Raw genomic sequence first — 144,179 nt, forward strand, 5'->3', positions numbered from 1 at the left:
CTGTGGCATATTCTTCCATTTTAGTCTCTAAGTGTGCTGTTCTCTCCCCAATGGCCGAGACCTCTTTCTGTAGGTCCACATGGTAAGCTCTCCTGTCAGCTTGCAAAGAACTTTTGAGGTCCTCCATGAGGTCTTTTAAAATGTCCACTGTTACTGTTGCCGCTGCGTCACATGTGGTGCGACTTGCAGTGGTGATAATGGTACTCTGAGTGGGGGCACTGGCCGAGGGGAACCCCTTCCATGAGAGGGGGGTAGGAGGGAGCGAAGGCGAGTCTAAGTCCACTAATGCATCTAGTATGGGGGACCTTGGCGGGGGAAGCTCAGATGCGGTCGCCATATTGTGCAGGTCTCCGCTACGGTCTGATTCGCAGCTATTGCTTGAGGAGGCCAGCAACAGTGTTAGGGGGTCTCTGACATCCGAAATGTCTCTCACCTCAACATTCTCTCCTTCATGTTGTGTGTTCTGAACTTGGCTCAGGTCCTCTCGCAGCTCCGACTCCCCCTCCTCACGGCGCGCTCCGGCGCCATCTTGCCTCCATCCCGCCACATGGAAGAACTTCAGCGGCTCTTGTGAGTCCTTCTTCTTATTCCTTTTGTTCCCCATTGCAATTTTGGGGTTCTCTGATGTGCCAAGTACACACTGATTATGTTTGTACCAGCGAAGGGCACCTAATTTGGCTGTTTGTGCAGGTTTTCAGCTGCTTTGCACGGGAGCTCCTCTCTCAAGCCTCCTTCTCCATCCGCAGCAGGACACGCCCCCCTGTGTTTGTGTATGTTAGTGGTGTGCATAGTGTGTGGATAATGGGTGCATAGTGGATGGATGAGGGGCCCACTGAGGCTTTGTTGTCTGAGGGCTCGCAAAAACCTGGAGACTTCACTTCGCCTCATGGCAGATGCGGCCCTGAGACCTATGATTTAGAACAGAAGATAACATGAACTTATGGACAATCCAGGATGAAAAATATAAAGCACTGGGAACAGTGTGCTTAGGTAGGCTAGGATACAGCATGAAAACATGGTCATGGCGTAGAAAGATGGTCACTACATAGGAATATGGTCACTGCACTCAAATGTGGAATATGGTAGCAGCAGAGGAATTTGAAGTGTGAAGCAAAAACATAGTTACAGCAATGGTATAGACTAGGGATGGTCCGAACCTGCCGAGGTTCGGGTTCGTATGAACCCGAATGCTCGGCAGCAGATCCACGGAGCGGGCGGATACAGCGGGAGGAAAGCCTGGAAAACTGGGATACAGCCCATTGCTATGGCTGTATCCCAGTTTTCCAGGCGGTCCTCCCGCTGGATCTGCCCGCTTCACTGAGCGGGCAGACAGCGGGAATCATTACCCAGGGTTCGGGTTCGTACAAACCCGAACCGAACTCTGTTCGGACCATCCCTAGTGTGGACCTTCAGAGTTTACTCAGACAAAGCAAATTACAGCCCGAGTGGAGACAGATATTAAATGTAATATCCAAGGGTCAAGGGAGGACTATAGTAAGGAATAAATAGAACTTTTTATTAATAAACATTTATAAATAATAAATAATAAAAATATAAAAGTAGGAGTAGTACACAACAAAATTAGCTGGGCAGAAAAGTAGGACTAGCCAAGAATCACGCTTAGCTGTAGAAGTACCAAGAACTTACAAACTAAGAAACGCAGTGGCTTTAGGCAGCATCCACAGGAACAGTGGCTGGATGAAGCTGTATCAAAAACAGTACTGTAGTGTGGCTGACACTCAGGGGCAAGGGACACAGAGATCAGGGAACATATGGGGAACAAGGTGGTTTAAAGTAGCTTCCACAGGAACAGCAAACAATCAAACATCTGAAATTCTCTGTGAACTTTGCACTGATACTCAGGCAGTGAGCGTGAAGAAAAAAAGACACTTCTCTGCTTCACAATGTGGCTTTTACGGTTCATATTTCTTAAATCGTTGCTAAATACCTTTCCATTAGAGATGAGCAAACTGAACTTCGCAAAAAAAAAAAAAAAAAGATTTGGGGATTAGCCAATTTTTTTGAAAGTTTGTACAAAAGTTCATCCAAAATGGCAGATGCACAAAGTACATTACATTACAGCAAAAGTGCATGTGCAAGGGGCTTTCCATAATCTCTTTTAGCCAGGAAATGGCTTACAAGCCACCCCCCTGCATTGTCAAACTATATATATATATATATATATATATATATATATATATATATACGTCAGCTCCTGTAAACTGAACTAAACACATACATTAATACTAGCTAGAGAGAGAGATAGAGGCAGGGATAGCAAGGCATGCAAAGATAGAGAATGGTGTGAGGGTAGAGGTGTAAGAGGTGTCCACAACTCTCCTGGGTGAAGTTAACCTAGTGAGTTGCTTGTCAGGTTATGGGTAGGCTATTCTAAAACCGTGTTTGGCAGCAGCATAAATGTCATTGCCATTTTTTTTTGCCATGAAAAAGCTAATTGTAAGCAAAAGAGCCCCAATAGTCCCAGTAGTGTAGCTGCCCTAGTTTAGCGTTTTTACTTTTGTTTGATTGCAATGTGGTTTTGGACGAACCTGAGTTTTACACCAAAATCCTGTCAACTTTTAAAAAGATTTCTTATCGGTAATTTACATTGTCATTGTTTGCAATACAGACTAGATACACTCAGAAAAAGCCCTAACTGTTAAGCAACTTTTCAAGAAAACAACCTTTCATGGTTGCACTACATATCTAGGGAGTTGTATCACCTTATTAACATACATCTTTTAATGTTTCCATTGTGTGATGTTTGTTCTTTTTACTTTTTATTCTATTTTTTATTCTATTTTCTTCCTGTAGTTTTTGGAGACTGACATGTTTCTTTGAGCTTGAGAGATATGCTTAAAGTCAGCACATGAACATAAAAAATGATAGAAAAAGACAAATTGACTGATATGATAGGGTGTTGAGAGCATGCTCTGTGACAGGTGCAATAGTTACTATTCAAAAAGAGAAAGTAAGAACATTTAGCAAATTAATTCTATAAAGTAAAATTGGAATTAAACAATAGGTCTCTTCCTGATAATGGCAATTGGTCTATCAACGTGATAGATATTTACACAGATATTTCTTTTTAATATGTGGTATGGAATTTTTTTTTTTCATATCAAAGTATTCAAAGTTTAGCATTCATGTATTTGGCTAAACGGAAGGTGTAAAATATAGGGGACACTTATCCACTCCATTTGATACAATGGTTTTGGCTACTCTTCTAACATATTGTATCAGCAGATTTCATGGCATAATTCAGTGTTAGCATCTGAGATTTTATAGAGCCAAATACATAAAATGTGTCAGCACTGCCTCTTTTGCCAATTGACAGCGTTGAATGAAATCTGTCCTTGTAAATATATGGGAAATGTTATGATTTTATTTGAAAATGTTCTTATTAAATAAAATTATACTCTAAGTAAGTCCGAACACCTCTGACATTATTTCGTACAATAAAATATTAATTAAAAAAAAGTTAAATAAACACTACTATATCACTATAATACTATATGTACTTAATATCAGCCTTCTCAGCTACCTCAGGGTACAGCATTAGGCTGGGTTCACACTACGTATATTTCAGTCAGTATTGTGGTCCTCATATTGCAACCAAAACCAGGAGTGGATTAAAAACACAGAAAGGATCTGTTCACACAATGTTGAAATTGAGTAGATGGCCGCCATATAACAGTAAATAACTGCCATTATTTCAATACAACAGCCGTTGTTTTAAAATAACAGCAAATATTTGCCAATTTCAACATTGTGTGAACAGATCCTTTCTGTGTTTTTAATCCACTCCTGGTTTTGGTTGCAATATGAGGACCACAATGCTGACTGAAATATACGTAGTGTGAACCCAGCCCATGAGTAACATTATGAAGTGTTTATAAAATCTATTGGAAATTGAAATTGAGACAACCAATCACATGCAAGTACCATTACATGTCTCAATTATATTGATTCCTACCTGTTGTATATGTAACAAGTTTTAATGTGTCAACTAAGACATGCAATATTATCATTATCGGAGGGCATATACTGTAATTGGTTCAAGTCAGTAAGTCAGTAAAAAGATTTTTGCTGAATAACCCCTTTAAGAATAGGGAGATTATGTATCAGTTGGTTACTGCATCAATTTTTACCATCTGTATTTGCATTGTGTTTTTTATTCTTCTTCTTATAAACCAGGAGTAGGGAACCTTTGGCTCTCCAGATGTTGAAAGACTACAACTCCTATCATGCCCGGACAGCCAAAGCTTTAGCTTTGGCTGTCCAGGCATGATGGGAATAGTAGTTTTTTAACAGCTGGAAGGCCAAAAGTTCTCCATTTCTGCTATAAACATATATGTTAATGGACAGCAAAAAAAATGCAATGTGCTCACAAGTTTACATACACAGGCAGAATTTTTGCTTTCTTGTCCTTTTTTTCAGAGAATATTAATAATAACGCAAAAAAAACTTTTTTCCACTCATGGTTAGTGGTTGGGTGAAACCATTTATTGTCAAACTGCTGTGTTTTCTCTTTTTAAATCATAATGACAAAGAAAAACATCCAAATAACACTGACCAAAAGTTTAAATACCCCAGTTCCTAATACCATGTATTCCCCCTCTATAAAAAATAAATCTAATTAAATCTATAATTATTTTTTCCATCAGAACAGATGTATACCATTATATCCAGAATTAGAAAAAGATTCCAAAAACAGCAATAGGCTATGTTCACACAACGTCAAAAATAGAGAAAAGGCGGACACTTTTGCTGTTTAAACAAAAAAATTTAACTGACTGCAATGCATTGAAGTCAATGGAAAGACGGACGTTCAATGCACACAATGTATTGAATAATGGACGTTATCACTGCGGCCGTCAAAATAATGATCATGACAGTTATTTTCTGACCTCTTTTACAAAAAGCGGACGTTTTTAGTAGTTCACACACAGTTTTTCTTTTTCATCATTCATTCTTAATTTTTACTATTAAATTCAATGGACTTTTCAATTAAGCCAAAGTCCAATTAGTAACCCCAAATTAGAATAATGTACCTACAGCCGTTATTGCACTAAGGGAAGACCAGACAACTAAATGACGTCCGTTATTTTAGACTCAAAATGATAGACGTAATTTTAAATGAAGCAGAAAAAACATTGTGTGAACATAGCCATACACCTGCCTTCAGGTTTTGGGTATTACGAGTTGGCTCAAAGCTCTTGAGTGGAACTAAAATGCAAAATTATATAAAAACTGAGAACAAGAGTGGTGCTGTTTCTGATATAAACAGCTATGCTTCCTCAATCTTGGATGACCCCTTTAAGGTCTATCTCACCGAGTGATTGATACTCCATGACTGCCCAATCCCAAGGTAGAAGGCTGCCTAGCATGGCACCCTGGCTGTATATAAGAGGTGTAAAAAAATTTATTAGCTCACTATAGCATCGTAACTAGTTTCAGATAAATTGATGTTCAGGGTAAATCTCATCATGGGATACTCTTTTTTTTTTTATTTGTTACAGCACACAGATACATTTGAAATATTCATGTATGTTAGATAAATATTTAGGTTTATTTTTCTTATAAATATGGAATTCCTAGACTTTGTTTTCATTAACACTACTGTATAGATTATCTGATTATTTCCAAACACGCTACAGTTTTACACGTTGTATCATTTTCCCTAAGTGCCAAATCTTTGTAACATATCATGCCAGTTTATTACACTTAGATATTTCTTATGGGCACTTTTGCTTCTTGTCATTTATAATCACTCCTATATTACACTCAGGCCAAATACGTTTACCATAAAATCAGTGAACATTATTCATTTCCTCTGTCACTGATAGGAGCTGCAGCCATCAATTTTACCCTGACTCTATAATTCAACTGGCAGTCCCGTGGCTAAATTGCATTTTCTTAGCTTTTATTCCTAGTACAATGATGTTTCTTAGCAAAATTCATTGAACAATAAATTGGCTCAGACAGGAAAAGAGAAGTGCAAAAGTAACAAGACAATGATATTTAATAGATGAGCAAAAATGTTTCTTTATAAAATGTAAATGTCTAGCATTCCGCGTATCAGTCATGGTTCTGATTTGCTATGAGGAAGAAAGAATGGCTGCTCTATTCTAAAGACTGACCTAGCTGGAAGACCCTTATGTACATTCTTGTGAAAACACAAGGTAGAGAAAATCCTTTATACGACCAGCAATGGGTTTTGAATAATAAACATGCTCTATTGGAGAGAAAAATAAATTTCAGAATTTAACATGTATTGTAAAGAATACCCCTATATAAAGAATTACCATTGAAAAGTTTGGATCAAATCTTACTTCTTCCTATCTGACTTCCTATTTCCATAAAAAAAATCCACTCTGTTATTAGAGCCAATGTACCAATTACTAAGTGAATTATTTTATTCACTACCATGTTCTTGGTGGGGCAGTCCATTTTTCAAAACTCCGCCCGGCGGTTTCCCTGCTTTGGTCAGTTTCTTCACGTGCACCGGACTGCTCTATGCAATGGAGATAAGCTTGGTGCCCCCGGTATGATGATTTCTCCTCTCTTATTACACTGGGGGCGCCCGATCCACCTTCAGTGCATAGAGCGGCCCTGTGCACATGAATTTATTTAAAAAAAATATGTTAAATGGACTGCAAAAACGCAGTGTGGCCCTAGCTTTAGTAGAAACCTTGAAATAAAATCACCCTAGTCTCATCCACACCTTAGAAACTAGGGTCATTAGAGCAATACACAGTAAAATTCTTAGTACAATAGTTTTTATTGAAAGTTTTTTCATATATTTTTTTATACAAGACAACAAATAGCATGTCCCTATAAAAAGGGAAGGTAAGCAAAATCCAAGCAGGTATATAAACATTAATGCTTTAAATACAGTAAGCAAGTATAATGCAAGTATATAACAAACAACAGGCAATTAAACGCGTTTAGGTGTATCCCAGTATGGAAAAAGTTAGTGTATGTTGCAAATATAACATTATTTGTTAGATAAAGAGTATGGCTGGGTTCACACTATGTATATTTCAGGCAGTTATTGGTCCTCATGTCAGGTCCTCATAGCAACCAAAACCAGGAGTGGATTGAAAACACAGAAAGGATCTGTTCACACAATGTTGAAATTGAGTGGATGGCCGCCATATAACAGTAAATAACGGCCATTATTTCAATACCACAGCCGTTGTTTTAAAATAACAGCAAATATTTGCCATTAAATGATGGCCATCCACTCAATTACAACATTATGTGAACAGAGCCTTTCTGTGTTTTCAATCCACTCCTGGTTTTGGTTGCTATACAGCCTCACAAATACAGCCTCAAATATACATAGTGTGAACCCAGCCTATATGTGTATGCATAGTAGGAGATGGTAGTCAGTTATATAGGATAGAAATCATATGAAAAGGCTGAATACATTTAAGATATTAATAAAGTTGCGGTCTTATTTTGTTTAAGCGTATCTAGGAGTTATAGAGTGCTGTTATATTGCAGTTATGTATTCTGAACTCGCAAATAACATATATTATAAATGTAAAAGATACAACCAATAAACAAACAACATTAAAAAATAAACAAACAAGACTGCATAAGCAGTTAATAGACACTGGAGCAGCCTTAAATCTTATGTTAAAAGAAATCTCAGTGTCATCATGTTATGTTGGTATGAACACGCGTAATGGGGTAGGGCACAAGTCCAGCCTATATCAGGGGCCTAAATAAGTAGTCAGTCAGGTTAAAAGTTCACCCAGAGGTCCAGGAGTCCATCAGCTGTTGTCCTTATTCTGGATTGGATATGATGTGTTTAGCATCATAGTGGGTAATAAGGAGACGGGCAGGGGATAACCATCTGTATGGGATACTTTTATGCCTAAGCCGCTGAGTAAAAGAAGCAAATGTTCTGCGTTGCTTTAAAGTCTCTGATGATAGATCCGAGAATAGAGTAATATTTTGGTGCTCAGCCAATGACTTCTCTCCTCTCCTCATCGTTGCCAAGAACTTAGTTTTTATGTGCAAGAAATGGATTCTGGCTATAACATCTCTAGGTGTTGTCGGGGGTAGATGGTGAGGTCTGGGAATTTGTGTTACTCAATTAATTGTTAGCTCAGTTTTCGTACAGTTCGGCAAAACTTGTAAAAGAAGTTTCTGAATGAAGGATGGTATTTCCGTTTGAGTGATGGATTCAGGTATATTTCGAAATTTTAAGTTGTTACGCCTATTGTAGTCGTCCATTACAGCAATTTTGTTGCGAAATATGTTGACATCTTCCTCCAACTGGTCGCAAGTGTCCGATAAAGAATTTTGAGTATCAATCATCTCATTTATTTTTTGTTCCGCCCTCACTACCCTTTCTTCCACTACTCTCACCATTGGGGCCATAGAAACAAATAGATGGTTAATACCAGCCAGCAGGGAATCTCTGATAGATACAATCATGTCTCTAATGAGAGATGGAAAAATCTGTCCATTATCGGTAACAAGCGAGTTAAGAGATTTGTCAGAATCTCTCTGTAGCTTTGATAGTAATGAAGACAGGGAATGATACACATTCTGAGAAGTCTGCATAGTTGAATGTAGAGGATAATCAGACAAAGCATTATTTATGCATTCTTGAAGAGAGGAGTTTGAGCAAGCAGTGTCGCCATGTTGGGTACATTTATTACTGATAAATATAGGTGCCATTGGGGAGAGACTGCTATTTCCTTGAAGAACTTGAGTTATCATTGAGGATTGTAAGGGTTTTGATGGCATGGTGCAGTCATTAATGCTAGGCAGCTGAGAGGTGTTTTGTTCAGGAGTAGACAAATCATCAGAAAACAACTTAGTAAAGCAGAGATTCGGTAGTCATTTTGTTGATAGGGTTTCTGATGGGGGAGGAGAAATGGAGACTGGAGAAGCAGTTGGTGAAGGAGAGAGACGGTGCTGTTGAACTTGCGTTGTTTCCGGGTTTAGCTGATGAGAGTGAGCACCGCCTTTCTTGCTCTTCCTATTTCTCCTCTTAGGTGTTATGATAGACAATTGAGTACCTGAGTCGGCTTCCATTTGTTGCGCTGATGGTTCTGATAATGCAGGATCCCACCATGCCGCCCTGGAATCTTCTAAAAGAGTGTTGAGAAGATAGTCCGTCATGGATTCGGCGCCATCTTGTTTCGGCAAGGCTTGGGGTGTAGAAGATTGTATCCTTACCCTTGTCGCTGCTGCTGCTTTTCTAGAGGTATTTCTCATCCTGAGATGTGCCAGAGATGTTCAGTCAACTCCCAGATACAAACAACAAAGATTTAAGTCCCTCTGAATGCTTCAAAGTCGCTGCACAACGGAGCTCCACTGTGATGCGTCCGGTCCCCTCAGTAGCAGGCCACGCCCCCCTTAATAAACAGTATAATTCTAAAGACAAACAAGTATTTAATGACAGCTTTGCTTGCCCCATGCATCTTTGAGCAGCTTGAAATATTTTGCTGTGCCTACTGTAAAATGACAGCTGTTTTCTGAATAACCCTTAACACAATATTCAACCTTTTGGGAAATAGTCCACTGAAAACACACTGTAGAAGCACTAAAAGGGACGTGGGAACTTCAATAAGGCTAATATAAACCAATTCATTCTGTTTTGAAATAAGTACATTTTATATCCATGTTCACATGGCGTAAGACAACGGCCGTTCTGTGACCCGGCCGGGTCACACAACGGCCGGTGTCACAGAAAATTACCCTAACTAGTACTGTAGTACAGGATGGATAATCTTCATTTTTGATGAATTGGGATATGGGCGCATCTGTGTGCATCCGCATCCCAATTCACCACTGCTCACAATGGAGCTGGATTCCCGCTACAAGGATAGCATTGTGGGGAAGCAACAGGAGGTCACCACTGCAGCTTGGGGACAGGCAAAGCCTTGGAAGCGCTCTGCAAAATGCACCTTCACCATCAGCAGATACAGAATGTATGAGTAGGGGGGAGAAATATAAGTACATGGTGGATGAGTGTGTGTCAGCCAATCTCATGGTGCTTAATAATGGCTCCTCCCCATGCCATTTCTGGGTTTCCAAAATGGACACCTGGCCAGAGCTCGCCCTCTATGTCTTGGAGATGCTAGCCTACCCTGCAGCAAGTGTGCTCTCAGAAAAAGTATTTAGCACAGTTTCATCACCGACAAGCGAGTCTGCCAATCCACAGCCAAAATGGACAAACTGACATTACTAAAAATGAACAAGGCGTGGATCCCAGATGCCTTGTCAGTCCCGATGCCTTATTAAGGAGCCTATGGATTTCCTTAGTATTTCACAGGAGATACTGTACATCTATAGTCAGTGCATCAAATATCACCACAGTTCTTGGTATGGGATATCCCTAAATTATGACTTGTTGGTGAGTCTTGAGGACTGAGGTTGAGAAACATTGCATTAAAGTAACATAATGATGAAGCATTGCCATGCTGCTGATATACTGATGGTGCTATGGGCTTGCTATGGAAGCCAGTTAGCTCTGGGAAAATGCAGAGATACCAAGCATATTTACCACAAAAGAGCTCTGATGCAAAGCCACCAAGCTTATTTATCTCAAAAGAGCTCTGATGCCGAGTCACCAAGCTTATTTACCATAAAAGAGCTCGGATGCAGAGTCACCCAAGCTTATTTACCATAAAAGAGCTCTGATGCCGAGTCACCAAGCTTATTTACCATAAAAGAGCTCGGATGCAGAGTCACCCAAGCTTATTTACCATAAAAGAGCTCTGATGCAGAGTCACCAAGCTTATTTACCATAAAAGAGCTCTCATGCAGAGTCACCAAGCTTATTTACCATAAAAGAGCTCTCATGCAGAGTCACCAAGCTTATTTACCATTAAAGAGCTCAGATACAGAGTCACCCAAGCTTATTTACCATAAAAGAGCTCTGATGCCGAGTCACCAAGCTTATTTACCATAAAAGAGCTCGGATGCAGAGTCACCCAAGCTTATTTACCATAAAAGAGCTCTGATGCCGAGTCACCAAGCTTATTTACCATAAAAGAGCTCTCATGCAGAGTCACCAAGCTTATTTACCATAAAAGAGCTCTCATGCAGTCATCAAGCTTATTTTCCATTAAAGAGCTCAGATGCAAAGCCACCAAGCTTATTTACCATAAAAGAGCTCTGATTCAAAGCTCCAAGCTTATTTATCTCAAAAGCGTCTGTCTACTCATTCTACTGCACTATAACCTCCTCATGGGGTATTCACCAGCCAATACCTCTCCTGTAGAGTTATAGAGGCAAAGTACATTATTCAGACACCACATAGCACTATCTTGTAAATACTGTAGTAATTTTATAATAGTATTATTTCAGCACTGTAATGGACAATATTATTTTCCATTCCTCTCTTTGTAAAACACAAAGTTCAGTCTCTACCAAAGACCTACTGTAGATAAAATGCAGCGTACAGACCTCTAATGCTGGTTCAAGGGAACGGAACTATAAGATTAGAACCCTTTAACCCACCCCAAAGGTAACCTTTGTTGATGTCAAGTTGAAGGTATACCTGTGTCGCTGTAAGATTAGCTGAAGCCCCTTGTATATGTATAGCTCACATTTCTCTGGTACCTTTTTGCATTCTAATCATGTCTGCTCTGAACTGCTCCTATATAATGTATGACTTTGTCTCACATCAGTGTTTAATAAGAGATAGCTGAATTTCTACATTTCTAGGCCACACTGCACGTTGTCCACTGAATAATTGTGTAGATTATCTGGCGATATCTGCCCTTGCTCTTCTTGTCTGCTATTGTTGGTTTCTATAGTAACGACACTATCTCACTCTTACTGACTTTCCTGTTTACAGCTCCAGAACTCTTAGTTTCATCTTGACTTGTCAGTGTTTTGTGCGGAAATTGTTCATTTCCACGGTACATATTGAACTTTAGAAAATCATTTTAGAGAGATAACTGTGTTTTGCTGGAAAAAAGATATATTTTGCAATTAGAAATAATATGTATATGCGAAAGAGCAGCTTAAGTAAAATATCACCTACCAGAGTATTCTGCTACCGCTGAACTAATATGGTATTTGCCTACCTTACAACTTTATTGTATTTAAAGTGACACTGTCACCCCCTTTTTGCATTATGACTTCTGTACACAGCTGTAAAGGGTAAATTTAGCAGTTTTCATGCCTTATTTTAAATCTTATATCAGGGTGCTTGTTTCAGTAAAAGGTAATATTTTATCGTCTGCGGATTGTGCTACCTGGGCGGGGCTTAATGGCTGCAGTGCCACTTAGTCCCACCGACAACGCACCCCGTTGGCCCTGTCCCTCTGTGACGTCATTGGCTGGCGTGGGGCCTTTATGCAATGACATCACATAGGGGTGGGGCTAAGTGGTACAGTTGTGGGCAGGGCTAAGGGCCCCCCCCCCCCAATATCGACCATACATATTACACATCAAAAATGGAGTTTGTTTAGAGATGGGAAAGGACATATTTAGCGCATACTTACCCCTACTTGTTCTGGTGAATAGTCAGGGTCTGAGTGTATTCTCTACCACATGCCAAAAGTTTTTCCGTGCCCATTTAAAACTAAAAGCATTATTTTAGATCTATAATGCAAGACCTTACTGCCCCTATGATTGGCCCACTGTTCATGCATTCGGCGTTCTGGTTGAAATGACCCCCCATAACTGCTGATAGCCTGCCTGACTACAGTATCAGTAAACTGGGTGGGTGTAAAGATATCGTTCTGCCTCCATCACATCGACAGAGAAGCATCCACCACTGGAGCATTGAGAGGTAGGTTCATAACTCAAATATAGCAGACTGCCTAGGGTACAGTGATGACAATGGGAGGTTTTAACTACCCAGATACAGACTGGAGTCATGGTTTAGCTAAAACTGCCAAGAGTTATTCCGGTCAGGTAAAATACAAACTATCCGCCCTCCTGGAGACTAACAATTGATTCCATACTTGTTAATATCTTGTCAGTCTCCTTTCCCCAGTTTTGAGTCTGCTGTTTTCTGTTGAAGACACAGGAATCTGTGTGTGAGCTGTCAGCTGTCTCTGCACGTCACAGTGACGTCACCAACATTTTGACCTCAGATATACCCTCTCGGCATCACAGAGTGCAGAGACAGACGGCCAGGGATACTGTTTATATGAGCCATCTTGGAAGAGAGAGAGTAGAAGAGAGCTCAGAGTGGAGATGGAGTGAGCATCTCACTCACAGTTTTCTGTATATTTAGCCAAAAGCAGCAGGCTCAGAACTGAGGGGAGGAGACTGAAAGGACAATAAAAAGTATGGAACAAATTGTTAGCCTTCAGGAGGGGGGATGATTCAACATGTATTTTATCTGACCAGAATATCCCTTTAATTTATTTCAGGATAATTTTATAGACTAATTTTTGGAGGAGCCGAGAAGATGGTCATTTCCAAGATCTCAGAGATGGTTGGAAATGTAAGTGGCCGGAAAAATGGGAGTGAAAGTTAAAACGAAAAAGTTTGTATTGGTATTTTTTTTCACCTTGATATTAAGCATTTCATTTCTTTTTCTTATTTTGGAATAGAAAAAATATTGACTTACCATAAATGCTGAAATAACTATAAGTTACCTGGACATAGTCCACAGTTCCTGAGGCAGGAACACATTGCTAAGACCTAATTGTAGCACAGAAGCAGACACGATGATTTATTCTTACCCCAGATGACTTCACTAAACCGAGTAAATGAAATGCATTGAGATTTCCAACACGCCGAGTTGGAAGTAAACTAATATTTTTGCTTGATCAGGAAGTATTTTATGTACCTCACCAGGATATCGCCAGTAGGCAGGGATGTCATAAATAAAGTCGAGCTTTTCTCAACTCTACAATAAATGCTTTTGTGCAGCAGTTAAAAGTTGACAGAAATTCTCCTAATAAAGTGAACACAATGTGGAAATTAAAGCAGACAAGGCAGTGAATCCCTATAGTCTTCAATAATTTTACAGCTGGGTTTGTGGAGAAAACGGGTAACAGGTCTGAGTGATAAAACTACTAAGCAGATGGTGACAGAAGTTCTCCTTTAGGCCTTTGTGTTCTACTCTCAGAAGTTTGTTGTAAACTGCATGGCTTACCAAAAGTACCATCCCCATTGTACAGGATGTAATGCTTATACTGACACCTGTTCACAAGTGATAAGAGCTTCTACAAATTAGCAGATGCGAGGTAAACAACTATACATTTGTGTCGCTGATTGTTACCGTTCAGCGGCCACGCTGACTTTATAAGAAATTCATTATTTATATAATTATTCATCTTAGTATTTGGGGAATCAGAGTGTGGCTATTGAAAAAGAAAATTGATATTTATTAGCATATGGTGACAGGTGAAAGATGTGTGTGTGGGGGGGGGGGGGGGATTCCCGTTCAAGCCAGTTACAGAATGCAACTACTCTAAATTTTGATTCTAGTATTTTTTATAGCAAAATGTGAATACAGCCATAAAGAGATTGTCTGGGTAGGGAGAATTTTTCACAGAGGCTGCAGAGAACATAACAAGGAGGTATACTTACCCAGCTCACTCTCCTGCCATATATATATTTTTTTTACTCTCCTGCCATTTTCTAGATCATCTAAACTCATTTTTCCACAGTCCTCTTCTTTGTAACCCCTGTGATGTGACAAGTGGACAGAAGCTGCCCGCTTAGCCAATCAGGAGGAGGAATATGGTGGAAAAACAGCAGTAGCAGTGGAGCTGGCTTGGTAAGTATGCCCCCTTTTATACTATTTTATAGCCTTGGGCATCCTGTTTGCAATACTGAATGATGTGAACAGAAACTTTAGTTCTAAAAGGGGTGTGAATATGAGGGAAGGGGGAAGGAAGGGGGTGGCTAAAGTTCAGGAGGATGAGAATATGAGCTTGAGGGTATTTGAATCAGGTTCACACCCCTTTGACATGTACATTTACAGTAAAAATTATACTGACCACAGTCTTTACATCTTTGCCTGCAAGACCTGCCTAACCATTTCTCCTTGCTGGTTTACCATTTTTATTAATAGGCAACACTGATGGTGGCCTTTAGAGAACTGTGTGTCATGTCAATAACATAACTATTTTCTTAGCTCCTGGTAAACGTCCATTTTCCAAGCATCTGCTACAGGACATGTGGGTCCTATATGCTGCTTCCCCCAGGCAGAGCTTGAACATTAGTTTATTTGAGAGAGAATGTTTGTCTCAAAACCCTATAATTCAATAGGGAGCTCAGTGACAGCTTGTGAGTAAACAGATCCTGTTCAGGCAAGCTGACCATCCCAGAGGATGAGAAAAGCAGCTGTAGTTTCTAGCAGTCTCTAACAGACTCTATAACACTCTTATAGACAAGTGATGAAATGGTATTTACATGCAGTTTAGCCTTACTGATGATGGTTCGCCAGGAATTTTAAGTAATGGATTGCACAAAATAATCCCTGTAACCCACAAAATAATCCACGTAATCCAGGTAGGCTTTAGATAATGCAAGTAGATATTTCTTCCATAAACTGTGGTGCTTCATCTGTGTTGGATTAAGTAGCCACTAGACCTGGACTGTTCTTCCAACTGGTTCAAGCAGCAAAACGTACAGTGTATATTCAGCCAGCAGCAAAATGTACAGTTCTTCTTGCTGTCACTATGGCTTCGCTTGCTTGTCTTTCAACATTGTTCATTTTATGCTTTTTCACATGGTATATTGTTACACAAGGGGTACGTATTTGTCCACATTCTTATTGTACAGCCATAAAACTATGCTTTATAATTTTACCACTGGATATTAGCCTTGATTTGCATCTTAATAATAGTGTGCTGTAAACTGTTAGCTATACTTTAACCACTTGTGTGTTCCCCCTGTGGGTAAGCACTGTTCTTATACAGGTGGCCGTATGTTGTTCCTTTTTAAAATCCCTATGTAACCCGGCTTACCCCTTTCTCTTTGCCATGATCCAAACGTCTTAGTGGAGGGGGGAGACAATTTAAGAATATTGTATTGTGAGTATGGCGTAAGAGTATTGTCTTTATTTTTTCTTTTTTTCTCATCATGGACTGCCGCAACACTAGCTGCTATTAATAGTCTGGGACCACGGCAGTTAGCGGGTGCGGTCTGAACGCCATGCCCGCTAATGAGCCAATTAGATGCATCTGTTAAAGCTGACACCTGCATTTAAATGGCTATTTCTCCCCCTCCATGGTGGTCTAGTGGATAGATCACCCGGAACATCCAGCTTTTAATTTTTTTTTTTTTTAAATAAAAATTATACAAATTACATATTGTAATCATTCCAACTTGTGGGACATATATAACACATCATTTTTACGATAGGATGAACCGACAAATAAAAATAAGTGTTTTATTTTTCAAATAATTATTTCAAATATTTTTTTCCGTTTTCACAGCATATTTTATGGAAAAATTAAGTCTGCCATTGCAAAGAACAATTAGTGGCGCAAAAAATGTGGCTCATGTGGGTCTGTAGGTGAAAAAAAGAAATTGCTATGGCATTTTAAACATGAGTAAGGAAAAAAAACGAAAGTGCAAAAACGAAAATTTGCCCGACCCTGAACGGGTTAAGGCCCTTGGGCTTTATGTGTATCACCCAGCTTTGAAGTGGCTCGTAGCATTGAATGATGGCTGCCAGCCGAAGAATCCAGAAAATGGGACTCTCACAGTGTCGGGCCCGTGGTTTCATGCAGTGAAGAAAAGAAAAAAGGTAGCTGGGTAGATATCCTGGCGCTGCCAAAAATTCTTTCACAAGTAGAGTATAAAAAAACTGTAGTATTAGATAAAATCAGTTAAAACCATATATAAAATAATTATATTTTCTTTTATTATTTTATGTATGGTTTTAACTGATTTTATCTAATAAATCATCTACTACATTTAATTTTAATTCATGACAATATATGAAGTGCTATGTAGAACACATTTGCAATAATCATTTTAGTACCCTGATTCATCTTAACTGGTAGGGGACATACAGCAAATCATCCTCATTGATGATTTTTCTGTCCTCTTTATCTAGTTTAAATGTTTGCCTATCCAAATTCAGACCAATTTTACTCAAATTGATTCTCTTTTCACAAAGTTTCCGCATAGGGTTGTCTGTTTTGAGTAAATATGCATAGCATATTTTGAGGGCAAGCTTTAAATTTATAAAACTGGATACACCCTTAGGCCAGGTTCAGACTATGTAACTGTGCCGCTGTATTTGCGGCTGTAATTGTGCGGCGGTATTTTTGGTGGTTCATGCGTACGCTGTAAAGTATAGGATATACAGCTGCACAGTGCACACTATGTATGAATCTACGGCCCGATCGTAAACGGACCCGTAAAAAATGAACAAGACCATTGTTTGCGGCTGGACATGCGGCCGAGGATTGACAGGCGGTCCGTAAGGAGTACTTCAAAAATAGCCGGCAATGATGCCGAATGCCGATGCCTCTAATAGTTAATATATTAAATTAATAAAACACATTTTCTTTGTAATAAAGTCCCTTTCGTTGGTCAATAATTTAATTCTAACGAATCCATCATTTTGCAATTAAACATACTGTTAAAATAAATAGATATATAAATAAATGTATATTTATATATATATTTATTTTTTGACAGTATATTTAATTGCACAATGATGGATTCGTTAGAATTAAATTATTGACCAACGAAACTGAATTTATTTCAACGAAAATGTGTTTTATTAATTAAATATTAATTAGTACAGGAAGCTCCATAAGCCGTTAATTCATATTGCCGGCAATAGAGCTTTCTGTCCTAATCATCACTTTAATTAAAACATCAAATGTTTCTTCTAATTATGTTATCACAACAGCATTATTAGAAGAAGCATTTAGAATTATATGTGCGCTCAGCTGATTGGCTGATCGGCTCAGCGCACATATAATGAGCCGGTCCGCAGTACAGTGACTTCATTGTGCTGCGGACCAGCGAAGAGGACACATCGGGGTGAGTATAGAGCTCTCCCCACACCCTCCCCAGCACCGCACCCCTCCCAGCAAGGAAGGGGGGGTCAGTTAACCCCTTCCTTGCTGGGATGGGTGCAGTCTGACATCAGTCTGGCCCCCAAGGGGTTAAGGGGGATGCAATACATCCTCCCTTAACCCCTTGGGGGCCAGACTGTAAGCAGCGATCTGTAAAGATGCTGCATACTGTAAGGAGCACAACACCGCTCACAATGATGGGTGTTGTGCTCCTGTTTGTGTGTTTTTTGTGTGTTTCTCCCTTTTTGTTTTTCAGATATCGGTATCCTGTGGATTACGTCGGATTCCGTGGACTACGTCGATGACCAGCGTTTTTTTAATGTTTTTTTTTTTATTAAAATGATCAATGAGGGGTGTGGGGGTGTTTATATTTGAATAAAAAAATTTTTTAACTTGTGTCTTGTCTTTATTTCTTTACTTTATAGACTTAGTAGTGGAAGCCGTCTAATAGACGGAATCCATTACTAAGTTGGGGCCTAGTGTTAGCCGGTATAAAATGGCTAACACTAACCCCCTATTATTACCCCAGTACCCAATGCCACCAGTGGTACTGGGAAGAGCCGGGTGCCAGTGGTCCCGGAGCGTCAAAATTGGCGCTCCTGGACCGGGCGGCAGCAGGCTGGTAAGATTTAGGCTGGGGAGGGCCTAAACCAATGGCTCTTCCCACCCTGGTGTTACCAGGCTGCTGTCGTTTGGTTTTTAACCCGGCTGGTTATAAAAATAGGGGGGACCCTATGCGTTTTTTTTTATTATTCATTTATTTTTTTTTTAAAAACGCATAGGGCCCCCCCTATTTTTATAACCAGCCGGGTGTTAGCCATTTTATACCGGCTAACACTAGGCCCCAACTTAGTAATGGATTCCGTCTATTAGACGGCTTCCACTACTAAGTCTATAAAGTAAAGAAATAAAGACAAGACACAAGTTAAAACATTTTTTTATTCAAATAAAAACACCCCCACACCCCTCATTGACCATTTTATTAAAAAAAAACATTAAAAAAACGCTGGTCATCGACATAGTCCACGGAATCCGGCGTATTCCACAGGATACCGATATCTGAAAAACAAAAAGGGAGAAACACACAAAAAACACACAAACAGGAGCACAACACCCATCATTGTGAGCGGTGTTGTGCTCCTTACAGTATGCAGCATCTTTACAGATCGCTGCTTACAGTCTGGCCCCCAAGGGGTTAAGGGAGGATGTATTGCATCCCCCTTAACCCCTTGGGGGCCAGACTGATGTCAGACTGCACCCATCCCAGCAAGGAAGGGGTTAACTGACCCCCCCTTTCTTGCTGGGAGGGGTGCAGTGCTGGGGAGGGGGTGGGGAGAGCTCTATACTCACCCCGATGTGTCCTCTTCGCTGGTCCGCAGCACAATGAAGTCACTGTGCTGCGGACCTGCTAATTATATGTGCGCTGAGCCGATCAGCCAATCAGCTGAGCGCACATATAATTCTAAATGTTTCTTCTAATAATGCTATTGTGATAACATAATTAGAAGAAACATTTGATGTTTTCATTAAAGTAAAGTGATGATTAGTACAGAAAGCTCTATTGCCGGCATATGAATTAACGGCTTATGGAGCTTCCTGTACTAATTAATATTTAATTAATAAAACACAATTTCGTTGAAATAAATTCAGTTTCGTTGGTCAATAATTTAATTCTAACGAATCCATCATTGTGCAATTAAATATACTGTCAAAAAATAAATATATATATAAATATACATTTATTTATATATCTATCTTTATTTATTTTAACAGTATATTTAATTGCAAAATGATGGATTAGTTTAAATTTAATTATTGAACAACGAAAGACACTTTATTACAACGAAAATGTGTTTTATTATTTTAATAGATTAACCATGAGAGACATCGGCATTAGTGCAGAGGATCGCAAACCCTGGTAATAGCAATTCATGTAAACTGTTTCCCTGCTTTCCCAGATGCATCCAGAGGTGTTTCCATCACTTTCTTAAGATTTTATTTGTTATTTTTAGTTGAACCAGATTTCAAAGTAAATGACCGTATGTTTTGAGCCGCATGTCTATTTTTTCCCACGGCCGGAGTTTCATCCGCACATTTACAGCCGCATAAAAAATACAGCCGCACAGTTACATAGTGTGAACCTAGCCTTAAAATGTTTAAGATTTATATTTATAAGATTTATAAAACTGGATACACCCTTATTAAAATGTTTAAGAGTATGTTCACACAATGTATCTTTTTTTTAGGGGTGTGATACATACAACTTTATGCTTGGGTCACACTTTAGGTCACAGATATTAATTTTGTTTAATGTGATTTTTTTTAAATTTGTACTTTAGGTCTATTTGTGTATATTACATGGATGAAAAAAGTACCAGCAACTAGGGGTGGATAATATCTAAAAACTCCTTCATATTATACATTTTTACCATTCTGAAAAAGTAAAGATCTGTATAATAAAATGATAAAACTTCCAAAAATGGCTCTTGTACATGACAGACTGTTTCCTAACAAGCAGCCATGGAATCTACTAAGGCTTTTTTGATGTTCTAAGATAAAACTTAACGCACATCTGAAGTATTTGCCCAATTAGATTCACACATATAAATACCTTCTGCACTTTACATTCTTTCCATCTCTGGTATTTCAACTGGAAATTCAGTCAGTGAATATCAATTGAATATTAAATTAAAAAACATGCATTTCATGTCCAACCTTGTCTACAATTTATAGCACACAGAAAAAAAAGCTATAAGAGAACACTCTGCTGACCTATTTTGAAAACACTCTCTCATTATTTTAGGAAAAGTAGCGTTTCCCTATCTTTCTCCAATACCCACATTCTGATTTTACTTTAAACATTAAAAAGTTTGCTGTCATTTAGTTGAAACCAGAACGAATATAAAAATGCAGAACAAAAAATTACATCATATTTAAATATATCTTACCTTGTCTCATATAATGTGTGGCAGTGTCTTTCATGAGAATTTCTTCCTTGGCTCTAGAAGAGGCTAAAAAAGTGCTTCCCAAACTGTGGTTCTCTAGCTCTCATAGAACCAGAGCTCCCATCAGGCCCTGACAGCTTTTGGCTAAGTAAATGTACAGTAGGTCTTCATATTTAACCGCTACACGGGTATGTGGTCTTTGTTGCTATGTATCACTAGGTCTGCACTACATCTGCAGAGTAGCCTCTGATTGGGGAAGGTTAAAGTTGAGTGAGTACTAAAATGCTCAACTGCTTAAGTATTCTTCAATATTCGAGTGCTCAACTCGAATGATGAATACCATTAACCCCTTTTCAACCCATGATGCAAGGGTACATAATGACGCCAGCTAATTAACCATTGAAATTCCGCTGTCAGAACTAAATGGCTTTTAAAGCCCATCTGTGTTGGTCTAGTGGCTGGATCGCCGCCCTGATCCAATGCGATTGTGGAGGGCCAATTTGTGCTTCTGTCTGGACCTCAGTGATGCTACAGTATGACACTGATCCGGACTCGGTGATCACTGCTAAAGCCCATAGTTATTGAGCACTGATCTCAGAGATCAATGCAGTACTATGTAGTGATAGTGTGTCCCAGGGGGACTTCAAATTACAGTTAAAAAGAAAAAAAAAGGCCTTTCATTAGTGAAAAAAAATCTCATCGTAAAAGTTTAAACCCTTAACCCCTTCCCCCAATATGACGTCCAGGGACGTCATGAAAAGCAGTGGCAGAATGCATCATGACGTCCCTGGACGTCATGCTTTCCCTGCCTCCCCCCTCTGTCCCTAGGTGAGATCGGGCAGCAGGAGGAGGCTGTGTCACACAGCATCCTCCTGCTGCCACTGCCCGGAGGGGGGCCGCGCTCCCCCCCGGGCAGTTAACCCCATAAACGCCGCGGTCAATGCGACCGCAGCGTCTATGGGGAGATTCAGTGTACCCCGCCGATCGGGCGGCGGGGGGAGGCTGCAGAACGCTGCCTCCCCCCACCGCCACTCAGTCTGTGTCCCCCCGGCCCCCTCCCCTCGTCCTCCGATACCGGCGGATCGCCGCTACTACCGTTTTAGCGGCGATCCGCCGCTACCGGGCATTACCGGCGCCGCCGATAGTTTTCATCTCCCCCCACCGTGAATCCACAGTGGGGGGAGATGAAAAATGTCCCCTCAGACCCCAGATCAGCCCCCCGATCACCCTACCCGGGCGGCCATCAGATCCAAGATGGCCGCCCCCATCCCTGCGAACAAACGATGTTTGTTCGCAGGGATGGAAATTAGTTAGTGATCAAAGCCCCATGCTCTCCGCCACCGGAGGTAGCGGAGAGCATGGGGCAGTGATCGGGGACCCCCCCGTGTGGTCCCGGAGCAGGCGATCGGCGGTATATACTATATACCGCCGATCGCCTGTTCCCAGTGCTGATCAGCACTTTTTATCCCCTGTCACCATAAATCATTGGTGACAGGGGATAAAAAGTGTCACCGTGCCCCCCCCCCAAGTCGCCCCCCCACCCCCCCAGTCACCCCCCGTCCCCCAGTCACCCCCCCTTCCCCACATACGTTACCTGATCCACGGAGCTCCGTCCTCCTCGACGTCCAGGCTGATTCTGAAGTGCGCATGCGCTCCAGAATCAGTTATCTCAGAAAATTTAAAGTGACAGAGACCAATTTGGTCTCTGTCACTGAACTATGATTACTGTGATAGAAAATATTACAGTAATCATAGTAATACAGTGATAATTAATGTATAAAGTACAAAAAGTGAAAAACATACAAAAAAATAAAACACACACTTTTTATTATAGTAATAATTGCACTTTACTCCCAGATTACCCCTAGCCCCCCCAAAGTACCCGTAACCACCGCAGGTTGCCCATATCCGCCCCAGATTGCACGTAATCACCGCACATTGCCCATAACCACCGCACATTGCCACTAACCACCGCACGTTGCCACTAACCACCACACGTTGCCACTAACCACCGCACGCTGCCCATAACCACCGCACGTTGCCACTAACCACCACACGTTGCCCATAACCACCGCACGCTGCCCATAACCACCGCACGTTGCCCATAACCACCGCACGTTGCCACTAACCACCACACATTGCCCATAACCACCGCACGTTGCCCATAACCACCGCACGTTGCCTATAACCACCACACATTGCCCATAACCACCGCACGTTGCCCGTAACCACCCCAAATTGCCAGTGAGCCCCTCCAGATGGTCCGTAATCAGCCCTGATTGCCCGTAACCCCCCCATATTGCACGTAACCACTGCACGTTGCCTCTAACTCACACACGTTGCCAGTGACCCCCTCCAGATTGCCCGTAACCACACCAGATTGCCGTAACCACCCAAAATTACATGTACCCACCCCTGATTACCTATAAGCATATATGCGTAACCACCCCAGATTGTCTGTAACCACCCTATGTTGCCCATAACCACCGCAGATTGTCTGTAACCACCCCATGTTGCCCGTAACCACCGCAGATTGTCTGTAACCCCCCCAGGTTGCCCGTAACCACCACAGATTGTCTGTAACCCCCCCAGGTTGCCCGTAACCACCACAGATTGTCTGTAACCCCCCCAGGTTGCCCGTAACCACCACAGATTGTCTGTAACCACCCCATGTTGCCCATAACCACCGCAGATTGTCTGTAACCCCCCCAGGTTGCCCCTAATCACATGTAGTTCCCACCAGATTGCCTCTAACCACTGCACGTTGCCTCTAACTCACACACGTTGCCAGTGACCCCCTCCAGATTGCCGTAACCACCCAAAATTACATGTACCCACCCCTGATTACCTATAAGCACTTCCGTTTATCCGTAACCACCCCAGATTGTCTGTAACCACCCCATGTTGCCCGTAACCACCGCAGATTGTCTGTAACCACCCCAGGTTGCCCCTAATCACATGTAATTCCCACCAGATTGCCTCTAACCACTGCACGTTGCCTCTAACTCACACACGTTGCCAGTGACCCCCTCCAGATTGCCGTAACCACCCAAAATTACATGTACCCACCCCTGATTACCTATAAGCACTTCCGTTTATCCGTAACCACCCCAGATTGTCTGTAACCACCCCATGTTGCCCGTAACCACCGAAGATTGTCTGTAACCACCCCATGTTGCCCCTAATCACATGTAATTCCCCCCAGATTGCCTCTAACCACCGCACGTTGCCTCTGACCACCGCACGTTGCCCCCGACCACCGCACGTTGCCCCCGACCACCGCACGTTGCCCCCGACCACCGCACATTGCAGGTTCCCATCCCAGATTACCTATAAGCACTTCAGTTTATCCATAACCACCCCACGTTGGCCGTTACCACCCCACGTTGCCCGTTACCACCCCACGTTGCCCGTAACCACCGCAGGTTGCCCGTAACCACCCCAGATTATCCGTAACCACCCCACATTACCTGTAATCTCATTTTTTTATTGTATTTTAGTAACTGCGCTATTCTAATAACCATTACTAGCTGCGGTTTTGCTCCAGCAAATTGGCGCTCCCTTCCTTCTGAGCCCTGCTGTGTGCCCATACAGTGGTTTATGCCCACATATGGGGTACCGTTGTACTCAGGAGAACCTGCGTTACAGATTTTGAGGTACATTTTTTTCTCCCATTCCTCGTGAAATTGATAAATTTTAAACTAAACGAACATATTATTGGAAAAATTCGAGTTTTTCATTTTTACTGTCTAATTTTAAATACTTTCCTCTAATACCTGTGGGGTCAAAATGGTCACCACACCCCAAGATGAATTCTTTGAGGGGTGCACTTTCCAAAATGGGGTGACTTTTGGGGGGGTTCTCTTCTACGAACACTACAGGGGCTCTGCAAACGCACCTGGCGCTCAGAAACTTCTTCAGCAAAATCTGCACTGAAAATGCTAATTGGCGCTCCTTCCCTTCTGAGCCCCGCTGTGTGCCCATACAGTGGTTTATGCCGACATATGGGGTACCGTTGTATTCAGGAGAACCTGCGTTACAATTTTTGGGGTACTTTTTTTCTCTTTTTCCTTGTGAAATTGAGAAATTTCAAACTAAACGAACATATTATTGGAAAAATTCGTGTTTTTCATTTTTACTGTCTAATTTTGAATACTTTCCTCTAATGCATGTGGGGTCAAAATGCTCATCCTACCCCAAGATGAATTCTTTGAGGGGTGTACTTTCGAAAATGGAGTGACTTTTGGGGGGATTCTATTCTGCTGACACTACAAGGGCACTGCAAACGCACCTGGCGCTCAAACTTTTTAAAAAAGCGAATTGGCGCTCCTTCCCTTCTGAGCCCGTCTGTGTGCCCATACAGTGGTTTACGCCCACATATGGGGTACCGTTGTACTCAAGAGAACCTGCGTTACAAATTTTGGGGTGCAGATTCTCTCATGTTCCTTTTGGAAAGGAGAAACTTTAATCTAAACATATATATTATTGGAAAATTAAAATTTTCGATTTTTTTAAGGCCTAATTGTGAATACTTTCCTCCAGCCCCTGTAGGGTTAAAATGCTCATTATACCCCTAGATTAATTCTTTAAGGTGTCTAGTTTCCAAAATGGGGTCACTTATGGGGGTTTCCAGTATACAAGCCTCCTAAACCCACTTAAAAAAAGAACTGGTCCCTAAAAAAATCAGTTTTGGAAATTTTACGAAAATGTGATAATTTGCTAATAAATTTCTTAGCCCCATAACAGCCTAAAAAAGTAAAATATGTTTCCCAAATTATGCCATAATAAAGAGGACATATTGGTAATGTGATTTAGTAACTAATTTATGTGCTATGACTTCCTTTTTTAGAAGCAGAGAATTTCATAAGTTCATAAAATGCAAAATTTTCAAATTTTTCATGATATTTTGATGTTTTTTACAAAAAACACACAAAGTAATGACCAAATTTTGCCACTAATATAAAGTGCCATATGTGACGAAAAAACAATCTCAGAATCGCTAGCATACGTTAAAGCATCACTGAGCTATAAGCGCATAAAGTGAGACAGGTCAGATTTTGAAAAATGAGCCTGGTCATTAAGGCCAAAACAGGCTGCAGAGGGAAGGGGTTAAGGACCGGGGCAATTTTGATTTTTGCGTTTTCGTTTTTTCCTCCTTGTGCATAAAAGGCCATAGCAGTTGCATTTTTTCACCTAGAAACCCACATGAGCCCTTATTTTTGCGCCACTAATTGTACTTTGCAATGACAGGCTGAATTTTTGCATAAAATACACTGCAAAAGCAGGAAAAAATTCAATGTGTGGTGAAATTGAAAAAAAAAAAACACATTTTGTGCTTTTAGTGGATATGTGTTTTTACGCCGTTCGCCCTGGGGTAAAACTGACTTTTTATATATGTTCCACAAGTTGTTACGATTAAAACAATATATAACATGTATAACTTTTCTTGTATCTGATGGCCTGTAAAAAATTAAAACCATTGTTTACAAATATACGTTCCTTAAAATCGCTCCATTCCCAGGCTTATAGCGCTTTTATCCTTTGGTCTATGGGGCTTTGTGAGGTGTCATTTTTTGCGCCATGATGTGTTCTTTCTATTGGTACCTTGAACGCGCATATACGACTTTTTGATCCCTTTTTGTTAACATTTTTCTGGATTTGATGCGACCAAAAATGCGCAATTTAGCATTTTGGGATTTTTTGGCGCTTACGCAGTTTACCGTGCGAGATCAGGAATGTGATTCATTAATAGTTCGGGCGATTACGCATGCGGCGATACCAAACATGTTTGTTTATTTATTTACTTTTATTAATAACCTGGGAAAAGGGGGGTGATTCAGACTTTTATTAGGGGAGGGGGCTTTTTATTAATAGCAACACTTTTTTTTTTTTACTTTTACACTTATACTAGAAGCACCCCTGGGGGACTTCTAGTATAAGTGATTTGATCTCTCATAGAGATCTCTGCAGCATAGATATGCTGCAGAGATCCATGAGATAGGCACTCGTTTACTTCCGGCTGCTGCAGCCGGAAGTAAACGAGTGCCGAGCCGGGGACGGCGCCATCTTGGAGCGGTCCCCGGCCGGCTTCAGTTACGGAGATCGCTCCTCTGGGATAACATCCCGGAGGAGCGATCTCCCCACTAGACACCAGGGATGACGCTGCGTCCGGTAATCGGATGCAGCTGTCAACTTTGACAGCTGCATCCGATTACTGTATTAGCGGGCACGGCGATCGGACCGTGCCTGCTAATACCTGCGGTCCCAGGCTACAAGCAGCACCCGGGACCGCCGCGGTTCAGAGCGCGGCCGCCGCGCGGCCCCGCTCTGAACGTCCTTACCGGCCCCAAAAATTAAAAAAAATGATATTACAGAATAACCTAAACTATTCAATTATCACATTTCCCCCCTCTTTGGCAGAGTGGAGGGTATCTGGTGCACCTGAAACACCATAGAAATGTGACCCTTCCTATAATTGAGGGTGAGAGCCTGATGTTGACCCTCATAGTAAAATCTTAATAGAAATAGAACAATATAAAAATTTTAAATTTAATTTGAAATATAAATACAGTGACCCTATGAAAACTACAGGAATATACTGATACAAAGAAATGGAGATAAATAACAATGCAGTAGAGGAATTTAAATGAGGACACTTTCCATCCGTTAATGAGTATCTATGAAAGGGAAAGTCTGGCATCTTGCCCATTTGTCCACGTGTCAGTGATTAAGTGGACCTTCCCAGTAACAGTGTTGGAGATGTGTGACCCTCTGACAAGTTTGGGGAGGTAGTGGTGGTAAATAACAGTCCGGCCTGAGAGACTGTTACATCTACAGAAGGCAGCAGGTGTGAAAAGTATTACTCCTGAAATGAAAAGGTAGAAAGTAGGGATGAGCCAACCAAACCGTTATGAACCTGTTTCATTACAAACTTTGGGAAAAGTTCGGTTCGGCGCCGAACCGAACTTTGAGAAAGTTCGTTATGAATCTGGTAAAAATAAAATTGTACTTTTGTCACCGAATAGACCAGGATACAAGGAATTATTACTCCTATAATCCCTTGGATCCTGGTTTTCTGTGAATATCAAGATGTGTGACGTCACCCCTGTTAGGGTAAGACCTTAAACTAGTCTCCTCAGATATACCTGGGTGCTGCCTAATCAAAAATGTAATGTGACAGCTGTCTGTGAGTATTAACCAAGACACATGAAAGCAACTTCAGTGTTCAAGCTTATCGAATTTATTAAGAGAAAATCAGTTCATATCTTTACAATCAGGTTAAAAAAAATAGAAAAACTTGTTTAGCCGCAAGAACAAAAAGTTTAAAAAAAAAGTCCCATCCCTGTCCCAGAAACAAAAAAGTCCAAAAAAGTCCCATCACTGTACCAGAAAGAAAAAAAAATCCAAAAAAGTCCCATCAGCTGTCCCATCGGCTTTTTTATCACTGCACAGTTGTGTAGAAAAATGTTGACGACTCATTGGGTATCTTGGTGTCCAAGTGCTGATATCTGGTCCTTTAATTATGGGCAAGGGCAGTACATGTCTGTTACTGCCCATTGGGTCAACATTTCCCCAGAAGACCACCAGAAAGTTAGACCATTCTTGCCACTGTCACCTCCCCGGTGCTTTATTGGGCCAGTTCTGCACAAGTTCTGCCTACACCAGCTTGCAACCATCTACCGCTTTGACTGCAGTCCAACCTGCCTCGGTGTCTTACCAACGATGTCAGGCCCGGCGCTCTGAGGCTGTCCTCCATTTTGTGAGCCTGGGTGAACGAAGCCACAGTGGGCAGGAGCTCCTCCGGACCATCAGGGAGGAGATATATGAATGGCTGAGCCAAGGTCAACTAACGGTGGGAAGTTTTGTAGCCCACAAAGGGAGGAACTTTTTCTCTGCAGTGCAGCAGGGAGTCATACACTTTGTTTGGCACATGTGATAAAGCTCATAGTGCACAGGTTTCTTCGAACATGTTGTGCCAATTGTTGATCCCTTTTGAGGATGCGACTCTGTGAGCAGGCATCAAGGACATCATCCCACTCGTCCGTATTCTGGAAAGTGCGGTAACCAACATCATCAGCGAGGAATCCCAGGCCACCACTCCAAGGCTGACCATCCTCCTCCATGAATAGCCTGTTTCACAATCATACTGGCCTGGGTGCAATTAGGTACTGCCTCCTCCTCCTCCTCCTCAAATAGTCTGTTCCCAATTATATTGGGCTTGGTGCAATCAAGTGGTGCCGCCTCCTCCAATAGTCTCTTTTCAACCACACTGGGCTGTTTGCAATCAAGTGCTACTGCCTCCTCCTCCCCCTTCTCCACACTGGGTCCAATACAGTACTATTACTGCTGCTGGTTCCACTGTCAAATTTCTGTTTTCCACCCTACTGGGTCCAAGGAACTTTGTGTCCTATATCCTGTGTAATCACTTACACCTTAGCTAATTTTTTTTTCACTATTTTTGTACTTTGATTTTTCCACTTTTTTCATTGTAATCGCAACTGCAACTAAACGAAACTATACCCTTTTAAACTCCCACTATTGTAGCTGCAATTATTCAGCTGTTATTGCAAGGTTCGTTTTAGGTTCGGTTCATACTAATCCGAACTTCGAAAGTTCGAACCGAACCGAACTACTCAAAAGTTAGCTCATCTCTAGTAGTAAGGATAAATAACAATACAGTTGATTAGTATTACAGGTTCCAAAATGCAGAAGGCAAAACTCTCAGCAATCTGCTGTCTCCAACTGCTCTACCAAATTCCCCTCCCCCACCTTCATCTACTTGGCTGTCTACTCATGGATCCTACAAGTGTGCCGCTCAGTGTGGGCTATGTAAATATATTCTTACAACATTTTTTTTTCATGCCTAGAAAGGGGGATAACGTATAATATAAAATCATTTCTAAACTGCAACAGTGTGTATGTAGTCTATCTAGCACAATGCCACACATGTAAACTTTAGTATATAGGGTGTACTAAATGTAAACTTAAAACCCCTATACAAGAATATATTAGGGACAGTCCCTCCACAGATACCATGCTTTTATCCAAATATATGTCAGGACTCACCAAACACTTTGTAGACTGTCACCAAGGGTATGTAAGTGGGCTATCACCAAGGGTATGTAAGTGGGCTACAGGTTATCCCCATTGAAAAAGTATATAAGCCTGGTAGAGTAGGCGATTGGGTTAAACTTCTCCGTATGAGGGAAGCATTTTTGATATGAAAGCGAATGTACCATCAGGTACAAATAGGTCGGGGCCGGCGCGGAGAAACCTGGTTCCCGTGTACGGCGCCATTCCATCCACGGGTACCAGGCTGGGGCTGAAGCACTGGAGATGGGCCGTCCCACCCCTAGTGGGAGGAAATCCCCGTCCCTATATGACGTGGTTCCGTTAGAATCAATAAAGGGTACATGTTTTTGCTAATGATTTCTTGTAATGAGTTGATTAATTGTCACATGCTTCACTGCATATATACTCTGTGTTTGCTCTATGTTGTATCACCTGCTTGAAAAAGGCTACAATAGAGCCGAAACGTCGCGCACTGGTGTGCATTAAACCCACATTCTTTTGGAAAGTGCTGTCTCCATGCTTCTTTACTTCAATAAAGGGTCGGGGGATTCCATGCTATCCAAAAGAGTTAAACTACAAAACAGGTTTGTGTTATTTCTACTAATTGATTGTATATCGTATGCTGCGATAATAATGTACCAGAATTGTGAATTATGTCTTATTTATATTGTTAAACATTGTATATCTGATATTGTGTCATGTGACCCCAACTAGTATCATGTGCTTGGGACACGTCTGTGCTTGTTTTGGCACCAATGTATAATGCATATAAAATGTTAGTTAGAATGCATAGCTATTGCCATGACTAAAGGGGTTACCCTGAAACGCGTTAGTGTTTTTACATTTTGTTATATTTTATATGCTACAATAAAGGAATACAAATTTTATCGGAGCTGTGGATCCTTACATTCTTTTCAGTAAAGCATCCTCTCTGTAAAGAAAAACAAACTTACCTGAAAAATCCATTGGTGTCTCCTTTTCCTGCTATCTTTATAAGCGTATGAGTGACTTCAGTCAAATTGCTAGGGAAAAGAATGGCTGGATTCATAATGTTGTCTGTGATTTAAAAAAAAAAAAAAAAAGTGATTGGCAGGGTGTTGGTGGTTCTTTGCTTTCTTGTACTTTTTTTTTCTCATAGCGTTATATATGAAGTAAAAAACACATTGATCTTGCATATCCAAGTTTAAAAAAAAAAAAGCAAAACATTTTGAGACTTTGGGGGAGATTTATGAAAGGGTGTAATATATACACTGGTGTAAACTACCCACAGCAACCAATCACAGCTCAGCTTTCAGCTCTGGTAAAATGAAAGCTGAGCTGTGATTGGTTGCTGTGGTCAGTTTACACCAGTCTATATTTTACACCCTTTCATAAATCTGGCCCTATGAATACAAAACCCATCATTCCTGCACTGATTTAAAATATGAGGCTATGTTCACACTACGTAAGAGACCGGCCGTTCCGTGACCCAGCCGGGTCACGGAACGGCCGGCCTCTGGCTGGATCATCTTGGCCGGTACTTAAGTACCGACCGGATGATCTTTCAGCCGCAGAGCTCTGATGCGGGCGCATCAGCGCGCCCCCGCATCAGAGCTTCCCATAGCCCACAGTGAAGCGAGCGTCCGGAGCCGCTCGCTTCACTGTGTGAATTGACAGGTCTTTCTGCGTCCGGAATTCACTGATGTGTGTACGCTCTGGCCGGGATCCCATAGAACAACAGGCATTGTTCCACCGCGGTAAAAGTACAGCCGTTGTTGCCATCGGCAGCAATGGCCGTACTTTTACGTAGTGTGAACATAGCCTAAAAGCTATTGTGTCCCAGGGGATCACTGGTCTGTTGTCCATTGAAAAACATGGATGTCCACTTATTTGGTATCGCTATAGTAAATAAAATAACTAGTAATAGTAATAAATAACTAAAAAAAATAACAATAATAATAATAAAAATAAAGACAAGCACCAAAAAGTATTTTCCAAAGCAACCTTTTAATATTACTGGCAACAGATCTTCCCTAACTCTGCATTGGATTGTAGTACTGTATGTTGTTTAGAAACCATTACAACATATAGATTAAAACATATTCATAATACAACATATAATTATCTATCTAGAGGAGCCCAAGGGACCCCCTCATTGTACTATTATTGTTCTGGATTACAATGGGAGGTAATATTTATGATATTTATCATTAAATAATCTTTATGGGACATTTTATACCCATAGTTGTTATTATATGTTATTTTTCTTATTTTTATAGTACACATTGGGATGTTAAAAGCTGTACATGTTGTTTTCCTTTGATTTTTAATGATCTCATTATAATAAAAATCTAATACTGTACAGATCTTTTCCTGTTTTTTTACTTAATTTTCAAAGAACATATTTAGTACAGTTTTGCCTACAGTCAAGCACAAATGAAATGAGTATTTATAATGGATCTTTATAACTCAGACAGCTACCCCAAAAGAGTCCTTCACCAGGTCGGCTTCCACCCAGTACATCATCCAGAAAAAAATAGCAATCAAGGACAGCATCTCTAAATAGAGAGATGCTGTCCTCTAATGCTATTCAGAGGGGTTTGGCACCTGTCTGTGGTCCCGTTCATCCAATTACAGGCTGACTAGGATGGGGCACCACCATGGCCTATGATTGGCTGAGCAGGCTATCACTCCTGCCTCTAGAGTGACAACCCACTCAGCCAATCACAGGTCGTAGTGCTATCCTATCCCAGTCAGCTTGCGATTGGCATGCAAGTCAGCTATAACTCCTGAGACAAGAGTGACAGCCTGATCAGTCAATCACAGACTGATTAGGAAGGGAAAGCACAGCCATCTGGAGCCAGAAACAGCTATCTCTGCAAGCTAAGTGCTTTTTATATTGTATTTGTGAGTGAGTTTTGGAGCGTGCAAGTTTTTGATCTGAAGTGTGTTTTTGTCTCCAGTGTGGGACTTTAATATTCTGGGACTTTAGATTCTGGGAGTTTTAGAAGAAAACAAATTGTTGCTTGTTGTTTTTGTTTTGTTTAGTTATACATAATATCCCCATTAAAATGAGCGCCATGTTTGACAATGCGGCCCAATGCACATCTTGTGCGATGTATGCAATCCTTAATCAACCGATCGAGGGTGCATACCATTGTGGGAGATGTGTGCATGTTGCTGGTTTGGAAGCCCAGATCCTGGATCTAAATGAGCAGCTGCAACGATTGAGATACATTGGCAAACTGGAAAGGGGTCTGCTGCTCACTGAGCAAGCGCTCCAAGAGGTAGATGGGGGAGATAGTGATATCATGGAGGTACAGGAGGAAGAGGCAAGTAGTTGGGTCACAGTTAGAAAACGGATAGAGGGAAGAGTGTGAGGGAGGCCAGTCCTGATCTGGCACACCCCAACAAGTTTGCCAAATTGGCGGATGAGGGGAATGTTGATTCAGGGGTGGCATTGCTGCAGCAGGACACTGCCTCTGAAAGCCAGGGGGGTGTCTGTTCCAGTAAGGTGGGAAACAGGAGTTCAGGGCAGGCCAGGCAGGTACTGGTAGTGGGGGACTCAATTATTAGGGGGACAGACAGGGCAATCTGTCATAAAGACCGGGATCGTCGAACGGTGTGTTGCCTTCCTGGCGCTCGAGTTCGTCACATCGCGGATCGAGCTGACAGATTACTGGGAAGATCTGGCGATGACGCAGCAGTCATGGTTCACATTGGCACCAATGATAAAGTTAGAGGTAGGTGGCGGGTCCTTAAAAACGATTTCAGGGACTTAGGCAGGAAGCTTAAAACTAGGACCTCCAAGGTGATATTCTCCGAAATATTACCTGTACCACGAGCCACACCTGAGAGACAGCGGGAGGTAAATAAGTGGCTCAAGAGTTGGTGTAGGATAGAGGGGTTTGGGTTCATGGAGAACTGGGCCGACTTCTCGGTCGGTTACAGGCTCTACAGTAGGGATGGGCTGCATCTCAATGGGGAGGGTGCAGCCGTGCTGGGGGAGAAGATGGCTAAGAGGTTGGAGGAGTGTTTAAACTAGGGACCGGGGGGAGGGCAACTACAATATAGTAAGTGAAGACAGAGTTGATGGAGAGCTGGGCCTAGATTATGGAACTGGGGGTAGAGCGGTGGGAGGGGTTAGAACAGTCACTAGTGACCAGAGGAAAGTGAATATGGACAAACATATTAAATGTATGTATACTAATGCTTGAAGTCTCACTAATAAAACTGAGGAATTAGAACTCATAATGGTTGAAGAGAAATATGATATAGTGGGGATAAGCGAGACATGGCTGGATGAGAGTTATGACTGGGCTGTTAATATCCAGGGTTATAGTCTATTCAGAAATGACCGAAAAAATAAGAAAGGGGGAGGGGTCTGTCTATATGTTAAATCATGCCTTAACCCTTAGGGGACACAGCCAGTTTTCATTTTTGCATTTTCGTTTTTCCCTCCTCGTGTATATAAGGCCATAGCGCCTGCATTTTTCCACCTAGAGACCCAAATGAGCCCTTATTTTTTGCGCAACTAATTGTACTTTGCTATGGCAGATGTAATTTTTGCCTAAAATGTGCCGGGAAACCAGAAAAAAATTATATGTGTGGTGAAATTGAAAAAAAAAATGTTTTTTTTTTTATTTGGGGGGGGGGGGGGGGGGGGGGGTTTACTATGTTCGCCCTGAGGTAAAACTGACTCGTTATATATGTTCCTTAAGTTGTTACGATTACAACGATATGTAACATGTATAACTTTTTTTTTATTTGATGGCTTGTAAAAAATTAAAACCTTTTAAAGAAAATATATGTTCCTTAAAATCGCTCCATTCCCAGGCTTATAGCGCTTTTATCCTTTGGTCTCTGGGTCTGTTTCAGGTGGCATTTTTTGCGCCATGATGTGATCTTTCTATCGGTACCTTGATTGCGCATATATGACTTTTTGATCGCTTTTTATTACAATTATTCTGGATTTGATGCGACCAAAAATGCGCAATTTTGCACGTTGGGATTTTTTTGCGCTGACGCCGTTTACCGTGCGAGATCAGGAATGTGATTAATTAATAGTTCGGGCGATTACGCACGCGGCGATAGCAAACATGTTTGTTTATTAATTTATTTATTTATTTTTATTTATAAAATGGGGAAAGGGGGGTGATTCAGACTTTTATTAGGGGAGGGGATTTTGTGTTATTAAAAATACATTTTTCTTTTACTTTACACATATACTAGAAGCCCCCCTGGGGGAGTTCTAGTATATGCACTCTGATCTCTCATAGAGATCCATGCAGTATAGTTATACTGCATGAATCCATGAGATCGGTGTTCTATTACTTTTGGCTGCTGCAGCCAAAAGTAATAGAATGCCGAGCCGGGATCAGCGCCATTACGGAGCAGACCCCGGCCCGGTATGGATGCAGGGATCGCCCCCCCGCAATCGCGCCGCAGGGGGGCGATCCCCCCACTAGACCACCAGGGATGTATAACAGCAAGTATTTAGAAGCAGCTGTCAACTTTGACAGCTGCTTCTAAGTACTTAATTAGCGGGCACGGCGATCGGACCGTGCCCGCTAATAGCCGCGAGCCCGGGCTACACGCGGCACCCGGGATCGCGGCAGTTCAGAGGGGGGTCGCGCGGCGACCCCCCTCTGAACTCCCATAGCGGCACGAGGACGTTCAATAACGTCCTGGTGCAGCTATGGGTTAAGCCCATTCTGCGGGAGGATATAAGTGATGATAATGTGGAATCTCTTTGGGAAGAAATAAGGGGAGGGAAGAAGAATAATAAAATTCTTATAGGAGTGAGTTATAAACCTCCAAGTATAGTGGAAGAGTCAGAAAATCTTCTTATAAGACAAATAGATGCGGCAGCGAAGCAGGGGGAAGTCATTATTATGGGGGACTTTAACTACCCAAATATAAACTGGAAAGCAGAAACCTGCAGCTCCAGGAAGGGAAGCGTGTTTTTGGAAATAGTAAAAGATAATTACCTTTCCCAACTAGTACAGGAACCAACAAGAGGGGGGGCACTCCTGGACCTAATCTTAACCAATAGGCCGGACAGAATATCAAAAATAGAGGTGGGGGGTCACCTAGGTAATAGTGACCATAATATAGTAAGTTTTCAATTATCCTTCAATAAAATGATTAGCAGAGGGGCTACAAAAACATTAAATTTCAGGAAGGCTAATTTCCAAAAATTAAGAGAGGAACTTGGGAACATAGACTGGGACAATGCCTTCAGATATAAGAAGTACACAAGAGAAATGGGACATATTTAAGAGCATCCTGGGTAAATCGTGTGAACGACACATACCATATGGGAATAAAAGTAGTAGAAATAAGAGATATCCAATGTGGTTAACTTCAGCTGTAAGGGGTGCAATAAATGATAAGAAACAAGCATTCAGACTACTAAAACAAGAAGGTAGTGGGGAAGCATTGAGCAACTATAGACAGAAGAATAGAATGTGTAAAAAGCAAATAAAAGAAGCAAAAATAGCAACAGAAAGAAGGATTGCCACAGAAAGTAAAACGAATCGCAAAATGTTCTTCACCTATATAAACAACAAAAGACTTAAAACTGAAAATGTTGGTCCCCTCAAAAATAATCTGGGTGTAATGGTGGAGGGGAAAGAGGAAAAGGCAAATCTATACTGGAGTATCTTAATGAAAATAATCTTATGACGCAGCACCAGCATGGATTTATGAGGGATCGATCCTGTCAGACTAATCTGATCGGCTTCTATGAAGAGGTAAGTTATAGACTGGACCTGGGGGAGTGTCACGGCCTCCCTCCATCTCATGCAGCTGCCGGGGTCCCTGTGCAGGGACCCGGCGCTGCTACATGTTCGGCCCCGGGGGGCGCCTTACCTGGTCCCGCTCCTGCCTCCGTCTGTGCCGGCCGGCGCGCGCGTCCCCGCCTCCTAGGGCGCGCGCGCGCCGGCTGTCTCAGGTTTAAAGGGCCAGTCCGCCCCTAATTGGCCAGTTGCACCAATCACTCCCTATTTATTCCAGCCCTGCCCCACCACAGGTGTTGGAGCCTCTACATGCTTCCTTAGCGTTTGGCCCAGCTCCCTGTTGTTCCTGATTCCCGTCCGCTACCTGGTTCCTAGTCCCTGTTCCTGATTCCTATCCGCCACCTGGTCCCTAGTCCTTATTCCTGGTCCCTGTCCCCCTGCGTCACCACTGTTCCGGTGTACAGTCTGTCACCTGCGGTTACGTCCTCTGACCTCTGCAGCACCATCTCCTGCCTACTGCTCCTGCCACGCCTCGCCTGCCGTCACCAGCAACCGAGCCAGGGGTAGCGACCTGGGGGTCGCCTGCCGCAGCAAGTCCATCCCGCCTTGCGGCGGGCTCTGGTGAAAACCAGCGGCCCCTTAGACTCCGCTCCCTGGGGAGGTTAGTGCCATCGCTGGTGACGGTCCAGTGGATCCACTACTCCAGGCGTTACAGTAGGCTCCAACCATGGATCCCGGCGAGGTGCCTGATATCCGCGAGGTAGCCCGAGTGGTCGCCCTACAGGCTCAACAGATCCAGCAACAGTCACAGCTGATCCAACAACTGACTGCAGCCGTACAGCAGCATACCACAGCTCAGCAGTCATCACCCCCGGCAACCTCTTCAAAACTACGACTTGCTCTCCCAAGTAAATATGGAGGTGACCCCAAGTTGTGCAGAGGATTCCTGACCCAGTGCACTATGTATATCGAACTTTTAAGCAGTCAGTTTGCCACCGAGCGCTCTAAAGTGGCTTTCATTATCAGCCTATTGGAGGGTCGAGCTCTGGCCTGGGCCACACCACTATGGGACCGTAATGATCCGGTTGCTGCCAATTTCCGAATCTTCCTGGACGAGTTCCGCTCTGTCTTTGAGGAACCTGCCCGTGCGTCTTCGGCTGAGACTGCTCTTCTCAATCTATCCCAAGGTACTTCCTCCGTTGGTGATTACGCCATCCAGTTCCGCACCCTGGCTGCGGAACTAGACTGGAATGAGGCCGCTCTGATTGCCACCTTTAAAAAGGGCCTGTCCATTCAAGTGAAGGATGTGCTCGCTGCCCGGGACCTGCCTACCTCCTTGAACGAACTTATCCTACTGGCTAACAGAGTCTACACCAGGTTCTCCGAGAGAGAGGAGGAGGTCCGGCAAGGACGGCGTCTGAGTCTGCCCCGTCGCCATCCTCGGCTGGCACCGGTGTTCCAGAATCCCGTGGCTCCTATGTCCCAGTCGCCTCCAGAGGTTCCTATGCAGGTGGAACGTGCTCGCCTGACGACTGATGAGAGGAACCGTCGACTGGACCAAAATCTCTGCCTCTATTGCGGTGGCGCGGATCACTATCGGCAGAGATGTCCCCAACGCCCTCAGCGTCCGGGAAACGCTCGCACCTAGGTCCGGTGGGAGAGGCCTCCCTAGGTGTGAATGCCACCTCTCCAAGGTTGACTATGCCCGTCTCCATCCAGACACCCTCAGAGCAAGTTTTCCAGACTACTGCCCTCATCGACTCTGGCTCTGCTGGCAGTTTCATCTCTGCTTCGTTGGTCCAAAGATGGCGGCTACCCGTTATCCAGCTAGCCCAACCCCGGTCTATCTCTTCGGTTACGGGGGAGATTCTTACCGAAGCTGTGTACAGCCAGACGGCACCCCTAGTCCTCCAGGTGGGCGCCTTACATCAGGAGAAGATCTCCTTCTATGTCTTGCGCCATTCCTCTTCCAACCTCCTGCTGGGTCTTCCTTGGCTGCAATTCCATACCCCTAAGCTGGACTGGAGAACTGGGGAGGTTCTCAGCTGGGGCCAGGACTGTCATAACCGGTGTCTGAGATCTCCTCAACCCAAGTGCTCTACAAGGTCACCTGCTTATGTCAAGCCTCTATCCGGGCTACCGGAGGACTACCAAGACTTTGTCGATGTTTTCTCGGCCAAGGAGGCGGACTCACTACCACCTCATCGAGCCTATGATTGCCCCATAGACCTTCTTCCAGGGGCTTCTCCTCCACGTGGTCGAGTATACCCTCTCTCTGTGCCCGAGACTGAAGCCATGTCCTCCTACATCCAGGAGAACTTACAAAAGGGCTTCATCCGTAAATCCACGTCTCCAGCTGGCGCCGGATTTTTCTTTGTTCAGAAGAAGGACGGTTCCCTCCGCCCATGCATAGACTATCGGGGCTTAAATAAGGTGACTGTTAAGAACCGCTATCCTCTTCCGCTTATTCCGGAACTATTCGACCGTCTTCGTGGAGCTAAGATCTTCTCCAAGCTGGATCTCAGGGGAGCGTATAACTTGGTCCGTATTCGTAAAGGAGACGAATGGAAGACCGCTTTCAACACCAGAGATGGGCACTACGAATATCTGGTCATGCCATTCGGCCTATGCAATGCCCCAGCGGTCTTCCAGGAATTTGTGAACGATATCTTCCGAGACCTCCTCTATGTCTGCGTCATTGTCTATTTGGACGACATTTTGGTCTTCTCCCCGGACCAGCAGACTCATGTGGCACAAGTGCGTCAGGTCCTACGAAGACTACGGGCCAATCATCTATACGCCAAGCTAGAGAAGTGTGTTTTCCATCAGCGCAGTCTTCCATTTCTTGGCTATATCGTCTCCGATCAGGGCCTACAAATGGATCCAGCCAAGCTCGCAGCTGTCCTTCAATGGCCACGCCCTGTGGGACTTAGAGCTATCCAACGTTTCCTTGGCTTCGCCAACTATTACCGGCAATTCATCCCTCACTTCTCTACCCTGGTCGCACCCATAGTGACTCTCACTAAAAAGAAGGCGGACCCCAGACGTTGGCCTCCAGAGGCCAAACAAGCCTTCAATAGCCTCAAGTCTGCCTTTGCCTCTGCTCCTGCTCTAGTCCGCCCGGATGTCTCCAGGCCGTTTTCTCTCGAGGTCGATGCTTCTTCTGTGGGCGCAGGAGCCGTTCTCTCGCAAAGGGACACATCAGGCAAGACCAGAACCTGCGGGTTCTTTTCTAAGACTTTCTCCCCTGCCGAGAGGAACTATACCATTGGGGACCGTGAACTCCTGGCCATTAAGTTGGCACTGGAGGAGTGGCATCATCTATTAGAGGGGGCTAAACACCCTGTTAACATCTACACGGACCACAAGAACCTCCTCTACCTCCAATCGGCTCAACGCCTCAATCCCAGGCAGGCTCGATGGTCCCTCTTCTTCTCTCGGTTCAACTATACCATCCACTTCCGTCCAGCCGAGAAGAATCTAAAGGCCGATGCATTATCCCGAGCATCCGATGTCATGGGGCAAGAGGAATCTCCTCGTCACATAATACCTCCCGACCGCCTAGTACCAGTTGCCACTTCTGCTCTGCAGAGACTGCCTCCCGGAAGGACTTATGTGCGCCCCGCACTCCGTAAACGCATCTTGAAGTGGGGGCATTCTTCCTTGGTAGCCGGGCATCCAGGAGCCCAAAAGACCGGGCAATTGATCTCCCGTCACTACTGGTGGCCCAATCTCCTCCAGGATGTCAAGGATTTTGTGGCTTCCTGTGCAGTTTGTGCCAGGAATAAGTCTCCCCGTCAAAGACCTGCCGGCCTACTATTGCCCTTGCCAGTCCCGGACCATCCCTGGCACCACATTGGGATGGATTTTATCACAGACCTACCTCCATCTGCGGGCAATACAGTCATTTGGGTGGTGACGGACCGCTTCTCCAAAATGGCTCACTTCGTGGCCCTTCCTGGTCTGCCCTCTGCTCCTCGTCTGGCTCAGTTGTTCTTCCGACACATCTTCCGCCTGCATGGACTTCCTCTTCACATTGTGTCCGACCGAGGCTCTCAATTTGTCTCTAAGTTTTGGCGTGCCCTCTGCTCGCAACTTCAAGTGAAGCTGGACTTCTCATCGGCCTATCATCCTCAGACTAATGGGCAAGTGGAGAGAGTCAATCAGATTCTGGGTAACTATCTACGCCATTTTGTTTCCAGCCGCCAAGACAACTGGTCCGATCTACTCCCATGGGCAGAATTCTCATATAACCATCTGGACTCGACTTCCACAGGCAAGTCTCCTTTCTATGTGGTCTACGGGCATCATCCTCGTCCTCCTCTGCCTCTCTCTCCATCCTCCGAAGTCCCAGCCGTGGAGGAGTTGTTATCTGACCTGCAATCGATCTGGCAACAAACTCGACAGTCATTACTCAAAGCCTCTGAACGCATGAAGGATCAGGCTGATAAGAAGAGGAGACCTGCCACAAATTTTCTCCCAGGTGACAAAGTCTGGCTCTCGGCCAAATATGTCCGACTCAAGATTCCCAGCTACAAGTTGGGCCCTCGATTCCTCGGTCCTTTCTCGGTGCTAAGACGCATCAACCCTGTCACCTACAAGCTCCGCCTACCCCCCACTATGCGGATTCCGAACTCCTTCCATGTTTCCCTCTTAAAACCAGTGGTCCTGAACCGGTTCTCCGATAAGTCTTCGTTCTCTGCTCCTCAAGCCGTCTCTGACGACGTCTACACTGTTAAAGACATTCTGGCCATGAAGACGGTCAGAGGGAGAAGGTTCTTCCTGGTGGACTGGAAAGGATTTGGTCCTGAGGAGAGGTCCTGGGAACCCGAGGCTAACATCCTGGACCAAGATCTCATCAAGAGGTTCCTGCAGGCTAGAAAGAGGGGGAGGCCAAAGGGGGGGGGTACTGTCACGGCCGCGGCGGCGTCCCGTGCTCCGGGCCGCCGCCGCGACCTCCCTCCATCTCATGCAGCTGCCGGGGTCCCTGTGCAGGGACCCGGCGCTGCTACATGTTCGGCCCCGGGGGGCGCCTTACCTGGTCCCACTCCTGCCTCCGTCTGTGCCGGCCGGCGCGCGCGTCCCCGCCTCCTAGGGCGCGCGCGCGCCGGCTGTCTCAGGTTTAAAGGGCCAGTCCGCCCCTAATTGGCCAGTTGCACCAATCACTCCCTATTTATTCCAGCCCTGCCCCACCACAGGTGTTGGAGCCTCTACATGCTTCCTTAGCGTTTGGCCCAGCTCCCTGTTGTTCCTGATTCCCGTCCGCTACCTGGTTCCTAGTCCCTGTTCCTGATTCCTATCCGCCACCTGGTCCCTAGTCCTTATTCCTGGTCCCTGTCCCCCTGCGTCACCACTGTTCCGGTGTACAGTCTGTCACCTGCGGTTACGTCCTCTGACCTCTGCAGCACCATCTCCTGCCTACTGCTCCTGCCACGCCTCGCCTGCCGTCACCAGCAACCGAGCCAGGGGTAGCGACCTGGGGGTCGCCTGCCGCAGCAAGTCCATCCCGCCTTGCGGCGGGCTCTGGTGAAAACCAGCGGCCCCTTAGACTCCGCTCCCTGGTGAGGTTAGTGCCATCGCTGGTGACGGTCCAGTGGATCCACTACTCCAGGCGTTACAGGGAGGCTGTGGATGTTGTGTATCTGGACTTTTCAAAGGCATTCGATACTGTGCTGCATGAAAGGTTGGTCTACAAAATGAGGATGCTGGGACTCTGGGAAAACGTATTCAAATGGGTAAGTAACTGGTTGTGTGATAGAAAACAGAGGGTGGTCATTGATGGAACATATTCAGATTGGGTTTTAGTTACTAGTGGGGTACCACAGGGGTCAGTGTTGGGTCCACTTCTTTTTATTAATGATCTTGTTGAGGGGCTACAGAGCAGAATCTCCATTTTTGCAGATGATACTGAACTGGGTAAAGTAATCAGTACAGAGGAGGATAATATCATATTACAGAGGGATTTGGAGAAGCTAGAGGCTTGGGCGGTGAAATGGCAAATGAAGTTTAATGTGGATAAATGTAAAGTTATGCACTTGGGCCATAGAAATAATAAGTACAGTTATGTGCTAAATAATAAAACACTGGGTAAAACTACTTCGGAAAAGGACCTGGGGGTATTGGTGGACAGTAAACTCAACTTTAGTGATCAGTGCCAGGAAGCAGCTGCCAAGGCTAATAAAATAATGGGGTGCATCAAAAGAGGTATAGATGCTAAATATGAGAATATAGTTTTGCCTCTTTTTAAATCACTGGTCAGACCACAAATGGAATACTGTGTACAGTTTTGGGCACCGGTATATAAGAAGGACACAGCTGAACTGGAGCGGGTGCAGAGGAGGGCAACAAGGTCATTAAGGGAATGGGTGGGTTACAGTACCAGGACAGGTTATCAAGCTTGGGGTTATTTACGCCAGAAAAAAGACGTCTTAGGGGCGATCTGATCACAACGTAGAAATATATGAATGGACAGTACTTTGTAGTGATCTTTTTACTCCTAGGTCTGTAACCATGACAAGGGGGCATCCTCTACGTCTAGAGGAAAGAAGATTTTATCATCAGCATCGACGTGGGTTCTTTACTGTACGAGTGGTAAGACTGTGGAACTCTCTGCCACATGATGTTGTCATGGCCGATTCATTAAATAAGTTTAAGGGAGGCCTTGATGCTTTTCTTGAACAATATAATATTACAAGTTATGGGCATTAGATTTCCGGTGATACATTGATCCAGGGATTATTCTGGTTGCCATTGGAGTCGGGGGGTAGTTTTCTCCCTGTGGTGGAGTGGTTGTCGTCTGCCTCGTGGGGGTTTTTTGCCTTCTCTGGATCAACACAGTAGGGTTTCCCTGGGTTGAACCTGATGGACTCTTGTCTTCTTTCAACCTTATTTACTATGTTACTATGTTACTATCTGTGCTTAGCTAAGTGGGCTGTCACTCTTGAGACAAGAGTGACAGCCCACTCAGCCAATCACAGGCTGATTAGAATTTGACTTACAGAGCACCAAGGAAATCCTATATATGCGATCAACTCAGGCATCTTTATGGCTCCCTGTGTTTTATTCTAACTCCTCCAAGCTATGCCCCACATTGGGTCCCTATGTCAAACAGTGTCAAAAAGAAATAAAAATTGTCACATGGTACAGGCGATTAATACAATTCTCGAATTTCCATCCTCTGTGCCCGCATACTGTATACAGTACAGACCAAAAGTTTGGACACACCTTTTCATTTAAAGAGTTTTCTGTATTTTCACGACTATAAAAATTATAGATTGTAGCAGCATAGTATTCCATCTGGTTTGCGTTTAGTTTGACCATCATTTCTTTTTTAACAGGACAATGACCCAAAACACACCTCCAGGCTGTGTAAGGGCTATTTGACCAAGAAGGAGAGTGATGGGGTGCTATACCAGATGACCTGGCCTCCACATACACCAGACCTGAACCAAATCGAGATGGTTTGGGGTGAGCTGGACTGCAGAGTGAAGGCAAAAGGGCCAACAAGTGCTAAGCATCTCCGGGAACTCCTTCAAGACTGTAGGAAGACCATTTCGGGTGACTATCTCTAGACGCTCATCAAGAGAATACCAAGAATGTGCAAAGCAGTAATCAAAGCAAAAGTGGCTACTTTGAAGAACCTAGAATATTGTTTCAAACTTTTTTGTTAAGTATACTGTACAATTCCATATATGTTAATTCATAGTTTTGATGCCTTCAGTGAAAATCTACAATTTTCATAGTCATGAAAATACAGAAAACTCTTTGAATGAGAAAATGTGTCCAAACTTTTGGTCTGTACTGTAGTTGTTGGGCCCCCTCAGTACCTCCATATAGTAGTGAGGTCTACTTTGTTTCCCAATATCCCAATATAGTAGTTAGTCCCCTCTTTGCATCCATATAGTAGTTAGGCCACCTACCATCTGGCTATAGTGACAGGGATAAATGGCTGTTGGGATTGACTGATTGATTGATTGATAGCAAAGTAATATGGATGGATAGATTGCTGCAAGGGCAAAGCTGGATGGCTTCAAGGACAGGAATGGATGGATGCAAGGATATAGATGGCTAGATAGCTGCAAGGACAGGGATGGGTGGATGACTTCAGGGAAGAAGATGGAGAGATGGCTGCAGTGACACAGACGGGTGCAGAGACAGAGATGAATAGCTAAAGAGAGAAAAGGATGGAGGGATGAAGATCATATATAACTAATAAATATCAGAGCCCTGTTTTCCCTGTCTCAATTACAGCTGCAATAGACAACAAGTAGACTATAAGAACAAAATGAATTGCACCATAGGGTAAATCTGAAAACACGTTGGGCAAGATGAGTGAAGGACCAACTCACCTGGAGAAGTTGCACTCAGAAAAAAAATATAATGGTGCATAGGTATGCATTCTTTTCAATGCATAACTGAGGTAGCAGAGTTAAGATAGTGACGTAGCAGAGTTGAGGTAGTAAGATTGTGACATAGCAGAGTTGAGACAGCAGTGTCGCCAGTTGTAGGCCACTCAGCTTTCCCAGCATGTTGTATAATAGTCAGTAAAATGGAGGTCACTCAGCTTTCCTAGCAAGTTGAATAGTAGACAGTATAATGGAGGTCACTTAGCTTTCCTAGCATCATGGTCATGTGATTTTAGTAGCCAATGAGACCCCTTCACCTCAGCAATGATGTTTCTGACAGTTCTATGTGCTCTGCATTGATTGGCTGACAGAAAGGCGATTGAATTAGAAATTGAACACTAACAGTAAAAAGTTTGGTTCGAGTTCGAGAAAGTCGAGATGTTCGACTTGAAATTAACTCTTCTCAAACAGTTTAATCAACACTACCTCTGACCAGCCCCTCCAGCTGACGTCACTATACCCCTGATACATATATATCCTCATTGGGACATTAGGATGTGTTCACACAGTCTGTGCACTTTGTGCTATTTTTTCCACCTCACCTGCGCCCACACTTTGTGCTACAATTTACAAAGCCAAGTGCCAGTGTGTCCGGAGGTGGGTAACACCACTCCTGGCCATCGTGACAAGTGCCCAAGTGGAAACACTAGAGCCCACCTGTATGCCACCTAAGCACCCGGGCTACAGCAATAGGGTGCAATTAAAAAAAAAAAAAAGAACTGGCAAGGGAACTGGCAAGAGTGCTGGGGAAAGCAATGTCTTCTGAGATTTGTAGTAATCCAGGAAGACAAATACGAGTACAAAATACAGAACTTAGACCTCCACAAATGAATACATTTTTTAGTAGGTTCATAACCGAGATGGCAGGTAAGCAATGCTGCATGCTGCTGCAGCATGTTTATTGCTTTACCTGATGTCGGAGTACCTGTTTAATTGTTTAATATTTTCCAATATTCTGTTTTGTATCCCCTATTTATAAATTCTCTTTGATCTGCTCTACTTATAAATAGTCAAAAATCTGAGTACAATTTAAGCAAAGTCACATAAATTGGCCTTAAGGCACCAAATAGGTAGCTGTAATGGTAAATTACAACAGAGGTTTCCCATAAAAACCTATTTGAGTCTACCTCTTTCCTGAAGCTTTGTATTTGTATATGTTTCCTATTATCCTGTAGATATTTTGTTTAATCCAAAATATGATTCTTTGTTTTGCTGAATTTCAGTGTAAGCATTAAAAAGAAATGGTCATTGTTAATCTATTTGCTAGTACATTGTATACTACAAATTGGCATAGCTGGGGGCAATGCTGTTATTGAGTGCAGTTGAATTATTGACTCGGTTCAGTTCAGGGCTCATTGTTCCCCTCATTGACAAAGGGAGTGATTTATTGCATAAGATGTAAATCCAGCACATTTTATGTCAGCCATACATAGAGGAAGCTGGTAAATGTGAGAATTAGAGAGTATTTTTCCAAAATAACATGAAAATATTTGAGCAATTCCCTATCCACACCAAAGAGGAAATTTAGATCTGAGGATTGGAACCATAATATATTTTGTGTCCCATACCCAACCCATGTGGATTTCTTTATAGACCCGACAAGTTGCTACTGGCTGGATCATTCCTGTGAGGCTTATGCTATTCACATTGCCTATACACTGAAACTTACAAAGGAAAATATGGAGAGCAAACTGTAACGTTCGCTCTCCATATATGTTTTTTATTGTTTGGTATTTCGGAGACTGAAGAGTATGGCACGGAGTAGCATGGACTTCAAAGGCAGCCGGCTGATGAGATAAGGTGATTCGCTTCATTTTCACTGTATATTCTCTCATCTCTAATTAAGACCATAACAGCATGCTACTGTATTTTAATTTATTTATTTGTGTTAATGAGTCAAATTGGCGGTCTGATATTAATCCTTAGCTGACCAGGACGTTACTGAACACACGGCGACCCCCCTCTGAATTGCCACGATCCTGGGTGCTAAATGCAGCCCGGGACCGCGGCTATTAGCGGGCACAGTCCGATCGCCATGCCTGCTAATTAAGTATTTAGATGCAGCTGAAGCCGAATATTTGTAGAATATTCGCGGGATATTCGTACGTATATTGAATATTCGAATATATCACTATTCGATCAAATGTCTACTCGATTGAACAGTATTTGCTCATCACTAATATTATATATATATATATGAAGAACCACTATGACGCCATGTCAAGGTAGAACTCGTTCATTATAAGCATTACAGAAGATGACAAGAAGTCAGAACAAAGAGGGGAGTTATATAGATAAGATGCCAGGCTATTATTTGCAATGGAAAGGTTCCTTATTTGCATAGTGGGTTGTATTACATAGCTCATGGATTACGTAACAATACATAGAAGACTTCCGGTTCCGGCGCACGCCTGATGGCAGCACCTTAGCTGAGCTCCGAGCCGTCCTGCTTGCAAAAGCTGCCCCCCGCGCTAATATCTGTCACTAACCGGGTCTGGGAGACCCCGTCGGTACCCTAAGTGTAACGGGAACCGATGGACAAGTTTGTTCGGCGCGGAGGGGATTCGGAGACGAGCGCGCCCTCACAGAGGAAACAACCCCGGGTGAAGGAGAAGGGGAAGGACAAAATGGCGCCGATGCCTCAGCCTCGCACAGCTACGAGCTCCGCTCAGGCGGAATGCCTGATTGAGGGAGAAGAGGATGACCTTCCACATACACCACTGAGTGAGTGCATATTGGGACCAGATGGGGACCCGCTGCTTCCCGGCCTTAACCTCACGTGCAAGGCGCTAGCCATAGAGGTCGCCAAGATATTAGCCCCGGACCTAAAATCCTCATTGGGCGCCACAGTGGCTGAGTCCCTGACACAGTTGAAGGGGGAACTGAAACAACACTCCTCACAAATAGTAGAACTACAGGACCGAGTAAATGTACTGGAGGATGAACTGTTCAACATGAAAAACCAGGTACAAAGAACCTTGCGGCAGAACTCGTTTCTTAGGGAAAAGACTGATGACCTGGAGAACCGCTCCCGCCGGAGTAACCTACGCATTATCGGTCTCCCCGAATCTATACTGCCATCACAATTGATGGAATTATGCTCCAAAGATCTGCCTCTATCCCTTGGACTGAACGTAGCAGTTACAGTAGAGAGGGCACACCGGATTGGTCCCCCGCCACAACAACAACCGGCTAGTAAGCAACGTGCAGACGCTAAGCCGCGGCAGGTTATTGCGAAATACCTCAATTATGCGGATAAAACCTTGCTGCTTCAGTCTTTTAAGAGAGCTAACACCGAGATCACACTGAAAGGCCATAAGACTTCACTTTTTTCACGTCTAAGCGTTGAGGGCTCTCGTCATGCCCTAACATTGTAGAGTCAGCAAAATTTGACTAACAAGTCAACAGAACTAAGGAAAGCCCTAACCGAGGTGTTGGAGCCGTCCTACTACACCTGCTTAATAAATTTGGGGCGTCCCACCCAGCGTTTGCCCAACCGCAGGGAAACTAGAATGCTTATATCCGATATTTATAGGGTAAGCAGAAATCCCTTGGGCTCCCAAACAAGGGATCAGGTATCACATGTATGTTAGATCTCATCTAGACCCACAGTGGAAGTATACAGTAACACAAATATGAATCAAGAGTGGAAAATTAGATGACACCCAGTCGAGAGTGGGGTGTAGGTTAGTAAGTCTGGTGAGGAGAGAGGGAAGTACCAAAGTGAAAGGATTTTAAGGGGAGGAGATGGGAGGGGAAAGGGGGGGATAGGGGGGGATAGGGGGGGAAAAAGGGGAGGAGGGGGGGGGGAAGGGAAGGGAGGGGGAAGGGAAAGGGGGGGGAAAGGGGAGGGGGGAGGGAGAAAGGAGAGGGAGAGAAGGGAGGTATTTACAGAGGAGAAATAACAATATGAGCGGTGTCCATTAGCCACGAGGAATTAAGCCTCCATTACCCGCTGGAAGATAGGGGCATTAGTAACTGTCCCGGAGAAAAAGAAAGTTAAGCTCTGGGATACCAGTTCAGTTCACGAGGCAACCTCCATAGTAGGGTCTTTGGGCGGCGATTCCGTTCTGCGACGCTTGGTGTTATCCGCCGGTGCATGGTGAGGATTGTTCTGCTTCTCGAGGAATGCTTGGGCTTCCTCCGGCGAGCGATAGATTCTGGTTAAGCCATCTTGCTGGAAAATCTTGAGTACCGCAGGGAACAGCAGGGTGAACCTGATCTGTTTATGGACTAGGGCGGAACAGATAGGGGAGAAGGCTTTCCGGAGTTTCACCACTTCGGCCGAGTAATCATTAAAGAGCAAGATCTAGCAGCTTGTCTCTCTCGTATATGGTTATGTTTCATAGTTTATTTTTTTGTTTTGTTTCCCTGCTATGGTACACTAATCTACGATATGTTTTGATCTCCGCAGTGCCTCATAAAGATTGTATTTTAATACCATTACACATGGATGAGACCGACCGACCTCTGTATTTCATGCTCTCAGGAAGCCATATCTTCTCTTTTGACCCAGGTTAAAGGTATGAAAGTAGTTTCCTGGAATGTACACGGGTTGCGATCTCCTGGGAAAAGATCGTTAGTACTCAAACACTTAAAAAAATTACGGGCCGACATAGCTCTGTTACAAGAGACACATTTAACGGACACTGATTTCTGCAGGATGAAAAAATGGTGGGTGGGGGAGGTACTGGGTTCCCCGGCAGTGAGTGGCAAGGGGGGGGTGGTGGTCTTACTACATAAACAACTAGGCCATACAGTCTTGAACACGACTATAGACGATCAAGGGAGACTTATACATTTAGTCGTTAATACCCCAGCTGGGCGTCTCTCGCTCTATAACATTTATGCCCCAAACTCTAAACAATCCCCTTTCTTTAACTCCCTACGCACGAAAATACTTGCTGATCAAGAACCGTCAAAATTACTAGGGGGAGATTTTAATGTAGTAATGTCGGACGACGAGGATAGAAAACGGACACAGGTCCCTAAGAATAGGAGAGGCAATGAAAAGACGTTAGCTGACTTCTCCACAGACACTTGCTTAGTTGATACCTGGAGATATCTGTTCCCGGAAGGGAGAGAGTACTCCCACTACTCCCACGCTAGTATGTCATGGGCCAGATTGGATTATCTTCTTACATCCCAATCCTTGCTAGGCAAGGTAGAGGCCGCGACAATTCATGACCTAGTGATATCAGATCACTCCCCAATTAGTATCTCCTTTAGGAGGGAACACCCGAAGGGAACAGATATCATCTGGCGATATCCAGCCTCGCTAGCGACTGATGAGGATTTTAAACAACTAGTCAAACATTGGTGGTTGGAATACGTGGGAAATAACCCTCAGTCAGACTCCCCACCGGTCATACATTGGGAGGCGGCAAAAGCAGTTGTGAGGGGAAGAATAATAGCGCACACCTCGGCCATGAAAAGGAAAGCTAAAGAAAACTATGACAAACTGACGACAAACCTACGACAGACATACACACTCTTCATAAACAATCCCTCTGAACAGACTAAATTAAACTGGGTGACAGCGAGACAAGGTTTTGAGGTGGCCCAGGAGAAGTTAGATAACTTCTATAGGGACCAGCAGCTTGCCAAACTGTACCGATTTGGAAACAAATCGGGATCCCTTTTAGCCAACCTGGCCAAGGGCAGGAGGAAATGGTCATACATAAAAGAACTCACAGACAGCGGGGGTACGAAACACACACATCCAAAACAAATCTCAGAGATCCTACAGACCTATTATAAAAAACTGTACACGGCCCAATCACTACAGCGGACAGAAGGGAAAAAATTTCTAGAGCAGCTACAGCTCCCCCGACTGAGCGAGGAGGCTCTAACATCCTTAAATGCCCCTATTACTACGGAGGAAATTGCTTCCGTCATTAAAAATCTCCCTAACCATAAAGCACCGGGTGCGGACGGATATACCAATGAATTTTATAAAACCCTGGTCACAGAGATCACCCCATCCCTTCTAGAAGTATTTAATACCATTATACAACATAAAACAATGATGCCCACAGGAAATCTGGCGTTGATCAAGGTTATCTATAAACAGGGTAAAGACCCTGCTTTGCCTAGCTCCTATCGCCCGATATCCTTGATCAATGCCGATTTGAAAATCCTGTCCAAACTAATGGCTAACCGCCTAGCACTGACCCTCCCTGCCTTGATTGGACAGCACCAGGTCGGCTTTGTGAAAGGCCGATCTGCGGTTGCGAACATACGTATGGTCCTAGCGGTCCAGGATGCTGTCTCAAAAAGGGGCTACTCCGGCCACTCCCCAGCTCTGCTTGCGATAGATGCTGAAAAAGCTTTTGACAACGTAAGCTGGGAGTGGCTGGATTTATCCCTGGACAAGTTTGGGATTGTGGGTCCTTTTAGAGACTTTATCACCGCAATCTACACGTCTCCGGTGGCCAGGATCCATACCCCGGGCTTTCTGTCCCCCGTTTTCCCTCTACAGAAAGGAACAAGGCAAGGTTGCCCGCTATCCCCGCTGCTATTCAACCTTGCCATGGAGCCTTTGGCCCGTCACCTCATCTCTTCCGAGGTATTCCAGGGTATCAGGGTGGGTGCAACGGAAGTTAAGGTAGCCTGTTTTGCCGACGATGTTCTTCTTTTTATGGAACATCCGGAGCTGCATACCACCGCTGTCCTTGATGCCCTGAAATACTATGGAACCTTTACAGGATATAAGATAAACGCGACTAAGAGTCAACTGCTATACTTAACCCATACCTCCGCTGGCCTCTCCACGCCTCCTCTTGTAACAGTGGTCAAACGTAGTATGACCTACCTCGGCATAAAAATCGGTAGAACCCCAAACTCACTTTACGACTTAAACTACCCTCCCCTTATCCATAAAATAGAACACGAACTTCATAGATGGACATCTCTCCCCCTGTCTCTGCTGGGCAGGATTCATCTCGTTAAGATGATGAGCTTTCCAAAACTACTCTATCCCATTCAGACAGTTCCCCTTCTACTAAAACACCCCGACGTGAAAAAACTCGTCTCTCTTTTTAACAAATTCATTTGGCAAAATAGAAAGGTGCGTATTGCCTCCTCTACACTGTGGCTCCCGCCACATCAAGCTGGTGTGAAATTACCAAATATACGTTTATACAACTTGGCGGCCTTGTTCCGCCATGCGAGAGACTGGATTTTAAACACCAGCTACTTCTCCAATCTAAGCCTAGAGTCTGACATAGCGGCCCCATGGGCCCTCTCGGCTCTGCTCCATACGACGTACAAAGAGACTCCGTCACACCTACGCAGTTGTATGTTGCTCAGAGACACAGTGGCAGCATGGAAAGCCATACGTAAACTTTACCATCTTCCATATAAACTGTCCAAATTCTTCCCTCTATGGCATAACCCCGCCTTTCCACAAGGTGACAATAACCCCTTCTTCCTGGCGTGGAAATCTACACAAATCCGTACTATGGAACACCTACTGGACCCCTTAGGAGGCACATACTTACCCTGGCAGACTCTCGCTGACAGACATAACCTCCCCTCCTCACAGCAATGGCAATACTTGCAAATCTGCAGTTATAGTAAAGCTAGAGTTAAAAGCCTCCCCCAGACGGAAAAGCCAGGTCGCTTTGACCAGCTGTTGGTCCCTTCTGACACCCACCTCCCTCTTTCAGGCATATACGCTCTCTTCATCGAACACACCTCCCAGGCCTTTATAGACAAAATTATGAGACGGTGGACGCCAAACTTAGGTGGAGATGACGTGGGTTTGAAAATCCTTAAGGGACTATCTTATGTGAAATCGGCTACTCCAAATGAACACCTACGCGAATCACACTTGAGGCTGATTCATAGGGCAATATATGCCTTTAACTTTCGAACCCACGCCCTCTCCACACCCTATACACCCCATTGTCCTAAGTGTAAATTACAGGCAGCGGACCTATTTCATGCCATATGGACCTGCCCAGATACCCAGGCATACTGGAGGCGAGTACGAGATCTTATAGCCAACATATGGCACTGTGACATCCCCATGGACCCACTGGGTATACTATTCCACTACATTCCGCGCTCCCCTGATGGAGACTCTACTGATAGCCTAGTAGCACATAAAGGGGTCCACCTCACACTTCTATTGGCCCTGCGGAGTGTTCTGCGGCAATGGTTGCAACCGACTCTCCCCCCAATAGAAGAACTTATAACGGCCCTCAAGGAAACGCTACACTGGGAACTACTCCACACCCTGAAAACAAAAGAGTTGGCTACGAAACACTTTTTCAGGAAGTGAAGGAAGTTTGTGGAAAATACTCTCTCACAAACAGAAAGAGTACAATTGATGCAACATTTCAGACTCACCGGCTGGTACTGCACGGAGGATATCAAAGGCACCCTGGGAGTTTTGAAACTCTAAATCTCAGTTGTTGTATCCACCTGGAAAAAGTTCGGAGGTCGCTCGGTCTCATCTCATCTCATCCCATCCCATCCCTTCTTTTTACGGTGAGGTCGGATTCTGCCCCCATGTCAGTATATGCTTATATATTTGTGTAGGGTGCCGTATGAGACCATTCATGGTTTATTACCTTTCACTGTTCCTAATACCAAAGCAATAATCCCATGGTCTCTAATTTACTGATTAGTCCTTAATCGTGATTACACTAACACTCCTCTTGATTCCCCTGAGACACTAGGCGGCCCTAGGCACGGTTGATTGGTACATTGCCCTTCCCTTCATGAAGGCATATGGTACAGGCTACTCATAGCAGGTCATTACTTGTTATTTTTTTTTTTTTTTTTTTTTTTTCTTATTGTATTTTACTTTTTATTCTTTATTTTTTTTTTACAATATACTTTGTGTTTCTTTTAGTTTTTGCAACTTGCTTTAAGATGCTTCAGAACAGCTCCTCTTTAGGATTGGTGCGCGACGTCGTACCTCTTGTCATGCTATGTCACTGTTTTGGAAAAATGCAGTTGTTTCTGTAACCAGCAACATATTATGTACGTTGTCTTTGTACTGCAACAATAAAATGTTTATAAAAAAAAAAAAAAAAACAATACATAGACCCTCTCCTTTAGGCATTGTCAGGATATGGGGGCCATCTTTAACAATAGAATATATATAATTGTCTTTATTTCCACAACACTAGAAGTCCCCCAGGGGAAATAATCCTAACCCCAGGGGGACATCTAGTATGTGTGTAGAAAAAAATAATAAATGTTTTTGTATTAATTCAAAATCCCCTCCCCTAATAAAAGTCAGAATCACCCCCTTTCCCCATTTTATAAATAAGTAAACAAACAAACAAACATGTGTGCTTTTGCCGCATGCGTAACTGCCTGAACTATTAAATTATCACATTCCTGATCTCACACGGTAAATGGCGTAAGCGCATAAAAATTCCAAAGTGCAAAATTGCACATTTTTGGTCGCATCAAATCTAGAAAAATTGTAATAAAAAGTGATCAAAAAGTGGCATATACGCAAACAAGGTGTCAGGTAGGGGGTCTGGGAAAACAAGACGAGTGCAGCCCTAGAACTGGCACCCACCCCAGCTTGCCCTACCTGCTTGCCGCGACAGCTCTAAACAGCTGCAGACAACTGGGCGGCGTTCCCTAACCTGGCAAAGTGCATACACGAAAAACAGAGACAAGACTAACAAACAAGCAAGGGAAAGTCAGAGGTCCGAGTCGGTAACAGCCGGTCAGTATAGGTACAAAATCGAGATCCAAAGAATAGTTGAGGTCCAAGCCAAAAGGTCAGGTATCAGAAGTACAAAGTCAGAGTAATGCTAGGTCAAGATACACAGGAGGAACCAGGTTCTATCGCAGGCAAAAAATGAGACCACAGGTCTGATATTTATTCAGCCTGGAGTCCCAGCCCCGAGTCCTAACACAAGGTACTGATACAAAGTACAGATCATGGCGCAAAAAATGACTTCTCACGCAGAACCATAGACCAAAGAATAAAAGCGTTATACAGTAAGCATGGTAATAGAACGATTTTAAGGAACATATATTTTTGTTAAAAGGTTTAATTTTTTAAAAGCCATCAAATAAAATAAAAGTTATACAAGTTACATATCATTGTAATCGTAACAACTGGAGGAACATGTATAACAAGTCAGTTTTACCCTAGGGCGAACGGCGTAAAAACAAACCCCCCCAAATAAAAAATATTTGTGTGTTTTTTTCAGTTTCACCACACATATAATTTGTTTTCTGGTTTCATGGCATATTTTATAAAAAATAAAAATTTTATAAAAATGAAAATTACATTTGCCATTAAAATTAGTGGCACAAAAAATAAGCGCTCATCAAGGTCTCTAGGTGAAAAAATGCATGCGCTATGTCCTTATATACAGAAGGAGGAAAAAACGAAAGCGCAAAAATGAAAACTGTCTGTGTCCCTTAAGGGTTAAACTCTTGCTTTATTATCAGTTCAATGACCAGGAAGCAAGACGGTATAGTGAGGGCTTCTGGGTGCTATGTAAACCTACACCCTGGAGTCATACTCAGGGTTAGCGATCAGAGCACCGACAGATGCCCTGTTAGTGAACCTCTTAAGTGCCATAATTGCTATTGATTTTGGCAATTAAGAGGGCTAAATGACTGACACCAGTGTGATCGCTTATATCTGTTATGAGCTACATTATAGAGTTACTGCTCTATTATAGCATATAGAGATGAGCAAAGCAGCCAAGCATATGTGCTTACGAGCTTTGCACATTTTTGGTCAAACTGGTTAAGATTTGCAAATCGAATCTTATTGAATTTCAATAAAACATGCCAAACTATAGTAGCTACAATACTGGGACTATTACAAAAGGGCACATTTGTTAAAGCATGTTGTTGTAAAAGTGTAAAAATTTTTAAAATCTCAATTTAAAAAAATGTCATCCAGCCAGTCGATCCTCTAATTTCCACTACTCCCCTCCCTTACATCACTCTGTTAGTCTCTCCCTGCTCTGCTCTAATTGCCTGCTGCCACCCTGCTCTCTCTTGCGCAGACAGCCAACTGGCCACCTCCATAAACAAATCACCTTATATAGAAGGGGAGGGGTGATGCTGACATCACATGAGCTAGGAATTATGGTTAATCCCTTCCTCCCACACAGTAACGCTCCAGACAGCATGTGCGACAGCATGCCACCATTTTGAGGGTTTTTTTGACAAATTTCCGAACAAATTGGCAGGAATTCTTTTCGCAAAACAAGGCAAATTGATATTGTGATTCACATCAAATTTTTTATTCGCCAAATTTGCTTCGCTCATCTCTAGTGGCATACATGTGTGGCATGTGTCAGAGGGGTCAAGGTTTAATTATATCAGTTGGATTTCTGTGCTGGTACATATTATGCGGTACTATTATGTCTGGTAATTTCCAAAGACTCAGAGATAAACACTACCAACACAACGTCACTTGTGTGAACCGAGCCTTACACACTTTTGAATTATCTCTAAATAATTTTTATTTGTAAGATTACACTCATGTCCTCGCTGCTTCCATATTCCAGTTCTGTTGCTTTATTTGGTTGAATGAGATCTAAATACTATGGTATGTTTGAACATCTATTATGCCTTTAGTACATCATGAGAAATTGCAAAGTTCAATACTTTGATAAATGTTAATGTGAGAGTAGTTCTGTTGACCCTAAATCATTATCACTGTGAACTTAGGGGGTGTATTGCCAGACATGTTAACCAAAGATTTTTATGACTTTTATTGTTTATATTAAATCAAGAAAACTAGAAAAATGCTATAAGGCTTTTTTTTTATTATTTAAAGGACAAGTGCCCATGAAAAACTTTTTCCCAGCAATTGAAGCACATTACAAAGTTATATAACTCTGTAAAGTGCTTCAATCACCTATCTGCCTCCCTTCCCTGTCTTTTCCCCCCTCCACCCCCCACCAGGAAGTGTCCTGACTCACACAGACCTGATTACTGTCGTCACCATCACCAGGCAGCTCCTTCTTGTGAGGATGAGTCATCAGCAGGAGGGCTGCTCTAGGTCCTGTCACACCAGCCCCCCCTCCCCTCCTTGTCAGGTGACTCTTGCTTCCTCAGCTTATCTTCTCTAGTGACATGACTCCTTCACTGAGTCCACGGCAGCAGGAGAGAGGGTATGAGGGAAGATAAGCATGACATGTGACAAGTGATGGCTTGCAGTTGTTCAGCCAATGGGAGCTGACCAAGCTGAGTCACCTGACAAGGCAGGGAAGGGGGGAGGCTAGTGTAACAGGAGAAGGAGCTGAGAGAAGAGCTTGGTGATGGTGACGACAGTAATCAGGTCTGTGTGAGTCAGGACACTTCCGGGTGGGGGGTGGAGGCGGGAAAAGACAGGGAAGGGAGGCAGATAGGTGATTGAAGCACATTACAGAGTCATATATCTTTGTAATGTGCTTCAATTACTGGGAAAAAGTTTTTCATGGCACTTGTCCTTTAATATATTAGAAATGTGAGATTAATAGAGAGGCTTGCGGTTCTAGAGAATACAGTCCATTATACCACTTCAAGACACTATAGTGAACCTTGAGACTGTAGGACATTAAGTTGTTACCAAGCATTCAGCTAAGAAGACCTTAAATGAGACTGTTACACATGCTCTTTGTTATATAACCAGTCTATGACTACTTGGGGTCCACACGCTGGATTACTATTACGATTGACATACAAACCTTTTACGATATAAATATTTTATTAAAATCTTTATAATTATTTATAAAGAGAATGTAGATGTACAAGACAACTTTTTTACCTTGAAAAATCTGCCCAGACGTCGGGGGTCGCCTTATTCTCCGGGAGTGGCCGTTGCATAGGGTGGGGGGAGCTCAAAAACGGACGCATTCCCACCATATGCAGCAACCACTATAAAAAATAAACGACTCAACTAACCTGTCACCCGTTCCTGGCAGCCGCACGTCTCCCATCATGTTCCCAGCGAAAGCAGTGTGATGCAGAGACTCTGCCTACGCTGGAGGTCCCAAAGCTCCCCCGGGCAGCCGAGCGCCTCATCAGAGAAGTTCGGAGACGCTCAGCTACCGGGAGAGCTTCTGGAGAATGGCAAAGGCTTCAGGGACTTCCGGCGCCTCCCGAAACTTTTCCTCACTGGAGAAGCTCGGCTGCCCAGGAGAGCTTTGGGGACCTCTGGTACAGGCAGTGTCTCTGCATCATACTGCCTGCGCTGAGAACATGACGGGAGACGCATGGCTGCCGGGAACAGGTGACAGGTGAGTTGTTTGCTTCTTTTTCTAAATGAAGGAGTCGGGCGGTGGGGGTGGGCTTCCTTCCTTCCGCTTCAGTTAACCCCTGCCTGGTAAACCCTACTGTGGTCAGACAGGGGTTGACATTTCTGGCGTATAAGACGAACACCTGAAAATCTTTTTAAAAGTCAGGGTTGAACTTACATGCCCAATCATCTTATACGCCGGAAAATATGGTATATAAAAAAATTATGGGATGCCCGCCTTTCCCTGCTATATCCCAGTAGTGGGAACATACTATTATCTGTGCTCTTCCATTTTTTATTTTAATACTCAACATGCCATCAGACAAAAAAATCCTTGCTAAACTTTTGCCATTTATTATTTTTCCAAATCCTTCCTGACGCCAGTATTCAGTGTATGATTGATGCGGATGCAAGGAGATGCAAACATATCAGTTTCTTTTTTTTAAAGTCAACAATATATATTACCACAATTGCAGGAAGATAACACTTTTTTGTCTGGCTACTGCCTCAGACCTGGGCCACCATTTTTGTGAAGCTTCGGGCCTAATGGTACTTGGCTCTCACAAGTACCCCTGTGCCAGCGCTGTTTGTCCTGCAGGAAGTGGTGTATTCTTTCTAGTCTGACACAGTGGTCTCTGCTGCCACCTTCCTGACAGGAACTGTCCAGAGCAGGAAAGGTTTTCTATGGGGATTTGCTAATGCTCTTCACAGTTCCAGACATGGACAGAGGTGACAGCAGAGAGCACTGTGTCAGAGTGGAAATATTATGCCACTGCAGGACATACAGCAGCTGATAAGTACTGGATGACTTGAGCTTTTTAAGTAACTGTGCCACTGGGCCTTAATGAACCGTGCTTTAAATTAGAGACGAGCCAAAATACAGTGGGAACAAAGTGAAGCGATTCGTTCCTAATGGGATTCTGCTCATCAGGCTGCAGGGTTTTGAAGTCTGCTCCACGTTCTGCCGCTGCTCCTCAGGTGCTGGGAAAAGATGGATCCAGTCCTGGGAAACTTCTCCCAGTTTCCCAGAACTGGATCTGTCTTTTCCCAGCACTCTGGGAGGAGCGGCACAATGCACAGCAGACTTCAAAGACTACTGTAGACTCACTTATCTTGACTTTAAATTAACCGTTCCCCTAATGGACAATGCCCATCGATCCCTTTAAGCTGTGTGTATCACTCTATTCAGAAGTCTATTCCTATGCAGCATTTAGCTCTCCTTTTTGGTACAGGAGTGATCCATCCAAACATTGCATGAACTACCAAATATCTACACCTAAACTTCTTTACTGTCATGAGGATGACAGCATGCTGACAGATTCTCTTTTAAGGGGTTATCCGGCAAAACCCTTTTTCTTTCAAATCAACTGGTTCCAGAAAATTATATTGATTTTTTTTCTTCCCATACTTATCAGCTGCTGTATGTCCTGCAGGGCATGTTGTTTTCTTTTCAGTCTGACACAGTGCTCTCTGATGACATCTCTGGCCCAGACAGGAACTGTCCAGAGCATCAGCAAATCCCCATAGAAAACCTTTCCTGCTCTGGACAGTTCCTGTCTCGGCCTGAGATGTCAGCAGAGAGCACTGTGTCAGACCGAAAGGAATACACCACTTCCTGCAGGACATATAATAGCTGATAAGTATGGGAAGACATGAGATTTTTAAATAGAAGTAAATTACAAATCTATATAACTTTATGAGTTGATTTGAAAGAAACAGATTTTTGCTGGATAACCCCTTCAATAACGAATAGAGAATTAGTAAGTGAAACCATACCAATCTTTTTTCTCTTTTACATCAATAGGACAATGAAAAGATGAAAGGATAAAAAGTTCTGTTATACATTACACCCATCAATTCCATCCATCAGATCTCATCACTAGTCTCATTTTAATTAAACGGGACAATGGCTCCTGTCATTTGCAATGGACTCCTGTTGAAATTACTGGGATCCATGTTTAGACACTAACACTAAACTGTCCCTATATTCAGCAAATTAGAGGGCTTCTTACATGTGGAGGGAGAATTCTCTGGCAGTTTGATGGGTCATGTTTGTGACACTATCTGCTAACAGGAATAGAAGTCTTGGCTCAGTAAGTCTCCATTACTGTATTTATTTGTCATATTGTAATGAACGTAAAAATAAAAAATCCCATGGAAATAGATTTCTGAATTTAATTATTTTCCCCTCATATGCTCCCTTCTGCATAATTTATATGCATAATATATATTTTATGACTTGTGAAACTTTTAATACTGGTTAGTCTAGTTGTGACAAAGCCTGTCATAGATGGCTGTTATGTATTACTCTGTGCTCTATGTTAATTACCTAGTTGTCATTCTCTACGCCGCTGACTGCTGCCTGCGGGTACAATGGATGCGATGTGTGTTGAAGTGTTTAAATGCTGGAATGTAAAAGTCTCACTTGACTGTAATATGGAGATGCAGGATTTTCCAGCTTCAGTTGAAAGAAAATGATCAGTGGCTACATCAACAAATGGAGAACAAGGGAACATTCACTTACATCAAACTGCCAGCCAGATTTTACTCTCTTCTACTCCCAATTTGCATTCTGATACAATACACGTCCAGCAGTGACAAACAACAACAATATTAACCCCTTAATGACGCAAGACTGGTATACCCGTCATGCGGCCGTTAACCCTTAGAGGACAAGGCCCAAAATGACCCAGTGGACCGCGCAAATTTTGATCTTAGTGTTTTGATTTTTCCCTCATCCCATTCTAAGAGCTCTAGCACTTTCAGTTGTCTTTCAGTTGCTTGTTTTTTACAGGAATAATTGTACTGTGTAATGGCGCCTTTTATTCTACCATAACACGGAATTCCAAAAATATTATTTAGGAAGACATAAATTGGTGAAATCGTAAAAAAGGATGCAATATGGTAACGTTTGGGGGGTTCCTGTGTCTACGTAATGCACTATAGGGTAAAAGCGACAAGATACCATTATTCTATACGTCATCCCGAACACAACCATATGCAGGTTTACAAAGATTCTCAAATGTTATATTTTTTTAATGAAATCATTTTTTTGGCAATTAATTATTAATAAAATGGGCCTATTGTGACGCTTAAAACGGTTTTATTTTTTCACCTACAGGGCTGTATGGGGCGTCATTTTTTCCGCCATGATCACTAGTTTTTATTAATACCATATTTGTGAAGATCGGACGTTTTTTTCACTTTTTATTAACTTTTTTTAATATATAATGTAACATCAAAACGGTAATCCGCGCACTTTTTTCCCTCTTTTTGTGTACGCCGTTAACCGTTCGCAATTACGCTTGTTATATTTTAATAGATCGGACAATTATGCACGCTACGGTATATAATATGTTTATTTATTTATTTTTATATGTTTTATTTATATAATGGGAAAGGGGAGTGATTTTAACTTTTATTGGAGAGGGGCTTTGGGGTAGTCTGTTAGTGATTTTTTTTTTTTACACATTTGAAGTCCCTTTGGGGGACTTTTACATACATTTGTTTGATTGTACACATTGATCACTCCTATGCCATAGGCATAGCATTGATCAGTGTGATAAGCGATCTGCTCATTGAGCCTGCCTGTGCAGGCTCAGTGAACAGATCGCCTATCGGTCCGCACGGAGGCAGGTAAGAGACCTCTGGTGGTCCGTTACAGCAATCAGGACCCCCACAGTCACACTGCTGGGGTCCTGATTGTTAAGTGACAGGAGACTCCCCTGTCACTTATACTTAAACGCTGCGGTCGCGTCGGTGTTTAATGGGTTAATGGCACGCTGCGGCACTATAGCTGCAGTCTGTCATTAACGGTGAGATGGTGAGCAGCCGGCCCCCACCTCCTATGAAGCACATTCCGGAGCACACTTCATAGGTCAGGGCGTACAGGTACGCCCACAGTGGTCTTGGCACAGACTTCCAGGGTGTACCTGTACACCCTAGGTCGTCTAAGGATTGAGGGTGATCAGAGAGGGCTCCCTGCGTAGGCGTATTATATGCCATGGAGAGGCCATAGTACAGTGTACGATCTGCCCCGAGCATGAGGCCACCATATCGTGGTGGGGTGGTTTACACTATTTGCAAATGGTAACCAAGAGCCTCATTATTTTTGTGCGATTTTTTTTTTAGCAGTTGTCGGAGCTGCTTTTAACTATTTTTATGTCTGTATTGGGTCTGTATCTTGCCATTGCTGTGAGCTGTTGCATTTCTCTGTGTTTTTGTGTGGTTGCAATTTCAGCCATAGCAATGTGCTCCTGCCTAGTGTGAATGCATTTTTCTGTGTTTTTTGTGTTATTTTAAGCAGAGCTGAAAAAACGTTGTGTGAACATAGCCTTTGTATGTATGGTTTAAATTAAAATGGGAACTTTTGGGTCCCATCCTATAGTGTGAGCCATTATAATGCATCTGCCACATCTTCAGAACACCTGGTCTTTGTTTTCACTTAATATTAGACAATATTAGTAAATCCACCCCAATGACTTTTGTGGGCTAACCGTGTCAGCTCTTTCTGGATGCCGCAACAGCACTTACCATTTACAATGCTGTAATTTATCTATGTTTACAACTTCGCACAAAGGAGGCTGCACTGCCTATACAGTATATGTAATAGCCCAACAGCAGCATTCACAGTGAAGTACACTTGAACTACACTATTGTGCCATCCAAATAATGGTTACCGAGACTACCTTCCAAAGTATGGTTATTTTAATCCTACAAGAAAATTACCTGAACTATTGCACTATAATTGTTTTTGTCGGTTAAAACAACTTACTGAGCAATCTGGAAAGTTGGCAGGGAGCAAACAGAATGTGTAGGTATTTTTCCCTATAAACACATCTAGAACTCCCACTCTGCTAGCAAAATGAGAGCATCAATCAATAGTGTGATGATAAAGTGCTTTTCAGAGTGCATTACATTGTTTCAGGCGTGATTACCTGTGATATGAGAGGGTCTCAGTCTCCGAGCGCGGAATTATCATAAACAAATACTAAATGTTTCCAGGCAGTATTTTCTAGTGATTTCTTCAGGAAGTTAACATCTAATATTTTTTGATGCTCTGTTTAGAACCATTGTCAACACTTAAAGGGCAACATAGCACATGATGCTTATATTGGTACAATTCTTTAACCCCTTCCCTTCGCAGGACGTACCGGCATGTCCTGCGGGGAGGTTCAGAGAGGGGCCGCGCCGTGGCCCCTCTCTGAACCGCCGCGATCCCGGCTGCTTACTGCAACATGGGACCGCAGCTATTAGCGGGTGCCGCCGATCGGCCGCGCCTGCTAATTAGGACAGTTAGATTCAGCTGTCAAACATGACAGCTGCATCTAACTATCCTTTTCAGCCCCTTCCCTGGTGTCTTGTGGCCAGATCTAACCCCACCCCCCAACCCCCACGGGGGGAGATTCAGTGTACTTAGCCGGCCTGGGCTCAGTGTTGGAATGACGCTAATCCCGGCTCGGTATTCCATAGATAAAGTCTGCAGCAGACCATTATAATAGAGCACCGATCTGATGGATCGGTGCTCTATTATATACACAGCATTGATCTCAATACACACAGTGCTGTGTATATAGAAGTCCCCCAGGGGGGGTTCTTATTAATGTTGGTTTAAAAAAAAAAGTGTTTTTATTATAAAAAAAATATATATCCCCTTCCCTAATAAAAGTTTAAATCACCCCCCCATTTCCCATTTTATAAATAAAATAAATAAATAAACAAACAAACAAATTTGGTATCGCCACGTGTGTAATAGCCCGAACTATTAAACTATAACATTCCTAATCTCGCATGTTAAACGGAAGAAATTCCAAAGTGCAAAATTGCGTATTTTTTGTTGCATCAAATCCAGAAAAATTTTGATAAAAAGTGATCAAAAAGTTGCATATACGCAAGTAAGATACCGATAGAAAGTACACATCATGACGCAAAAAATTACATCTCACTTAGCCCCACAGACCAAAGGATAAAAACACTATAAGCATGGTAATAGAGCAATTTTAAGGAACATTTAGGGGGACATGTATCATGTGGAGTATCTTTTTTTTTCGGCGGAAAGAGCCGATTTGCGAATATTTTAGCCGCAAATCGGCCGTTTTGCGAATAAAATATTCGCAAATCGTCTCTTTCCGGCGGGTACGCCAGGGGGGCGGGGAGGAGGCATGGAGGGGGCGGAACGGGGGCGCGGACTCATAGTCCGCGCGATTCAGCATTTTTTTCTCTTGAAGATATGCCGAAAACCTACTCCACTCCTACTGGCGTAGGTTTTCGGGCTGTGCGCATCGGCGCGCACGGGATTTATGTAGAGGCAGTCCGCCTCTACATAAATCCCCGTTGTGCCGGAGATGCAGGGACATTTTTAAGTCCAGCGTAAAAAACGTCGGACTTAATAAATGTCCCCCTTAGTATTTTTGAAAGGTTTGAATTTTTTAAAAGCTGTTAAATAAAATAAAAGTCATACAAGTTGCATATCGTTGTAATTGTATCGATTTGAGGAACATAGATAACATGTCAGTTTTACCATAGGGTGCATGGCGTAAATACACCCCCCCCCCCCCCCCCCAAAAAAAAAAAAAAAAAAAAAAAAGAAATATTGTGTTTTTTATTTTCATTTTCACCGCATATATAATTTTTTTTCTGGTTTTGCACCATATTTTATGCAAAAATTAAGTCCGCCATTGCACAGTACAATTAGTGGGGCAAAAAAAAAAGCGCTCATTTGGTTCTGTAGGTGAAAAAATTCAAGTGCTGTGGCCTTTTAAACACAAGGAGGAGAAAACGAAAATACAAAGACGAAAATTGGCCAGGGAGGGAAGGGGTTAAATATCTGCTGATACTTTAAAGTGTCAATGTTGTTAAAACTTTCAAACTCTAAATTAAGATGTGTTATAAAGCAAGTTTGCAATATACATTCATTTTTTATTTTTATTTCTTTAGTTATCATGGAAAACACAGCACTTTTTTTGGACTCTTTGTTTTTCAAAAACAGGAAGTCCTGTGTATCCCAGGCCATCCGAGCACTTACAGAGAGAGGGCAGTCATGTGATTGATTGACACATTGAGTCGTGACTCTGTATTGGCCGGAATTCCTGTGTTTAGTCTGTTTTTTCAACCAGCACAAGTCAGAAAATCTGCCGTCTGGACCTGGATTTCTGGTAAGTTCAGCTTTGTTTTATAGCAGGATAACAACAAAAAATATAATGAATGTAAATTTCAAACTTGCTTTATTTCACATTGACTGTTGATTTAGATTTTGTAAGTGATAACGGCAGTGACACTTTATGGGGGGATGACTTATTATTTAGCTATGTGGCCCAAAGTGCAGGTAAAAATAACAAAGAGACTATACTCACCTCTGTCCGGTCTCCCAATCCCAGCTGCTATCCTTTTCTTCCAATGACTTTTCATTCGGCAGACAGTTACTTCCCATATAAAAAGCCATCAGAAAAAAGACAGGACAGCAGCAGTGACTAGAAGACTTGACAGAAGCAGTGGAAGGGGAGTGTAAGAGGTGAGTACTGCCTATTATTTTTACTTCATGGATAGTCATATTAATAAATAATATGTTCGTTCTGAAACCCGTCCTTAGGATCCTATTTCCAAGGAACCCCTAAAATCTATGGCACAACACTTAAATATACCCACACTTCCTGACAGCAGAATCCCCCAACAATCTACAGAATTAGGGCAGCATAGCTGCCAAGCACTTCAGTTCTTTCACAATTCCCGGAGGTGAAACCCCACCATTTATAAGATGATGACACAGTTTAGCAATATGGAAATACCCTTTTAATATCTTACACATGCTTACAATACATTACACCTAAGAAATTTGAGTACAGACAAAATGTGCAGGATTTGCCCATGGCAATAAATTATATCAGTTTTGTCTTGGTGAACTAGAATGATGGAATTTAACACTAGATGTATCTTTAATTGGTGACTGCAGCTGCCTTCATAAACTGACAATGTTGACAAGAAATTTATGATTTTTTTTTATGTGATTATAAAAAAAAATAAAATCATGAATATACAATGAATTAAAGAATTCAAATAAGGGTTGTAAAATTGAGAGGCCTGACATGTCATCTCCTTCTGTCTATGCTGCTAAAAACTGAACTAAAACAATAATCGACCAGTGAGTCAGTCAGAACTTATGCTCAGAGCAAGAAGCCAATAGACCAGAGCCTGGCTACTGTATGTGAGGCTACTGTAGCCTCACATCAGCATACCAGTTCCCCAAGATTATAAGTAGAGATGTGGAATAATAATAATCAACAGTTTCTTGCTTGGGCCCAAACGACTTCTGTATGTACCAAACCAAAAATCTGTTAAGGGGATCAGGTTGAGCCCAAGATGGCTGATAGTCAAGTGTCACTTGCATCATATCTACTCATAGAAGGAGGCTTCACCACAGGCTCTGGAACACATTGCAGTGTTAGGGTACTATTACATGACCCGACAATAACTGTAAACAAACGCCGATCTGCTAGATCGGCGCTTGTTTACTGGGCCTATGACACGGCCCAAAAATCTTTTAACAAGGACTGCATAGACATTGTTACCGATGTCCTTGCAGCCGTTATTTTAAATGGCATACATTACCTATCAATGGTCCAGGGCTCCTCTTGAGGTCTGCTTCTCCCCGAGTCCCGCGCGCTGCAGCTTCAGAACGGCCTGTTTTTAGCTCACAGGCCGTCCAGCAAATCACTGGCCGCAGCGGTCTTGTTCAGTGATTGGCTGAGCAGCCTGTCAGCTAAGACAGGCCGCTCTGAAGCTGAAGCGCGTGAGACCCAGAGAGAAGCAGAGCGCAGCAGGAGCCCTGGGGCAGGGATAGGTAATGTATTTACTTTGCAAATCGTCAGCCGCTATTACACGTAGCGATTAGAGATGAGCGAACCGCTTCGGCCGGTATGGGATCCGGTTCAGACTTTTCCAAAAATCCGAGTCCGATCGGATTCGGATTTTTGGAAATCCGCTCCGATTTTTTCTTCCCTTTGCTTTCTAAAATGGCAGCCGCCATTCTAGAAAGCAGGAAGTATTCCAGGCGGGAAAAGCACTTTCCCATGATGCCTGGAACACATCCAATCAGCCCGGATCTTGCACTAGCCCATCCCTTGTGTGACGTCGGTATTGCTTTGAGAGGAGCGGTCACATGACCGCACCACGCAGTGTGTAGAGAGAGAGAGAGAGAGAGGAAGCATACTGTTAGCAGTGCACAGAGCTCGTCATTGACAAAAAGCTGCTGGTGCTGCTGCTGTATACTAAAGACTAATGAGAAGATATTGTAGGAAAGGAAAGGAAAGATTAGGAAAGCGGAGAGGAGAAACATCTAGTAATTGAGAGAGAAATATAGAGAGGGCGACAGATAGATAGATTAGACATAGGACAGCAAAGGGTGCACGGAACTAAAATGTGCTGTACAGATATACAAGTTCTATACTTCTGATAGTGTGTATATCACATCCGTCTTATCCTGAGTGACAAAATACCTTGTGCAGGTGTATAGCAGAATATCTTTAAAAAAGTGGTATATATAACATATATATATATATATATACACATATATATATATATACACACTACCATTCAAAAGTTTGGGGTCACATTGAAATGTCCTTATTTTTGAAGGAAAAGCACTGTACTTTTCAATGAAGATAACTTAAAACTAGTCCTAACTTTAAACAAATACACTCTATACACTGCTAATGTGGTAAATGACTATTCTAGCTGCAAATGTCTGATTTTTGGTGCAATATCTACATAGGTGTATAGAGGCCTATTTCCAGCAACTATCATTTCAGTGTTCTAATGGTACAATGTGTTTGCTCATTGGCTCAGAAGGCTAATTGATGATTAGAAAACCCTTGTGCAATCATGTTCACACATCTGAAAAAAGTCTAGCTCGTTACAAAAGCTACAAAACTGACCTTCCTTTGAGCACATTGTGTTTCTGGAGCATCACATTTGTAAGGTCAATTAAACGCTCAAAATAGCCAGAAAAAGAGAACTTTCATCTGAAACTCGAGAGTCTATTCTTGTTCTTAGAAATGAAGGCTATTCCATGCGAGAAATTGCTAAGAAATTGAAGATTTCCTACAACGGTGTGTACTACTCCCTTCAGAGGACAGCACAAACAGGCTCTAACCAGAGTAGAAAAAGAAGTGGGGAACTAGGCAAGAAGATAAGCACATTAGAGTCTCTAGTTTGAGAAACAGACGCCTCACAGGTCTCCAACTGGCATCTACATTAAATAGTACCCATGGCCGGCGTTAGGGGGGGGCAGACAGGGCAAATGCCCAGGGCCCCCATGCCCTGGGGGCCCCCTACGGCAGTTACAGTATGTGTCAGGGGCAGGAGTGCACAGACAGCGTCCTGCAGCCTCTGGCAGTGATCCCTGGCTACAGCTGATGGCTGATATCGGGTCACATAGAGGCTGCAGGACCCGCTCTGCTCCGGAGTGTGCTTCCTCCCCTCCCCCTCCCTCCAGCTTCACTGCACCTTGTGACTTCCTCTGTGTCACATGGTCTAATATTACAGCAGTCGGGACATGGAGGAGAGGGCTGCAGGCTGCAGTGTGAGGATCCCAGCCTGCTGCTGCTGCATGGACATTAGAGGATGCACCATTACTCCCAGCATGCTGCTAGTGGTAGTAAGTATACTGTATATATAGTGTGTAGTGTGTATAAATGTAGGTGTATGAGGGATGAATGTAGTGTGTGTTACATGTCTGTGGACTGTATGGACTGGATGGTTTTGATTTGTATGTGTTTTCATGGATGTGTTATTGTGTGTATATATATATATATATATATATATATATATATATATATATATATATATATATATTGTATAGTGAGTGTGTGTGTATTAGCATTGCTGACTCCACTGTCCAACAGAGGTGTAGCAGTGAATAGACTGTATATAGGAGCTGCAGCCATTGTCCGGCCTCATCCGTCCTATGTAATTGCTGCCGGTGACCACTGAGGCCGATGATTGGCTGCAGCTCCTATGTATAGTGTATAATGATGTCACTAAGGCAATACGGTGTGTTTTATTGAGAAAAAATAAGGTGGTATTCAGTCACTGGTGGTGGTCACTGTATGGGGGTAATATTAGTCTGTATATAGTGTATATAGAGTCATTACTGCCATAGACTGACCACCACATAATATAGTTCTGTATATAATGCATACATAGAGTCATTATGTGGCGGTCAATCTATGGCAGTAATATTGGTCTGTATATAGAATGTATAGTGTCATTATGTGGTGGTCAGTCTATGGGGGTAATATTGGTCTGTATAGTGTATATAGAGTCATTATGCAGTGATCAGTCTATGGGGGTAATATTGGTCTGTATATAGTGTTTATATACAGTCATTACTGCCATAGAGTGACTGCCACATAATGACTCTATATACAGACCAATATTACCACCATAGACTGATCACTGCATAATGACTCTACAGTATATACAGACCAATATTAGCACCACACCATAACCGCCACATAATGACACTATACATTCTATATACAGACCAATATTACCGCCATAGAGTGACCGCCACATAATGACTCTATGTATGCATTATATACAGAACTATATTATGTGGTGGTCAGTCTATGGCAGTAATATTGGTCTGTATATAGAATGTATAGTGTCATTATGTGGCGGTTATGGTGTGGTGCTAATATTGGTCTGTATATAGAGTCATTATGTAGCGGTCAGTCTATGGTGGTAATATTGGTCTGTATATAGAGTCATTATGTGGTGGTCAGTCTATGGCGGTAATATTGGTCTGTATATAGTGTATATAGAGTCATTATGTGGTGGTCAGTCTATGGTGGTAATATTGGTCTGTATATAGAGTCTTTATGTGGCGTCATGGTATGGTTCTAATATTGGTCTGTATATAGAGTCATTACGCTGTGGTCACTCTATGGTAGTAATATTGGCCTGTATATAGTGTGTTTTCTTCAATAACAGTTTGGAGGTGATATTTGGTCCTGATATAGTGATTTTTTTTTAATTTTTTTTTTAAAACAATTCATATAAATAGTTCTTGTGTTTACAACACTAGCGGCAGTCCTGGCATGTACAGTAGCGGCAGTCCTGGCATGTACAGTAGCGGCAGTCCCGGCATGTAGCAGCAGTCCTGGCATGTACAGTAGCGGCAGTAGCGGCAGTCCCGGCATGTACACTAGCGGCAGTCCTGGCATGTAACTTTCTGAACTGACTCAATGTGAATAAGGGCCCTAATACAAGGAGCGAAAATTGTTCGAATCCGGACGATATCGCTCTGTGTAATAAAAACAACAATCATCAACTGATCGTTTTCTTTTGGCAAGTTTAAAAATCATTGGCTGATGTGCATATAAAATAATAAAGCTGTTGCTTACCTGATCATGTTCCTGGTGTCCTCAGGCTTTGTCTGTTTGTTACGGCCAGTGATTGCCTGAGCGGCCTGTCACCTCAGAGAGGGGACTAGAAGTGAGAGCTGCAGCTGCGGTGACTGGAGGATCCCACAGACAAGGCCTGAGGACACCAGGGAACGTGATCAGGTAGTATATATATATCTTAATTATTTACTATATACAGCAAGGGCTGCACAGACATCACTAATGATAAATTATATATATATACAGCCTTTGCTGCACAATAATTGAGCCATGTGGTTGGCTCTGTAAGCGAGCTCCATTCTACTAGATTGGCGCTCACTTCTCCGGAATATCAGGCCGTGTAGTACGGCCCTTATACTGTCCGTACACTTTCAGTAGCTGCTGGCTGAACAATCCTTCAGCTGACAATTCTCTCTCCCATCCGGCCCCGTCCACCCATACACAGGAATGTTCGGCACAGATAAGTGTTCCTGTGTCCTCTATAAGAGGGATAAGCTATAGCCAGACAGATCTGATGGTGGCTTATCTCTCTGACAACAAAGAGGTTGGGTGTTGATTTTCCATCAAGTCCGACCCCCTATGTCCACTGATGTCATCTGTCAGACTGTCCAGAGAGCCCCATACACCTTACACTGATGGCCGAACCCACCACGAGCAGCAGTTACCACCAACAAAAGTGTAAAATGTATGGGGACCTTAAATTGTTGCTACAATATTTCAGCATATGGGGCCCCACCTTCAACTTTGCCCAGGGCCACATTTAGTCTAAAACCGGCCCTGATAGTACCCGCAAAACAGCAGTGTCAACATCTACAGTGAAGAGGCGGCTGTGGGATTTTGGGCTTCAGGGCAGAGTGGCAAAGAAAAAGCCATATCTGAGACTGGCCAATAAAAGAAAAAGATTAAGATGGGCAAAAGAACACAGACATTGGACTGAGGAAGACTGGAAAAAAAGTGTTGTGGACGGATGAATCCAAGTTTGAGGTGTTTGGATCACAAAGAAGAAGGTTTGTGAGACGCAGAACAAATGAAAAGATGCTGGAAGAATGCCTGACGCCATCTGTTAAGCATGGTAGAGGTAATGTGATGGTCTGGGGTTGCTTTGGTGCTGGTAAGGTGGGAGATTTGTACAGGGTAAAAGGGATTCTGAATAAGGAAGGCTATCACTCACTCAATTTTGCAACGCCATGCCATACCCAGTGGACAGCGCTTGATTGGAGCCAATTTCATCCGACAACAGGACAATAACCCTAAACACACCTCCAAATTGTGCAAGAACTATTTACAGCAGAAGCAGGCAGCTGGTATTCTATTGGTAATGGAGTGGCCAGCGCAGTCACCACATCTGAACCCCATTGAGCTGTTGTGGGAGCAGCTTGACCGTATGGTAAGCCAGAAGTGCCCATCCAACCAATCCAACTTGTGGGAGCTGCTTCTAGAAGCGTGGGGTGCAATTTCTCCAACTTACCTCAACAGATTAATAGCTAGAATGCCAAAGGTGTGCAATGCTGTAATTGCTGCAAAAGGTGGATTCTTTGATGAAAGCAAAGTTTGATGTAAAAACAATGTTATTTCAAATACAAATCATTATTTCTAACCTTGCCAATGTCATGACTCAATTTTCTCATTTCACAACGTATGGTAGTGAATAAGTGTGACTTTTCATGGCAAACACAAAAAAAAATGGTGACCCCAAGATAACTGGTGCAGGTGTATAGCATTATATCTTAAAAAAAGTGCTATATATATAAATAGATAGACAATTTCTATACTTGGACCCTCCTGATAGTGTGTATATAACATCCATCTTATCCTGAGAGACAAAAATACCTGGTGCAGGTGTATAGCATTGTATCTTTAAAAAAGTGCTATATATAGACAATTTCTATACTTGGACCCTTCTGATAGTGTGTATATCACATTCGTTTTATACTGAGAGACAAAAATACCTGGTGCAGGTGTATAGCTTTATATCTTTAAAAAAAATGCTATATATAGACAATTTCTATACTTGGACGCAGGAAGAGGGTCCAGTGGCAGGCCTGAGCTTCCTTTGTCACACCAGGGGCCTGTCCACACACCTAATTTCACAGTCCTGGAGTGGCTGGCTCACACTTCGATGTCCACAAGGATGAGTAGTGAGACAGCCAGCTCTGTGGGTACCTCGGACACAACCCTTACTTGGCACGGGCACGCAGCAATCCCCCCACGTCCTTCATCTGACATACTCAGCAACATCCCGCTAACTTTTGACACGCCGCCTGCAGGGGAACTTTTGGTGTCTATGAACCGCCAACTGCTCTTTGATGATGATGAGCACGTGGAGGAAGAGACAGGGGACAATCAAGTGCAGGGCAAAGCTGTGTCTGAGGCGATATTAGAGCAGGCTCATGTTAGGCCTGGCAGGAGAGCAGTAGGCAGTAGGCGAGAGAGTGCTGGGCAGGAGCCTGATGAGAATGATAGCATCATTCTGGAACAGAATGATGCTACATCGGATGTTACATGGGATCCACGGCAGGATTTGGCTTATTTGCCAGCAGGCCCGCCACAACTAAGAAGCAGACAGGCAGCAGTAGTCAACTAACAAGTCGGAAGCATAGCCGGGACAAGCAGATGACTACTGGGGAAACCTCCTCCACTGCAGGTCCTAGTATCGGCAGCGCCCGCCCATCCTCGCAGCCTGGCGGTACTAGACTCTACACCTCGCCTGTGTGGCAGTTTTTTAAAAAGTGCCCGGAGGATACCTATGTGGTCATCTGTAGCCTGTGCGACAGGCGCATTAAAAGAGGCAAGAGTTGCCACCCTGGCACCAGCGCCATGGCTGCCCATATGAAGCACCACCACCTTTCCGCCTGGGAGAAACGGGGTGATAATGGGTCACAGTAGGCCCAGGCTGAGCCGCGGTCAACAGCAGCAGGAAGCAGCAGTAGTCATGGGGGCCTTTCACAGAGTCAGACCTCCTCTGCGGAAGGGAGTGTGGCTTCACTCCCTTCTTCGGCTGGTGGCCCCTGTGTTGCTAGCAGTAGGCAGCCTAGCATCATGGAGTCCCTATACCGGAGGTAGACATATGCACCCAGCAATCCCGCAGCAGTCAAGCTGAATGCCCACATGGCCAAGTTGCTGGTTCTCCAGGCTCTGCCCTTTAAAGTTGTTTACTCACCACCTTTCCATGAACTGATGTCGCATGCGGAGCCATGGTGGAAGGTGCCAAGTCGACACTACTTTTCCAGCACAGCTATCCCCGCCATGTTGACTACTGCTGTGCCTGCCCTTGCCTCCATGTTGGCTACTGCTGGGCCTTAACTGGCATTTAGGTTGACTACTGGTGTGCCTGCCCTTGCCTCCTTATTGGTTACTGCTGGGCCTTAATTGGCATCCATGTTGACTACTGCTGCTCCTGCCTGGCCTCCATGTTGGCTCCTGCTGCTCCTGCTTGGCCTCCATGTTGGCTACTGCTGCTCCTGCCTGGCCTCCATGTTGGATACTGCTGAACCTGCCTGCCCTCCAAGTTGACTACTGTTGCTCCTGCCTGGCCTCCATGTTGGCTACTGCTGCACCTGCCTGGCCTCCATGTTGGCTACTGTTGTTCCTGCCTGTTCTCCATGTTGGCTACTGTTGCTCCTGCCTGGCCTCCATGTTGGCTCCTGCTGCCCCTGCCTGGCCTCCATGTTGGCTACTGCTGCTCCTGCCCGGCCTGCATGTTGACTACTGCTGCTCCTGTACTGGCCTCAAATGACTATTGCTGGACCTCCACTGGCCTCCAATGACTACTGCTGCTCCTTCACTACATTTGTGACCTTTTTCCTGCATAGACCCTGTAATGGTGAATTTCCTGCATAGACCCTGTAATGGTGAGTTTCCTGCATAGACCCTGTAATGGTGAATATTGAAGTCTAAAAAAAAAAAAATGACTTTGAGATATCGAGAAGATAACGATGTTGCTGACATGTAGAGCCCTAAATTCAACCAAATACACTACCCACGTATCATATAGATGCTTTAAACTATGAAATCCAAAGAAATCCGAAATTCGGTTGAATCCAAATCTCATAGCCCTAATCTGACTTTCCACCAGACTGATGGGGGAAAAAGTTATGAATACAATGCTGAATTTTTTTGGTGCTATTATGATGCTCTGGACCTATTATGATTGTGCAGTAGCCTGTCACAGACTCTCCACTTTCTATAGCATTCCTTCTTCCCAGTGAACACCCTGAGGCAGAGGCAGACATATCATATGTGCAGATTGTTCACAGAGTGGGCCCCCTGTTCCTGTGGGGCCCACTTAGTGACTGTATGCTGTGCCCCACCGGGGGTTGTTCTTTTCTCTCCTCCTCTTTTCCTGCACACTAATGCTGCTGACAGCCCCTCCCTCTCCTGTACTCCACTGTCTGGCATACCTTGTGGGAGGAGGACAGAAGAGAGAGCATGTGGTGACAGGGGCTGGAGGGATCCTGCAGTGTTATGGCTGCCAATGACAAGACTGTGAAGAGGAGCAACAGCAGCAGCTCTGACAGTGAGTGATTATTCAAAAGAAGAGCATGTGGAGCCTCACTGAAGAGTCTCAAAACACAGGATTAGCCAGATATCCCTCCGAGGTGGTTTGGTGGTTTCCTTACAGGAGCTCCCCCTTGGCTGGGTCCTTCCCGGAGGGATATCTGGCTAGTCCTGTGTTTCAAGACTCTTCAGTGAGGCTCCATGGGCTCTTTTTTTGCATATTCATGTTTCCCAGGGGGCAATGCACCTAGGATTTCACTGCATTGAGCGCTTTCAGTAGCAGCCAGCAGTATTATCACTTGGCTTGTCTCCCTGAGATCAGTGATCTGTTTCTTTTATGGTGAGTGATTATTGTCAGTGTGCCTGTCAGGCTGCTGGAAGTTGTTTGATTGTAAGTTTATGGGGTTTTTTTTGCCAATAACTGTGCCCCCCTCCCCCTTGCAGCATGGTTGTTTTTTTTTCTTTTATCTCCCCTCTAAGCAGCCACATACAGTACATGTATCCCACCTGTGCAGCCACAAACAGTACATGTATCCCACCTGTGCAGCCACATACAGTACATGTATCCCACCTGTGCAGCCACAAACAGTACATGTATCCCACCTGTGCAGCCACATACAGTACATGTATCCCACCTGTGCCCCAACAGTGATTAAGGGCCCATTTGTTCTATTCGCTATTAGTGCTGTTCTGGGGTCACTTCTACACTATGAACTATATATTCTGATCCCCCACAAGTGTACCTCCAGTGCACAATACAACTCAAGGGGTTGTCCCCTCGGAAACTACAACTCCCAGCATTCTCTGAGAGCTTCATAAGTGTAAGGCATTCTGAGAGCTATAGTTATTCTTATTCCAGGAGTTGTGGTCACAGATAAATCAGTCCAAGATGGCACAAGGTCAGCATGCCGCTTCTGACGGGTTCTTTATTTGGGTGACCCCCATGATCAGTTCTATTGGTTGGCCACAGGTACCTCAGTCCCACACTGGGGTCTGCACAGACTGCAGTACAGTCTTTTAGTGGGCACTGGCATCTGAGCTGTGCTGTTGGGCCCTCCCAAAAAAACAGGACACATATACCCGATACCTAGGTGTACATATGTGTGCGCCTTTAAAGGATAAGTCCGGCAAACACATTTTTTTAATATAAGCCCCAAATCAAAAGTTACATCAGTGCCTAATAAACTTTATTTACTGTTTTTGCGATCTTACTGCACTTTTCTGGGCCATGATTCCCTCTGGAAGTAGTGTAGTCCAGTACTTTTTGCTTTCGTCACGAATCGCGGCCGCCAACTTGATTCGCAACGTCATGAAGTGTTGCTTGCTGTGGGTCAGTACAACCCCCTTCATTATGTGGGTGGAATTATGCAGGGACGTTGCTGCCCCTCTGCACTGCTGTGCTCTCTCCTCCTGGCTGATGCTCTGCAGCATAGCACCTCCCACAGCTATGATACCTCACAGGTCACATGAGGAGGCAGGGACAGGATATCAGCACTGCTCCAATCAGCTTACAGTGCGGATAGCCTGGCCCCGCCTCCTCATGTGACATCAGCCCAATCACATGGTTTCACAGCCATACAGTACGCTGTATGTACAGTGAAACTATGTGATCCGTCTGACATCACATGGGGGCAGTCTTAAGGAAGAAGCTCTCTCCTCCTGACTGATGAGGGATAGCTTTCTGCTGCATGGCACCTTCCAAAGCTATCTAACATGTCACACACCACATGAGGAGGCAGGGACAGGCTATCGGCAATGCTCCAATCAGCTTGCAGTGCCGATAGCCTGGCCCCGCCTCCTTATGTAAGGTCAGCCTGATCACATGGTTTCACAGCCATACAGTACACTTGTGTGAAACTATGTGATCCAGCAGACATCACATGGGGGCAGTCTTCAGGGAGAAGCTCTCTCCTGGCTGACCAGGGTGAGCTCTGTGCAGCACAGCACCTCCCACAGCTATCTATCTCCCACTCGTTAGATAAGGATGCAGGGAAAGGCTATCGGCACTGCTCCAATCAGCTTGTAGTGCCTATAGCCTGGCCCGCCTCCTCATGTGAGTATAGGAGTGTGCATGTGTGAGGGGAGTGCATGATGTATAGGAGTGTGCATGTGTGAGGGGAGTGCATGATGTATAGGAGTGTTCATGTGTGAGGGGCAGACAGGATGTATAGGAGTGTGCATTTGTGAGGGGCGGACATGATATATAGGAGTGTGCATGTGTGAGGGGCGTGCATGATATATAGGAGTGTGCATGTGTGAGGGGTGTGCATGATATATAGGAGTGTGCATGTGTGTGTGGTGTGCATGATATATAGGAGTGTGCATGATATATAGGAGTGTGCATGTGTGAGGGGCGGACATACTGTATAGGAGTGTGCATGTGTGAGGGGCGTGCATGATGTATAGGAGTGTGCATGTGTGAGGGGCAGACAGGATGTATAGGAGTGTGCATTTGTGAGGGGCGGACATGATATATAGGAGTGTGCATGTGTGAGGGGCGTGCATGATATATAGGAGTGTGCATGTGTGAGGGGTGTGCATGATATATAGGAGTGTGCATGTGTGAGGGGCAAACATGATGTATAGGAGTGTGCATGTGTGAGGGGAGTGCATGATGTATAGGAGTGTGCATGTGTGAGGGGCTGACATGCTGTATAGGAGTGTGCATGTGTGAGGGGCAGACATGATATATAGGAGTGTGCATGTGTGAGGGGCTGACATGCTGTATAGGAGTGTGCATGTGTGAGGGGCAGACATGATATATAGGAGTGTGCATGTGTGAGGGGCAGACATGATATATAGGAGTGTGCATGTGTGAGGGGCAGACATGATGTATAGGAGTGTGCATGTGTGAGGGGCAGACATGATATATAGGAGTGTGCATGTGTGAGAGGCATGCTTGATATATAGGAGTGTGCATGTGTGAGGGGCGGACACGATGTATAGGAGTGTGCATGTGTGAGGGGCAGACATGATGTATAGGAGTGTGCATGTGTGAGGGGCAGACATGATGTATAGGAGTGTGCATGTGTGAGGGGAGTGCATGATGTATAGGAGTGTTCATGTGTGAGGGGCAGACATGATGTATGGGAGTGTGCATGTGTGAGTGGTGTGCATGATATATAGGAGTGTGCATGTGCGAGGGGAGTGCATGATGTATAGGAGTGTGCATGTGTGTGTGGTGTGCATGATATATAGGAGTGTGCATGATATATAGGAGTGTGCATGTGTGAGGGGCGGACATACTGTATAGGAGTGTGCATGTGTGAGGGGCGTGCATGATGTATAGGAGTGTGCATGTGTGAGGGGCAGACAGGATGTATAGGAGTGTGCATTTGTGAGGGGCGGACATGATATATAGGAGTGTGCATGTGTGAGGGGCGTGCATGATATATAGGAGTGTGCATGTGTGAGGGGTGTGCATGATATATAGGAGTGTGCATGTGTGAGGGGCAAACATGAAGTAAAGGAGTGTGCATGTGTGAGGGGAGTGCATGATGTATAGGAGTGTGCATGTGTGAGGGGCTGACATGCTGTATAAGAGTGTGCATGTGTGAGGGGCAGACATGATATATAGGAGTGTGCATGTGTGAGGGGCTGACATGCTGTATAGGAGTGTGCATGTGTGAGGGGCAGACATGATATATAGGAGTGTGCATGTGTGAGGGGCAGACATGATATATAGGAGTGTGCATGTGTGAGGGGCAGACATGATGTATAGGAGTGTGCATGTGTGAGGGGCAGACATGATATATAGGAGTGTGCATGTGTGAGGGGCGTGCTTGATATATAGGAGTGTGCATGTGTGAGGGGCGGACACGATGTATAGGAGTGTGCATGTGTGAGGGGCGGACATGATGTATAGGAGTGTGCATGTGTGAGGGGCAGACATGATATATAGGAGTGTGCATGTGTGAGGGGCAGACATGATATATAGGAGTGTGCATGTGTGAGGGGCAGACATGATATATAGGAGTGTGCATGTGTGAGGGGCAGACATGACGTATAGGAGTGTGCATGTGTGAGGGGCTGACATGACGTATAGGAGTGTGCATGTGTGAGGGGCTGACATGCTGTATAGGAGTGTGCATGTGTGAGGGGCGGACATGATGTATAGGAGTGTGCATGTGTGAGGGGCAGACATGATGTATAGGAGTGTGCATGTGTGAGGGGCGGACATGATGTATAGGAGTGTGCATGTTTGAGGGGTGTGCATGATATATAGGAGTGTGCATGTGCGAGGGGAGTGCATGATGTATAGGAGTGTGCATGTGTGTGTGGTGTGCATGATATATAGGAGTGTGCATGATATATAGGAGTGTGCATGTGTGAGGGGCGTGCATGATGTATAGGAGTGTGCATGTGTGAGGGGCAGACAGGATGTATAGGAGTGTGCATTTGTGAGGGGCGGACATGATATATAGGAGTGTGCATGTGTGAGGGGCAAACATGATGTATAGGAGTGTGCATGTGTGAGGGGAGTGCATGATGTATAGGAGTGTGCATGTGTGAGGGGCTGACATGCTGTATAGGAGTGTGCATGTGTGAGGGGCAGACATGACGTATAGGAGTGTGCATGTGTGAGGGGCAGACATGATATATAGGAGTGTGCATGTGTGAGGGGAGTGCATGATGTATAGGAGTGTGCATGTGTGAGGGGCAGACATGACGTATAGGAGTGTGCATGTGTGAGGGGCAGACATGATATATAGGAGTGTGCATGTGTGAGGGGCGTGCATGATGTATAGGAGTGTGCATGTGTGAGGGGCAGACATGATGTATAGGAGTGTGCATGTGTGAGGGGCAGACATGATGTATAGGAGTGTGCATGTGTGAGGGGCAGACATGATGTATAGGAGTGTGCATGTGTGAGGGGCAGACATGATGTATAGGAGTGTGCATGTGTGAGGGGCAGACATGATGTATAGGAGTGTGCATGTGTGAGGGGCTGACATGCTGTATAGGAGTGTGCATGTGTGAGGGGCAGACATGATATATAGGAGTGTGCATGTGTGAGGGGAGTGCATGATGTATAGGAGTGTGCATGTGTGAGGGGCAGACATGATATATAGGAGTGTGCATGTGTGAGGGGCAGACATGATATATAGGAATGTGCATGTGTGAGGGGCAGACATGATATATAGGAGTGTGCATGTGTGAGGGGCAGACATGATGTATAGGAGTGTGCATGTGTTAGGGGCGTGCATGATGTATAGGAGGGTGCATGTGTGAGGGGCAGACATGATATATAGGAGTGTGCATGTGTGAGGGGCGGACATGATGTATAGGAGTGTGCATGTGTGAGGGGCAGACATGATGTATAGGAGTGTGCATGTGTGGGGGGCAGACATGATATATAGGAGTGTGCATGTGTGAGGGGCAGACATGATGTATAGGAATGTGCATGTGTGAGGGGCAGACATGATATATAGGAGTGTGCATGTGTGAGGGGCAGACATGATGTATAGGAGTGTGCATGTGTTAGGGGCGTGCATGATGTATAGGAGGGTGCATGTGTGAGGGGCAGACATGATATATAGGAGTGTGCATGTGTGAGGGGCAGACATACTGTATAGGAGTGTGCATGTGTGAGGGGCGTGCATGATATATAGGAGTGTGCATGTGTGGGGGGCGTGCATGAGGTATAGGAGTGTGCATGTGTGAGGGGCGGACATGATGTATAGGAGTGTGCATGTGTGGGGGGCGTGCATGATGTATAGGAGTGTGCATGTGTGAGCGGTGGATATGCTGTATAGGAGTGTGCATATATACTTGTACATGCGGATGCAGTAGCTCTGTACAAGTATATATGTATATACACCATTGCTAGCAGGAGCACAGTTTATACAGTGATCAGAACAGGGATGGATTATTTGTGCTTATTTACCATTATGCAAAGTAGCTGGTAGACAGTACTCAGCAGCAAGTCCTGTTAGGAATGCAGACACAGAACTGCAGTGATGCGGGAGGCTGGGATACAGGCTAAGAGGGGGGTGGTAACATTCAGGGGGTGAGTGGGACAAAGAGGAAGGTTTTACATAGTGGGCTGACCAAGGAAGAGACGGGAGTGTACAGTAGGCGTGACAGAGAACAGAAACAGGGAAGAGGATGCTGGGAAATGTAGTAGAGGAGCTGCAGCTCAAACAGGAAGTGAGAAGAGAAAACCTGGTGAGAACAGGTGATGTGGGGGTCATAGAGCTGCGATTTTGGGTTCAAACTGTTTGTATACAAAAGGTATAAATGATCCCTTGTTTATATAATAATTGGTTTTATTGAGCAGATCCCGGAGTTGTCCTTTAAGGCAGAAATGTGGAGAAACGAATAGGTTATGGGGGCCCAAAGCTATTTTTTGCACAGGGGCCTTTTGCAGTCTGTGTCAGCCCCTGCATCCTACATTGCTCCACACCTCCTAAGGCTCCAGCCACTCCTTGCTTCTGATTCAGATTACTAGGGCCACAGCAGATCTCTCTACTGCTCATTCACACAAAATCACTAAAGCTGGCAAAAACACATGATTAATTGTAGGCCCCTTACTCCCACTTACAAACACTAAGGCTCCGTTCACACAACGGAATCAGTGCAGAGATTCCATGTGGAAACGCCCTGCGCAGACGTGGCGCCAAGTACTGCCTTCAATGTGTTTGAATGAAAGGGCTTTGGCGCCTCCGCTCACCACGCCTCTCAGCTTAAAGAATTGACATGTCATTTCTTTGAGTGGAAAGGCATGGAGAGTGGAGGCACGTGAGCCCTCCCGTTCAAAGAGATTGAAAGCAGGATTCTGCGTTGCACAGAATCTCAATGCTGGTTCCTTAGTGTGAACGGGGCCTAAGGGGCTTTTTTTTTTTTCTTGTCCTAAAATTGTCATTGTCATAAACATTAATTTGACTTCCCTGCAAGCAATAACTGTCATTTAGTTAACTATGGGGGGCATTAACCAAGGAGTCTAATGTGTGTGACTATTCTAATGAGGATTGGTATGTATTTTGTTTCAATATCTTGTGACTGATTTATTTAAATGTAACACTGCCATAGTGAATGTGTCTAAGTAAAAAGTCACAAAAAAACTGAAATTGAGCAAGTATATTCACCTGGTACTGACCAGACATAGGCCTACACCTGTTAGTGCAACTTTTGAATAATGGTTCATAAATAGAACTTAGACCAAAAATGGGTGAAAAATCCAATTATTCACCTTTAAAAAGCCCTTAATAAATTTCCCCTTATGCGGATTGGGCGGTCGTCATTCCATTAACTTCAATGCATTCCATTAACGTCAATTACAATGCGGTAATAGCGAATGGTATTTTAACCCCTTCAAGACAGAGCCCTTTGATGCAAAAAAATCCGGGTCAAATTAATGCAGTGTTTCACTGATGTGTGCGGGACCGCTGTCAATGCAGCACAGAGCACCAAAACACTGAACCAACTGGGCATTGCCTTCTTTTCCCACAGGATGGCATCCAGTAATACCATTCCTGATGTCACTGACTATTGCAAATAATGGTAATACAGGACAAGAGTTTACCACCTCCTAATCTATGCCTTAGGTGGTCCCCGTATCCTTTATACCTTGCAAGAGTCTGTACAATAGCATCAGTAAATAGTGCTTTTCCATCTTAACATAACAATACTGTTTATAAGGGGCAGGAGGAGTGATGGCCACTTACAGTTCACCCCCTTACAAGAATATGTCTAAAAATACTTTTTATAGTTTACCCAGCCTATTTACTATCGTTGAGTTTTCCTATGAAGTTCATTTGATGTCATTTATAATTAGTTAACTAACAAGCATCGTTATGTCGAATTTTGATCTTGATAAAGCTCATGAAATTAATATCCCAATGAAGACAAGCGCCAGCTTGTTTATTGATCTGAAGTGCTATTGATTTGGAACCACTAATCTATTAACACATTTTAAGTGATTTTTCCAAAGCTGTCAAGCATGAATTGATTGAGAAAACTCAGTGCATGTATTCAAGTTGGCTAAACATGATCTATTTCACTTCTTCCTAATATCAATATTCATGGCTGAGCACATGCTCCATACAGCAGGGGATATTATCTATCCTGAAGAAAGCATTACGCAAGGATGAGGAATGTGCCGGAGATACAGTTCTGCTTACCAAAGTGTTATTGTCAATTATTGTGAATTAATAACCTACGCCCTATTGAAAGGGGACGCCAATATACTTATTGACACAGAAATATTATAAATTGCAAATGCCAATCCATTAATGCTTTCTAACTCCGGAAGGAGAGGAAATGGTGGAATTAATGCAAGAACTGAAAGTAATAGTTACAAAAAAACAAGCTAAAAGTAACTGGAGGAGCTCAGGTGCCATACTCTATTTGTTCCTTGGTTTAGTTACCCTCATCCCCTGTCATTTATCTGTTTTTTATTCACTGTTTTTTATCTATTCCGATATCCGATATCTAATTTTTTACCCTTCTCACTTAAAGGGGTTATCCAGCGCCATGGCCACTTTCCCCCTACTGTTGTCTCCAGTTCAGGTGCGGTTTGAAATTAAGCTCCATTTACTTCAATAGAACTGAGTTTCAAAACCCCACCCAAACTGGAGACAACAGTAGGGGGGAAGTGGCCATGTTTTTGTAGCCCTTTAAGGTTATGTCCCCCTATGTGGTCCCCTGACATTACTGTAACCTCAGGTTTATTCACTTGAAAAACTTTCCCATCAAATAAAAGTATTTTGTATTGGTATTCTAATAAGAGATGTCACAAACTCAGAAAATAATTCACAGATTCACATCTCTTCTGTGTTTGGCCACAGTCATGCCTCAGGCAGGGCACTGTAGGTATCGTGAAGCTACACCAAGTTGCTGCCTCCACTTGTCTGAGAACCAGGGGGGATACTTATGAAAGTCCTGGCGCAGATTCACCCCTTTTCCCTGGCATTCGCCTGCCGTATCCCCCAATGGGTGGGCAGGAAGGGCGCGGCACCTGCTCGTAGAAGTAAATAATTATCCAAATCTACACCTGCTGGAAGCCAGGCGCCTCTCAGTGGATCCGGACATGGAAAAGGGGGCAGGGCCTAAGTTAAGACCGGTGTACAAGTATGCTGGCCTTTCTAAATCCCCTCCCCCCAGGTGTCCAGTTGATAGAAGATGCCGTGCAGGACTTGATTTGGCTTTAGAAAAAGTAGTGGAATTTGTGACGCACACTTGTCCCAGAGATGGAATCCATAAGCTTTAAAAAGACACGTATGAGAAAGGGATGGATTAGCTGTGTAATTTATTAATAAAATACAGGACAACTAATTTTCAGAGTTATTTCTCGCCTCTTAAAGATGATGTACCACCAGGTACGTCATCTTTAATCTGACACAGGGATAGAACGGCGCAGTTACAGGGAAGCCGATGCCGCGGTCCGTTTTTTGAACAGCGTCCCGGTTCCCCTGTACGACGCCGTTCTTTCCACGGTTACCGGCCGGTGCTCAAGCACTGGAAGTAGGCTGGCCCGCCCCAGTGGGAGAGAATTCCCTCTCCTGTATGACGCCGCTCTGTTAGAATCAAAGGAGCCGCGTCATAGAGGGGAGGGAATTCCCTCCCACTAGGGGCGGGCTTGTCTACCTCCAGTGCTTGAGCATCGGCTGGTAACCGTGGAAAGAACGGCACCATACAGGGGACGTGGTTCTAAAAAAGGAATGCGGCACCGACTTCCCCGTGACGGCGCCGTTCTATCCCTGTGTCAGGTTAAAGAGGACATACCTGGTGGTACATCCTCTTTAAGGTCCATGTATATATATCACATCCAAAGATGTATACGGACCTAATGAAGGGGAAAATAACCCTATAAACATTGTCCAGAATTTTATTAATAAACTACCCTGCTAATCCATCCCTTACTCGTACTTGTCTTTCTAAACCTTATAGGCTCCATCTCTGACATGTGTGCACTGCAAATTCCATCCAATTTTTCCAGCCAAAGCGAGTCCTGTATGGCATCAGCTGTCACAGTGGCCTGAGAAACATTTGCTATTTTCTGAGGTGACTCTTACCAGCCAAAAAAAACATAAAGAACATAGCAATCAGATTCCTTTCGAGTTTTTCTAATTGTTGTCAGAAAGGTATAAAGATTTGTAAATAACTTCTACTAACTAGCATTTACTAGCTGTCGTATGTCATGCAAGAAGTGGTGTATTCTTTTCAGTCTGACACTGAGCTCTCTGCTGCCACCTCTGTCCGTGACAGGAACTGGTCAATGCAGAAGATGTTTTCTATGGGGATTTTTTACTGCTCTGGACAGTTCCTATATTGGACAGAGATGGCAGCAGAAAGCAACGTGTCATTCTAGAAAGAACACACCACTTCCTGCAGGACATACAGCAGCCGAAAACTACTAGAAGACTTGAGTTTTTTTTTTTTTTCCAATTAAAGTAGTTTAAAAATCTATTTAACTTTCTGACACCAGTTCATTTGAAAACACTTTATTTTCTCTGACATACCCCTTTAAAACTTGTTGGAAAGTACTTTATCTCAAGATTTTTTACATGTTTATGTGCTAATTTACTTCTATTTTGGAAATGTAAAGTTCTCAAGATTCTCAGGAAGCTCTTTCCTCTGGCCATTGCTTAGAATTTCTGCTCATGGATTCCCACTGATCTATTTTTTCTTTGATGCTACCAAATTAATTTTTGTCACACATAGTCTTCCTGTCTGAAAAACACGGCTCCGTCCTTTGTATTATATTGCGGAAACTATATTGTATGTCGTGAACACAGTTATAAACATAAAGACACAATGGTGGACAGTAATAAAAAAAATTGGTAAAGCTCTATGTGAGGGTTGGTGTCCATTCTTGGTTTTTCTATCAGGGTCATGTTATTTCTCAGTACACCCCTGGTTTACTATACACCAAAAATTGTACTCATATCCATTACATGTAACAGATGTCTTTTCTTTGAGTGATAGGAATTTGCCAGTTATAGCTGCCAGAAGCTTTTGATTAATACTAAAGATTAAGAGAAAATTGAATGTACAGGAGTTTTATATTACCAATCCCCTTATCTGACAGACTGAACAAAAGGACAGAAAGCTATTTTTTTTTTGTACTTTTTATTTAAAGCCAGTATGGTTTAGCTGTAGATCTTCAATTTTCATGTAATTTAATTAATACCAAGCGCATTCATTTGTCTTAAGGTTTTAGGGTTGTGTTGCTTGCCGTAAGCCAACGTTTGTATATTAAAGGGAACCTGTTACTAGCAGTCTCCACATGAGACTGGAAAGATAAGTCAATAAAATGCAGTAGAAACTAATAGTTATTATGCTTTAATCTCACCGCTTGAGCTGTTTTAGTTAAAAAAAAGGAATAGGTCAGCTTACCACTGGTGACCATGCAGCATATGAGATCGCCTTCAGGGTGAATTAATAGGAAATCCACACATATTCTCAAGCAAAGAGTAACACTAGTCCCAGCTACTAAAATTAAACTTTATTATGCAAAAAGATTTATTATACAGCGGTCCCTAAAGTTACAATATTAATTGGTTCCAGGACAACAATTTTTTTGTCAAAAATAATTTATTGCAAAATTGGTGATGATTAAAGGGGAAGTCTGGTGAAAATTTTTATTAAAGTATTTATTGTCACCCAAAAGTTATACAAATTACCAATATACAATTATTACGGGAAATGCTTATAAAGTGCTTTTCCCTGCACTTACTACTGCATCAAGCCTTCACTTCCTGGATAAAATGGTGATGTAACGACCCGACTCCGAGGGCTGTGCGGGCTGTGGCTGCTGAAGAGGATGATGGCAGGGGGACACTGAGGGACACAGGGCACTGGAGGGACACTGAGCATCCCTCTGCCATCATCCTCTCCAGCAGCCACAGCCCGACATACTTGTACACCCGTTTTAAATTAGGCCACACCTAAATTAGGCCTTGCTGGCGTATGCCAGGAAAAAGGGGTGAATATGCGCCTTCAACAATGTATACGCCAGTGGCCCGTCTTTTATAAATGTCCCCCAAAGTAAAATCAGTAATTCAGATTTTTTATTTTATTTTTGGGGGGATTGGATTTAGAGTGTTCACAATTTGGGACTAATAGCTTAATATTTTTATAATATAGGCAGTTATGAATGCAGTGATACACTGTGTATGCCAGTGTGGGCCTAGATAGCGAAGAGGGGGGTGTCTTTCTCTGTCCATTTTAGCACTAATAGCTGAGGAAGGAGAGGGCCTAGAAAAAAATAAAAAGAACCAAAATCCATGGATCGGCAGCTCTAAATGCATCATAATGGCACAACCTTTTTTTTGTTTTTCATGGCATATTAAAGCAGGCTATGCAGTATGCTGATACTACATATTTAACAGTATATTAACAAACACCAGATTTAGAAACTGCCTGGATAACCACCGAGAATAATTTATTAACAGGATTTCCAAACACAGGTGAAATTCCTTTTTCGTATCTTTGTGAAACACGGGAACAGTTTTAGCTTATATCTGTAATAAGGATCCAGCACTGTTTGCCTTTGGCATGCTAACAACAAGAGGAAATTCATTATTTCCTATCCCGCAAAAACTTTTTAAGACTGTAAAGAAACTTTTTATTGGTAATCTAGTTTTAGCAGACACTTTAAAACGTCTCAGCTTTGTGAAAAGTTTGACTTAATCCACAGACAACTGACAAGAAAATAGTAAAGTAGATATAGGGAAAAAATCCCTGTCTGTTAATTTGTTTTTCCGAGAAGATGTTTTTTGGACACCTATGCAGTGTCGCACTGGGAACCCTGCAGGGCTTGTTGGTTGGGTGCCATACCTGGCAGAGAAAACTAGAGGGCATACCAAGAAGTCTACAAAAAATCAACCGGGGAAGGGGGGGGGGGTGTCTTGATTGTCTATTATTTCAGTTGACACCGAGTGGGGTGGGGGGGGGGGGGCGATCAAGCTTTGACTTATCTTGATATTTTACTGCATTTATACTTTCTAACAATAAACTTAAAAGTAAAGAGACCACATAAACTATCTTGAAAAGTTTCTCTCTGTTCCTCAATGTAATTAAACACACAGTGTGATGGACCATATAATCTACTGTTTGTGTTTTGTATTGTACTGCTCCATTTGAGGGAAATATTAGGAGCTGTTAATCTGAAATTAAATGCGCACTGGAGAGATAAATGAGCTGTTATTTATTTGAATTGCTACTTGGGATTCATGTCTGTAAAAAAAAAAAAAAAAAATCCTTGCTGCTTTCTCGAAAAGTCATCAACCTGTGGAAATAAGTTCAACAGAGAAGGAAAAATAAACTTTAAGACCAAACTTTAATTAAAAAGGTGAATCATAAGTTTGGTAATAAACCATTGGGAAGGACAAATCTTTCCTTATTGATTATAAAGTGTAATTAGATTTATAAGTTCCCAAAGTTACCTAGATAAAATGAAATAAATATAACCATGATGTTTTTGAAAGAATGTTAATTGGGTACTTCATTAAACAAGTAATATAAGCTGGAACATTTTGTTTCTTTCTATAGCAAAAACCTTTTCACATTCTCTGTCATTGTATAATTATTTCCTGAACATCATGTTGGTGCTTAGTTTAATAATGTTCATTTATTTTACAGAACGGACCCTGCGCCTCCGTTAATAACTTCACTTATTATATTTCTAAAGTTATGTTCTGTTTGTCATGGTTTTAATTAACGTACAGCTCAATGATTAGAAACACAGTCAAGGAGCCTTAGAGCTCTTGGGCCCCAGTGCATAATTGGGTCCCTTATTATGTCTCAGTAGTGAATTATGTACTTTCTGGGGCAGATGAACTTTTGGTCATCCTCTGGGTACAGGGATGTGGCAGCAGCCTCTGCTACAGGGATGTGGCAGCAGCCTCTGCTACATTCTAAAAGAACCATCTAAAAAGGTGCTGTCAGGATATGGGACCAAGACGACAAAGGATAGGTGTAGTCCTGATGCTGGCACCCGCCCCGCTATCCATGATAATTGCCTCAACAGCCCTAACGGCAGTAGACAACTGGTCAACGTTCTCTAATCCTACATGGAACATGGAACATGAACATGGAACAAAAATGAGACAACACAATAGATGAGACAACACAATATAACAGGGTCAGAGGTCCAAGCCAGAAACAAGAGGGCATCGCAGTACAAAACGTGATCCAAGAGAATAGTGAAAGTCCAAAAAGCCAGAAGTCAGAATACCAAATACACAAATGCAGGGAATGCTAGGTCAAGACACACTAGTAAACTAGGCTTTATCTCAGGCAAGGGAGGACAGGAAAGGGAAAGTATTTATGGAGCCTGGAGTTCCAGCCCCAGGACGTGATAGGGGCTGAGACTCCAGCTCCAGCAACATACGACAGAGCTGATTGGTGGTGCCAGCCGACAGTCAGAGTGATTTAATAGTCACTACCTGAGCAGCTCGGCCAGGGGCGGTGAAGCCCCAGCCGCAGCAAAAACAGAAGACAGAAGCAGATGCGCCCCTAGCAACTCAGCTGGGCCAGTAGCTAGGGATGCTGTTGGCGCGCTCCCTGCACCCAGCCTGGCCAGTTGCCAGGGATGCTGTTGGCATCAGCAAGGGACCAGCTGCATGCTCTGGCAGTGCCATGGGCGTGCGGCTCGCTCCCTGACAGGTGCAACTTGTATCAGATCGCACATATCCCTTAAATCAACTCTATATCCACAATCTGACCCCTAAAAACCGCTTGTACCTTTGAATAGCTGCTTTTTATCCAAAATCTGTCCTGGGGTCCATTCGGCAGGTGATGCAGTTGTTGTCATAAAAAACAGCTTTTAATCTTGCAGCCCTATGTCAAATTGGCGTGGCCTAGAGTGTGTGTGCAATAGGATTGCGACACCCCTCTATCCCTCTTCCTCGCCCTTCTCTTCATTAGGAATGCCCCTAGAACATTTTCTCCTATTCCTCACCTGTATGAACACTGCACAGGTGCCTTAACAATCCAGCCCATGTGCAGTGTTTACACAGGTGAGGAATAGGAAAAAATGTTCCAGGGCCATTCCTAATGGTGAGTAGGGCAGGGAGGAGGGACAGAGAGGTGTCTTAATCCTAGAGCATGGGTACTCTAGGCCACGCCAATTTGACACAGGGCTGCAAGTTTTAAAGTTGTTTTTTAGGACAATAACTGCATCACCTGCGGAATGGACCCCAGGACAGATCTTGAACTAAAAACAGCTATCCGAAGGTACAAGTGGTTCCGAGCATCATCTTTGGCTAATGTGCAGTTAAAAGGATTATCTAGCGCTATAAACACATGGGCATTTTCTTCCAGAGACAGTGCCACTCTTGTTTCCAGTTTAGGTGTGGTTTGCAAATAAGCTCCATTTATGTCAATCAAACTGAGCTACAAAATCCTACCCAAACTGGAGACATAAGTGATGCTGTCTCTGAAAGAAAGTGGCAATGTTTTTGTAGTGCACACAATTATATATACAGTAGTCCTCTAACCCACTTTCCTGCTGCCTAAAGAAAATCTTTATGATAGGCAGGGGAGTTATGTATATTCGAAGGGTCCCTGGATGGACCGACCTTTGACCCATATAAATAACAATTAGAGATGAGCGAAACGGGTTCGGGTTCGAGTCGATCCGAACCCGAATGTTCGGTATTTCATAAGCTGGGTCTGCTGAACTTAGAACAAATGTTGGACTGTTCTTGCAGCTCTTTACTAACATCAGTGTCCGCCGCACACACCTTGCTCACACAGGAAGATGTGCAGCCAAGTAACAATGGTTTTTAGGCATTTAAAAGATGCAATCAGGAAGCTCGTTCATTGAAAAATTGCTGGGTATAATAGTACAATATCGGCCCAGTTGGCCAATGATTGTCCCATGTAATATGTGCTCTAATTTAGAGGCCTGTTTAACAGTGAGGCCTGATAAAAATTCTGCGCAGATACTCTGAAGTCTCTGTAGCAAGCAAGCGATTATTTCTCAGCAGTAGCCTACTGCGCTTGTCCTTGCACTGAAAGGTCGGGGAGATCCTGTGCAGTAGGTCCTTAAAGCGAAACTATAAAATATTTTGACCTTTCAGTTTTAGTTAGCTGAGGTCATGATAAGAATTTTTGCAATATACATTAATAAGGTAAATTAAACAGTTTTTTAAATACAAAAGGCTGATTGTCCCCTCAAAGCTCTCTTTGCCTCTGAGTTATTTCTGCATTCCTGCTGGACACGCCCCTCTCTGGAGATCTGTACCTAGTGTACGGACTCTGTAGTGAGGATCAGATAACAGCCCTGACACAGAGAGAAACAAAACCTCCTCCCCCACCTCCTAGCAGCACGTTCTCCCCCCAGAGCTGAGGGTGTTGTGTGAGGAGCTGGATGGAGGGACAAGTACCCAGTGCTTCACCCAGGAGTGACATGCCAGTCATGACTCCAATGTACTGCATGAGGGAGAGTGGGTGAGTCACTGAGGGAGGACTACAAGTCCAAGCACAACACAGCTGTAGTCCTTCCATAGTACATATAACATTCCCTATCAGATGTCTGCAGCAGGTGCCCCCACCTCCATGGCTGACATTATCCTACAGTGTTATGAGAGCAGATGACTGTATCTAATCCCACTGTGTGTGATACTGTATGCTGGTGCTCTGTATCTAATCTTACATTGTGATACTGTATGCTGGGGCTCTATCTGATCCCACTGTGTGTGATACATCTGCTAAGGTGCTGGTCAGTGTATGGAGGGACCTAGCCAGGGAGATGAGGGATAGGCCACGCCCACTTTCTCTCAGCCAGGAGAAAAATTCATTTATTCTTCTGAGCCAAACAACTGCGCACAGTGAGCGCACAAGCTATCAACGCAGTTTAGGGCTCTTTTTAAAGGGTAGCACATGGGGTTTTTATTTGAGGAATTTCATTTTTTGGCTACTGAAATTATAGTTACGCTTTAAGGTCGCCGCTAAGGGGAAGGTGGAAGGAGAATCTACAGCAAACACCGACTTCAGGATTTCAGCAGGTCTGTGGGAGATGGCGGAGAGGTCATCGAATGGGGGAGGGTGTAGGAGCAGGGCATAGGAAAGTAGTGTCACAGACATGCCTCTGGGACACTATGATGCAATTTTCCCTAAAAAGTGGACAGATTACACAATGGAAACACATTAATATATGTCAAATGTACTATTTATGCAGCAATTTTAACTGCAATTCCCTGCAGTCAGTTTCCCTTTAATAATAAGATAAGAAGTGAACTCTAACTCTCAATCAGGTTCTGAAACTAAAGTTTTGATTTGAATCTTATTTCTACCAATTCCCTGTTTAAGTATGCAGCCAGCATTACAGAGATTCTGTGCACCTTCCATAAATGGAATATAATGAACTGTGGCATTTCGGTGTGCTGTTAAAGGAGTAATCTATCAAATTGCGGAATTGATATCATCTGTGCCAGTAAAGATCTAGAGGAAACTGATTTATCTGATATATATAGATAGGCAGACAGACACTATATATATATATATATATATATATATATATATATATATATATATATATATTTTCACACATATATACGCACGCTAGCACATGTCTTAGGAATTTCCATAAATTCCTCCCAGTGAAGACATTAAGGTCAACCAGGTGACATTGTAATGTAATCATTCTTGCTGTTAATTTGCATATAAAATTATAACCAGGACATGTATATGACAGGATGAGAGAATACATTTCGTACCTGCATAGAAAAAGGAGGGATATAAGAAAAGAGATCAAGAATTATTACTATAGTTTTGCCAAAGGTTGCCATTTTAATGTTGAATGTAAGCTACTTTACCTGTAAATTACAGTAATTTATAACCAGCCCAATAGCTTTATAACTGGAAAAAAGCTGCCTGCTGTTTATCACTTCTTGTATAAAACTTCTCACATCCTATTGTTAAAATATGTAAGTAAAAACGTATGTAAATGAATGAAATAAAAAAAAAATTGAAAACATTTACGATAGATAGATATTCAAGTTTTACCCCCAGTGATGGGGTTGTACAGTTTTGAAAACAAATGCTATTGTGCAGCACTGTGTACTGATTTTGAATACTGCACTGGAATACTGTAGGTTCCGCAATGCGGCACTGAAATAGGTTTCCCAGCCTCCCACTGCATCCAACCATATCTTATGAGACAAGCTTCCCACTGCATATCTATAGCTTCCACCTCCAGCACAAGACCCAGCACCATAGATTTATGTTATACACATTTTGCTTTGGAGATCACAGCTATGGAGAAGAAGTGGGTAATCAAATTTAAAATAGCTGTACATTAGAAAAATGCCAATGCTGAACAATAGTAATTTTAAAAAATCACTTAAAAAAGCAGTTCACATTTTTGAAGCCTCCCCCCCTTGCGCGCTGGTGCGTATGCTCACCACAAGTGATCAGTGTCCTGCACCGCGGCTTCGTTTTGGTCCCACGGCGCCGTTCAAATCCGCCACCTGCTCCTGTGACCCCTCTTCTGTCTCCTGTGATTGAAGGCCAGAAGTCACGCTCTACCAAAGAGAATGCATTGGAAAGTGCGACTTCCGGCCTTCAATCTCAGGAGACAAAAGAGGGGTCACAGGAGCATGGAACTGGAATGAAGCGGGACACCAATCACCTGTGGTAAGTATACGAACCAACAGCAGGATGGGGGGGGGGGGGGACATGACAGATAAAATATTTTTTGCGAACTGCTTGTTTAAGTGTAAACTTTTTGAATAATCTGTGTATAAACTATAAATCCCAAAAATAAGAATCTTTTTTTAAATTCCAGTTACATGGTCTTCGATCTTGTTGTTAGTGATTATATCTATTGACTGAAATATGACATTGGCTGGCAATCACTGTATGGTCATATATACTGACATCACTGTGGAGCATATTGATATTCATATACCAACTGACCACAAAAGTAATGCAGCAAGAAGGAGTTTTCGAAAGTGAATGAAACTTTTATAAATTTGATGATATGTGCGAGTCATTATAATCACTGTATAATTGAAAGGAGGCTCTAAAACTCTGTTGGGCTTCTCTAGACCAATTCCTTATGTCATCCTCAGGCACGTTTGCCCAAAGTTAGGCTTATAGATAATATACAGATGTAGATTGCTGAAAGCTGGTAACATAAATGCTCAATTGGAGATTAATCTGGCAACTGGGCAGCCAAGGAGATGCTACAATCTGGAGGAGACATTGCTGGAAAACCCTTGCCGCGTGTGTGTAACCAATATCCTGCTGAATAATGCCAGTTGAGGGCTCTCCCATGAGAAGCAGCACATGTGCGGCAGGATATCCTGCATATAGAAACATAGAAGATTGTCGGCAGAAAAAGACCACTGGGTCCATCTAGGCTGCTCTTTTAGTATTTTCTTTCTTATTATCTTAGGATAGATGTATGTTTATCCCAGTTTAAATTCTGTTATTGTAGATTTACCAACCACCTCTGCTGGAAGTTTGTTCCAGGTATCTACTACTCTTTCAGTAAAATAATGTTTTCTCACATTGCTTCTGATCTTTCCCCCAACTAACCTCTCACTGTGTCCTCTTGTTCTTGAGCTCATTTTTTTTTTACTAAAAACACTTCCCTCCTGAACCTTATTTAGTCCTTTAACATACTTAAAGGTTTCAGTCATGTCCCCCCTTTCCCTTCTTTCCTCCAGACATTACAGATTCAAATCCTTTCTTTCCTGATAGGGTTTATGCCTCACACCCTCCACCATTTTTGTAGCCCGTCTTTGGCCCGTTCTATTTTATCAATGTCCTTTTTTAGATGAGGTCTCCAGAACTGGACACAGTATTCCAGATGTGGTCTCACCAGAGCTCTATACAGCGGGATCACAATCTCCCTCTTCCTACTGGTTATACCTCTAGCTATTCACCCCAGCATACAATTTGCTTTCCCCACCGCCTGGTTGCACTGGTGACTCATTTTAAGGCTGTCAGAAATCACTACCCCTAAATCCTTCTCTTCTGAAGTCTTTTCCAACACAGTATTGCCTATGTGATACTCGGACAGAGGATTCCTCCTCCCCAAGTGCATTATTTTACATTTGGAAACGTTGAACTTCAATTTCCACAGTTTGGACCACTTATCTAGCAAAGCTAAATCATTTTCCATATTACTGACACCTCCAGGAATATCAACCCTATTGCACACTTTTGTGTCGTCAGCAAACAGACAAACTTTACCTACCAAACCTTCTCCTATGTCACTTACAAACATATTAAAAAGAATAGGACCCAGAACAGACCCTTGTGGCCACCACTTGTAACCAGTCTCTGCTTGGAATATACACCATTAACAACAACAATATTACTGAGCTGCTAGTATTCCTCGTACTAATACTAGGGTGGCCCTATTGTCGTATGTGATGACTCCTCTGATGTGTAGCTCTACAGCAAAGGCAAAATTAAAGCACTTGCCCCAAGACCTCCATTCTATAAACCACCATCATCAGATCCCAAACAGTGTCTGGATTCATCGCTAAAGATGATTTAGCTCCATTCTGTAGTAGTCAAGGCTTCTTGTTTCCAACACCACTGAAAACAAAGGCAACGGTGACTGCCTCTTGATCACAGGCATATGCACATGCATACAGATTATCGGGCGCAAAGCGTAAGTTACGCAGTTTCACAAGTTCAAATATGTTTGAAAATGATCGTTATAACCATTCCGGTCATAGAACAAACTGTTTGTGATCAGCGAACAAGAACAATTAGTGTCATGTTCGTACAAACATAAAAAACGTGTTTGTTCATCACTAGTCAGCATATAAAAGTCTCTCTTCTAATTGAGGACTGTTCGTAGTGTGTGTTCATGTTACAAATGTTTCAAACATATTGGCCAGAACAGTCTACTTTTTTTTTTTTTGTCAATGAGTGTATAATAGTATATGGCAAGTAAATGGCAATAAAAAATTGTATAAGGTATAGAAAAGAGTGTACAGACTGTTAGTCTTTTTATCGTTATTGTCTATCAATATTAAAAGAAAGTGGGAAACTAACTTAAGTTGGGCTCCATAGATGGTAGACGGTTCAGGAACTGAATATTAACCTTGTTACTAAAGCACCTGAAGTGAATATCTGCATTTTGTACTCATTTACAACAGCAATCTCCCGAGACTTTGTGAGGAAATATTGAGCGGTACAACAATTAATTAAACCCCTGTGACAGCTTTTTTTATGGCGCTGTGTAATTTAACATCTGCTGTTGCTTCACTAAAGTCTCACTTATAAATAATGTTTCCTTTTTTTTTTTCTTTGAAATCATAAAGGTTTTACGTTGAAGCAATGGAAAGGTTTCAAGGCTCATCACTACCAAGAATTGAGAATTTGATTGACCCAATGAAATAGTAAGACCGCATTAGACCTTGGTCCATATGGGAGTGTTTTCACCTTGGGCCTTTGTGAACTTACTATGTAATTTGCTTTATCAACAAATTTTAAGAAATTCAATTTGGGCAAGCACTTTTATGATACACTCCAGCCCTTGGTGCTTGTTCAGTACAATAGCTGTCAGTTCTTCATTTAAAGTGGTTGTCCAGAATTAATAAAAAAAAAGTATTTTTAGAGCTTAATCACATTCAAGTGAGTTGGGCTGAGCTGTAGGCCCAAGTCATGGACAAATATAATCCTGTTTCTAAAAAATATCAAAATAGATTTCATTGCCCCTCTCTTTTCTCCACCAATGGCAAGTAATTATTTATAATATACTCTACTTATATATATTTTTTTATATTTTTATATACTTTTTTTTCACTTAACCTCCTTTCTAATCTCATTTCAAATTGCACATGATCATTCCCCATAGTGGGGCCCTCGGCAACCTCTTAATGTGCCTAACCTAATTCTGATAAAACATATTATAATAAAGTATACTTACACTAATGAACTCTGTACTTGTTGCAGAAAATCTACATACGAACTGAATGAACCCGAGTATGTGTAATTATTTGTTTATTATTGAAGATTAATAAATATATATATATATATATATATATATATATATATATATATATACCATTATTTAGAGAGTGTACAGGGTATAGAATGGATGGTAACCATATGATACATTTTATTTTATTACATAATACAAGAAGATAACCTTTGCCATGAACTTTTTTTTCTGAGTTTTATCAGTATAGCAGTTGTACTGTAGATGGTCTACTACCTCATAGCATTTCTGAGACCCAAGAAGACTCATGGCTGTACTAGCGCTGGTGCTTCTACTCAATACTGGGCAAAGGGTCTGAATACCTATGACCATGTGGTATTTCAGTTTTTCTTGTTTAATAAATTTGCAAAAATATTAAATTTTTTTTCTGTCAAGATAGGGTGCAGAGTGTACATTAACTAGCAAAAAAATTAACTTTTTTTTTAACTTACCAAATTGCTACAATGAAACAAAAAGTGAGAAATTTGAAAGGGTTCTAAATACTTTCCAAACTCACTGTATATTAGCCCTTATTCAAGATGGTCCTGTATTTTCTTACATTTTTGTCTAGACATATGAAGATGTGCTTGCTCCCTAAGTTTAATTTACTGTACCTAAATGTTGCCAAGCTAGGGATCGCCCATGGTGCTTAAGCTTAACCCAGCCATGACAGTCAGGTATGGCTGCCCTGGGCCATCTGAGAGTGCCCACACAGTTTTTCATTGGTGCGACAATTTTATGTCTAATGGTTCATTTACACGGATTGATTATCATTCAAATTTTTGCAATAACAATCGCATTTGATCAATAATCGGCTCATTTAAACATCGCGAACGGTGGGCGGAGCTGGCAGCCGAAGAGAACAGACGTGCCTGAGGAGAGCTCCGGCTATTGCGACTTTTATGACTACTACTACAGCGATACAAAGCAACTGCAACTCCTCTGTTCTGACCCACATTGCAGAACGGACCTCAGAGATTTATCATGAACAAGAAGAGCTTTAAAATGCATCGAGTGGAACCGTTTAAGCCCTACTCTGTGGCGGCTGTGAACCAAGATGGCGCCGGCTACGCAGCAACTTACAGCTCAGGCTCCTTCTCCTTTGAATCTACGGTCTTGACTGAACGGACTTCCTCCACTCTATCTTCTGCTACAAGCCTGTGACTTAAAGGGTATGTGGACCGGCGTCCTGGACATATTTCCTTCTTTCCTCTGGCCCGCCCTGGAGCCAGAGGAAAGGCAGGCAAAGAGCATTGCACCTCTCCCTCACAAACGGCCCGATCCGTGGACCGGGCGGCCTCAGACAACCTGAGCGGGACCTCCTCCTTGGACTCTTCTTCCTGGAGCTTATCAGAGACTTCGATTCTCACTCGGCCACCACCTTCTCCACTGTCCTCCAGTCAATCTTCCTCTACTATTGTTAATTTTTCTTCATCACCAGCTGATTTTGATAACACTTTGCTTACTTCTGGCCCCCCTGTTACATCTGTTGAAACCCCTGTTGCTGCAGATGCTCTAACAACCGCAGCTGCGGTAACAGATGGAGATTCCCTTCTTACTTTGGACTCCTTGGAACGTATTTTGGAGGCTTTGAAGGGCTCTATATTAGACCATTTGGCTTGAGTGGTATCAGCCTTTAAAAGATCCCTACTGGCGGTGGACTCTAAACTCCATTGTATTGATACACAGGTGACATTGATCTCTGCTGCATGTACATCCCTGACAGCTTCCTGCACAGATCTGGATATCACTACTAAACGACTGTCTGACACTTTGATGAGTATGGAGGACAGATCTAGGCAACATAACATGAAAGTGCAAGGGATCCCGGAAAGTATTGCATCCTCTGACCTATCCGGATATATCCAGTGTTACTTTAAAACTGTGCTACCGGCTTACTCCACAAGAGAATTGGAGATTGACTGGGTGCGCAGACTCCCCAGGCACAGTAGCATACCGAGTGATAAGCCAAGGGATATTATTGTACGTCTTCACCACCTCCGCACTAAGATTGCTTTAATGTCAGCTCTCAGAGGGAAAGTGACGGTGCCTGAACAATACCGTCAGATTTCAGTGTATTTGGACCTCTCTTCAGCCACCATGCGATGGAGGAAATCGTTTAACTCTCTGACGTCTACACTGCGGGATAACCGTATTGCATATACTTGGAGGATCCCGGCTCATCTCACGATCTTTAAGGGGACATCTTCTTGGTTGGTGCGGTCCACTGAGGAAGGAGCAACCCAGCTCCGCACTTGGGACTTGGTGCCTTGATAACTTTCATTGGCTTATATCCGATCACTTGTTTTTGCTGTGTTGACATGTCTAGCGTTTCAAGAGACTAGATTTCACATGTGATTAGTTGTAGATATCTCTAGTTGACTATATGTATAGCTGACTTATTCCTTGCCCGTCTGATCCATATTTCGGCAACAGCTGTTTCCTTATGTACCCACCCACCTCGTGCTACCCGTTGGGTAGCAGATCTTTTTGTGGTTTGTGTATGTCATGAGTACTGGTTGCTCATGGCTCTTCGTGGTGTTTGTCTGTTTCTTTGTTATCTTTCATGTTGGATTTGTCTTCTCTGACCCATGTTCGTTTATGTGTAGTCACGTCAGGCAGCTCTTGCTTCCTATTACCTGTTCGACTTTACCTATGGCTCAGTCTACCTCAGTTTAACCTCATCCTCACTACCAGCCACTTCCCTTGCTCTGACTGACACGTACATGCTACTGACTAATCCCTGACATCCTCGCGACTTGTTTATGACTAAATGGTGGTGACCTTTGACAGTTTTGCTATGATAATTATGCTGTCCTGCGTGACCCCTGTGGTGTTTGTATGTTTGTTGAGTTTCCTGCTGGTGGTTATAGTGCCAGTGGGTGCTCAATTGTGTATTAACCGCATTTGCACCTCCATTACCTTTTTGCTTGCATATTGTAAAATCCCTGCCTGTATTTCCCTACTTGTATTTTGTTGTAAATTGAAAAAACCTGCTAATAAAAACTTATTGAAACGTTAAACATCGCAAACGATCAAACAATGTTCTCAAATCATTGTTGGTTGTTCGCTGAAAATTCGCAGATCGCTTCGTGTAAACAGTCTTTCACAGACTCACCCTAAGGTGTGAGATGGGCTTAAGCAATCTTCAAACGATTGCAATAATGATTTTTTCAAACGATTTATCTTTTCATCTAAACACCGATATAAAAAACCGTTATAAAAAATTGTTGCTTTAAAATCGTTAAATGATCGATCGGACGAATTATCACTCAGTGTAAACGGACCATAAGTGATTGATTGACTGAGTATACTTTCTTGAGTCGAGACTGGAAGTTGGGGAACAGAAAGGATTGATAGCATTTTTTTTTTTTTTATTACAGACTGGTGACATTTAAAAAAAGAATTAAAACTCCAGACTAAACCTTTTAACAGCTTAGTACGAAAGCTTACAAAATGGCGAATGGGAGATCTAAGGCATAAATGCACGGCCACGGGGAAAGGTACTTCAACCCCTTAGCGACCCATGACGTATCTAATACGTCATGGCGCCGCGGGGGGTGTTCAGAGCGGGGTCCCGCCGGGACCCCGCTCTGAACGGCGCTGATCCCGGCTGACACGTGCAGCCGGGCGGTGCCTCTGTTAGCCTGCGCGGGTCCCGTTGCCGCGCCGGCTAATTAAGCACTTCAATGCAGCTGTCAAACCCGACAGCTGCATTGAAGGGCTTCAGACATCACGTCCCTGGTGTCTAGTGGGACGGATCTCCCCCCCGCGATGCGATCGCGGGGGGGAGATCCGTTCTTCTGGCCGTGCCGGGCCTCAGCGTCAGAATGACGCTGATCCCGGCTCGGCAGTAGATTGCTATGGCCTGCAGCAGGCCATAGCAATCTATGACCGATCTCATGGATCTTTGCTGTGTATATACACAGCATTGATCTCTATGAGAGATCATTGCTGTGTATATACAAGCCCCCCAGGGGGGCTTCTAGTCCATGTAAAAAAAAAAGTAAAAAAGTGTTTTTATTAATAAAAAATCCCCTCCCCTAATAAAAGTCCAAATCACCCCCCTTTTCCCATTTTATAAATATAAATTAATAAATAAATAAATAAACATATTTAGTATCGCCGCGCGTGTAATCGCCCAAACTATTAATTAATTACATTCCTGATCTCGCACGGTAAACGGCGTAAGCGCAAAAAAATTCCAAAGTGCAAAATTGCGCATTTTTGGTCGCATCAAATCCAGAAAAAATGTAATAAAAAGCGATCAAAAAGTCGTATATGCACAATCAAGGTACCGGTAGAAAGAACGCATCATGGCGCAAAAACTGACACCTCACACAGCCCCATAGACCAAAGGATAAAAGCGCTATAAGCCTGGGAATGGAGCGATTTTAAGTGACATATATTTGTTAACAATGGTTTGAATTTTTTACAGGCCATCCGATACAATATAAGTTATACATGTTATATATCATAGTAATCGTAACAACTTGAGGAACATGCATAACAAGTCAGTTTTACCATAGGGCGAACGGCGTAAATGCAAAACTCCCCGAAATAAAAAAAAAATCGTTTTTTTTTCAATTTGACAGCGCAAATGATTTTTTTCTGGTTTCACAACATATTTTATGGAAAAATTATGCCTGTAATTGCAAAGTACAATTGGTTTCACAAAAAATAAGCACTCATATAAGTCTCTAGGTGAAAAAATGCAAGCGCTATGGACTTTTAAACATAAAATGGAAAAAGCAAAAGCGCAAAAACGAAAATTGGCTTGGACCTTAAGGGGTTAAGGTTATTATGGCAGATTTACACAAAAGTGGTTTTGCAAGTGGTATTAGGAGTTGATAGCAACCATTAGTTAATAATATCCCAATTTTTTTTATAATTCTCATGAATATTACAAGTTTATCCTGGCTGTCTGAAAAAAGGGCAAAACATGAATAAAAAAAAATCTAATTTTAAGTTTCTCCTCCCAAGCAATTGTTCAGATATTGAGTGAAACAGCTAGGGAAATGTCATTCTTTTAATGTATTTAACTTTATAGAGTCAGCATTCCAGGGCAGCATATGTCAATTCATCTGGGGAATTTAAAACTTACTGAAGAAGCACAATCCACTTAGTCTTTAGATAATAGTATTGCCAAATTAGATATGTCTTGTAGCTAGCAAGACAACCAGGGCGGATTTAAAGGCCTGTTTTATGCTGTTTTTTCAGAGTTATATGGAAGGCCTAATTAACATCTACAAGTAATTAGTGAAGATTCAGCATTAACGGTTTCACCAGTGACAGCGCCGTTCATAACGCTCTATAACAAGTCCGTCGTTTAATGTGCAAGATGCTGGTACGCCTAAATCCTTAGGCAAGACGTGGCAGTAGGTTATGCTGATATTTTTACACTGTGTTCTCTATATGCGAGGACTGCGCTGTGTGTATTCATTTCATATGCAGAAAAAAAAACTTGATTTTGTTTTTTATCTTAGCCTAGAAAGAAAACACTAAAATAAAGTGGGAGGACAGTTTAAGCTTGAAATCATTATATATCGGCATAATCAAGAATTGAATCATTTTGCATTGGCCTCTGGATGATCACATCAATTATTTATTGCTCTTTAATCAAAGGGAAATAAATACTTAATACTTGAGACTATTGCAGAAAAAAACTTTGCTATGATGGAAGTTCATTATTAGATAATATTTATTATACTTGATTTCATGGGACTTAACATACTGAAGAGGTTGTTCTTAAAGACGAATCTGACCTGATGAAAGTGCCCTATTGAACACAGGACGCTCAGGATGAAGGTATGTCTCTTACCTCCATCCTCAGAGCCATTCCAGCGCAGTTCTAATGTAGTACTCTGTCCAGTAAGGCAGTTTGGAGCAGTGATCCGCCCCTAAAGTGTCTATATGTCCCCCACCCCTTCTAATGATTATCAATGGAGCGGGCCAGCCAAGGGGTGAAACAGTGCCCATTAGTGCCCTCTCTGCCTTTCAATTATCCCTGCACTGAGCACTGACAGGCTGAGAGCCGTGACTAGACACGAGCGGCTCGCCGTCCAGATAAGTGGTTGCCACCCTGCATTCTGCCTTATACGGCATAATAAAGCATCCTTTTCCCCTTTGTAAAGCTACTGCCAAAGCTGGTGTGCTCCATGAGCTGCACAGTAAATCTATAATGTGCTGCCCTTTAACCTGTTATCATTCTGAGCTAAGCCATGGGAAGGCAAGGAAGGCAAAGTAACCAGTATTATGGGGAAAATATTTTTTTTCCATTAACATAATTTATGGCCCCAGGCCTTGGTATTCAGATCTCTACATTGGTCCTTTGATATAATTGTACAAAGTTATTAAAGGGGCTTTCCAGTAAAAGAGAAGTATATAGAATCTGCACTGCAGCATCCTGGAGCAAGCACTATACAATGTAGAGAACCGAGATTCCTGGCTCAGCAGCTGTGCAGAACAGCAGGGTGCCAGATGTCCAGTGGCTAGGCCATCAATGGTTAATTCCTAGAAAATTGCTTTTAAGGGACTGCCCAGTGTAAGACCAGTTATGCTATGTAGTTTAATTCTCAGCAAATTAAGAAGACACTGCACAACTGCTTTTTTTTTGCATAGATGGTATAGAAAAAAAGAAGACAGAATAGATGTGTTGGTATTTAGCGACGAGAAAAGCAGCTGAAAATTCATTTTGCAAGGTTCGTGAATTTTGGGTCAGAACCCAAATGAATTTCATTAAAACAGCCAAACTATGGTAGCTACAATTGTGGGACTATTACAGAGTAGTGATTTTTTTCAACAAATGTTGTTACATTGTCAAAAGTTGGAAAATGACAATTAAAAAAAAGAGTCAGTCTTTCCACCATGGCCAGAAGTGAACCTTGGTGGACCAGTGGTGTAATATCGATTTTCTCCTAGGACAATAGTGGACATTGGTTGGGGAGCGAACCAGTATAATATGAGCTAAGGACTGTGCCGAGGTCCGAACAGGCATGGGAATGACAGTACCACATACATAGAGGGGCCCTGTACTGTTCTTCTGCTCCATGGATCTGATAATTTTCTTGTTACCCCTCTGAACAGTGACCTTGCTACTGCCATGCAACAAAGGTCCCACTTTCCTGTAACCTACAATGAAGACCAACTGCCAATACTTATCGGACAGATAGACTGCGATTGAACTAATCCTCGTAGAACATACAGTGACTCTTAGTAGAGTTAGTCATAGTAGATATCTAAAGGCTTCCATATCCAAGGGCTACAGGTTATCAAAACAAATCAGGCCCGTAGGAACTAGGTCTATATCTTTAAAGCAGTACATTGTCAGAAATGCTTGAGCATTTAAAATATTGTTAAATAGACATAAAGTACCCATTTATAGAGATGACCAAATATTGGGAAATCTTAGCTTCGATCGAACTAGAACCTTCTTGAACCTTCAGCATTTGATTCCCGATGCCTTCCCGTTCCGTGGGGAAGGAGGAGACTGCCCGAGTACCGTCTGGAAAACAGGGATACAGTGTAGGTAATAGGCTGTATCTCTGTTTTCCAGTACTCGGGCAGTCTCCTCCTTCCCCACGGAACAGGAAAGCAGTGGCGGATTATAATGTGGGCGGTTTGGGCGGCCGCCCAGGGCCCGAGGCTCCGGGGAGGCCCATGGCGCCGCCACCGCCCACAATATTAGTATGCAGGGTGTTACATGGCAGCATGGAGTTGTTAGAAGGACCTGCCATGTTTTCTGCAGAGCAATGCGGAAGGACCTGTGGTGATGTCATAAGGGGGCGGGGCTGAGAACGGGAGAGGATGCTAATGGATGAGGGACCTGTGATCATTGTCATGTGACATGAGGGGGCGGGGCTCACTAAACCTCCACTGTGTATGATGGGAGTTGTAGTCCTTCTCTTATATCTCCTACTGTAATGTCCTCTGATCTCCTATAATAACAGACTGTCCATGCTAGGAGTTGTAGTCCTTCTCTTATATCTCCTCCTGTAATGTCCTCCGATCTCCCATAACAACAGGCTGGCCATGCTGGGAGTTGTAGTTCTCCTCTTATATCTCCTCCTGTAATGTCCTCTGATCTCCCATAATAACAGTCTGGCCATGTTGGGAGTTGTAGTTCTCCTCTTATATCTCCTCCTGTGATGTCCTCCGATCTCCCATAATAACAGGCTGGCCATGCTGGGAAATGTAGTCCTATTATATCTCCTCCTGTGATGTCCTCCGATCTCCCATAACAACAGGCTGGCCATGCTGGGAGTTGTAGTTTCCCCTGGTATACCTCATGTAATGCCTTTTGATTGTAATAATGTCTAGCAACTCCTTCTAGCAACTTCATTCTAGCCTGCTCTATGGTGAACAAGCTAGAATACAGACTCCAGGGGGAGGACCTCCTTCTAACAACTCCATTCTAGTCTCATCCCTGCGTGGATGCGATCTCACCAGCAGACGCAGAGCGATGACGTCATCGCGCCTGCTGGTGGATCCATAAGGCGCACACAAGGGAGAAGAGGACCCGTCCCCCACCCGAATTAGTGAGTATGATTTTATTTTTTTTATTCTAATGGGTTGAGGGAGAACTGGGGGCATTACTATGGGGACAGAGGGCATTTTTACTATATGGAGGGCACAGCATGCGGACATTATTACTATATGGGGGGCACAGCACAGGATCCTACATACGGGACCCACATACCTCCTTACTTTAATGCACATGACACCAAACAGTGCAGTTACTACTGTATTACTACTACGCTGCTCCAGGTGGGCGGGACGCGGCGCTGCGTTGTAAAGAAGCTGGTGACGTGAGTCACGTGACGTGAGCTGACTGAGTCTGTGCCGCCCATGACGAAGAGGAGCAGCAGCGGCCACCTCCGGCTCTGGAGCAGCCTGTGTCTGTGTGAGACATTTTAACATTTAAGTTATTTTTCTTAAGAAATGGGGGGTGCAGGGACCGGAACATGGACCATTGAGGGCTTAGGGGAGGCGGGCTGGGCTGGCAGTGGAACCAGCTGCAATTGGGGCAGGTGGCAATATGTTTAGGAGGGGCTAGGGCAACAGCAAGGGACCAGGTGGCAATATGTTCTTGGGGGGGGGGGTTAGGGGCCCAGGTTGGGTGGACAGCCCGGGGCCCATGGTACATTTAATCCGCCACTGCAGGAAAGCATCAGGAAACAAATGTGGAAGGTTCGAGAAGGTTCAAATTCGATCAAACCTTAGATTTACCAATATTCGATCATCTCTACCCATTTATACCTATATATCTTTTTGAAATAATGCCTTGTGTAAGGCAGAAATTAAGCAGATGTGTACAGTGACACACTTGGTTAGAGTAAGACGTAGTTACTAGTACTACCATGATTGTTTCTGCATAAATCACTTTGAGGCTAAACACCTCCCTCTACATTTCTAATGCTTATCCCAGCAGGGCCCCAAAGGAGAGTTGCACTTTGATGCATTCACCATAAGGATTGCTTCTTCTAATTAAATGAATATTATTGATTCAACAAACCTCACTTGTTATTTACATTTAATGATAATGGTTCGTCAGTCGTGCCGGAGTTTTCTTATTTTCAAATAATTTACCATCTTCCCTAGGAGATTCAGTTAATTAAGCTCATGCTGGACAAGTTGGCTTGAAACAAATATTTAAGCTGCTAGTGCTATTATGTGATGAAATTACATTTGTTTTCGAGGTTTTCTAGGGCATTTTCTTTTATCAAGTCTTCTCAAGTTGTGTAATCAAAAATAAGCCCTAGACGTATATTCACATTGATAATTATGCTCACAATGGAAGCTAGAGAATAAAAATGATAAAATATTGTGTTTATTAACTAAATTATTAGTACCACTGAAGATGATTTACACTATCACTACATAATGAAGATTTTGTTGAGAGAGGTGGTAGCAAGGATGGCACAGTAGTTTACACTGTTGGGTGATGCTCCCCCAGTGTCTTATAGGAATTATCTGGGGGAAGCACAAAAGGTATTACTCTTTCTTGTTTCCCAACTGCTTACTTGGTCTCATCTTAGGGCTTCAACTTCTTCCCCAAAATGGTGGTACTATGGTATGATCATAGCATGTGGGCAAGACCACATTTGCATGTGGCGCCCAATGGTCAAACAATGCTGTGGCAATATCATGCTGCTATTAGCCACCATATGCACACAACACAATCACATGTGAGGGGATTGAGCATGTACATGCCTTCCCCTTAAGCAAGGCTTGTTAACTTTTTGGTAACAGATGCTACCCTGGGATCCCCAGCCTCAATGTAAATTTTTATAATTTATACGACCGTTTATTTTTCCTGTGTTTTTGCAGCATACTTTGTCATCTATTGTTAATGTCCCACACAGGGCTGATTCTAGCTTATCTGCTTCTTGATATAATATATGCATGACCACCCACTATACAGGTATGGCTGGTGAGAGCCCCTCAAGGGCTGTATAAGGCTGTCTAAGGCGAGACCATCATCTTGCCCTATGGTATGCATCCCCAGTGTCGTGAAACAACTATTCTTCCCCTCTACTGACATACAGAAGGATGACCATGTTTGATTTAGGCACAAATTTATCAAAGTATGTCAATAGAGACTGGTGTATATTGCCTAAAGCAACTGAATTTTACCAAATCTTGTTAAAGGGGTTATCCAATGCTACAAAAACATGGCCACTTTCTTTCAGAGACAACACAACTCTTGTCTCCAGTCCAGGTGTGGTTTGCAATTAAAGGGGTTATCCAGTGTTACAAAAACATGGCAACTTTTTCCCCTCTCTTGTCTCCTGTTCAGGTGTGGTTTGCAATAAGTTTGAAACCCCACCCAATCTGGAGACAAGAGAGGGGGAAAAGTGTCCATGTTTTTGTAGCACTGCATAACCCCTTTAAGCTCCATTCGCTTCCATGGAACTGAGCAGCAAAACCCCGCCCAAGCTTGAGACAAGAGTGAGGCTGTCTCTGGAAGAAAGTGGCTGTTTAAAGGATAACCCCTTTAAACAATAAAAGCTGGGCTGTGATTGGTTGCTATGGGCACTTAACACCAGTCTCTATTTTACACACTGTGATAAATCTGGGCCTTAGTATTTAAGCAGTATACTCTTATAACAGATTCTAGAAGGATTCTCCATATCCCGTAGCTTGTGATGATGAAGCAGATGTGATTAAACACAGGGCTAGATCATCATTAAAGGATATCTGACATAACTACAAGCTTTGCTCTTTCCAAAGTTCTTGCTCTTTGTAGTGATGTTTTAAAATCAGCTCAGAGCCAGGATGTCTGACGGTACAAAGCATCACTAAGCATTTTTGCTGCAGGTCTACTGAATGCATAATGGCAGATGCATTGCCTTATTTTACATTCTATGACTTGAATAAGTCAGGGGATATTTGCATTTTACTATGGAAAAAAGGCTGAAGTTTTAATTTTAGGTGGCTGCAAAGTATGTAGGATGATAATGTTTGGGCTAGAAAGTTAAAAGAGCTGTAACCCAAAAAACAGGCCTATGTTTTAGATAGTCAGTGGGAGATTTATCAAACATGGTGTAAAGTGAAACTGGCTCAGTTGCCCCTAGCAACCAATCAGATTCCACCTTTCATTTTCCAAGTAGTCTGTGAGGAAAGAAAAGTGGAATCTGATTGGTTGCTAGGGGCAACTGAGCCAGTTTCACTTTACACCATGTTTAATAAATCTCCCCGTTTAAAGGGGTATTCCCCCCAAGAGCTAAAAAATTAAATGTTCCCAAACCTAGCAGTCCTTACTCACCAAGTCCCCCTGATTATTTTGAGATGTCTCTCATCTTTCTAGCTGCTGCCATTCCCCAGAAAAAGTTTTTCTAAAAGCTATCTCTATCCAAGATGGCGCCGGCCAGGAAACTACATTCCCAGCATGCAGTGCTTCTTACTGCTTGCTGGGACCTGTAGTTCTACAGAAGCTCTGTGTCCTGATATGTTATGATGTGGACAGATAGCAGCTTGCTGGGACCTGTAGTTCTACAGAAGCTCTGTGACCTGATATATTGTGTAGAACTACAGTTCCCAGCAAGCTGCTATCCATCCACATCATAATATATCAGGTCACAGAGCTTCTGATGGATAGCAGGATCCCGGGGCATACATACATTACCATCCCGGTGATCGCCCCTGCCCTCGCCGGCCCCCAACCGCGCTGTCAGCACCGCCCTGGCCTGCTCCTGTGTGCCGCCCGCCCGCATCAGTCCCCAGCCCCTGGGGATCGCATACCCCCCCTCCCCCTACTACAAGAAACCCGTACCCGGCGGCACTCTTTTTATCTATGCCGCCCACCCGCATCAGTCCCCATCCCCTGGGTGATCACATCCGCCTCCACCCTGCACTGAGACCCCCCCAACCCCACTGCGCTCCTGTTATCTATTCCGCCCGCATCCACCCCGAACTCTGTGCTGTATGCCAGCATCACTCCCTCTCCCCCTGGGTATACTCTGGCTATCGACCCCCACCCCGCACTGAGACCCCCCAACCCGGCTGTCAGCCCTGTCCCAGTCTCAGTGCAGGGTGGGGGTCGATAGCCAGAGTATACCCAGGGGGAGAGGGACTGATGCTGGCGTACAGCACGAAGTTCGGGGTGGGGGCGGATGCGGGCGGGCGGCATAGATAACAGGAGCGCCGCTAGCTGACAGCGGGGTTGGGGGTCTCAGTGGGGGATGGAGGTGGATGCGATCACCTAGGGGCTGGGGACTGATGCGGGCGGGCTGCATAGATAACAGGAGCGCCGCCGGCCCGGGGCTGACAGCGGGGTTGGGAGGCGGACTCATTCCGGGGGTGGATGCGATCACTCAGGGGCTGGGGACTGATGTGGGCGGGCAGCACAGATAACGAAAGCGCCGCCAGGCCCGGGGCTGAGAGCGGGTTTAGGGGGGTATCTTGGGGCGTGGGGGCAGATGCGATCGTCCATGGGCTGGAGGACTGGTACGGCAGGCGGCACACAGGAGCGGGCCAGGACAGTGCTAAGAGCGGGGGAGGGGGCAGGGACGATCACTGGGAGGGTAATGTATGTATGTCCCGAGCCAGGGGACTGGTGTGGGCGAGCGGCGGTGCTGTTGGATGGGGCAGGTGTTTGTGCCGGCAGTGCAGCATAACTTATGAGACTGTCATCCCTCTCTTCAGTGGGCAATCTCTAACCCGGCACATTGAAGAGATGGAGGACATGGAGGGTGGGGGCCAGGAGCAGGGAGCGGTGTCGGACTGTACGGAGTTTTGATGATTTTATGCGACATGGGGCAGTGAGTGCACCCAAAAACAAGCAAACTTGTGCAGAATCCATAATAAATGTATATTGGAAAGATGGAAAGCTATGGGTGGGCAATTCATTAAAGCAAAAAATATTTTGGGGGGAATACCCCTTTAAGTTCATAAGTTTCTCAGACAAAACATAACAGCTATTCTTAAACTATGAGGGTCATCCTTGGATCCACAGTGGCAGTGTGCTCTTCCAGAGTGGTTGTCAGGATTGTGCTGAAACCTGGTGTGAACTGAACCTGCTTTTGCTTCTGTGTGCCACACCCGCTTGCTTCTCTGCTACCTGGCAATGCGGGAGTTAATCTGATTTCCTAGGAGACTTGATCTTTCCAGCTGAGTAGGTCTTTAGACTGACAGGAATCTCTGCCTATCTGGAACCTGGATATCTGAGCGCCGGTCCAATGGGGGATTCGGACTGGGCTCTGGTTCAGTATAAATAGGAAGCTAAGACAGAGTTCCAGTGCTGGTTATTAGCTTAATACCCTGATCCCAGCTTCCCTTGTCTACTCCTGCGATCCCCACTCCTAACCCCTCTGTTTTGCTCGACTTGATCCCTGACCTCCTGCCTGACTTTTTGACTACCCGTTTGCTTGCTGATTTTGTACTGCATTGCCTGTTTGGATTTTGGACCCGGCTTGTTTGACCATTATTTTGTGTTGTTTGTCCGTCTTGTTCCGTGTGCACGTATTTAGCGCAGGGAACGTCAACGTGGTTGTCCACGGCCGCCTAGGGCCGACTGAGGCAAGTAGGCAGGTGACAGTGGGTGGGTTCAGATCTAGGGCCCACTGTCTCTTGTCTTGTCTACGCCTGCCAGTCCTGACAGTGGTGATGTATGGTTGGGCTCAAGATGGTGCTTGTTCACTGGTTATATTTTATGTACCTTACATAGAAGATCATACTGTATGATGATTTGTACTTTATTACTCTGTTTAGGTGTACTTGGCAGGCAGAGAAGAAGTTATACGGTATTACACACACACAAACACCTGGCTGCTTATACAACAGTGCCACCTGTTGGCTACTACCACTGCTGTTGGACATTACAGAGAACTTTCCAGACAGAGGAAGGGGTTATGCAGATTAGGCTCCTATATAAATTCACTGTAACAGGAAGTTAGTTGATAACCAGTAGAGATGCGCAAGAGAAAAGGGAGAGACATTCAGATGCCTCCCTACAGGCCCAGATAGGCCTTTGTTAGATTAGAATTTTAGTCCAAGATCTTAAAAGACAGGCTTTGATGCTCTGGCAACTGACACAACTTAGATTTGTTGCCACGTTTTTGTTTGTATTTAAGGAAAAAAGTTGTAGAAGGGCTCCTAAGCATTTTTCTAGAAACCTTATGCAGCCCCCTTACCTCTGTACTGGTCAAGCATTGACAGCCCACTCAGCCAATCATTGGTTGCAGTCCTGTCTCATTTTAGTCAGTGGTTGTCTGAGTGGGCCGTCACCACTGAGTCTAAGTACTGCCATGTCCATCTCGGTAGCAGCCATAGTGTTTAGCAGGGGACCCGAAGATTTGACAAGAGGACCAGACTGGACTAAATAGCTGGTGTACCCCTTTGAGCTTAGCATGGACCAATTTTTAGAGGCCCACTTCACATAAGACATCACAGTTAACCCATGTTGAAGTAGCTAATAAAAATCATTCTCTGTATATACATGAGGCTTTGCTGTAATTTTCCAAAACCATGGTGATAGTAAATTGATTTGGAGGATGGTGAATCATTGCTGCCTTATCTTAGGGTATTACATGGGGTCATTATCTGCCCAATCAGGCAGAATCGGGCAGATGTTGCCCCGTGTAATAAAGACACTGATTAGCTTAAAAAGCCAATTATTGGCTGATCGCTGTTTTTAAGCAAATTTGAAAAGCATTGTCTGCTGACCACACACACCGCTCTGTGTAATAGAAGGTGTGCAGTTGGCGACTGATGAAAGGGTATAGATTGGCTTGGCAGAGATGGGTTTGGCAGTGTCAGCAGCAGCTGCAGTGAGCGGGGAACAGGCAGGAGGACAGGTGATTGTAACAATATTATTTTCTATATATGCTTGGACATCACCAACTATGTCCGTTCAGTTCTTTCTGCACAATCACTAAGCGGTGTAATTGGGCTGGTAAACAAGTGCCGATCTAGCAGATCGGCACTCGCTCACATAGCAAATGGCCATTGTAATATGACCCTTAGCGTCCCCAGTTTCTATCTGTCAAGCTTCAGGCTCCGAACATTTACGTGCAGACAAAGCTGGAGACAGAGGTTTGGGTTTCCCTGGAAATGTCTGAAGCATTTGTGAGTTCTGTGCAAATGGCACCCCCTGTCTGGGGGAGAGTATTTTGGGGTGGCTTAGAATGGTGGAGTTGTAGTTCTACCACAACCACACAAGAGCATGCTGGAAGTTGTAGTCCCACCACAGCCTTACAGGATCATGCTGAGAGTTGTAGTTCCACCACAGCCTTACAGGATCATGCTGAGAGTTGTAGTTCTACCTCAGCCACACAGGTGCATGCTGGAAGTTGTAGTTCTACCACAGCCCCACAGGATCATGCTGGGAGTTGTAGTTCTACATCAGACATGCAGGTGCATGCTGGGAGTTGTAGTTCTACCAAAGCAACACAGGAGCATGCTGGGAGCTGTTGTCCTACCAAAACCATACAGGGACATGTTGGGAGTTGTAGTACTACTTCAGCCACACAGGTGCATGCTGGGAGTTGTTGTCCTACCAAAGCCACAAAAGAGCATGCTGGGAAATGTAGTTCTACCTCAGATGTGCATAATAGGAGTTGTTGTTCTACCAAAGCCACACAGGTGCATGCTGGGAGTTGTTGTTCTACTAAAGCCACACAGGAACATGCTGGTAGTTGCAGTTCTACCACAGCCACACAGGAGTATGCTGAGAGTTGTTGTTCTACCAAAGCCACACAGGGGCATAATGGAAGCTGTAGTTCTACCAAAGCCACACAGGATCATGCTGGGAGTTGTAAATTCTACCACAGCCACAAAGGAGCATGCTGGGAGCTGTAGTAGAACCACAGCCACACAGGAGCATGCTGGGAGCTGTAGTATTACCACAGCTACAGAGGAGCATGATGGGAGGGGAGCTGTAGTTCAATGCAGCCACACAGGCCAAGCTGGGAGTTGTAGTTCCACCTCAACCACACAGAAGCGTTCTGGGAGCTGTACTTCTACCACAGCCGAACAGGAGCATGCTGGGAACTTTAGTTCTACCAAAGCCACACAAATGCATGCTGGGAGTTGTAGTTCTACCTCAGCCACACAGGGGCGCTAACACTCCATTAGCACACACTTTCCACTAACACACACACACACTCCATTAGCACCCACCCACACACACAGATACATACATATACTCACCCACACAGCAGTAGCAGTGGAATATGACACTGTCTCTCAGTGGAGGATCACACTCCTCATCTCTCTCGGTCCGGAGGGGGGCAGGGGTTATCTCTGCACTTCTCCCCTCTTTTGATTGGCTCCAAACATCATGTGACATTGGTCAGAAGCTTTTCTTCAGCTCTGGAGCCAAGCAGAAGAGAGGAGCAGGAGGTCCTGCAGCTGCGGGGTAGAGTGGGGAAGGGATGCTGCCATAGGTTGGGTCGGGTGGGGGGATTTTTATTTGAGGATACATTGCGCCCCCTGTAATTCAGCAGGAGATGGGCCCTAGGCCATCACCTACCCTGGCCTACCCCTTGTCCCAGCCCTGGTTATGTTCACCGCATCTACATATTCATAATAAAAATAATATAACGTACAGAAACATTAACAAGATTGATAAAGATATTGAGCGATACCTACCTCTAATTCTCCTAGTTACGGCTTGCATATTTTGTATTGAATTTATTCTTGCACTATTAACAATAAACAGTAAATGCATTGTTATGTGAAATGATGTTACATAAGCAGAAAACCTTGGAAATGAGAAGTTACAAAACGACTGCATTGCGCACAAGGACTAGTCATCTATTATGTTTCTTTTAAATGGCCAAAGATCTGCAGAAAGGTTCATAGCCACCTCTATGTCTTACAGGATTCTAAATACTGTATGGTGGGAATCAATATATCCAGGACTGTAGATTTGGGGGAAATATTCATATTTTTAGGTTAAAGATTTATGAGATCAGATGCTTTTTTTCAGAATCAATGTCCTTTTCCTTCATTGGTAGATCTGGTAGTGTAGCCTAATTCCATACTCTATAGTCTGTGTTCTTCTCCTGTTGTTAGTAAGATGTCCAAGGATAGCTTTCATCCACGGTCATTGACCTCAACATAACACGTTATGAAAGTGTTAATGAAATTTTTACACAAACCTCATGTTCTACTAAACCAATTCAACTCTATGCAATAATTTGTAACATGTTTCAATATCAGAATGTCCACTGTCAAAATTGAAGGTTAAATATTTGGAATCTGTAAATGAATGTATAAATGGGACAAATATTGTGGTTGGCCACTTTATAGTAAAATAGTTCAGTGTGCAGTATTAATAACTGTACTCACTGTATATAATGGCAGCAGCTCCCCTCCTCCAGACTATGCTGCCCTGCTCTGTGGTGAGTCTGTCCATAAGATGGCTGACATGGAGGCGCATGTGGCCATGCCCCGCCCCCCAGCGTCCATCACTGAGCCTGTATATGCCTATGGAGGACACTGGGGGAGCAGGGCATGGTCACATGCTCCTCCATGTCAGCCATCTTATGGACAGAAACACCACAGAGCAGGACAGCATAGCCTTGAGCCTAATATTAGCTCTATGAGGTACACAGGGTACACCCTTTAATCACAACTATGATTATATACTTATATAATTATATCTATATACTTATATAAGTACTATATACTGTATATTACTCAGGTATAGCATTAAAACCTAGTATTGTACCTCTAAAACAGTTCTGAACCACTGAAGCATAAAGACACAAGATGCAAGAAGCATCTGGCACCATGATGTTAAAAACATACCCTTTAAAGTGTACCTGTCATTTGTCAAAACTTTTGAAATGTCATAGAGACATGTCAAAAGTTTTGATCGGTCCAGGTCTGAGTGTTCAGAGTCACTCCGGTCAGGAAAATGAGCCATAGAGGACGTGCTGCCACTCCCGGTTTGTGTAAGAAAAAAAAGCGTCAGGCTCCATAGACGATTCTTTTTTTTCTAACACAGAGCAGATATGGACTGCCCTGTAGCTTGCCTCTCCTGCTCGTTCTCCTGATTGGTAAAGGTCTGAACTTTCAAACCCAGACCGATCAAAACTTTTGACATGTCTCTATTTGACATGTGTCTTGACAAAGACCCATTTGGGTCAAAACATTGCCATTGAGTGTGTTGCTTGAATAAAAGATTCAACATCTTCACTACTGGATGTTGTCGGATCAAGTCTTTTTGTGACTTCACTATTACATGTCAAAAGATTTTACAGATGAAAGGTACGCTTTTACGCTTTACCCACACTCAGTAATGAAACTGAGGCGCACGCTCAATTCACTGATCCCAGTAAATTGGTAAAACTTTATAGTTGTTTACAGTACTCAGTGAGTGAATAATACAAATTGTGTCTTCACTGGTCCCAGTGAATTCCTATAGGCACTTAGTTACTCGGTAAACTGTTGACAGCTACAACAAACAATCACCCACAATCAGCCCCCTATCCTCTCCTCTCTGTCCCTATATCCTTCTATTAGTCTCTCCCTGCTCTGCTGTAACTGCCTGCTGCCATCTTGCTCTCTATTCCACACACATCCGACTGGCCACCTCCATTACCCAACTGCCTTATATAGAGGATGAGGGGAAGGTGCTGACATCTCAAAGGATCCTGCAGCTGATTGGACAGGTGCTAGAGACTATGGTTAATCCCTTTCTCCCATCCAGTGACGCTCAAGACAGCATGTGCTGCCGCCATTTTATTTATTTATTTTTGCGAATTTTCTTAATGAATGGGCAGGAATTTGCTTCACAGAACGAAGCAAATTGACAGTACGATTCGCAGCGAATTTTGATCCGCCGAATTTGTTTTGCTCCTCTCTAATTTCATTGTCTATTTGCCTTCATTCCAATGTAACTATGGAAATGTATGATAAGGTAAGTCTCAGAAATGGCGCCCAACATGTCCATAGGCTGCTTCAGGTATTGCAGCTCATTTCTACAGAATGAGACTGAATGACAGTAATATACCAATTAGGGATGGTCCGAACCGAGTTCGGTTCGGGTTCGTACGAACCCGAACCCTCGGTAATGATTCCCGCTGTATGCCCGCTTCGGGCAGCGGGCGGATCCAGCAGGAGGACCGCCTGGAAAACTGGAAAACAGCCATAGCCATAGGCTGTATCCCAGTTTTCCAGGCGTTCCTCTCGCTGTATCTGCCCGCTCCACGGAGCGGGCAGACAGCGGGAATCTGATGCTGAGCTTTCGGGTTCATACGAACCCGAACCTCGGCGGGTTCGGACCATCCCTAATACCAATGACAAAAGATGACCTAATCTTGTACAATGATTAATCATGTCTAACATCTCAAGAATACACAGTTTGTATAGCCTGTTTTATTTTCCTTTTTATAACTTTAATATTCCGTCAGAATCAAAACATTATATTACATCCTATAAAATCATGAGCTGTGATCGCCTCCGTCAAGTCGCCTCTTCTAAAAGACGCCTTTCTAGTTCTTTCTGTTTCAGCTTCTCAGTTTCATGGAAAATCCATGAGCACTGACAGCACTGTGATTGTGTGACACGGAGGTCAAGATAGAGGTATTGAAGACAACACCAGAGATGTGAGTTCTCACAATTTTAAGCTGTTAGAGACACAAATGCTAGATTGATGTTCTAAGCCTCACGTCTATGTCAGAAGAGGAAGGCAGCGGGAATGCTGTTGATTTCATAGTGTCTGGCTCACCAGCTTTATTTAGTAAGGCTTTCAGCAGTAAGTGCAGAATGGGGAATTATTATAAAATGTAAAGAACATAAAGATTCATAAAAAGAAAAAAAAAAACTATGAAGAGGACAGTTAAAGCTGTGTTTCGGTTTACAGAATTGATAACATCAATTTGCAATATGTCTGAACATTCATATTTTAATATTGTAATTGAGGCGTAATGAGACAATGGCTTTTATACTGCATGGCCAGATGACTAGATGAATGAAATGAATAAGTAAATAAGGCAAATGATGGACTACGTGAGTAGGTGATGCAATCTAATAGACATCCAGTGACATTGAGGAGAGCAATTAGTGTAGGACTATGGCTTCTGTGGGCAGATATACTGGAGTGATGGCAAAGATATATGGTTACAATGGATACATATTGTTAATCCTTTCATGGTTCTATGTAGATACCTAAAGGGGAAGCTTCACATATATTCTTATATTTAGTATGATGCTAGGTTTAGGAACACCTAGGTTCTCAAGCTGTGGCACACACCATAGCTAGTTTAGAGGTTCCCAATAGTTGTAGGTACAGAGTTAGTTTTAGATATGACTGATACAGTAGGCTTCATTTACTAAGATTGTCGGGTTTTCAACATCAAAGGTTTTCCCAAACTTTGGTAAAAAAAAAAAACAAAAAAAAACGACCATCCCACCACACTAGAGATGGCAGATTTTTTAGAATGGAAAATCCATAAAATATTACAGTTTGTTTGATAAATACATGGTTACGACAAGTTTAATGGGATAAGACCTCAAAATGACCACTTTTCAGGGTTTTAAACAAAAAACGACGAGTGGGTAAGGTTTCTGGCATTAGTAAATAGGGTGGAACAGTAAACCTGCAGGGAAATTGGACAAAAAAACAAAATTTTTCTGATGGAACAATATTAGTAAATCAGCCCCAGTATTGACTGAATATTTAAATTAAAAAGCCTATTAACCCCTTGGTGTCACTGGATGTACATTTCTGATGCTGCAGCTATACACTGAGCACGAACTGCTGTAAATGGATCCAGATATCAAAGGCAGCAGGTGCTAGGCGTATAGAACTTTAGACACTTTTCTGCAACAGTCAGGATTTATTCCACACCTATGACTGCACAACACTCAGAGACGCTTCAGTGTCTGTCCATGCTCTGATTTTAATGCGGTTATAGTCATGAATTTGGAAACATTTATCAAGTACGCAGGGCCACTTGTGATTTTCTGCATGGTTGCTACCTTAAAAGAGCCTTGTGTGTGTCTAGTCCATGTAAGGTTTGACTTTGAAGCTACAGGTGAACTGGCTGGGACTTGTTGTAGGCTGGATTGAGAGACAACCCTGATATCAGACTTTTAACCCCTTAGATACCTCAGGCAATAGTGATGATGATACTTTACTTCTTGGTGAATTGTTCCACCCACTTGCTGCACAAAATATAGAACTAATAGATTATAACCAAGGCAGACAGCTAAGCAATGATTGCATGATCTAATGATTGCACATTAAAAGGTTAAATAATTTATTTTACCATTGTGAAATATAATAAGTGTTCCCGTAGAGTGAACAGTTGTCAGGACAGGACAGGTCAGGGTACACATAGGTGACGCAGTGACAAGTGCCCATGATCCCTGCCTACTTGCCTTAAAGTGTCCCAGGCAACACAGGACAACTTGGAGATGTTCAATGTGCTGATATAGGTGGAACAGGACAAGAGACAAATACAAGACAAACATGATACGTAGACAAATATACACAATGCCGGGTGGTCAGCAAGTTAGAGTGAAACCCAGAGTGGCTGATACTAGTACAAAGTCACTAGGCGATAAACCGAGTAAAAAAAAACAAAGGAAAAAATACAGACTAAGCCAGGAGACAAACACCTAGTAAGGGGTACTATGTGTTTGTCTGGACATATATTATATTGAAAAACAATTATGGCTATAATAACTATAGTATTTCCATTCTGTTAATACATTTTTTATATTTTTATAATTTTATAACACCATATATATGTATCTATTGTCACGGCCGCGGCGGCGTCCCATGCTCGGGGCCGCCGCCGCGACTCCTCTCTTCCCCATGCAGCAGCCGGTGTCCATAGGCAGGGACCCGGCGCTGCTGTTACTTCGGCCCCGGGGGGCGCCTCACCTCTCCACGCTCCTGTCCGTCGCTGTGCCGGCCGGCGCGCGCGTCCCCGCCTCCGAGGGCGCGCGCGCGCCGGCTGTCTCAGATTTAAAGGGGCAGTGCGCTCCTAATTGGTCATGCACACAATCACTCCCTATAAATTCCAGCCCTGCCCCACTGCAGGTGTTGGAGCCTCTACATGCTTCCCATAGCGTTTGGCCCAGCTCCCTGTTGTTCCTGATTCCTGTCCGCTACCTGGTCCCTAGTCCTTGTTCCTGATTCCTGTCCGCTACCTGGTCCCCACTCCTTGTTCCTGGTTCCTGCTTCCTCGTTACCCTTTAGTTCCTGTGTTCAGCCTGTCACGTGCGGTCTCACCTACAGACCATTGCCAGTACCATCTCCTGCCTACTGCTCCTGCCACGCCTCGCCTGCCGTCACCAGCAACCAAGCCAGGGGTAGCGACCTGGGGGTCGCCTGCCGCAGCAAGTCCATCCCGCCTTGCGGCGGGCTCTGGTGAAAACCAGCGGCCCCTTAGACTCCGCTCCCTGGTGAGGTTAGTGCCATCGCTGGTGACGGTCCAGTGGATCCACTAGTCCAGGCGTTACAGTAGGCTCCAACCATGGATCCCGGCGAGGTGCCTGATCTCCGTGACGTCGCCAGAGTGGTCGCTCAACAGGCTCAACAGATCCAGCAACAGTCGCAGCAAATCCAGCAATTGACTGCCGCCCTACAGCAGCATACTACAGCCCAGCGCCCACCTCCACCTGCAGCCACCTCGAGACTTCGATTGGCCCTCCCGAGTAAATATGGAGGCGATCCCAAGTTGTGCAGGGGATTCCTGACTCAATGCACAATGCATATTGAACTTTTAAGTAGTCAGTTTCCCACCGAGCGCTCTAAAGTGGCTTTCATCATCAGCCTATTGGAGGGTAGAGCTCTGGCCTGGGCCACGCCACTGTGGGACCGTGATGATCCTGTTGCTGCCAATCTCCGGGCCTTCCTGGCCGAATTTCGCTCCGTCTTTGAGGAACCTGCCCGTGCTACTTCAGCTGAGACTGCTCTTCTCAACCTCTCTCAAGGGAGCTCCTCTGTTGGTGACTATGCCATCCAGTTCCGCACCCTGGCAGCTGAATTGGACTGGAACGAGGCCGCCCTATTAGCCACCTTCAAGAAGGGCCTATCCAGTCGAGTGAAAGACGTGCTCTCCGCCCGCGACCTCCCTACATCTCTGAACGATCTTATCCTACTGGCTACCAGAGTCGACAACCGATTTTCCGAGAGAGAGGAGGAGGTCCGGCAGGAACGACGACTGAGCCTGCCCCGTCGCCATCCTCGGCTGGCACAGGTGTTCCAGAGTCCCGTTGCTCCTATGCCCCAGTCGTCTCCAGAAGTCCCCATGCAGGTGGAACGAGCTTGCCTGACTACTGATGAGAGAGCCCGTCGAATGGAGCTGAATCTCTGTCTCTATTGCGGTGGCGCTGATCACTACCGGCAGAGATGTCCCCAACGTCCTCAGCGTCCGGGAAACGCTCGCACCTAGGTCCGGTGGGAGAGGCCTCCCTAGGTGTGAATGCCACCTTTCCAAGGTTGACTATGCCAGTCTCCATCCAGACACCCACAGGGCAAGTTCTCCAGACTACTGCCCTTATCGACTCTGGCGCTGCTGGCAGTTTCATTTCTGCTTCGTTGGTCCAAAGATGGCGGCTACCCGTGATACAGCTAACCCAACCCCGGTCTATCTCTTCGGTCACGGGCGAGATTCTTTCCGAAGCTGTGCACTGCCAGACGGAACCCCTAGTCCTCCAGGTGGGCGCCTTACATCAGGAGAGGATCTCCTTCTACGTTTTGCGCCATTCCTCTTCCAACATCCTGTTGGGTCTCCCTTGGCTGCAACTACATACCCCTAAGCTGGACTGGAGAACTGGGGAGGTTCTCGGCTGGGGCCAGGACTGTCCAAATAGGTGTCTGAGACCTCCTCAACCCAAGTGCTCTACGAGGTCCCCTGCTAACACCAAGCCTCTATCGGGACTACCGCAGGAATACCATGACTTCGTTGATGTTTTTTCGGCCAAGGAGGCGGACTCTCTACCACCTCATCGGCCCTATGATTGCCCTATAGACCTGCTTCCAGGAACTTCTCCTCCACGTGGTCGAGTATACCCTCTCTCGGTGCCCGAGACGGAAGCCATGTCCTCCTACATCCGGGAGAACTTACAGAAGGGCTTCATTCGTAAATCCACGTCTCCTGCTGGCGCTGGATTTTTCTTTGTGCAGAAGAAGGACGGTTCCCTCCGCCCATGCATAGACTACCGGGGCTTAAATAAGGTGACTGTCAAGAACCGCTATCCTCTTCCGCTAATCCCCGAACTATTCGACCGTCTCCGTGGAGCTAGGATCTTCTCTAAGCTGGATCTGAGGGGAGCGTATAACCTGATCCGAATTCGTGAAGGAGACGAATGGAAGACCGCTTTCAACACCAGGGATGGGCACTACGAATATCTGGTCATGCCATTCGGCCTATGCAACGCCCCAGCGGTCTTCCAGGAATTCGTGAATGATATATTCCGCGACCTCCTCTATGTCTGCGTCATTGTCTATCTTGACGACATCCTGGTCTTCTCCCACGACCAGCAGACCCACGTGTCCCATGTACGGCAGGTTCTACGAAGATTACGGGCCAACCGTTTATATGCCAAGCTGGAGAAGTGCGTTTTCCATCAATGCAGCCTGCCGTTTCTTGGGTACATTGTCTCCAACCAGGGCCTACAGATGGATCCTGCCAAGCTCTCAGCTGTTCTCCAATGGCCTCGCCCTGAGGGACTTAGAGCTATTCAACAATTCCTTGGATTTGCCAACTACTACCGGCAGTTCATCCCTCACTTCTCTACCCTGGTAGCACCCATAGTGGCTCTCACAAAGAAGAGGGCAGATCCCAAACGCTGGCCTCCAGAGGCCGAACAAGCCTTCAATAGCCTAAAGTCTGCCTTTGCCTCCGCTCCTGCTCTAGTTCGCCCGGATATCACCAAGCCGTTTTCTCTTGAAGTTGATGCTTCTTCTGTGGGCGCAGGAGCCGTCCTCTCGCAAAGGGACACATCAGGCAAGATCAGAACCTGCGGGTTCTTTTCTAAAACTTTTTCCCCGGCCGAGAGGAACTATACTATTGGAGATCGTGAACTCCTGGCTATCAAGTTGGCACTGGAGGAGTGGCGTCATCTCCTAGAGGGGGCTAGACATTCCGTTAACATCTACACGGACCACAAGAACCTCCTCTACCTCCAATCGGCTCAACGCCTCAATCCCCGGCAGGCCAGGTGGTCCCTCTTCTTCTCTCGGTTCAACTTCACCATTCATTTTCGTCCAGCCGAGAAGAATATAAAGGCCGATGCGTTATCCCGAGCATCCGATGTCATGGGGCAAGAGGAACCTCCTCGTCACATAATTCCTCCCGATCGCCTAGTACCTGTTGCTACTTCTACTCTGCAGAGATTGCCTCCCGGTAAGACTTATGTGCGCCCCGCACTCCGTAAACGCATATTGAAATGGGGTCATTCTTCTATGGTGGCGGGGCATCCGGGAGCTCTAAAGACCGGGCAACTGATCTCCCACCACTACTGGTGGCCTAGCCTACTCCAAGATGTCAAGGACTTTGTGGCGTCTTGTACCATCTGTGCCAGAAACAAGTCCTCCCATCAAAAACCTGCCGGCCTACTTCAGCCCTTGCCAGTCCCAGACCGCCCCTGGTGCCATATAGGCATGGACTTTGTCACAGACTTACCTCCATCTGCGGGTGACACGGTCATTTGGGTTGTAACTGACCGCTTTTCCAAGATGTCCCACTTCGTGGCTCTTCCTGGATTACCATCAGCTCCTCAACTGGCCCAGCTGTTCTTTCAGCATATCTTCCGCCTCCATGGTCTTCCTCTTCATATAGTGTCTGACAGAGGCTCACAATTTGTCTCCAGATTCTGGCGTGCTCTCTGCTCTCAACTCCAAGTGAAGCTGGACTTCTCTTCGGCCTATCATCCCCAGACTAATGGGCAAGTGGAGAGGGTCAATCAGGTCCTTATCAGTTATCTTCGACATTTCGTCTCCGCTCGCCAGGACAACTGGTCCAGTCTGCTTCCATGGGCGGAGTTCTCCTACAATCATCTGGACTCGAGCTCCACAGGCAAGTCACCCTTCTATGTGGTCTATGGACGTCATCCTCGCCCTCCTCTGCCTCTCTCTCCATCCTCTGAAGTCCCAGCCGTGGAGGAGTTGTTATCTGACCTGCAGTCAAGACTCCTCTCTTCCCCATGCAGCGGCCGGTGTCCATAGGCAGGGACCCGGCGCTGCTGTTACTTCGGCCCCGGGGGGCGCCTCACCTCTCCACGCTCCTGTCCGTCGCTGTGCCGGCCGGCGCGCGCGTCCCCGCCTCCTAGGGCGCGCGCGCGCCGGCTGTCTCAGATTTAAAGGGGCAGTGCGCTCCTAATTGGTCATGCACACAATCACTCCCTATAAATTCCAGCCCTGCCCCACTGCAGGTGTTGGAGCCTCTACATGCTTCCCATAGCGTTTGGCCCAGCTCCCTGTTGTTCCTGATTCCTGTCCGCTACCTGGTCCCTAGTCCTTGTTCCTGATTCCTGTCCGCTACCTGGTCCCCACTCCTTGTTCCTGGTTCCTGCTTCCCCGTTACCCTTTAGTTCCTGTGTTCAGCCTGTCACGTGCGGTCTCACCTACAGACCATTGCCAGTACCATCTCCTGCCTACTGCTCCTGCCACGCCTCGCCTGCCATCACCAGCAACCAAGCCAGGGGTAGCGACCTGGGGGTCGCCTGCCGCAGCAAGTCCATCCCGCCTTGCGGCGGGCTCTGGTGAAAACCAGCGGCCCCTTAGACTCCGCTCCCTGGTGAGGTTAGTGCCATCGCTGGTGACGGTCCAGTGGATCCACTAGTCCAGGCGTTACATCTATAGATAGAACCATTTGACTAAAGAGCTCCATAGACTATATTATACATGACATTGTGTGAAACAACATCTCTTGGCAAGTAAAAATATTTGTCTTTAAGTATCATGTTGATCCTAATAATTCTTATTGTATTACAGACCACAGAAATGGATACAAGCCATTAGTGAGATTTTACAGTAACTGCTATGGATTTCAGGGGGGGAACTACAGTACTGAGATTATAAATATTACCAATTTAATAAATGAAGAATGATTTAATTTGGAAAACATAAAGTGAGCTTTAAAAAAAAATCTTAATTACATGAATTTAATTCTCATTACTATTTAAAGAATTTCTAATGAATGTAAGGGAGCAGCAATCCAAATTGCTTCTCACAATCAGGATGTTAAAGCTATTTATTCACAATATCACATTGACCTTTAATGTCCTCCATAAGAACATCACACTCACCTCCTCACTCTCCTAGTTTAACCAATCTGGATTATAGGGGTTTTCCAGGACTTCAGGACATATTGATGCCCTATTGACTCTCAGCTCCTCCCACCGATCAGAAGACTAAATTAGCAGAGAGTATGAGATATAAATTAAATAGTATTATACTGACCACACATCTCTGTCATTAGGGGAAAAAAGCTTTAGACATTTCCTAGAGACAATTCAGACAAAGAGACATAGAAGACTGTCAGCAGTAAAAGACCAACCACATCTGCTGGAAGTTTGTTTCAAGCATCTACTAATCTTTTAGTAAAGTAATATTATCTTATGTTGCTTCTGGTCTCCCCCCCCCCCCCCAACTAACCTCAGATTGTGTCCCCTGTTTATGTCAAGTTTCTTATTAAAAATGTCCCCTTTCTTAACCCTATCTAGACCTTTAACATATTTAAAGGTTCTTATCTTGTCCCCTTTTCCCTTCTTTCCTTCAGGCTATACAGATTTAAATCCTTAAATTGTCTCTGTCAATTGACAAAACTTTTGACATGTCATAGAGAAATGTCTGTTTTGACTGAGTGTTCAGATCCATACAGATCAGGAGTGCTACACCGCGTCCTCTCCCAGCTCTGAGTCACGTGATTAGTCAGACTGATCAATCGGGCTCCATGGTCCATTATAAGTCCGACTGATCACGTTACTTAGAGCCAGGAAAGGACGCACTGCAGCAAGTCTCCTCCCAGCTCTATCTCCTGATCGTTACAGGTCTGAACATTTAGACTCGAACCGATAAAAACTTTTGACAGTGTCAGTGACAGTGTCCCTGATGACTAGCCCGGCCAGTCGCTAGGGCCGTGGCGGCGTTTCTCTTTGTTTTAGCTGCGGCCGGGGCTTCACCACCCCCAGCCGATCGACAAAGGTGTTCTGCGTTTTTATTTACTGACTGGAGGCCTGCACCGCCAGTCAGCTGTAAGTGTTAGCATATAGCTGGAGTGGCAGCCCCAATCACGCCTTGGGCTGGGACTCCAGGCTCCATAAGTATCCTCCCCTGTGTGTTATTCCCTGCCTGCGATAGAGCCTCTGTTGCTAAGTGTTATCTTGATCTAGCAATTGTTTTCTGATTGTCTTCCTGGTTTTCTGACTTCTAGCTTTTGGCTTTTGGACTATTCCCTTGGCTACAATTTTGTACTACGTTGATTGTTTGTTGCCGTTGGCTATCCTGACCACAAGCTTTGTGTTTGTACATCTTGTCTACATTTTGTGTCACACCTTTTGCAGGCCAGGGACTGTCAACCAGTTATTCGCTGCCATTTAGGGCAGTTGAGGTAATTAGGACAGCGCGGCGGGTGTCAGTGCTAGGGATCTCCTGTCTCTTGTCCTCTAGTCCCATCACTTTCACAGTGACACTTTAAATCTTTCCTGGCATGTCTTATGCTTCAAAACGTTCATCATTTTGTAGCTTGTCTTTGACCCTGTTTTATTTTATCAGTATCCTTTTTGTAGGTAAGGTCTCCAAAACTAGACACAGGATTCCAGATGTGGTCTCACTAAAGCTCTATACAGCGGGATCCCAATCTCTCTTTTCCACTGATCTCTAAAACAAGCCAGGGGAAAAAAAACAGAAAGAAATTAGTAAGGATTCTGGCAGTCAGGACAAATGATAGTGTATACTAGCAAACATTTACAGAGTTTGCTGTGCAAGCAACGGGGAGGGGGTAAACTGCTCTGTTCCCATTATTGTCAATGGTATGATTCTGTGCAGCCATATGTATGATATAGGAGCTACCTGTCAATATAGTCAACAGAAAACTTCTTATTCTGCGACATATCCCCCCCCCCTCCTTTTAAGGTGAAACTGATCTGAATCCTATGATCCTATGTAGGTGCACCATTCAATAGTATACCAAATGAAGCAGCCGCTGTTATATAAAGCCATGAAATGCTGCGTATAAAAGCTAAAAGACAATCACAATTATAAACAAAGAAAAACATTTAAAATCAGCATGAAGATGGGGAAAAATTTCCAAAGTAAAATGTCTGCTATGAAACTAAGACAAAGATGTGTTTTCTTAAAGGCCATTGCATGAATTAATGCTGCCTGCAGGCACTGCTTGTACATGTGGGATTTGGTGTGACTTTATCTCTTTCTGTTTAATATAAAACTGTGCTTACCATAGCAACCAATGCTCTGATAGTATGCGTACTCTCATCCCTTTGGATTTAGAGAATTTGATCAAAAAATCAGCACAAAACAGTATGTAAATGATCAGCCAGCAATATTTTGTCAGTTAACCTTTTCACTCCTGTTTTGTCAGTTTACAATAACACAAAGAAACTGAGAAATCTGCTGCCTAAGTGACTACAGGCCCATAATTCACACAATGTAAACTTTTTTTATCCAGCCCCTATACATTGACGACTAATGGAAAATAATTTACAGTACTGCAAGTAGATTCATTGTGAAAGCAAGTAAGGATATCAGGCTATGATCATTTCACTACAAAGGTAGCTTCAATCTACTTAATAACATCCACATGGTGGCAGCTGGCTATGTAGTGTCCCACCATAGGTGGTTCCCTAATGCTACGTTTACACGGAACGATAATTCGCCCGATCGTACGATTAACGATGTTGGAGCAACCGTTTTTTATTCATAACGAATAAAATAGCGTTTAGACGGTACAACATCTCGTACGGAAATTCGTTTTACGATCATTTTGCGATAGCCTAAAGCCTATCTCACACATTGGTTAAATCGGCGAACGACTGTTCCCATGGAACGATCTGCAAATTTTTTGCGAATGATCAGCGACGATTTGAGTACCTGTTGAAAGATCAATCGTTGATCGTTCGCTGCGTTTACACGTACGATTTTCGTTTGAATTTGACCATTATTGATACTTGTTGTGTAAACGCAGCATAAGTTTTTATGCCACACAAGTAAAGTAACTCTCTCAGGTGTCACACCAAGCGCTGTTAGCTGCAATTTACACCGCATCCACTAGGTGTTTCACTCCCCCTGTACACAACTGCAGTACGTGAGTATGTTTGCCTGTGTTTACACTCTGTACACCACACTCTCTCTCTCTCTGACCTACACTTCCTGTCACACACCCTATATAGAATAGGGGTTTCCTGGTTACTTCAGTTCAGGAGTGCAGTTGGTTCCTGCCAGTTCCTGCCTCCAGTTCCTGCCTCAAGGAGAGTTCAGTCTAGTAAGAGTTTAACAGCCAGTATGCAGTGCTGAACACTAGCGGTGGGGTAGCTGGACACTAGGACAACCCTTGTCTACACCAAGGATCAAGTCAGCACAGTCACCCCCAAAGGAAAGGAAGAGGGACTGATCCCAAGGAAAGCAAAAGTGCACTAAGCTGAAGTCAGTAGCGGATTATTATAGGTCCGTTTCGGGCAGTAGCCCGTAGCCCTGAGCTCCTGGGGGGCCCATGGCCACCAAAAAAGGCTTTTACTTTAGGGGTGTATTGTCTTTTGGCTACAATTCTGCCATGATTCGCAAAAAAAAATTGCTGCTTTTTTACTGTGATTTTGCACAAATTAGGGTATTATGGCATTATTTATCCTGTACTTCCATAGTTACAGAAGTTTGGGGGGCCCAGGCTTAGTGAACAGCCCGGGGCCTATGGTAAAGTCAATCCACCCCTGGCTGAAGTACTTTACTGACACTACACTTGACTACATGGGGAAACCTTCACTAGTTAGCTCCACCTAGAGACAAAGGCCTAGGACTTATACTACCTCACAAGGTGGTCTCCAATATTGTGTAGGCGGAAGGCGGTCAGATATCCAAGACATATCTAAACATGAGTAAGAGGATTCTTTCACCAAGTACTGTATACTATCTTCAACACACATCCGAGCAGAGTACTGTTACTACTTAGACAAGAGCTCCTATCTGGCTTCTACACTACCCTCGCAAACAAGTTCTTTTTTCTACTAACTTCTATTTCAAGAGTCGGTGTAAAGAATATTGTTACAATTTTGCCCTAGCACCTGTGAGCTGTATTGTTACTATATTTTGTATTGCACTGAAGTGACTGTACCTCCAGGTCCAGGCTGAGGAAGGCTGTATGAGTGTCTACAGAGTTCCCTGATGAACCCGTTATATAGGAAAGGAAGAAATGCGTCGGTACCAGTACTGTTCTGAATATATGTATATATCACTGCTGAATTTTAAGTGGTTAATGGGTGTTTTGTACACATTTCCTGTCACTACATCACATTTTCTGCTTTCTTCTGCTGCGTTTATTGTTTTTTTTTTTCCTGGGCACTTGAATAGGTAAGGGATCGTCCTCGTGGTTGGGGCCACCCTGTTAAGGAGGTGGGCACCCCAAAAGGCAGGGAGAGTGAACGGGTATCTCAAGCCTAGGGAGCACACTATCCCCTTACCCGCTCTTCCTTCCTCTTTTTTACTAATATATGAGTGGGGGTTTCTATTTCCCCCTTATTGGCTGAGTGCCCAGAGAAAAGCATCACTGTATATATAGAGCACAATATGGTGTATGTATGTATGTATGACATGTGGACCGTGTTTTTAACGACTTGAATAAAAGTTATGTATTAATTGTCCTACGGTGGTCCCAATACGTCGGTGAAGCCATCTTCCCCTCAAGGGCAAACAGATGGGCCTAGTCCCTTGGCGGAGGTACTGGACACAGGCCCTCTGTTGGGCTTTTGCCCACTGCTTCCTCTTCTGCTCAGTTTCTGGGGTAGGCTGACCACCACCTCTTCCTCTGGACTGTCATGACCTTTAGTCTAAGTGGGGTCTAGCACTTCACCCCACAGTTCATCTTCTACTCCCTCCTCGACCCTGTCCTCCACCACTGTCTCTGCACAGCTTTCATCAATTGGTAGTTGTGTTTCATCATCTGACATGTCACGTGCCAGTCTCCTGCCCATGTGGACTACCCTAACCTCATCCTCCATAAGTGGTTGGGCATCGGTGTATTGGAATTGTGTTCAACTGGGTCAGGCAGACTGACCACTAAATGTATGAAAGTAGAATGCTCAAGGAGCGATAGCGATTGCTTCATCACCTGGGGCTCAAAGAATTTAGAGTTTGCAAGGGGATGAGACAGAAGGGTCGATGGTTTAAAAGGCAGAGTGGATGGAAAATAAACCTATTTAACTGGAGGCACTTTGTGCCATTTGGTCAACTAAAGCCTCCACTTGATCGTGAATGACCATGCACCATGTGCACGAACTCGAACTTAGCAGTTCGCTAATGCCTTAAGGAAAACCTATGTTATTTTTTGCTCAGCTTGGTGGGCCATGACTCTGCAGCTTAAAGAGCCAGGTATGTGATGTATCCGGTCTCCAGCAGATGATGACAGCTGGTGGCCATCAACGCGACCCAGGAGCAGCTCAATGGAGGCACGAGGAGCAGTGGGTTTACCTGCTTATTATTTTCTTACACCCTTTGCCGGCCTTCCTGCCTTTTTTTTATTTCGTGGGACATCCTCTTTAAGGACAAAAACAAAAGTTCACTTAAGTTTACTTAAAACTTAAAAACCCAGGCTAGAATTCACTACAGTTGTTTTAGAAAATATGAGTATAGAAGATGTAGAAAGCATTAAAATACAAAGTGTGTCTGAAATTTTAGCTTTTACTTCCCCTGGGGAGTAAAATTTTCCTTTAACATGTAAATAGAAAAAAGTTGAGAATTACTTGATGTTTTCTGGTTAAGACAACCTGCCCTGTATAACTAGCAATTACTGAATAACAGGATATAGCTTTTAGATAGCTTTTAAAACTAGACATTGCCTATGGGGAACGTACCACTGCAATACAACTCACTTATATCATGGGGGGATGTATAACTTGAATAAATTATTGGTGTACACAAAAACACATTATACCAAAATGCTCTGAAAGGCAGTCATTGTGAATCATGCAGAAACTGGCAAAATGTGAACTGAAAAAAGGAATTAAAATGTACAAAAAAATAGAAAAAAAAAATATTAATATTATATATAAAAACAATCTTATAAGAGGTGAGTTAATTAGTCAATTAGTTTAAAATAAATTTTGCGTGGGAAGTGGGTGTGGGGTCTCTTTATGGGTCCTTTTGGTTTCCTTGGCTTTCATTCCCCCCAGTAGGGTTTGTAGCCAGCTGACTGACTACATTTTATACTTACATTCTGCATCCTTTTTTTTTCCCATTGGCGCACAGATTCATACTTAGTCATCTTTTGCAATTGTCTTTCTCACGGAAGACATCTTCTTTCTTCTGTTTGTCTTCTATGTGGTACTCTTGCATTCTGTTTCTTTTCTTTCTTTCTATACCCTTTTCTGTTAACACCCCCCCCCTCCTCCCCTCTCTTCCTCCCTTCCCTCTCTTCCTCCCTTCCCTCCCTTTCTTGCCACCACCCTCCCTGCCCCCTGCCCCTTCCCCTTTTTCCCTCTAGGTGACCTCCTATGGATACTATTAAGGTATGTTCCTTTAATGTGAAGGGCATGAATGTGCCCCAAAAGCGAAGTCAAATCCTATATTACCTCCGGAAGCGTAAGGTCTCTATAGCACTATTTCAGAAAACGCATTTCCAGATGGTGTCCTGCCCCAAGCTTTCGTATAGAGATTATCCAACTTGGTATCATGCTACTAATGATGAGACAAAATGTAAAGGGGTTTCCATTGCTAAGATTCCAGTGTAAATACATAACACCATAGCGATGAAAAAAGCCCTTGCAAAAAGACTCTAGAAAGAAAGACAAACGGATACAACCGTAGGGCTGTGCGTAAGGAAAGTAATTTATTGGCTACTGTTAGTTTATCAAACACTAGCAGTCAGCACAACAAAGTGTATTTAGTCTCCTCAAAGCAGTTATATACAAATATGTACAATGGGACATGTATCTCTCTTAGTCCACTTGGTTTTATGTGTCCTAATCGTCACAACCGTCCATTCGGTCTTTACCTGCGACAACTAGGGTAACTATATTCTGTGTGTCATCCAGTCATCATCGTCATAACAATCAGCGACAAATTAATTGTGTCCAACATCAATAGTGGTCCGTAGGTCAAACCTGACCTATGTCGGTCACCAAAGTATGACCACCGTCGGTCACTACAGCCTCCACACAGCTTAAAAGAGTTATAAATCAAAGTGCTGCCACATACACCCTTACTCAACGCGTTTCAGTCAGCTGTGATCAAGACATCATCAGGAGTATTTGGGTGGTGAGTATAAACGGCATTTGGTAAGCAACACATATGTTAATGCAATTAGTGTAAGAAGCACATATTTATATAGCATAGATTCACAAGAATGGACACGGGTTCAGACAACAGTACTCACTGTCCCACGAAGTAGGGGCTAGGAACGTCAAGAAACAGTTTAGCAGTGGCTAATACCGATCTAGGTCCCTAATTGTCCCCCGATATGTGAGTCTGAGTCTATGGTCCATGAACGAGTCCGGTAGTGTGCTGGTTGTGTCCAAGGTTAGGAGACGTCTGCGCTCCGTTCTCCTGCAGTGGCCACTCACAGTTCATCTTCTACTCCCTCCTCGACCCTGTCCTTCACCACTGTCTCTGCACAGCTTTCATCAATTGGTAGTTGTGTTTCATCATCTGACATGTCACGTGCCAGTCTCCTGCCCATGTGGACTACCCTAACCTCATCCTCCATAAGTGGTTGGGCATCGGTGTATTGGAATTGTGTTCAACTGGGTCAGGCAGACTGACCACTAAATGTATGAAAGTAGAATTCTCAAGGAGCAATAGCAATTGCTTCATCACCTGGGGCTCAAAGAATTTAGAGTTTGCAAGGGGATGAGACAGAAGGGTCGATGGTTTAAAAGGCAGAGTGGATGGAAGATAAACCTATTTAACTAGAGGCACTTTGTGCCATTTGGTCAACTAAAGCCTCCACTTGATCGTGAATGACCATGCACCATGTGCACGAACTCGAACTTAGCAGTTCGCTAATGCCTTAAGAAAAACCTATGTTATTTTTTGCTCAGCTTGGTGGGCCATGACTCTGCAGCTTAAAGAGCCAGGTATGTGATGTATCCGGTCTCCAGCAGATGATGACAGCTGGTGGCCATCAACGCGACCCAGGAGCAGCTCAATGGAGGCACGAGGAGCAGTGGGTTTACCTGCTTATTATTTTCTTACACCCTTTGCCGGCCTTCCTGCCTTTTTTTTATTTCGTGGGACATCCTCTTTAAGGACAAAAACAAAAGTTCACTTAAGTTAACTTAAAACTTAAAAACCCAGGCTAGAATTCACTACAGTTGTTTTAGAAAATATGAGTATAGAAGATGTAGAAAGCATTAAAATACAAAGTGTGTCTGAAATTTTAGCTTTTACTTCCCCTGGGGAGTAAAATTTTCCTTTAACATGTAAATAGAAAAAAGTTGAGAATTACTTGATGTTTTCTGGTTAAGACAACCTGCCCTGTATAACTAGTAATTACTGAATAACAGGATATAGCTTTTAGATAGCTTTTAAAACTAGACATTGCCTATGGGGAACGTACCACTGCAATACAACTCACTTATATCATGGGGGGATGTATAACTTGAATAAATTATTGGTGTACACAAAAACACATTATACCAAAATGCTCTGAAAGGCAGTCATTGTGAATCATGCAGAAACTGGCAAAATGTGAACTGAAAAAAGGAATTAAAATGTACAAAAAAATAGAAAAAAAAAATTAATATTATATATAAAAACAATCTTATAAGAGGTGAGTTAATTAGTCAATTAGTTTAAAATAAATTTTGCGTGGGAAGTGGGTGTGGGGTCTCTTTATGGGTCCTTTTGGTTTCCTTGGCTTTCATTCCCCCCAGTAGGGTTTGTAGCCAGCTGGCTGACTACATTTCATACTTACATTCTGCATCCTTTTTTTTTTCCATTGGCGCACAGATTCATACTTAGTCATCTTTTGCAATTGCCTTTCTCACGGAAGACATCTTCTTTCTTCTGTTTGTCTTCTATGTGGTACTCTTGCATTCTGTTTCTTTTCTTTCTTTCTATACCCTTTTCTGTTAACACCCCCCCTCCTCCCCTCTCTTCCTCCCTTCCCTCTCTTCCTCCCTTCCCTCCCTTTCTTGCCACCACCCTCCCTGCCCCCTGCCCCTTCCCCTTTTTCCCTCTAGGTGACCTCCTATGGATACTATTAAGGTATGTTCCTTTAATGTGAAGGGCATGAATGTGCCCCAAAAGCGAAGTCAAATCCTATATTACCTCCGGAAGCGTAAGGTCTCTATAGCACTATTTCAGAAAACGCATTTCCAGATGGAGTCCTGCCCCAAGCTTTCGTATAGAGATTATCCAACTTGGTATCATGCTACTAATGATGAGACAAAATGTAAAGGGGTTTCCATTGCTAAGATTCCAGTGTAAATACATAACACCATAGCGATGAAAAAAGCCCTCGCAAAAAGACTCTAGAAAGAAAGACAAACAGATACAACCGTAGGGCTGTGCGTAAGGAAAGTAATTTATTGGCTACTGTTAGTTTATCAAACACTAGCAGTCAGCAAAACAAAGTGTATTTAGTCTCCACAAAGCAGTTATATACAAATATGTACAATGGGACATGTATCTCTCTTAGTCCACTTCGGTCTTTACCTGCGACAACTAGGGTAACTATGATCTGTGTGTCATCCAGTCATCATCGTCATAACAATCAGCGACAAATCAATTGTGTCCAACATCAATAGTGGTCCGTAGGTCAAACCTGACCTATGTCGGTCACCAAAGTATGACCACCGTCGGTCACAAGAATGGACACGGGTTCAGACAACAGTACTCACTGTCCCACGAAGTAGGGGCTAGGAACGTCAAGAAACAGTTTAGCAGTGGCTAATACCGATCTAGGTCCCCAATTGTCCCCCGATATGTGAGTCTGAGTCTATGGTCCATGAACGAGTCCGGTAGTGTGCCGGTTGTGTCTAAGGTTAGGAGACGTCTGCGCTATATAAATATGTGTTTCTTACACTAATTGCATTAACATATGTGTTGCTTACCAAATGCCGTTTATACTCACCACCCAAATACTCCTGATGATGTCTTGATCACAGCTGACTGAAACGCGTCGAGTAAGGGTGTATGTGGCAGCACTTTGATTTATAACTCTTTTAAGCCGTGTGGAGGCTGTAGTGACCGACGGTGGTCATACTTTGGTGACCGACATAGGTCAGGTTTGACCTACGGACCACTATTGATGTTGGACACAATTGATTTGTCGCTGGTTGTTATGACGATGATGACTGGATGACACACAGATCATAGTTACCCTAGTTGTCGCAGGTAAAGACCGAATGGACGGTTGTGACGATTAGGACACATAAAACCAAGTGGACTAAGAGAGATACATGTCCCATTGAACATATTTGTATATAACTGCTTTGTGGAGACTAAATACACTTAGTTTATCAAACACTAGCAGTCAGCAAAACAAACAGTAGCCAATAAATTACTTTCCTTACGCACAGCCCTACGGTTGTATCCGTTTGTCTTTCTTTCTAGGGTTTCCATTGACTTTCATCGATCCTTTCAACCGGACATTACCAATTTATTGAGAGACCAACTGGGTCGTTATCTTTGTTTACAATTTTCATACGCCTCACAATTGTTCACTGTTGTCTCTGTTTATTTCCTAAACCAGGGCCAGGTCCAATTTGGACTAGATTTCCTTCATCGTTTGGATGAGTTCCTCTAAGATTATCATCAGGGGTGGGGATTTTAACTGGGTCTGGAACCCAGAACTGGACTCCTCAAGCGGTAAGTCTCCCCTTTACTTTGCAGCGCTGCGTAGACTGAGGAAAGAATTTTACTCCTGCCACCTTATAGACGCCTGGCGAGTATTACACCCGACTACTAAAGATTATACTTTTTTCTCCTCTCCCCACTCTTCATATAGCCGCCTGGATATGATATTTGTCAGCTACCCGCTCTTATCATGCACACCTACGGCCTCTATTGACGCCATAGTCTGGTCTGATCACCCTCCAGTTCATTTGGGCCTGGAGTTTAATAAGCATACCTATCGGCCTTTCTCATGGAGGCTCAATGATCATTTGTTACAGAACTCTTTGTGCCTCACTGAGGTACAAAGTGTCATCTCTACTAGAAACTCATAGAACTGATCCCACAGCCGCACCTATTAAACGGGAGGCCTTGAAGTGCACGGTTCGCGGTATCTTCATGGCCCATGGCGCTTGGCTAAAAAAGGCAAACTCTCTAAAACTTCAGCAACTATTTGCCACCCTGGCCCAGGCTGAGACCCAGAATAAGAGGCCTTTTCGGTTGAACTCCAGGCCCAGATCTCCACGACCTGCCAACTGATTCTTTTAGCTCTGGGTAAAAAATATCTCTGTATGCGTGAGAAAATGCACCGGGGCTACTATGAACATGCTGATAAGAGCGGCTCATGGCTGGCAAGATCTTTGCATGCTAGAAAATCCTCCGCATACATCCTTTCCCTCAACTCTGCTTCCAAGGGGAAGTTGCACACCACATCTCAAATTTTGGAGGAATTTCGGACCTATTATGAATCTTTGTATTAACTAAAACCTAAATTTTCCCAACTTTCCCCCTCTTTACTTATAGAGAAGATTCTCTCATACCTACGTAAAAATAAACTTCCTACTATTCCGGAGGAGAGGTGGTTGGAACTGGAGGAACCCATGAGCCCTGAGGAACTGAGCGCGGCAATTAAGAACCTAAAACTTGGTAAAAGCCCGGGGCCAGATGGCTTCACTGCACGTTTTTATAAGACGTTCAGTGGACCCCTCGCCTCTCCTCTGCTGGAATCCTACAACTCCATCTTACAAGGTGCTTGCTTCCCGCCTCAGGCCCTTACCGCTCATATATCGGTTATCCCGAAGCCGGGGAAGGATAGGGAAGCTTGCTCCAATTATCGCCCTATATCTCTGATAAATTTAGATATTAAAATGTATTCTAAAATCTTTGCCATGCGGCTGGGTCCCTTGCTTCCCTCCCTGGTTCACTATGACCAAGTTGGTTTCGTGCCCAGAAGGGAGGCCAGGGACAACACTCTCATGACGTCCTCTCTCGGGGCCGCCGCCAGAAAATATAAAATTCCCACTTGTTTACTTTCTATTGACGCCGAAAAGGCATTCGACAGAATAGAATGGGATTTCGTGAAATTAGCCCTTGAGGAGATGAGCATGGGCCCTCACATGTTACAATTCATCCTTTCCCTTTACAAGAGTGCTCTTGCTTGTGTGAGGGTAAATGGGCCCATGTCTTCTCCTTTTGCTATACATAACGGGACAAGACAGGGATGCCCTCTGTCGCCTCTATTATAAGCTCTCATAATGGAGCATCTGGCGGTGGTTTTGAGACAGAACCCTTCTATTCCTGGCCTATCACTCGGCGGACAGACACATAAACTATCTCTTTATGCAGATGATCTGCTATTATATCTTACCTCCCCACGAACATCCTTGCCTGCTATTCTCTCAGAGTTTGAGGAATTTGGCTCCTTAAGTAATTACAAAGTCAATGCTCACAAATCTGAACTTCTGAACGTCTCCCTACCTGTAGGAGAGTTCGACTGGATAGCTACACAGTTCCCTTTTAAGGTCCGATCCAGGCAATTAAGGTATCTTGGGATTAATATTACAAGTGACTTGAATGACTTATTTGGAGCCAACTTCCCCCCACTCCTGAAGTCTATTGAGGCAGACCTGAGAACTTGGTCCTCCCTCACCTTTTCGTGGTTTGGTAAGATGGCAGTCCTAAAAATGGACATATTGCCTAAAATTCTCTATCTGATGCAGGCCTTGCCATGTTCCATTCCGGGGACATACTTATCTAAACTTAGAACCCTGACGTCCCGTTTTCTATGGCACCCTGGTAACCCGCGCATCTCCCATAAAATCCTTATTAGGTCTAGGTAGGGAGGAGGTGTGGGCCTACCGAACGTTAAATTTTATTACCGGGCGGCTGTCTGCACCCGGATCTTGGACTTATGCCATCATGGAACCAACAAGAGATTGGTGGCCTTTGAGACAGCACTTTCCCGGGCCCACCCCTCTGCCCTCCCGGACCGCCCGGTAGCTACCTCTGTTACTTATGTGACGAGAGTGATCCTCCCGATCTGGGATAGCTTCTTTCAAAAGACAGGCCTTTCCTCTAGACCGGGGCCCCTCACTCCCTTATTTAGCAACCCCCAGTTCCCTGTACACTCAGATACACATTCCATTTTGGATATACCACTTCATGGCAGACCACGCTTACGACAGGTAATCTCGGGTGGACATGTATACTCTCTCCCCGGGGATCCACTGCCTCATCCTGGGGCCTGTCTCCTCCGCGGCCGCTTGGTTCACCATCTGAATTCTCTTTCACCTCAAACCCAAATACATAGGGATCTTAACTTCTTTGAATCGTTATGCACACAATCTGACCCCCCTACTCACACGATTTTCTCAGTCTACGTCGCGCTCAGAGGCACAGTTGAAGAGGAGGATGCTAAACCTGGGTTTATTCTTTCCTGGGAACGGGACCTCAATTGTTCTTTAACAGAGGAGGAGCTGGCCAAGATTTTCATGTTGACCCATAAGGCCTCCATTTCCTCTAGGATCCAGGAAAGGAATTACAAATTGCTCAGTAGATGGTATAGATGTCCTGACCGGTTGCATTCCATATTCCCTTCCGTGCCTTCTACATGCTGGAGGTGTGGAGGAGCGGTGGGAACCTACCTCCACATTTGGTGGAGTTGCCCTAAGATTGCTCCGTTCTGGGCCACAATATTCCAGTTTTTTAATGAGGTCAAGTCCTCCTCTGTAACACCGAGCCCTAAAATAGCACTCCTTTCCTTACTACAAAGAAGGGACTGCTCTCTTTTCTCTTACTTTTTCTTTCTCTCTCTTTTCCTTCTTCTTTCTTTATGTTCATTGACCTTAATATTTTCTCTTTTGGACATCTATGTTACTTAAACTAGATGTACTCGCTGTTTATGGCAAATTTTAATCATTTTCCCACCAAGTTGTGGCGACAAGGATATCGATAGTTCAGGCTATCTAATCCTGGGACTCCCTTATGTTTTCTGGAACTGCAGTAGCTTTGTTGTTGGACATTTTATGTTTATCATTCTGTCAGCCTTATACTGATCCACGGCTTACTGTTTTATTCTACATTTCTATACGCTGATCTAAGTATTCCTGTTACTTTCTCAGCTCCTTGTCATCCGAAAGTGCCTTTATGAAAATGCCATTTGTTTTGAATATTTTGTCTTTGACACCTGGTTCAATAAATAGGATTTAACCATAAAATTAATTTTGCACTTAATTTCCAAAATCAAATTAATTTCAAAATATTTTATTTCATTTTAGGTGAATTGTGTACAGTAGCAAGGATTCCTGCCATAAGACCTGCTCCTGTACACTGAGCAGTGGAGCATACAGTCTATGCTAGTCTGTTCAGTTATAAATGTATGCATATGTATGTTTATGGATTCGCGCCGAATCCCTCCTGCTATGTCTTTGAATGGGAGGGCTTGCGCGCCATGTCAATTCTTTGAGCGGAGAGCTGAGGCCGGAGTCCACAGGCAAAGGTTCCTGGCATAATCCCCGTGCCGAATCCGTAGTGTGAATCCTAAAAGTAGACTGTCAAAGAGCAGCTACTGCATGCAGATCAAGCCCCCCAAAATGGTGGCCAATGTCCACTCTGTACTGCCAGTTAATTGTGAAATCACATGTAAAATCAGGTAGCAAGCATAATATGGCTACCATATGTCCACACACAGTAGTCACTCTGCAAGGCCATACCCTAGGTGGAGCCTTCTGCATAAACCATTACAGCTACTGTAGGATCAGATTTGGTTTGGCTCACACTGAGTTTTGTGCCTCTGTTACAGGTATTAGTTGGCATCAAACAGTGGATGCCATAAATTGAAATGGCCCAAACTGATACACTTAGGGATATATACCTAGTGAGTGTATGGGCTATATACACTAATTTAATAGGACTTACCGGATATTCCTTTCTAAGATTGTTATCTCTAGAGATGAGCAAATAGTGAAATATTCGATTGGATTCGATTCAACTAGCTTCCGATATTCGACTATTCGATCGAATATCGAATCCCATTATAGTCTATGGGAGAAAAATCCTTGGGACCTGGAAATCAAGATTCGACCAACTGGGGGTCACCAAGTCCAAGACATCTTTAGAAAGTGATGCAAACACCTTTGGAATACATCTGGGAAAGCAGGGAATCAGAATTACAGGGCACTGTATTACCGGGATTATCGATCCCTGGCAATAATGCCAAATTCTGTAATAGTTAATATTTAATTAATAAAACAATGGGGCTTCTTATGGGGGGTCTTGGTGGCATTCGGACTGGGGAGTGGAATTATTGAGTTTATAAAAATGTTGTATCTTAAACCTGTAGCGAGCATCTTGGTGAACGGGGCTGTGTCAAGAGCATTTAGCCTTAAAAGAGGTACTAGGCAGGGGTGCCCCCTTTCGCCAATATTGTTCGCTCTTTACATTGAACCCCTTTCTCAGTTAATAAAAAAAGATCAGAGGATAAAGGGGTTCAGATTAAAAGGAAAAGACAGTAAGGTAATTTTGTATGCCCATGATGTGTTGATGTTTATCCGGGATCCAGGCAGTGGTCTTCCAGTGGCAATGGAACAATTTACTTTATTTGGCTCCTTTTCTGGGTTTCAAATTAACTGGTCCAAGTCAACGCTGTTGGAGCTGGACCAGTCTTAAGGGGAGTCTTTAGATCATCTGGCTCTCCAGAGAAAGGTAGATTATATTGAGTATCTAGGGGTAAAAGTTGTAGCAAACCCTTTTCCGGGTTTCCTTGTTAAATCTCAAGCCCTATTTGCACAGGCTGGAAAGCAAGATTAACGTCTGGTTGAACCTTCCATTGTCGATGTCTGATAGAATAGCTTTGATAAAAATGGGGGTCCAGCCACAGGTTTTATACTATCTTAAAGCGGCACCTGCCTGGATCCCGGATGGTTATTTTGTTCGCCTGGAGGTCTTGCTGGCTAAATTGATTTGGGGAGGAAGGAGGTGTAGACTTAGGTATCATACTTTTACTTTGCCATTGGACATGGGGGGGGGGGGTGATCCTTACCAGATTTTCGTTTTTATTTTTTTATGTATAAAATCTTTCAGATAAGGAGGAATGACAGTGCACAATGGAGAGAGGTGGTTTTTGGCATAGAGAATTTGAGCTATCACTCGCTGTATGAATTTTTGGAATCCCATAGGTGGTCCCTCCCCGTATATAAGGGTTGGAAGACTGTGCGAATGTGGGGTAAGGTTTGGTGGAAAATTAAGAAACTGTTGGGTATCACAGGGTATACTTCTTTTTCTCCATTGTGGGGAAACTTACAGCTGACACAGTTGGATAAGGTTAGTGATCACTCATTTTGGCACAATCATGGAATCACGTTAATGGAGCACTCATTTAGGGCTGGTTACCTCAAGACCTTTGAGGAAGTCAGGAGAGAATTTGCACTACATGAATCTCACTGGTTAAGATATAGACAAGTATCCAATGCAGTAAAGGCCCAGTTGGGTGGGGAAAGGGTGAGGTTTCAAATTTTTAGTTTTGTTGAAACAGTAGTAGAGATGAGTGGATATAGGAAAGGGGAACTGAAGAAGTTATACACGATTTTCACGGAAAACTTATACACATGTTGGTTTATGAATTGTAAGAATGAATGAATGAATGAATTGTAAGAAAAATTAGAATGGGAAGAGGATATAGGGGTGATAACAGAAGCAGAGTGGGATAATATTTTGGGGAATGTCAAGAAATGTAGTATAAATAAAAATCGTCACACCGTCTGCATTATCACGTGGCCTTTCTATATAAGGTTGGAGCTAGGGCAGATGATATATGTCCTAAATGTGGCCAGACGGGGGGAAAATTACGTCCATATGCTATGGAGATGTAATGTAATTCAGCGTTACTGGAGGAAGGTTATTGGATGTATTGTTGAGAAATTGGACGTTGTGATACCGTTTTGTGCGAAGTACATTATTCTTGGGTGTTCGATTGGTATAGAAGATCATCAGATTTTTGATCTTAAAGCGTTGCTTTTGGCTAGGATAATAATTTTGAGAGCCTGGCTGGACCCTATCCCCCCCAGTGTTGGTTCAATGGCAAAATTTTATGGGAAAAATACAGAGATATGAAAAGATACGGGCGGGTAACAGCGATAAATCTAGGGAAAAATATCTGAACGTTTGGGGGAAATGGCTTGAGGTTTAGATCCTTTTTTTTTTTTTTTTTTTTTTTTTTCCTTTTCCTGTTCTGTTCTCTCTCGCTGGTCCAGGGGGGAAGGGGTGGGAGGTGTATTAGGAGGGGGGTTGGGGTTGGTAGGGTATTAATGATTAATAGTGTTGGAATTTGTTATAAGAGGTATGTTTTGTGTACGCATGTTTCAGGACCTCCCTGTGGGGAGAACTATTTGTTATTTTCTCTTTTATGGAAAATAAAGTAAATTAAAATAAAAAAAAATATGTAATTAATAAAACAAAGTTTTGTTCTAAAAAAGTTATTTTCGTTGTTCAATAGCTTAATTAAAATGAATCCATGCTTTTGCAATTAAATATACTATTAATAAAAAAATGTTTAATAGTAAAATGTTTATTTATTTACAGTATATTTAATTGCAAAAGTATGTATTCATTTTAATTAAGCTATTGAACAACAAAAATAACTTTATTAGAACGAAAATGTGTTTGATTAATTAAATATTAACTACTACAGGAAGCTCTATTTCCTGCAATACATATTGCCGATAATAAAGCTCAATGTACTAATTAATACTTTACTTTAATTAAAACAGCAAATGTTTCTTCTAATGATGTTATTTTTTTATCACAATAGCAAAATTAGAAGAAACATTTAGGTTTTAGATTTATTAAGACCCGGTCCCATCACACTAAGCTCAGTGTGCCACGGACCAGCAAAAAAAGAAAATAAAAGAAAGAAGAGAGAAGATAGAAGAGAGAAGATAGAAGACATCGGAGGGTGAGAAGAAATCCCCCCCCCCCTGCACTGCACCCATCCCAGCAAGGAAGAGGGGTCACTTAACCATCCATTACTAAGTCAGGGCTTAGTGTTAGCCAGTATAAAATGGCTAACACTACCCCCCATTATTTTCCCAGTACCCAATGCCACCAGGGGTACTGGGAAGAGCCGGGTGCCAGTGGTCTCGGAGCATCAAAATTGGCGCTCCTGGACTGGGTGGCAGCAGGCTGGTAATATTAAGGCTGGGGCAAAAACAATGGCCCTTCCCACCCTGGTGTTACTAGGGTGCTGTTGCTTGGTTTTTAACCCGGCTGGTTACAAAAATAGGGGGAACCCTACACATTTTTTTTATTATTATTATTTTTTTATTTAAAAAAAAAAACGTGTAGGATTCCCCCTATTTTCTTAACCAGCCGGGTTAAAAACCAAGCCAGAGCAGCCTACACCATGGTGGGAAGGGCCATTATTTTTGGCCCTCCCCAGTCTTAATATTACCAGCCTGCTGCCGCCCAGTCCAGGAGCACCAATTTTGACGCTCCGAGGCCACTGGCACCCGGCTCTTCCCAGTACTCCTGGTGGCATTGGGTACTGGGGTAATAATGGGGGGGGGAGTTAGTGTCAGCCATTTTATACCGGCTAATACTAAGCCCTGACTTAGTAATGGGTTCCGTCTATTAGACGGCTTCCACTACTTTAATAATATATGTTAACATTTTAAACCATGGGGCTTAAGGACAAAAATGCAAGATGCAAACAATGCAAAAATATTCCATAAATTGGGGGAACGTTATGAAGAAATGGTCATGTGTTTGATCTGTCTAGGACACCATGTGATGTGTGAAATAAGTTACAGTATGTAATGCTTTTTTCTTAAAATAAGATAATTATACTAATGAAGTGTGATTGGGCGCTAGTCTGTAAGGGTGGTCCATGGGCAGGCCAAAGTTGATCCCTGAGTTGTCGCTCCAGCTCTATTTTCTTATAAATTAACTGAGCTTTTCGCAACCCCTAAAAGAGAGACTACATAATACACCAATCTACATGTCTGTGTTTCTCTCTTCCTAGTTGGCCCTGCCAACAAGAAGGAATTTATGTTAACTCTAATTTGGTCAGGCTTCGGGCCTACCTAATGCACTGTAGCGACGCTGGGGGTCTGGCTGCTCGGGCCCCCCCACCGATCCTGAGAACGGGGATGTCTATGGAACCTTATGGATCCTATGCAGAAATATGGATAGAAAAGAGCTTAACTGTGGGTTTCTTCTCACTCCTTCTAGCAACATGGGGACCTCTATGTCATGTTATGATAATAAGAGAAACAGATCGCTG

The sequence above is a fragment of the Dendropsophus ebraccatus genome, chromosome 14 (assembly GCF_027789765.1).
Source record: "Dendropsophus ebraccatus isolate aDenEbr1 chromosome 14, aDenEbr1.pat, whole genome shotgun sequence".
Taxonomy (NCBI): domain Eukaryota; kingdom Metazoa; phylum Chordata; class Amphibia; order Anura; family Hylidae; genus Dendropsophus; species Dendropsophus ebraccatus.